The sequence below is a fragment of the Haliotis rubra genome, unplaced genomic scaffold, assembly GCF_003918875.1.
Source record: "Haliotis rubra isolate DU_JTF1 unplaced genomic scaffold, ASM391887v1 Scf1029, whole genome shotgun sequence".
Lineage (NCBI taxonomy): Eukaryota > Metazoa > Mollusca > Gastropoda > Lepetellida > Haliotidae > Haliotis > Haliotis rubra.
The window spans coordinates 252-144,430 of NW_025764925.1; the positions used below are offsets into that span (position 1 = coordinate 252).

General features: G+C 40.9%; 6 protein-coding genes and 1 long non-coding RNA gene across 11 annotated transcripts; 5 read left to right on the forward strand and 2 right to left on the reverse strand.

Moving 5' to 3' along the window:
• Positions 1-14,496: 14,496 nt before the first annotated feature.
• Positions 14,497-15,195, forward strand: LOC124271729 (cell surface glycoprotein 1-like). The gene has a single exon (XM_046706893.1). The coding sequence runs from the start codon at positions 14,497-14,499 to the stop codon at positions 15,193-15,195; it is 699 nt and encodes a 232-aa protein (XP_046562849.1).
• Positions 15,196-19,531: 4,336 nt separating this feature from the next.
• On the forward strand, positions 19,532-27,813 carry LOC124271738. Its single transcript, XM_046706904.1, has 4 exons — positions 19,532-19,598; positions 25,483-25,680; positions 26,761-27,003; positions 27,561-27,813. Exons 1-4 carry the CDS (start codon positions 19,532-19,534, stop codon positions 27,794-27,796), a joined length of 744 nt encoding a protein of 247 aa, XP_046562860.1. The 3' UTR covers positions 27,797-27,813.
• Positions 27,814-35,493: 7,680 nt separating this feature from the next.
• Positions 35,494-53,512, forward strand: LOC124271644. The gene is made up of 4 exons (XM_046706799.1): positions 35,494-35,634; positions 39,289-39,486; positions 51,492-51,734; positions 52,287-53,512. The coding sequence occupies exons 1-4, from the start codon at positions 35,568-35,570 to the stop codon at positions 52,520-52,522; spliced, it is 744 nt and encodes a 247-aa protein (XP_046562755.1). The 5' UTR covers positions 35,494-35,567; the 3' UTR covers positions 52,523-53,512.
• Positions 53,513-59,340: 5,828 nt separating this feature from the next.
• LOC124271655 lies at positions 59,341-74,911 on the forward strand. Its single transcript, XM_046706810.1, has 4 exons — positions 59,341-59,527; positions 65,447-65,644; positions 73,360-73,602; positions 74,105-74,911. Exons 1-4 carry the CDS (start codon positions 59,461-59,463, stop codon positions 74,338-74,340), a joined length of 744 nt encoding a protein of 247 aa, XP_046562766.1. The 5' UTR covers positions 59,341-59,460; the 3' UTR covers positions 74,341-74,911.
• A 36,974-nt stretch (positions 74,912-111,885) lies between these two features.
• On the reverse strand, positions 111,886-119,539 carry LOC124271660. 4 transcript variants are annotated; one of them, XM_046706830.1, is made up of 6 exons: positions 119,276-119,538; positions 119,171-119,234; positions 116,784-116,885; positions 116,028-116,450; positions 114,675-115,112; positions 111,886-112,499 (listed from the first exon to the last, which is right to left on the reverse strand). In XM_046706830.1, exons 2-6 carry the CDS (start codon positions 119,199-119,201, stop codon positions 112,066-112,068), a joined length of 1,428 nt encoding a protein of 475 aa, XP_046562786.1. In that variant the 5' UTR covers positions 119,202-119,234; positions 119,276-119,538; the 3' UTR covers positions 111,886-112,065. The 4 variants fall into 4 exon arrangements, with proteins under 4 accessions (XP_046562786.1, XP_046562793.1, XP_046562778.1 ...); XM_046706837.1 differs by having other exon boundaries at positions 116,028-116,447; positions 119,171-119,539; XM_046706822.1 differs by having other exon boundaries at positions 119,171-119,538.
• On the forward strand, positions 117,902-121,649 carry LOC124271703. The gene is made up of 3 exons (XR_006897108.1): positions 117,902-117,915; positions 118,207-118,210; positions 121,516-121,649. It is a non-coding gene; the product is annotated as an uncharacterized LOC124271703 (long non-coding RNA).
• Positions 121,650-130,072: 8,423 nt separating this feature from the next.
• On the reverse strand, positions 130,073-141,817 carry LOC124271691. Of its 2 annotated transcripts, none has more exons than XM_046706852.1 (3): positions 141,542-141,817; positions 131,697-132,142; positions 130,073-130,310 (listed from the first exon to the last, which is right to left on the reverse strand). In XM_046706852.1, exons 2-3 carry the CDS (start codon positions 132,067-132,069, stop codon positions 130,084-130,086), a joined length of 600 nt encoding a protein of 199 aa, XP_046562808.1. In that variant the 5' UTR covers positions 132,070-132,142; positions 141,542-141,817; the 3' UTR covers positions 130,073-130,083. The 2 variants fall into 2 exon arrangements, with proteins under 2 accessions (XP_046562808.1, XP_046562813.1); XM_046706857.1 differs by lacking the exon at positions 141,542-141,817 and adding an exon at positions 139,356-139,690.
• Positions 141,818-144,179: the final 2,362 nt, after the last annotated feature.

The following is a 144,179-nucleotide window of genomic DNA, read 5'->3' on the forward strand; positions in this document are numbered from 1 at the left end:
CGTTTTGCAGGCATATAAATGAACTATTTTCATACTGTCATATTGCTGTATTTCAGAGCCATATAGAAGTATTGGACTCATCTTCATATCGAATATTTTAAAGAATATGCTAAAGGACATTTCACCTAAAAATCTCATAATTTTACCAACAATGATAAAAAAAAATTAAGACTTGTACTGACGCTTGTTTTGTGTGTTTGGACCAGGAAAGGCTATTAGAGAAATATACGCCAAGGTACTTATAAACACTGGTAGTTTGGAGTAGTTGCCCTTTATAATACCATTTGTCTAATTTAGAATGTACTCCACCTTTCTTAAAGGCGATTATTTTGGTTTTGTCTCTGTTTATACACAATTAATATTGGTCAGAAAATTTGTCTAATTCATCTATTTGTTACTGTAAACCGCTAACAGTACTAGAGAATAATACAAAATCATCGGCAAAGAGTAGCAGATATAGTTGTATTGTATCTGTGTGTAGTTCGACCCAATTCGTACACGTGTCACATATTTGCACTGCCAATTCATTTTTGAAAAACATAAAAAGAAAGGGGTTTAAAATGCAGCCTTGTCGAACACCTACTTCACTAATAAAAGGTTCAGATAATTCATGCTTATTCCTTATACACACTTTAACATTTCCGTATATACTCTTCAAAATTTTATTCATTTACTACAAAGACTGTGCAATTGCAGAAGTCCCCATAGTTTATTCCGCTGCACAGATTCAAAAGCCTTTGTAACAGACACAAATAATGCGTAGAACTTTCCACCTTTGAAGCTGAGATACCTTTGTATTTGACTATGCAGTCTAAAGATATTATCTGTTGTTGTATAACCCTCCCTAAAGCCCGCTTGACCCTCGTATATCTGATCCATGACGTCAGCGCATTTAACTAATCTTTTGATAATATAAGTAAATATCTTGCCAAATATACTAAGTACAGTTATTCCACGGTAGTTATTGGTATCTTTAGGATCACCCTGTTTATAGATTGGAACAAGAATGCCAACTGACCGAGATTCAGAAAAGTTCCCAGTGTCGAGAATAATGTTGAATATAAGCTCAAGATAAAAGATCAGATGAATATTTGAAAAATTCCGGGAGGATGTTGTCTATTCCTGGTGATTTATTACACTATATGTTGTATACTGTTTATTATTTCATCTCTACTTATTGGGGCATCCAATATGTCGGAGGCGACACCTGAAATGTGAATAGAGTAGGTATCGTTCACACAGTCTTGACTATTTAGATCCGGGTTGTTATCAGAGGTAGAGAATAATGACTGAAATTAATTGAACCATTTGAACCAATGTTGTTGTTTTGACTATTCTTAGGAATTAGTGTTTTAAGTTCATACCAGAATTTGTTTATTTTATTATTTATATTATTTTCTAGTCGTTTTTTTTCTTTTCTGTTCCATAAATACACATGTACCCTCATCTTTTCCTTGCAAGTTGTATTATATCCATTTCTAGCTTTGTGATAACTCTCCAGGGATTGCAAGGTCTTATCTTTCCGGAAGAGGAAATGATCACATTCATTATCATATCAGATATTCGTATTATAGTTTTTTGGAAAGGAGCATATCCATTTTTTTTCATATCGAAGCAGCTAGACACAATGCCTCTACGACATAATCTACACATTGACTCATATCAGTGAATGCTACATCAACAGATTTAAGATATAATCTATAACACTTGTGTCATTTGTACCTATAAATGTTAAACCACCTAATTTGAAATCTTTACCACATCTGCCATTCATAATGTGTATATTTGAAATTCTACATAAATGTAAGAGATCTACCGAATTGTTCATAATCCAATATGAAATCCCACGTGGAATGATCTTTATTTTCCGTGTGATATATGATGTCATCATCAACAAAGTCGGGAAGTGTAGCTGTCCGAGCATTACGGTCACCCCCACAGAGCAAGTATATATCTGGTAGATCAGATATCATATCCAACTGATTCACCTGGAAAAGTGAAATACCATTTTTACAATGTCCACTAAATTTCTTGTACCAAGAAGATCCCTCTGGTTGTATATATACATAACTATATAAAAGATCTCTATTGATGTCAAACAGTGATTTCTAAAATAATACAAAATTGTAAATTCTGTGATCTCAGTACATTTGATATATTTAGTTAGTGATTTTCTTACTGTTATAAGAGTGTTTTTGTAAGTTTTTGGTTTAATTGTTTTTTGGTTTTTTTTGTAATTTGTAATATCACATTGATTAAGTCATAGTTATTATGGGTCACAATGTTTAAAGTATTGAGTGTGCTTCAGAATGGCCTCCCTTGGCTGGTTTGTGTATCTTTTGACTTCCGGCTTTCATCATGTCGTGTGTACCAGAAAACCCCGTAACGTTCTGAGAGAATAATGATGGAGCCTAGCTTTGCTAGAATGCTCGAGAACTGTGTAAGAGCTATGTAAAGGCTGGTTGTTGAGTTGTGAGACGGGAATAACACATGACTGGATTTATACGCATCTGTCTGCCATCATCAAGCTGCTCAACATTTCAAGACCGACCGTGCTTGTCTATTCAACTGCTGTCATTGTAAACAACCTTCAATCAATTTATCTGTTCTCACTGTAAGTATCAAGACTCTGGTGAGTTAATATTAATATATTTGTGACCCAATATTTTACATTTATGACTCAATTGCATTGTACTAGAAATCTGTATTGTCATTCATTGTAGCTTGTTCGTTGTTTAATAATATTATTTACTATTTTAGACTTGTCTGGGTTCTATTTTGCTGTGCAAAGGGGACCCTTCAACCTTCTGTCACGGCAAATTATTAGCCATAACATAACCATTATCAGTTATACCACCAGAGAATCTCCCAACTGAGGCTATCTTATCTCCATCTTTATTCAAACAGTCAAAATCTGTAAATACATCATTTTCACAATGATCATTACTCCAAGTCTCTGTTAAACCAATAATATCAAACGATTTGATAAAGTTAACAAAGTCAGTGGCATTAGGTTTCTAAGTAATACCTGAAATGTTCCAGAATATGAATTTAATGTTTTTACTACAGTCTTCCGGGTTGTTTACAGTGTCATTCTCGTCCTCTTATAGTATCATACAATCACGCACACCAAATCGCAAACTAGATTATATGTTAGATCGGCCCGTGCCACATCCCTAACACGACTGACCCCGTGAAGTAGATCTCAGTGATCGCGTCCTACCTGTGTCAGGGTTTTGTCCGCGGAGACCAATGTCAGTACACGACAAGGGTGGTGGGTAGCCTTGTGGTTTAAGCGTTCTCTCACGTTAAAGCGATTCGTCACGTCGAAAGCCCAGGTTCCATTTCTCACATGGGTACAATGTGTGAAGCCCACTTCTGGTATCTTCCGCCGCGATGTTGCTGGAATATTGCTAAAAGCGGTGTAAAACCAAACTCAGTCAATCAGTCAGTCAGTCTCTCTTGATCCTCTATTCTATCCTCGACCTTGTCACACGGTCTTCTAATATATTTGTCTTTTCATGGATAGAGTCGATATCAAGCCTTAGTACTTCCTGCTCTTCTTTCTTTTTCAAAAGGTCATTCCGTATGTCCGACATCTCTACTTTCAACGGTTTTATGTCCTCCTTCACCGAACTGACATCTTTTGGCAGTCTACCCTCATAGTCTCCTATCTGTTTAATAATGTCTCTTTTCATGTCCTCTAGTTCCCAACTGGAAGGCCCAGAGTTAAGATCTACGTCTCCGGCTCTTAACAACCTTGAGAAAATCACAAACTCACTAGGTACAGTACTTACATTCACATAGTGACGACTGTCCTGTTTTCGAAATGTAAACATTGTCACAGACGTCACAGATGTTGAGAGAGCATCACAAAAATCATATGTAGCACAGATTGAAGCCGGTGGAGTCGTGGTGAGGTTTGAATCCTTGATATAACCCTCTAGGATTATCCCCACACTCATGACAGCAAGTATGAAGGATTAACACAGGAAATGTGATGTCCATACCCGTTGTACATTTACATGTCTGCTGGTAGGGTAGCACATTTTCAATCTGATTTACACCTCTAGGATGCACGAACTTACGATTCTTGCACGCCAGACCTCTATACACCTCTCCCCATATAATGGAGTATATCTAGTTCCTATAAAATTACGGTGTTGGTTTCAAGGATAAATTTTTTTCATATATTGTTTTTTTCTGACGAGCAAAGTGAGAGCGACTTGACTACTCAAGGGAGATAACACTTTCATTTAACATCTTATAACAGGTTTCAAAGCTGGTATGGAGAGATTATGTTAAAATCAATATTTGCAGTCACAATATGGTGTTGGATACGATTCCCATGTGGAGTAACGAACGTGTTTGCTTTTTTAAAACTCATAAGCTCTTTAGCCTCCACAAAGAGGCCTTTAAATACGATATATTTGAAAGGCACCAAGACACATGACTTCCTTGATGGGCAGTTTAGAAGTTGGGGCGATGAAGAATGATGACATAGTCTGAATCCTTGGTGTTGTATTGTTTCTAGCTTTCAAAAGATTACACAGCATATATAATGGGGCCATAGTCTAACTTAGAATGTATTAGCAACTATAAGTTAAGTATAGGATAAAACACGACTCCGAGGTTTTGGTGGAGATTGTAAAACCTCAGGGGAAGGAAATCCCGAGGGCGCGTTAGCGCCCGAGAGATTTCCTGACACTGGGGTTTTACAATCTCCACCAAAACCGAGGAGGAGTGTTTTATCTTACTTATATACCGTCTAAGACAACACTTATTTTCAATTTGTGCATGTACTGAGTAGAACAACATTCATGGAACAGCCCGCAAATGATGGAACAGCCTGTCTCAACTGAGAAGTGACTGGCAGCCAACACCTTGCCCCGCACGCGCAATCCGTGTCCTGCACGCGCTACCCGTGTTCTGCACGTACGCTGCCCACAGTACCTGTCGTGTGAGAAACACATGGTTCATACTGACAAACAATCTCATTTCTCACAGCGATCATTCGTAGCGTAGTGGATAAAACCGCCAAGCTAGAGAGCGATGGGTTGCTGGTTCGAAACCAGTTATGGCCAAAGAATATTGGAAGTTTTCAATAATTAGATATTTTACGATCAGTCATCAGGGTATGAGGTTTTACAACGACCATTGTAAAACTTCGTACCTCGTATGGGGTATTACAACGGTCTTTGTAAAACCTCCTGCGAGGTATTACAATGATCATTGTAAAACCTCCTGCAATCGTAAAACCTCTACCGAGGTTATTCCATAATGCGAAGCAACTGCAAGAACAATAGACAAAATTGGCCATAGGTTTATAAGAAGGGTTATCTGATCCCCTTCAAATTTTAATATGGATCGACTTTCCACAAATCTGAGTCATTTGTTCATCATATATATCCTATGTTGGAAAAACGTCAAAGTTTGGAAACGTGGAAACGTCATCTGAATTGTTGTACCATCTACATATTGCCAGTGTTTTTGTGGCGTTAAATCTTTCGACAAAGTATACTACCGATAAAAAATAAGGGAACTGATGAAATGACAGTGAATGTGTAATTGCTCTAAATGTCTACAAAATCAGTTTCGGGTGTGAAGTTCAATATCTGGTGTGTCCACCATGTTGGGCGACACATTCACGACACCTTGGTGGCATGCTGTTGGTTGCTCGTGGTATTGCCCGTCATTCCGCCTGAAGAGCTACCCCAAGTTGGGCCAGGTTGAGGGGTGCGGGGTCCCTGGCGTACACCCTCCGGCTGAGAACGTCCCACAGATGCTCAATTGGGGACGTGTCTGGGGACTTAAAGGGCCAGTCCAATGTCTCTATATCCTCTTGTCAGAGATAAGCGGTGACGACTTGGGCACGATGTGGTCTGACATTATCATCTTAGAATTCAAAATTCCTGCTGATAGTTCTAGCCAATGGAGCCACAACAGGACGCAAATTGCGTCAACATATCCCTGACCACTCAAGTGTCTATTAACGATGACCAGATCCGATCGCCTGTCATGTGTAATACCGCCCCACACCATGACACTACCACCCCCATACCGATCTTGGTCAATAATTGCCGCTCTGGCATACCGCTCACCGTTACGGCGCCTACAACGTTTTCTGCCATCTGTGAATCGGAGAAAAAAACCTTGACTCATCCGAGAACATGGTGTAACGCCAATGGCACAAAGCCCGCCCCTGATGCTGCCTAGCCCACACCAATCTTTGGTGCCTATGGTGAGCTGTGAGGGTGACACCCTTCACAGGCCGCCTTGCTTTCAGACGGACTTGATAGAGTCGGTTCTTAACGGTTGAGACTGAAATTCGTCGTCCAGTTATTGTACGGAAGTCCCTATTGGTAGCAGGTGCTGATTTGAACCTACTGCGATGGGCCATTAAAGTAATGAGGCGATCCTGTCTAGGTGTCGTTTATTTTGATCTACCACGCCCAGGTCTCATTGCAACCCCACTCGTTTAACTGTACTTGTTCCACAGGCGTGAAATTACACTTTTTGATTAACCCAACATTCGGGCATCTTGACACAGTGGTGTTCCCCCTCTATCATACCCACAATTCTCCATTTTGTCTGTTCATTGAGATACTGCCTCGGAAGCATTTTTCAGCGTGTATTCACCTCAATTGTTTTAGTGATGGTCAGTTCTCCAAAAGGTGGACACAGTTTAGCTATTGTGTGCACGTGCATCACGCGTTGTTCATGCATCATGTGGGATTTCGTTGTGATCGAATGTTGCGTTCAGCTGCAACGTCACGGTACTGCACACGTCCACCTCAACGTTAGCTGCATTCAAATTCTTAGTTCCCTTATTTTTTGACGGTAGTATATATACAGTTTCTCTTAGTCTGAGAAGATGTAAAGCCATACTCAAATGAACATTGATGAATTTCAAGACAGGGCTGTACTTGTCTTTCAATGGTATGCATATTCTTACCAGAACAAGAAATATATATAATAATCCACAAACAAATCACCATCAATCAACTCATTTAGTACTTTTAATGGACTATTGATTTTCATATTAAACAAAGTCACAGACAAAATACTGCCTTGTGGATCCTGACAATTATGGTTAGACACGGTTGATCCAACATGACAATTGTCCACGATATAAAGATGGCAAACGGACTCTCAAACTAAAAGTATCTAAATCTTTTACAACACCATGCTTCCATGTAGTATCTATTTTGAAAAGTATTTCGTAGCGTGAGTTTGTAAATAAAACATTTAGAGCTATTATAATTTCGTTATATACCACAGTATAACACAGTTTATCTCCATTCTACCATAACCGCGCTAATAAGATTTTTTTTTAAATACAAACTGTGTTGGAAAATCGTATTTATATACCTCTGAATGGCTTTGATTAACCAATCACAATGCAGTATTTACTGAGGTCATGGTAGAATTATTCTTTTACTTTAGAAACCGACTTATGTGAACAAAACTAGGACGTTGACTCCAACCTGAAACTAACTGGAAATGGGTTATTGTTCTACATCGCAAAAATAAGTAGTGTCGATCTCTTATATATTTTATTTCCACCACAGTTGGTATAAAAGCAAATAACATATAACTGAATACTTTGCATATTCGGACAAACAGAAAACTATTTAAGATTGAAAGAAAGATACTGGCGTTGAAATGTAAATATGTTAGAAAATTTATGCATATACAATAATCCATAATAGGGAAATGTTGGGCTTATAGTCACAGCATTGCCAGTTATCTATGATTTCATGACGTTGTATTAGTTTATCTAATACTGTGATATCATGTTTATGGTTACGTTTACGTAATACATTTCACATGTCCTTTCACATATGATATCATATTATCTTTTGGTTATTAATACATGACATTTGTTGTCACGATATGGCTGAAATACTGACAATAAAGCCACGAGCAGAAATAGAACTATTTTTTTACATTATTTTTATATTTTGCCATTTGGTCGGAATATTCGAAAATGTTCACATTCCCATTTTTTATGACACCATCTGCCTCACAACAGTGGAAGGGTTCTTTAGTCTGGCTTGAAAAGGATACAGAGAAGGATGCAGAGGCCAACTGCAGTTATTCCCTTAAGTGTATTAATTGAATAAGAAACGCTTACAGTATGTAATATTACATTACACGGTCAACACCAGTGCTAGATGCTTTCACATGTAGATACCATCTTTTGTGTTTACAAACCCGACGACGCAGTTACTTTCCTTACTCTCACACTCGATTTCCGCCCACACTCGTTTTAACCCCTCTTTCAACAACATCAGAACTAGTGAAAACTGTTAGGGGTTTTCAATAGAAGAACACATATCAGACAGTTATCCACGTCCCGGTTTAGACTTCAGTTAGAACAGAAAGTTACAAAAGACATTTCGTATTGTATCGAGATATATGTTCTTGCAAATATTAGCATGCAAAACATTTGGTCTGTAATATTATATGATAGAAAATATATTGTACCAGGAGACTGAGGGACACGCCCTAACCTTCAACGAAGGGAGGTGTAACAACTCAGTTGAGGATGTGACAGCTGATAGCCTTGATACAGATGCACCTGTGCAATGAACTCACCAGACAGATGCAAAATGTCTTCGGATGTTCCAAATGTCAGCCAAAGAGCTTGAATAAACAGTTGGGTTTTATTTATGCCTAAGAGTAGTAGTAAGTAAGTAAGTATGGCTTTACACCGCTTTTAGCAATATTCCAGCAATATCAGGGCGGAAGATACCAGAAATAGGCTTCACACATTGTACCCATGTGAGAAATGGAACCTGGGCTTTCGACGTGACGAATCCCTTTAACGTGAGCGAACGCTTTAACCACTAGGCTACCACCACCCTTGTCTTGTACTGACATTGGTCTCCATCGTCATGCCTCTTGCACATTGTACACCTGAAGTAATGGTCAACTGACGGTTGAACAAGGAACAGAGAAGTGCTCAATTGCATTAGGAATTAGATAAAACTATTTACGAATCATTCATAATGTCATTATAAGCTAATCAATACTGGAAGTGATGATGTATACATGGTATTTGTTCATGAATTATTCATAGTGAAATTTAACATATCGTTCCTCGGGTATACCTTTTCGGATTTATGGTTAGGTTTACGAACTATTTTCTATTGATGAGTGTTATGTATGCAGAGTGTAAAGAAAACTTGGCATCGCTTCTCAGCTGGCATCATATTCTGATCCATTAGAGAACAAATAAACTTTTTTGGGGGTACTCTTTTAACCATTACATATGAAAGACGTGTGGTTAGTCTGAAGCGGAACACCAATTTCGTTCATAAAAATCTTGTGGTTAATTAATACCGAGCGATTAAAAGTTGCCAAAAAGTCGCCTGCTTCACTCTCGCCCGCCAACGAAACCACAGAGAGGTTACGTAACTCTGTCGCCAGAGCACTGCAGCGAACCGGAAGTGACGTTATGTGAGGAAGGATTTTCAGTTAGTTGTATATAAAGTGTGTAACAAGCTCGTCATTTTGCTGATTTCTTGACGTCAGCAAAGCAAGCGTTTAGGAAGCCTGGAACGATATCTTACTTGTGTTTCGATCGTTTCACGGAAGTTGAAGCATCAAAACTACTTACCAGTTGTATTAAAATATGTATATGATTGATGAACAAAAAGATTCCCATGACACAACTTGTAGCATAACGATTTCTTCCTCGGAAGCGAGGTTGTGGTCGAAGTGACAATATTATTGTAAGTAGTATTATATTGACATTCACCTCGCTTCCACGAAAGCACTTGTTATGTTATAAGCTATGTCATGCAAAATCCTATTGGCCATCAGTCAAATACACATTTTACTACCAGCAGAAGGTAGTTTTGATTTTGTGGGGTTGTGGGGTAGCCTAGTGGTTAAAGCGTTGGCTCGTCACGTGGAAGACCCGGGTTCGAATCCCCACATGGGCACAATGTGTTAAGCCCATTTCTGGTGTCCCCCGCCGTGATGTTGCTGGAATATTGCTAAAAGCGGCGTAAAACCAAACTCAGTCAGTCAGTCAGTTTTGATTTTGTAACTCGGTGAAAACAAACCTAAACAGCATCTATCCTCAGACTGGCGGATGTTCGCGACAGGGCGCCGCCATTTTTAAAAATCGTGACACCACGGCCAAAAGTCTGTTAAAGGATTAATGAGATAATGGTTTGTTTTCATCGAGTTAGTTAAATATGCATTAGAATCATGACCAAAGTGATTTTGCATGACACAACTTGCAACATAACGATTTCTTCCACGGAAGCAAGGTGGGGGTCAAAGTGACAATACTGCGCAATAATACATTCACGTGGTTAACGTCCACTCACCAGTATGTAGATACTAGTCAATGTACATCTTTTTATTTGGTCTTATGATCCTAATTAATTTATTATCATACTTGTATGTATTTTGAAACTTAATAAAAAGCAGGCGATCTGCTGATACTTATATTGAATTCATAGCAGGAATGTAATATCTAGACATTTTATATTGTGCCAATGTGAATCATAATTCGCACACACCTCTTCTTCTTCATCATGACAGGCAAATCGGTTCGAATGGAGATTTTCTTCTCACTCAGTGTTCTATATTTCTTGAAAGTAGCTTGGTGCACATCATTTCTGTCCTGCATGTGAACAAACTTCACGACGATTGGTTTCGGTGAGTCTTTGGTGTATGGTGTCCTATAATTGTCATCTCGTGGCGCGTAAAAAAAGAACGACGTCGAATAAAAATGGCGCTTTGTTAACTATTTTTTGGCTACAAAAATAACGGGCGACGTCGTGGGCGACGTCGCGGTCGACGTCTGACTATATCGAGGGGTTATCGGCCTCTGAACGTGGCTGACCAAGGTTACGTCTAAAAGAAGAATCGTTAAACGAAACAGGATTTAAAACGCAAAAATGCTCCAGTCACTCCCGATAAACTTTTCTGTCGACCCGAAAATGTTCTTACACCTATATCCAATCAAATACCACCCTAGAAGGCCACTATTCATTGTATGTAAGGCATACCCACCTGCAAATGAAACGATCTCTCTTCCCACACCCTCTCAACATAATCACCGCCACTATTCTTCGGTCCGTCGGGCAGTCAAAAGCAACTTAAAACTCACATATGTATCTTGAATTGTGTTTTAATTCACAGATTAGTATTATATCTACCTATATATAACTTTTCCAGCCCTTTTCTCTCTCCATTTTCAACATAACCTCAATCAAAAGTGTTAAGTCTCTGTTGACCCCACTTGGCCAGGGCTGTCAAAAGCAACTTAAACCTCACACATGTATCATGATTAAGTCCATGTCTACCTAAACGCCACATTGTGATGTTACAAAATGCCACATGTAAAGATAACGGGTTACAACTGAAACAACATAACACAGTATTAATATTAGTGCCTTGTTGTTGTTGCCATTTATTCGAAAGAAGAGCAGATACCAATTTTAATGCAAAGTAAACGGTAAATGAATGTTCTGCATTAAACCGGAGCCAAGACCTTATGGTACATTATTAATATATGTACAGCTTGTTCAGCTTGACCTGATCAAGTGCATACCAATGAATTGCGTGGCCGTGTCGCAACTGGTTGGGTCTATTATTGTGAAGGGGTGCACCTTATTTAGTTAATTGTCAACAGTCCGTACAGACGAGACAAGGTCGCCATTGGACATCTCAGTGTCGAGAAATAGTCAGCAATGTGCTAACTTTCTTTAAAAAACAAGCTATAGATGGTTTAATGTTTCCTATTCGGGCTTTAAGGCAGCGAGTAACAGCAACTAGCGAGAGTGAATCAGATTGTGAAAGTAACTGACGTCTGTATGTTGTGAAGTTAGCAAACCAAACTACATAGCATATGACTGAAGAAACAATTCAATTAAAACATGAAATGATTGTTTTTTCGGAAGTGTTGTTTTCCGGGACAAGTTCTGTAACGAATCCATGTATGCATGCTTCGCACGAACGCAACATTAATAACATTCTCTGCTCCCCTTTTTAATGAAGTTATCTCGACCTGTCCTTTGTGCCATTTGACCTCCCGGGTCATGCATATGTAGAGTAGCTCAGGTCAAGCTGAACAAGCTGCATTGAATGAATGCAAACGTATTTAACAATAACTCCTTTCTGAATAACATGCCACCAAGAGATAATATCTGAAGCCAGGTGTTTCTGTCCTGCTGCTCTCAGATGAAGCCCATCATATGCAATGAAATCCTGCCTTACTCTCCAAGAATACATGAAATGAGGATGGTCTACATAGGTCATAGGCCTTGTTGCCATCTATTTCAGTACCTTGGGGTGACACCAGAAAGAAGGACAACAGCCCCGTGCAAACATAGTATATAAAACATTATGTGCACCCATCAGTTCTTTTGCCCAACCACTGAAATCTGAAAATAGAATTAACTCAAAAATAATATATCGTCTGACAATGCTTTGGACTATACGTGACCTTACTTTGCAGCCGTTTGTTTACACGCAAATGTCAAACTGTGCTTCACAGTTTATAATAGGGTCCACAAAACTTGATAAAAAACTGACAATATTCAGAACTGACCCGATCAGGGCAATCAAATCATAAAATACGTTTTACAACATGCCACATCCATTATGACGGATATATTACGGCTACGTGCGTGAAACAATCCTCATTCAAGATGCTTCTTCCTTCAACAGTTATATAGTATGAAGTTGTTTCCTACCTTAAACCTCCCCATGTCCCAGAGGAGATCAGGAGAACTTGACTTCTGACAGGGATCTTGTCACTTTATTCATGAAAATATGCGTTATGAATGGATTGACCAACAAGCTCCGAGGAGCTTATTTGAAGTCCGCTCCCATATGCAAATGCATGTGCAAGTACAGAAACAGATGACACAGTGATGACACAATTCTTACTTATCAACAATCAAGATAAGGGTAATGCATGAATATCGACTTGTTTGTTTGCCAGTCAATAAAAAAGTATTTATGAAACATCAAATCGGTCAGATTTTATTATGTAATCAGGAATAGATTTCAATAATTTGTGTAGATCATTGCTAGTGAGCGATGCACATCCTCATAGTACTGTCTTCATGCTAATTCCTTTAAATAGAAAGAGTATTTGTGTCATAATTCCATGCATTTATTGCATGTGAAGAAATAAATATACAGCGTTTTCGACTGGATGACCACACAAACACGATGGGCTGTCGAAGATATGTCTGTCAAACCTATCGGCATCCAAATCAATACAACCGAGCTTGAAGCTGAGAATGGATAATTTGGCATATTCTTGATCCATAGTTTAGGTCAAAGATAATAGTTTTGTTATTAGGTCTGTATAGCGAGTTTTGGCATATGTCTACATTTAACTGTCCGCGCTGATAAATGTCCACTGAGGTTATAATGATTAGTATTAGGTATTGTAGGTAAGAGCTATTGAGCCGAAAGATTATTCTTCATTTTATTAAATGTTGTCAGCTTAGAAATATATCTATACGTTCTTTAAATCGTATTTGGTTAGTTTCTTCATATATCATGTTTTGGCTTGTTCCTCGAACTGCACCACATATTGATCGCAATGCGTCTAGGTTCAATTTTTCTAGTAAAATGGACTGTTCCTGGGTACAGTTGTCCCCTATGTGGCCGAAATAATCAAAAATAGGTAAGATGAAAGATTTATAGATAATTTCTAAACTTTTACACGATAGTCGATATTTCAAACTTCTTAAGCAGTTAATCAATAGACTGCCATGGTGCAATTAAGCAATATGGATACAGGTGTAATTGGCTATTCATTTTATTAGCCTGGGCAGGGTCACACTGAACACTGGGCATCACCTTGAGCAGGGAGACTATATAAGTAGTAGATTATCCGTGCTTTGAGCAAAGTGCTTCTTTCAGATACCATGCTTAAAGACTCTATAAAGTGGTATTTGGATAGATATAACTATATTCATTGGATGTAAACAGAATCTAGGATTTATCTGTGAAACTTCAAGATACATGTGTGAGGTTTAAGCTCTTTTTGACAGCCCGGCCAAGTCGCACCGATCAGTGACTAAACACTTTTGATTAAAGCTGTGCTGGGGATGGAGAGGAACAAGGGCTTCACAATGTGGCATTTAGGTAGAATATATAGGAGAGAGGGCTTCACTTCGAGCAAGTGCTTGCTTGAAATACTACGCTTTGCGACTCTATAAAGAAGTATTTAGGTAGATATAATACCATTTTACCTTTCATGTGTACTAGTCAATTTAAACATATGCATACGCGCTGGCTATCGGATTTGAGCTGGTGTTGTTTACGTTTTAGAATACAATGAAAACAAATTTTGTGTGTGAATATATGCTTTCTCTGATTCTTTATAACACATTGCAAAAGGTTGAGACTTAATATGTTTCTTTTAACATATATAATCATGTCATAATTGCCCATTGACACTCACAATTGAATGATGCGCCTATAGACATACCAGTACAGAGTAATGACATGCCGGCACTGAGTGATGCACCTATAGACATACCAGTACAGAGTAATGACATGCCGGGACTGAGTGATGCACCTATAGTCATACCAGTACAGAGTAATGACATGCCGGCACTGAGTGATGCACCTATAGACATACCAGTACAGAGTAATGACATGCCGGGACTGAGTGATGCACCTATAGACATACCAGTACAGAGTAATGACATGCCGGGACTGAGTGATGCACCTATAGACATACCAGTACAGAGTAATGACATGCCGGGACTGAGTGATGCACCTATAGACATACCAGTACAGAGTAATGACATGCCGGGACTGAGTGATGCACCTATAGACATACCAGTACAGAGTAATGACATGCCGGGACTGAGTGATGCGCCTATAGACATACCAGTACAGAGTAATGACATGCCGGGACTGAGTGATGCACCTATAGACATACCAGTACAGAGTAATGACATGCCGGCACTGAGTGATGCACCTATAGACATACCAGTACAGAGTAATGACATGCCGGGACTGAGTGATGCACCTATAGACATACCACTACAGACTTATGGGCCTACAGAAATACCAGAACAGACTGACGCACCTATAGACATACCAGTACAGACTTATGCGCCTACAGAAATACCAGAACAAATTGATGCACTTATAGACATATGCGTCAATAGGCCTAAGGATACCAGAACAGACTGATGATTGACAACAAGTTCACACGACCACCATCTGTATCAAGTTTGGTCTGCCATGGGCATATTTCTGAAAATTCATCCCATCGGTGAACTGTATTGGGGCGACAATATATGGGTCCTTCCTTTTGGCCATTCTTATATTAATGTCCCACTGGTTTGGCACATAAATACATAAATCGCACTCCATCTGTGTGTGGCTTGGCTCTAGAAATTTGTAGTCAATTGTATTGATGTGTTCAGTAGTGGCCACACATAGGGAGGCTGCGACATGCTGGTTTCTGTTCTGTCCTAAACACAGAAGTACATGCTTGACGGCTGGTGGTAAACTGCAGACATGATGCAACTTCACATGATCCTCTCTGGGTATTCACTTCCGACCATACAAAGCATGTACCAACTTCACATGATCCTCTCTGGGCATTCACTTCCGACCATACAAAGCATGTACCAACTTCACATTATCCTCTCTGGGCATCCACTTCCGGACATACAAAGCATGTACCTCCCTTCGTGGCTAAATCGTATACAGTAAAATTGTAACAGTTCAATTCTTCATGTAGAAACGTTCACTGACAAGTGAGCATGGTGTATATAATGCAGCCTGCAGATCAAATGTGGCCACAAAAATGGATTTGTCCTTGTCATTGTACAGTTCGTACATTTTTTTTTTACATTTAATGTCGATGCCAAAAGCTTTCTGTTCATATCTCGACGGGTGTAATGAACATCAACGATTGGGAATGATTCTATGTGGTCTTGAACTATTTTTAGTGTATCGGTGGCAGTCTTGTTATGTGGCTCGTGGTGTCCCCTCTTTTCAGTCCCAGCAAACATCACCTGCTTATTATTTCGTAGAGCATGATTGATATAGGATTCACCAACATGCCAAGATTTTTCTGAAAAATGTTTTACAGACATTGTGTGGTTCCCCATCAAGTTGAAAAGTGTACGTTCGGTGAACTTGGCGTTTTTCTGTACAACATTTTCTTCTTCATTCAGGTATGTGCAAGTCTTCTTTTCTGTTGTGTTTGAACAAACGAAGTCTTTCTGTCTTGTGTATGAGGATAAGTTCCGAAAGGTTTTTAAAATACTTTGGGGGGTTCTTCAGAGATGTTTGCAGAACATTTGTACCTACAGTTAGAACAGTCGACTGCTTGTACAGATCTAGCTCACATAATATTCTCTTCCTGATTCATATATTCTTGTCCAGAGAGTCATAAGTGCTTCCTTTTATTTTTAATCAAGGTTTCAGGAGTTGCCCGACGTTTCCTGAATAATGTCTTCTTTGGAGGCGTGTTGAATAAACGCTTAACATCTTTCCTGTAAGACATTTGTAAGCTCTGGCCTCAAATGCGGTTGATTGTTTACCTGAGTCAGACAGCCCTTTATGGAGAGATGTTCTTTTGGCCTGGGGGATATTTTATAGAAAACACAATCTAGACTTTGATATAAACCATGGTACAACCTCTGTGGTTAAATCATCATTTTAAACCCTCATATATGATAAAGAATTGGTTTGTTCGTGGTCTACACAGTATCAGAGATATTTGTGGTGAAAGTGGCTTTCTCAGCTTTGAAAAAATCCATCAGGCGTACAGAATAAAAGGAACTTTCCTAGATTTTCAACGTTTATTACACAATATCCCAGATACATGGAAGCATCTTATTAGAAACAAAACACAAAATTTATGTCAGCTAAATAGCAACAGTATTAATTTCGATATGATGTCAAATGATACAAGCTCATGGATGTTTTACGATAAGTTAATTAAGAATGATAATATTCCCAAAGTATTAGAACATTGGAACTTTGTTTTCGATAATGATATCAACTGGAAAGAAGCCTTTGTTTGTTATAGGAAATGTACAAATGATTGTAAGCTATTAGACTTTCAGTACAGATTTATTAACGGAGTAATAATATACACAAAAACAGAGTTACTGAAAATGAGGTTAGTTGAAGATAAACTATGCTCTTTTTGTAAAACAGAAATATTTTACATGTCTTCTATGAATGTCAGATTGTTTTCATTAAGAGAATTTCATTAATAACTATTTCGAAAGTAATCTGAAAGTCACAAAATACTGTGTAATGTTTGGGTCTTACTCATAGCCAAAAGATTTATCTACATCTTAAGTCTTCAACAGGTGTCCCCATCATTTGACAGATTTGTCTCATCAATAAAGGACATTTGTAAAATTGAATAACTCATAGCAAGAAATAATAACAGATATAGTGACTATAAAAAAATGGAAGGAACTGCCTGAACTATCCTTTGAAGCGCCATAAAATAATCAATTCCAGTGTTGTCAGCTATCACTTTAATTTTATGTAGTGTCATTGTGAATTATATATAGTATAAATAAAGTAATCTGTTAAAACTTGTTCGTATCCATTACGCTTATGCATGACCTGAATAACATGACCGAATTATTGATCACTGAAATGTTTATTGTCCATACATCATGTCTGCCTTATACATGCATGTATGAAAAGGAATAATAAAGGAAAAAAATAAAAATAAAAAAAATAACTCGCACACACGACCTAGTGTATGTTGTCTATCTCATTACACTTCACGGCAAAAACAATGATTCTGTTGAATAAAACCAAAATTCAAATATTAAAATTAAAACAGATTAAAGTTAAAGCAACAATGTCAGGCTATTATCTGTTCGAGGAATTTATCCATCAATATCCACAAAAGGAGTGATATGCCAGTCATTTGCAGCTGTTCCAAGTGATGTGTCTTTTAACAGTCTAATATGCGAAAAAGTGATATATCGTTTCAGGTTTTCACATTGGTGTATAGTCTCATTGGTCACCCAAGATAACACACCTGGCAACTAATTGCATAATGTCCGCCATTCTTTAAAAAAAAGTAATTTAGTTAGCCAATAATGAGCAATCAATCAATGTATTGGCGGTTAATCCTTTGAGAGAAGACACTTTACGACAGAGTGTATTCAGTATAGATTAGTAAATCTACATAAACACTACCTTTTGACAAATCCACTGTGCAAGATAAAAGTAATTTATCAATCAGCGTGTTATCGGTCAATCCTTTGACCGATGTTTGTTTTGTAACTCGGCTGATAATTCTTCTCGCTGCAATTCCATGCGCATATTACATAACATGAAATACATTTTCCACATCAGACCTTTATTTATAATGCTGAGTATTTACTCCAGACACAAGAAATGCCAAATGGGAACCTATGTCGGGTAATCTAAGTGGTGTTACCACTAATTATACCTGTTATAAATTCGTTAACTGACCATCAAGTGAATGATGACAAATAACATGTGTAAGTTTATACCACCTAACACGGGTTACAACAAGGGAGTCTTAATTGCTGTATTGCATGCAACTTTAATTGCATGTAAAAAACTTGTGGGCCGACACCGTTTTGAGAATACGAACAGAACTTCATTGAGGCAAAAACAAATACATATAATCATTTGCTGTGTGATAAAACTGTATGTACCTATTTACTTAAGTAAATTCTAGCAATGGCAAAGTTGGATTGTTTAGTTTACGGATTCAAATAAATCAAATGTCAATTTTTAATATCATACGTAATAGACGTCATATTTTTACATGACATGACAGAAATGGGATCAATTTGGATCAGTCATTATACCATCCAGGCATTAGAAAACCTGAAAAAGCCCACACTGCTTTGATACTTTATTACAATCTGACAAGAACTACTGGGGATATTTTCAAATAACGGCATCTGATGGGTATACACCCTTCCTAATTTCGCACTGTTTAGGTTGAAGAAATTAACCGTACCCGTGATGAGCGAGGCCGATCATCGTTTTCACTGTCACAGTGTCACTAGGGTATGGCTCGAACAAATAAGGCCTAGCGACCCCAAGCAATTTTGACAGAATCGTCTTTGAAAACAAGTTGTAACTCGGAAGCTAGGCAAAGCAGGTGACAAAATTAAATGACAGTAGATTATGAGAACATATAGCTTTCATTTTTCACAACAACTGTCACGATTTCAGGTTTATACAAACCTGTAAACAAGATAATTTACCCCCCTGAAATGTACATGAATTCTACATCGCCCCTCATATGTATACCTCACATTACGTCACGGAGACGCGCCCCTCTGGTTGGTGGAAATTTCGTTCGAGGGTGAGAATTGTGCACTGTTGTCAAAAAGGTCGATTTAAGTTAATTAAAGATCGAAATGAGTAGTTCTAATGACGGGGTTTCATTTATAATGATGCTAATCAGTGATTTATGTATTTGTACCCCCCTAGAGTATATGCGATCTTTAAGGATTGTCTTTCTCATTCACATTGTGGATGCAGAAGACGAACGATGTCGGCTCGTATACTGGCCACATTAACATTCTGTCTTAGTTTAACGAGACTGCAGAGCACACATGGTGAGTATTTTATCTTTGAGTGTTTAATGTTTGATGAAAAACCAAAAGTACCTAATGAGTTTGTTGAGGGACATGTAGAGGTTGGTATTCAAGTATAAGACAAAATATCATGAATGTCAACTCCTTTATCATTCACCTGACGAAGTGGCATGGAAAAGTCTGTAAACGTTGTACATAAAATAAAGAATTGACTTCCATAATATGTTGTCTTATACAAAATACCTAGCTGAACAAAGACAGTCACAGCTAAAGCGTCACTGAGTATTCATTGAGATATGTAATCAGGGGTGATTGTGTTTAGAGGACCATCCTTGATTATGCTAACAACATGTAAAGGATATCATTTATATAATTCTTCACCACGATTAGCCGCATGACGGATGTGCCACGTCAAGTGTTCACTCACTACAAAGTCTAGGATGTGAACAAAGTGAAACTAAAATCACCTTTCTGAGGTGACATGTACCCGATTCGTTGCTTTAAACTATAACCTGTGATTTGATAAAACACAGGATTCTGTGCTGCTATACCATCCAAGGAACATGGACAGCAGTCATTCTTGATTTTGCAATTCAGTGGAGGTTCAAATCTTTGAAGGGCCTTTAGAAGTGGAATGCATACGAAAAGCAAGATTTATGGGTGTCAACTTCTTTATTGTGAATAATACGACGTTTCGGAGTGTATTCTTCCTCACTTGACGAAGGAGCCAGCACAGTTTGAGAGCCCGTTAAACACTTTAGATTGACACCACAATGTAAACCACAATGTAAAACGTGGCTACAGGTCGCTAGACCCGTGAAGATCCGGGTTAGAATTGATCTTCAATAACCAGTGCTTGTAGTAAGAGGCGATTAACGAGATCGGGTGGTCAGGCTCTCTGACTTGTTTGATGCACGTCATCGTATCCCAGTTGCATAGATCGATGCTCATGTTGTCAATCACTGGATTGTCTGGTTCTGACTCGTTTATTTACATGCTGTCGCCATTTACCTGGAATATTGCTGCGCGCAGCGTTAAACAGATGCACAATGTCCTCAACTGACTCGTGAAGTTTTAATTAAATCTACTTGTCAAACGTATCGTATACTGATATTGGACTCCGTGAGTATTGTCATGCCTCTTGCAACCTTGTACACCTGGAGTAAAGGTCGGCTGAACAAGGAACAGAGAAGTGTCCAATTGCATTAGAGATCAGATAAAACTGTTTACGAGACACACACGATGCCAGTATATGCTAATCAATACTAGATGTTTACACAATCCATGTTTTGTTCATGAATTATTCATAGTGAAATTTACATGCCGTTTTTTGTGTATGTCTTTTCAGCTTTATGTTCATGCTGACGAACCGCATTCTATTGACGGGTGTTATGTATGCAGAGTGTAAAGAAAGCTTGATATCTCATGTCGGCTGCAATCAAATTCTGAGTTAAGAACTGTCTTTCTCATTCACATTGTTGATGCGGACGACGAACGATGTCGGCTCGTATACTGGCCACTCTGTCTTAGTGCAACGAGACTGCAGAACACACATGATGGGTATTCTATCTTTGAGTATTTAATCTTTGATGAAAAACAAAATGTACATAGCTGAAAAAAGACAGTCACATCTAAAACGTCTCTGAGTATTAATTGAGGTAATTAATCAGGAGTGATTGATTTAAAGACGCAATTATGTAAAGGATATAATTTGCATAATTTCTCTCACTACGAATAGCTGCAAAATTGTTGTGCAACGTCAAGCAATGTTCACTCACTACAAAGTCTAGGGCGTGAGCTGAACTCACCTTTCTGAGGCGACGTGTACCTCATTCCTACCTTTATATTACAAATGTTCTGTTACACCATCTAAAGAACGTGAATAGGAGTCATTCTTGATTTTTGCACTCATTCTTTACGTCTTTTTAGTTAATAAAGTATCTAACATAACAGTCAATTTGAATATCGCTAATTCCATGCTCAATGCATGCTCAAAGCGCACAGTTGTAAAAAAAGATTCAGAGAAGATAAGCTTGTCTTGAAAGAATAGGTTTTAAGGCTTGTGTTGAAGGTTGATAGTGATTCAGAGAGACGAATCATCTTAGGAAGAGAGTTCCAACATGAGACAGCGGCAAAGGCAAATGAACGTTGACAGTCCTTGACGCCGTGGGCGTGCTGGCTGAGGTGCCAGGCTAGTGATCCAGCGAGGTTGAGGTGTCGGGATCGAGCCCACCTGTGACCGGGTGTAAAAACCTTGGAGTCAACTTTGTGTGCAGACTCTTTCAGTGTTGTCACAAACCCTGGTGTACAGTACACAACCCTGTGCACTTAAAAGAACCCAAGAATCCGTTGGTATATGAACAGATGTTGGCCACATGAATACGTGTAAACGCCTAGTTGCGGGTACAGCAACGTGCAGTGAACTTGGACAAAATACTGTGACTATGTGTCCCAGTCCACCCAGCTGTGAATGGGTACCTTAGGATGAGAAAGCCACAATAAATCGGTGCGCCTAGTGGCTGCAAGAGTTGTATACTCCCCAGGGAGTTGAGATTGATAATATGATGTGCCGTTGAGATTAACATCCAGTGATCGAGGGGAAAACAACACCAGCGCCTTGAGCAAGCACTAGTTGCCTGGATATGTGCGCTATATAAATATCCTATAATAATAATGAGTTCTGACTTTAGGCATAGTAAGTAGTTGTTTAGATTCTGAGCGTAGGGAACGGGTGGAGACGTAGAGGGTGGGTAAGTCCGAAAGATAGGCAGGAGCTTGATTGTTTAAGCACTTGTAAGGTAGACAGAGGACTTTGTGAGACTGGAAGCCAGTGTAATTCCATTAGAATTGGCGTTACGTGGTCTCGTATGTCTCATCTTTGAGATGATTCTTGTAGCTGTGTTCTGCACTCACTGAAGCTTGTTTGTTAGGGTCTGAGAACTCTACTACAATAGTCCTGTCTCGAGATGACGAGGAAGAGAACTCGAATTTTGGTGGAATCGACTGTCAGATATTTTCTGATGCTCCAGATGTTCCTGAGTTGAAAATATGACGTTTTCACAGGATGATTGATATGCCTGTCAAAACGAAAGGTCTGGATCGATGATGACCTCAAGATCTTTGACAGATTCTGATAACGTAATAGTGCAATACCCAAACGTTAGCAAGTTCAAGTCTGCATGTTTTAGTTTTGCTTTAGATCCAATCAGCAAACATTCGGTTTTCGAATCGTTCAACTTCAACTTGTTGTTAGACGTCCAATCCTTGACGTCGTCAAATCACTGTGAAAGGCTCTCCGTAGCAGGGTTGACACTCAAGGCATCAGGTTTGAACATCTTCATCAGTGAACCATCAGCGTATTGATGGCGAAGAATATCATGATCTTTAACAACAGTGGCAAGGGGCTTTATGTACAGCGGAGTCTTGTAGCACTCCACATGTAAGGTCCTGAGGATCAGATAGACTTCCAGCAATGAATACAGATTGGTGTATCTGTGAAAGGTATGAGCTGAACCATGCAAGGGCCTATCTATAGATGTGATATTCAGCAATTGCTCCTTCCAGAAGTTTTGAAAAAATGACACATTTGAGACAAGCCTTGAGTTTTTTTTAAATTTTCAGAGTCTAAGGGTGATTTCTTCAAAAGAGGCTTTACTATGGCTGTTTTCAGAACTGACGGCATCTGTCCTGATTGGATGAAGGCGCTAATTAGGGAGACAACCACTGGTAATAGAATATCCAAGTTTTGCAGGAGGAATTGTATTGGAATCGGATCAAGATAGCAGGATGTTGGTTTGGATCTGTTTATGAGCTTGCTTTATGAGAAGGGTTCGAATTCACAAAGCAGGTTCTCTAGTGGCGCTGGAGTGTCATACTGGGTTGCTGGTTGTTGGTAGCATGGGAATGAGGATCGGATTGTGTTGATTTTGTCCATGAGATACTTGGAAAAGGTGTTTGCTACCACCAACGGGTCGCCAGTATCAGGAGGAACCTGATTGGTTATTTTTCCTATGAGAGAAAACATGTGTTTGTAGAGTGCCTTAGAATCTGTCATGGTCTCGAAAATATGTTTAGAAAGTCATTCTTCGCCTTTTTAATGGATATTAAACTTGATTCCTAGCTTTGCAGTAGATTTGTCTGTCCACCTCCAAACATGACTTCCGCCAACGTCTCTCTGCTGCTCTTCGATCAGCCTTAGCCTCGCTTATCTGTGAAAATCAAGTGGGAGTCAGGTCTGTGAGGTATGCGTTTGTCCTTTTTCGGGGCGTGTTTGTCCAGCAGCTCGAGAAGAACTTGGTTGTAAGCAGCAGCAAAACTTTCACAATAAGCAGGTGGATCAGACAGAAGATTTGAGTCCTAAAGGTCAGACCTGAACGCCGAGGAATCCATTTAACTGCAGCGAATTGCTATTACTAGGTACTGGGAAGAAATAGTGATCAGAGAGCTGTAGATCCACAGCTCTTGTACTTGTGATGAAATTAACTGACTCCCTAGTAATTACGTACACCCAGTCAAGAATGTGACCGTTCTTGTGTGTTGGGCCCTCAACAAGTGGACACAAATCCCTATTGGTTAACATATTTTCTAGGTTCACCGTGTCATGATTGGTCTTGTTATCATAATGATAACTGAAGTCTCCAAGAAGAACAGCCTTGATTTGTTGACGCAGATGTCATCCAAAAGCCCTGGAAATTCATCAAGGGACATGGCAGAAGTTAGCTTATATCTAGCAGAAAGAGGTGGATGGCATATCGCAAAGAAATCTGTTGAAATACTTCCATGACTGACAAGAAAGCTCATGAATTCCAATGAACTGACTTCTATGTAGACTTTGGCCTAAGTTTAACTTTTAATGTCTCTATACTGTCTCTGACACTGCGACTCTTCCGACACGTGACGGTCTTGTTTGATAGCTTGAGTCATAGCTCTAATTTTAGATTCATCATCCACAAATTGCAAACCTGTCTCTGTAAGAATCATGATATCAATGTTTCTGTCTAAATTAGTCTCCATAATGTCGTCGCATTTATTACGTGATGACTGAAAGTTCGAAAGGCATATTTTCAAAGTTGGTGGTAAATGCCGGGAGTGTACAAAACGAGGGCAGTACCGGCTGCATAAGACACCGGACGTTTGCCTAGTAATGTCTACATAATCTATTAAAGTCAACTTTGGTAGCGTCAGTTGTCTACTAATCCGTTAAATACATTAATCAAATACCATCAAGTGCCTTTGCTTGTCATGTTGGTGTTGTGGCCTAGTCATGTCATATAGATAGATTTCAAAAGATGGCATAAAAAATGAGTCCGAAGTTAAATGGATCTGTCGCGAACGTCCCATCATAGTGCAAAACAGAAGTTGTCAATGATAGAAATAATTTGTCCTTACTATTGATCATAAAAAATGTCACTCAAACAGTTTAAACCAAAGGGAATGAAATTAGAGATATAGCACCTCTTAGTCACTTTTGTATAATAATAATTCATTTGTTGACTAGTTGCTCACTGGACACTGAAATCAGAATCAGATTATTATTACCTCGATAACTCAAGCTGCCTGTGAAGCGCTAGAAGGTTAATAGTCACATGGCTTATCTCACCCATTTTCAGTTTGGTGAATACAGCAATTTTGAACACACGTGCTTCGTTGTGCTTTGTTGTGAGGCAGGACTGAAGTCCTTGAAACCCCTTAGGAGTCAAGCTGCCAAACACGGTCATCCATCCAAGGACTCTCCACGGTCATCGTTGCTTAACATCAACTGATTTTTTACCTGAGTTCTATACACAGGACCACATATAACTTTACAAAGATCATCATATGAGATAACTTTAACAAAGATCATCATATTTGCACAATTGAATCTGAGCATCCTTTTTATGTCAATAGTTCTTGTCTCTCCTTGTAGGTGAAAACATTGCTTTTGGTAAACTTGCCAAACAGAGTAGTACGAATCCAGGATATCCTGCAAGCCAGGCCCTCAATAATATATACTCCAACACGGGGTCGTTAACAAGCACTACGAATCCTTCCTGGTGGGAGGTGGACCTGAGAGGTTACTTTGATATCAGCAACATCACCCTCACAGCAGCCAACAATGGATGGGGTAAGGAACCGAAGTGTGACTATCTTTTACAGCAGTATGAAATATTTGTTAGAGACTAATTAACGTAGATATAAGTAAGGAGTTAAACAAGTTTTGAACAAAAGCAGGAACAAAAGATTCAGGACAACGAAAGAAAAATTGTTATGTTTATTTGTCGAAACCTCTGACTATAAACACACGCATAAACCCCCACCATCCCATCATCCATCACAAATCACTCATCACTCAGTCACTCTTACACACATCTCACAGAATATCGATAAAGGTACGTCAGAACGTGATCATTTTATTTTTCAACTAGTAATAATGTCAAATGGTCATTTCAAAACCAATATTGTGAATATTATCAAATTACCTTAAGCATACACATGTCTTCATTTCGTAACAAATATGCATTAGCTACTGTGAACTACTATATGTCCCGTTATATTGGAGGGGATGGGGATGGTTACAATGTCTGATTTTTTAAAACTGTGTCAATTATGCCCTTTCGGTTTACAACGGTCGTAATACCAATACTCAATACTTACTGACTTTCATCATTAATATACAAATGTCGAATGTGTACTATTTCTATGTTGCAGTTAAACACATGAGAAATGCCTACGTGGACATCACACATCGACCATCACACATCACGAATCGTCCGTCACACATCACACATCATCCATAACACATCACACATTGTCCATCACACATCGTCCATCATCCATCACACATCACCCATCATCCATCACACATCACACATCACACTCACACACACACACACACACACACACACACACACACACACACACATTACAGAATTTGATCATTATATTTTTGAAATAGTAAGCATGTCAAATCATCCTTTTAATACCAATATCATAGATATTAACAAATTATACATATGTCTTCATTTCGTAACAAACATGGCATTTTTTGACAGTGAGCTATTTTATGACCCGTTATATTGGAGGGATGGGTGTAGTTGCAATGTCTGATTCTTTAAAACATTGTGTCATTGTTACACCTTTGTTCCTTACACATTCTTGATTAATATACGAAATGTGTCTAAAATGTACTATTTCTACGTTGTAGGCGTATACATGAGAAATGCCTACGTGGAAGTGATGGACAAAGATGTCAGCCTCTGCTCTGACGCCCAGGTGGAGTGGTGTGGGAATGTGTCAAGCACTGTCGCCAAGAAAGAGAAATTCATCTTCACTTGCAATGTCCCTTTCCCCATTCGCTTCATCCGTGTCACAAGGCGTTCTACATCAACTAATCATTTGAATATCGGACATGTTGATGTACAAGGTGTCGGGGCTACGAAGCGATATCGTGAGTGTTCTGCTTTTAGATCGTGACTGATCTATAATTTCCATAACAGCTTCATATCTGATGTTACTTTCTTCATGTCAGCACACATAATAATATAACACTTCACTAGACGTCCCTTCGACCTTTTACCATGTTCAGTTTATTGTCATGATTAGAGTGCTAATGTGGTAGTGGTACAGTATCCTATGGCACCGTAGCTGATGCTTATAGTTGACCTAAAACCGGTGAAGATCCGACTTAGAATTGGTCTTCAGCAACCCATACTTCTCATAAGAGGCGACAAATGGGATCGAGTGGTTAGGCTTGCTGACTTGGTTGGAACATGTCAGTGTCTCCAAATCGCGTAGATCTACACCCATGCTTCTGATCACTGGACCTGGATCCATTACAATGTTAGCTGATACTGATAGTTTTTACTATTTACTGTAATGTTTCTGGACAACTAGCATTTTGGGCGCAATATTTTTTTAAAGATCTCACTGAAGGAAATATATGTATTGGACAGAATGATTAGAAATATGGATGAATTCACTATCTCAGTTTCATGTTCTCTCCAGGATCCTACTACACACCAACGATGGGGAGAAAGGTGACCAAACCATCCATGACTACATCAGCCGTAACAGCAGGAGAATGTGGCATCCTTTGTCACCGAAATCATTCATGCATCGACTTCAGCTACAGCGAAACTGCGTCGACCGAATCCAACTGTCTGCTGACCTACGAGGTCGTAACGCAGTATTCTGTGGCAAGGAATGACTGGACCATGTACACCGTGGACAACTGTCTGTAAAATCCTAACTCAAAGTGAAATTTTAACCTAAGGATGGAGCTTGAGAACAGAAGTGGACCATACTGATGAAAAAATACTTACTATGTTTACTGTTATCACACAAAACAAAACATTACTTAGGTGTACGACTTCTCTTTGCATTAGATCTCGAATGTAACATCTTATAATAGGTTTAATAGCCGGTATGGAGAGATAACGTCAAAATCAGTATTAGCAGTCACAATATGGCGTTTGATACAATTCCCATGTGAGGGAACGAAATTGTTTATGTTTTTTGTTTGAAAAAAACCCCAAAACAAACAAAAAAGAAACCTGTTCTTCATGGAGGTGCTTAAACAGAGTCAAAAGCAGGATTCGAGAGAATCCAACGTAATTATTGTAATGTGGTGAGGAGACAATTTAATGTAGCGTTGTTTTAGAATAGACTCATAAGCCTCGCCAGAGAAGCTATTAAACAGGATATGTTGGAAAGGCACCAAGAGATATAGTCCGAGTACTTGGTTTTTCTAGATTTAAAGATTTAAAAGATTACACTTGTCAGCATCAGCATATACAATGGGTCCATAGTCCAATCTAGAATGTATTGGCAACTTATATAAGTGGAGAAGGGTTACCTGATCCCTTCCCATTTTTAATTTGGGTCGACTTTCAACAAACCACAGTCATTTAGTCTTCATGTATGTTCTATCTTGGAAAAACGTCCAATAATGGAAACGTCAAAAGTTTTAACCCCATTTGTCCCTTTATCATGTGAATTGGAGTACCATCTACAACATACCAGTGTCTTTGTGGGGTTTAATGTTTCGACAGAATTATACACAGTTTCTCTTGGTCTGAGAAGATGTAAAGCCATAATCAAATGAAAATTATGAATTTTATTACGACAAACTTGCACACGTCTTTCAATGTTATGCATATTCTTACCACGACATGTAATATTATAATAATCCACAAACAAATCACCATCAATCCAGTCATACTGTGGATCATACCAATACTTGTGGATCCTGACAATTGTCATTTGATATAAAAGAAGACACACGGTCTTTCAAACTGAAAGCATCTAAATTTTTTACAATGTCATGCTTCCATGTAGTATCCATTTTGAAAAAGGTTTGATACAACATACTGGATATTTACAATGCCATTGAAGTTTTGAATGAATGATTCTAACCAGTAGTTTTTATACTTCTTAGGAAACCACGATGTATGTTTGCATAATGGTTTCCTGAAACCATATTTGTCTGTTATTTACAATGCCTTCCATGGTTTTGCGAGGAAAGCTAATGAAGTTAGACGGATCTATATCATTCCAACCAGACATAGGTATAGGAACAACAATCTCATGGCGTCACGAAGGAGGAAAATGCCCTGCTGTCTTAATATGATAATGGAAGCGACAAAACCCTTTCCACATTCATAATAAATCACTGCTAAAAGTCGATTGTACAGTTATGACTATATCATTTGCATGTATTTGTTTCAGCTGTATGTCTTACAGATGTACGATGTTGTTATAAACTAATCCAGTGATTGTCACCATGCAATACGATGGCGTGAGGTTTCAAATGATTAATTCAGAGACTATCAATTCTGCCTAACATTCATCTAATTTTCCAACATAATACGTTTATCTCCATTCTACCATAACCGATTTAAAATCGAACTCCTTCCTTCCGCGGAAGATACTGCAAAATCCGGCATGTTGCGAGAGGCGAATTGAACTCATCTGTGAAGGGAGTGGAAGGTGCCGTTCGTATTTTTTTAAACATTGCAACATATATAATATTCTGTCCAAAGAAAACTAACTACTGTTTTTTCAATGCAATAATGTAATACCTAAGAGCTTGGCTTATATAATTCCAACTCCACACGACCGAAACCAGCCAATTGTTTTGCGTGCCGTGTTACTCTAACCCCCTGGCCACACTATAATGGAATCGTCTGACCTACTTATTTTTCTTGGAAGTGCAGTTTGTAGTTGTTGACAGTTACGCAACAGTTTGAAATGACGGACAGCCAGTGTTTACATTTTGAGTGACAGTGGAAAATACTTCACTGACTGTCGAATCTGAACCCTGCAGAATCGAAGAATAGATCCTTTTCTGATCGACCTACGACCTGTAACTATTCAAAGATTTGTATGACCAGCGAGTGTGGATCATGATTTCACTTACATAGGCTGTAGGTGCCTCCACCCCGGCATGCGATGAAAAGAGTGACAGTGCTGCTTTGTGTACATGCGACTAACTTGGGATTCCTTGGAACATTGTTTTCATCAATTTGGGACTGGATTGTGGCCACACTTTTTTCAAAGTGTACGAACATAGATCACCAGCAGTGACAGCCTTGTGGGGAGGCTGGCAGAGAGTAGAATTCTGGTGGTTCAAGTTTTTACATGTATTTTTTTAACGATGCAACGGGACATGATGGAGTGTGAGAGGCATAAATTTTGTGTTTCGCGTGACGGTTATCTTGCGAATTTCCTATTCTTATGATTCTAAACGGAAACCAATATACCATTTACCTGGTAGGTAAATGTTTAGTAAGGATTTGCTACACATTTTGTATAGATAGGGATGAAATTTACAAGGCTTTCTGATTTACATGTTAGATATTGTTTTTTTATGTTTGAGGCAGTGTATTGTAATCGAGTTTGAATATTTTTATTATAGAAGGTTATATGATAGTGAGGTTCCCTAACAATTGTGGAGGAAAAATCATATAATAATTGTTTTATCAGCATTTCCATCACGTCTGTTGTGTTGATATTAGCCATGTTGGTGGTCAAGCTGATGCGGCAGTGTTGTATACGTGTGCAGTGAAGCGGTCATGAAATCAGACGAATTTTCAATCCAACATTGATAGCGTCTAATTTTATTGATTGACCAATCAAAATCGAACAATTTCACGTAGCCATGATAGAATGTTGTATCGTTTAAGTAAAGGCCATCAGTTTTGTGGAATCAAAAACAAACAATCTCTTAACGGTCACATGCAACGTAAAATACAACTTTGCAGTATGGACTTACCGAAACAAATCATCAAAAATGCAAATTCAACTTATAAAGTTGAAAAATAACGAGATGAAAAAAACCGCGCGAAGTCGTAGTTCAAACGATTCACTAACTTTCCCCCAACGCTTGGGTGAACTGAAGTGGTTTCAACAGCTAGGCTGCGCTCAGAGCACATGCGCAGTGAAATACGTTCGCGGAGCTTAGAAGCGGGTTGTCCGGTGAATATTCGGTGAAGGCTTTGGTGTGAGCTATTTTTCTACTGTTTTGTTGATATTTCACAGGTGCGAGCTTTTTATATGTTATTACAGTAGATTACCGATTTAACTGTTTATATAATTTCATTTGTCTATTTCACCGCACGTTCTTCTTACCGAGACACTTTCTCAGTTCGATACTTAAAAGCAATGTCATTATTTAGCATCGACAGAATTTCTAACTGTGATATAGATATGTCGTTGTCACAGACAAAACTCAAAGTCTGTTTTATTGGCACCTATGTGTCTGCCTGCCGTCTGCTAATGACAATATTCAATACACAATTTCAATCACTGACCACATGCCATTTGAACTTAACACCTATCAGGCTATACACCGTAAACAAAACGCATTAATTTATGGCCCGAGTTCGGTCTCTGTCACATTATGTAATTACACAGATAGGCAGGTGTGATACTTGTACACATGACATGTTATGATGTCTGTTGATTGCAAAATGTTATACACAAAAAATGTGCATGTATTTACAAAACCCAACATCTCTATATATACACAGGGCATCTACAAATGAACCAGAGTAAACACTTGAGTGCACACCCACCCGCTCTGACTGGGTTCGGTATCCCGGCTGCTTCGTTTCTTGGGAAGTAAACCCAAGTACAAAATATTGCACATTTGATTTGCGATTGTACGCTTATAATTTTGTTTTTATGTATTTTCATAACCAGCAATGTATATCATATGTCGTGAATAAGTGATAATTGTGTTTTAATTATGTTTGAAGTTTTGGTTGGATGTGGCCTTTAAGCAACTTCAAAACTTGGAAAAGGTTTAAAATTCTTTACCATTGAGTTACAAGATGAAAACACTAAACATATTAGATCCCTAAACCATGAACATCAAATATGTTCTTGAATGAGTTTATATTATGAGATCAAGCCACTCATACAAAGTTCATCTGTTGGAGTCATGAACTTCAACACAGATCTGAGGTTTGAAGCTTTCTCCTTGGCAGTTCATGTTTTTTGGAACAAGGTTTGACTGTCGGCCATTTTTTAGCACAAGCTCCTCTAGGTGGAGACGACATCCTCCTCATATCCTGTTCTCGAGTACGCACTGATGCACGATTGAATTCAGCATTCACCTCAAAAGATTTACGGTATTTCACCCCCAAAAGATCACTGGCGTCATAGATCATGTGTTTGACCTTAGAGAAAGGGATGGCCTTACAGTTTAGAGTTCTTTTGCCTCCAGATATCTTTTGAAATGATGCTTTTGCATCTGTATTATCACAACTGGATTCCGCATTGCACGTTTAAAGCTCTTGATTACTCCAAGAGGACTGAAAACGTCAGCATTACTGAATGCTTGAGTGGCCTGATTCGTAAAACTTTTGCTGGGCTGACGGAACACATTGTTTTTTTAATAAGATCTTTGAGAGCAAATATCATCCCAGAATTACGGTTTTGTGACACACATGAATTAGACCACAGTGTCAGGTGTTCAGGAGAATGATCTGCTCTGATCCTGTCAAGAATAGCACAAAGAGCACTTGTCATTTCATTGGCTCCTCTTCCAGATAGTGTCTCATGCCAAAGTGCACAGTATGCTGTAGGGCCTATCGTGTTATGTGCCGTAACGTTGTACACAGCAAGTTTTCTGCGGTAAAAGAAGCTTGATATATTGGCTCTGGGACAAGTAATAACGTTCTGGAGGTCAAAGCAGACTACGATGCTGTTGATCTGTCTCTGTATGTCTGTATCTCGTTCTGAGTGTTTTGTTGCGATTTTGGAATGAATATGTAGATCATGATCTGTTTTGAGAGTCTCATCCAGAAGATTGTACTTTCCTTCATTCTAACTTCCTCACACCTATCACGGATATCCATTTTGGGGGTATGGAAGTCCAAATTGAATTCTGTGTTGAATATGAGGCGCTACATGTGCTCTTTGACAGGATTCTGTTTTCCCTGTTCACACTTTTCTAGATAGAGACGGTACATTTTAGTTAATGAGAGATCTTTATCCAAGTACAGTTTCTTGCTGGATTGCCTGCAGCACTGAGATTCCATTGTGGGAAACGATTTTATATAGTTTCTGACAAAGTCTTTGGCATCAGAACTGATTCAGCTTTTGTCAGCTTTTCTCGTTGATCACCAGATAAAGGATTTGCTGTTTCAAAGTTGTGTTTCTTCTCAAAAAAGTAGGACACTCGCCACTGGGATACTTGCAGGATGGTGAGATAGAACTCCTTACAAACACGTATCTTGTTGTCATTGATGTAGAAATAGTATTCATATGAATACGATATTCTACTCTCCTCCTTTTCAGTTCTTGTTCTTTTTCCTTACACCTTTCCATAGTTTTATTATAGAAATGACCTTTTTGGTCATCGGGAAAAGACCAAATAGTATTAAAAATGGCTGCCTTCTCTTCTGGGCTAATTTTATGGGCACATTTGAATTTGCATTTTCCGTTACAGTCTTTTGTTGTTTTTTGTTTGCCTTTCAGAATTTGTAATCCACGAGTGGAGACATATTCTTCGCCTGATTGTCCGAGGATTGTCCTTTGTTGTTTTTTTTCCATGATGCTGGTTGTCTCTTACGTTTTCGGAATCTTGGGGGATCAATCAATTCTTCATGATCTGCAGAATTTGATTCATTTGTGTGTGAAGTTGAAACTTCAACAATTTGAGAAACATGAATTTCTGTTGTTTGGATTGATGGATTACATTTATTCGTAGTCTGATCAGAAGACACTGCATTGCCATCATTGCCCATCAAAATGACCGGTTGTACCTCATAAACATTATCATAATCCTCAGAATCACGAAAAGATGAAAAATATGTGATATTGACAAATGTTCTATGTCCAACAAACATAGTAGGAAAACATGATATACTCTTAGAACCAAAGTATTCTATCTCCATGTCAAACTTAGTATAGCAAACACCTGTTTCTAATGATAATAATGTTTGTATGAATATTTTTGGCTCCATAAATTGACGAAAGTGTTACGATCTAAGGCGAGCATCACGTGCAATATGTGTATCCGAATATGTGTAGTTTCAGTAAACTGGTCTTACACCTCGATAACTTGTAAACTCAATTGATATTGTTGATACACAAATATAGAGCCTACTCATCTGACAACTGCTTAAAGATGGCAAGTTATTGGTATGCAGAATGCTGACATGTCGTTGAGGGCTATTGCAAGAGATATTGGTTGTGGTCCATCGACTATCAGCCGAATGACAACTACTATGGAGGATAGAACTCCATGTTGCCGTTTGGCAAACAGATTAGTCCGAAATGGCACAACTGGGTCGGGCATAGAGCCTAACGACCTTCTAGATGTCCAATGTCATTCTCAGAGCATAAAGCAGCAAGAATATCTTAGTGTTAGTTTTCATGTCACTTGAATTTGATTTCACTGTTAAGGGTCCACTGATCAGAGGAAAGTCGATTTCTTATTGTCTGATAGCCGACATAAATTATTCTGCATTCCAAAGTCTTTTGTTGGTTTGCTGTTTCTGATGTCAGTAGAAATAATTATACTTTCACTTTTTTTAATCAAAACACAGTTGAGTATATTTAAATTCTAGGCTACAGATATGTTTAATATTACCAGATACATCAGATCTGTGTTTTGTATAACAGATTTATTTACTTTGTATATTCTGAGACAGACAGTAGTACTTCATGAACCACAGAAAAAAATGTTAGCTGAGTTGAATTTCCAGTAAACTGAAGATGATTCTTACGACATAAATGAATGGTCTCCTATATTTACTTACTTCCATGTTATCATAAAGTCTTTACTAGTTAAACTTAAGCAGCATTTTCGATATTTTTTGGACAATTGCGTTCGAGCATATTCATATCCGGTTTAGGATTGGTCTTCAGCAACCCATGCTTGCCGTAAATTACGACTAACGGAATTGGATGGTCAGGCCCGCTGACTTGGTTGACACATGTCATCGTGTCTCAATTGTGAATATCGATGCTCATGCTGTTGATCACTGGATTGGTTGGTCGAACCTAGATTATTTATTGACCGTTGCAATATACCTGGGATATTGCGGAGCCTAGCGTTAAACACGTACACTGTAACAACAACAACAACAACGACAACAACAACAACAATGTGTATACCTTAACTGACTCGTGTCTCTTTCATTACATCTGCTTGTCAAATGTACCCTATACTGATATTGGTCTCTGTGAGTATCGTCATGCCTCTTGCACCTTGTACTCCTGAAGTTGAACAAGGAACTGAGGAGTGTCCAATTGCATTAGGGCTCAGTAAAACTGTTTACGAGACACACGCAATGACAGCTAACATTAATCAATACTAGATTTTTACACACACGTTTTTTGTTCATGAATTATTCATAATTTAATTTATATACCGTTCCTTGGGTATGCCTCTCCAGGTTTATGTTCATGTTGACGAACCGCATTCTGTCGGCTGGTATAAAATTCTGATCCATTAAGGATTGTCTTCCTCATTCTCTTTGTGGATGCGAACGACGAACGATGTCGGCTCATGTAGTCGCCACATTAACATTGTGTCTTAGTGTAACGAGACTGCAGGACACACATGGTGAGTATTTTATCTTTGAGTATTTAATGTTTGGTGAAAAACCAAAAGTACCTACTTAGCTTATTGAGAGGCATTTAGAAGATGGTATTCAAGTATAAGACAAAATATTATGGATGTCAACTTCTTCTTTATTGGATGCACAACGTTTTGGGGGTTTTCCTTGCCCCTTCTTCAGGCGAATAATAAAGAAGTTGACATCCAAAATATTTTGTTTTATTCTTGAATACCAACTTCTATTTGCCTCCCAAAACGTATCCAGCTGAACAAAGACTGTCACAGCTAAAACGTCACTGAGTATTAATTGAGGTAATTATTCAGGACTAATTGTGTTTCGAGTCCCAATTTTGTTGTTGTTTGTTGCATGTTGCTAACAACATGTAAAGCATATATGTTTACATAATTTCTCGCCACGAATAGCTGCAAGATTGTTGTGCCACGTCCTTGACTCACTACACAGTCTAGGATGTGAGTAACATGGAAGTAAAATCACCATTTTGAGGTGACATGCAGCCGATTCTTTCCTTTACAAAATCGGCTACATGTCACCTACAACCTGTGATATGATTTGATAACACAGGATTATGTGCTGCTATATATTCCAAAGAACGTGGATAGCAGTCATTCTTAATTTTTCCAATTCGGTGATTAATCTTTTTAATCATTGAAAAATGTGTGATCAGCTTAAGGTAATCTGTCGTCTACAATTAGATGAACACCTGAAAACAACCGCTGTGCCTCAGACTAGTACCTTCTACGCCTGTCAACAAATTGACACATCATAGCAGGGCTCGTAATCTGTTAAGACCCTATAAATTTGGCGAATGACCGATGTTCTCATAGCATATTTTCATATGAGCCCAGTGTGGACATGTCTGGAGGCTTAATAACGACCGTCATGACATCATCGACGCAAAGCAATTCCCACGCTCAGACTGTTTTAACGTAGCATGTTTACTGATTCACATTGTTTGAACCGTAGATTTCTGGACTATGTTTCTAGGCACACAAAATATTAATGTTGAGTGAGTGGGTTAGTTTAGTTGAAGTGACGTCGGCAATGTATCGGAAATTAAGCAAATAGGTTAAGTAAACTGTTCTTACAGCTCGATAACGTGCGAAATCAGTTGCTTTCGTTTGTGATAAGAAAATGTGAATTTTTTGTGATACCATCAGCAAGCTGCTGACGTCAAGGACTGCCAGCGTTCAGGTCAACCAGGAGTGACAACTCCTATCCACGATATAGAGCTCTGTTTATGTCAAGTGGCGTGTTGAAAACAGAGTGGCTTCCACATCGCCTTGTCCAACAGAACAGGACGAAATCGTCTATAATGAGCCGAATACAAGCCCGATGTTATCTCCAGAGCACAAAGCACCACCACTCGTTTTGTGTCAAGTGCAAAGTCACCTTAATTTAAGGTCTTTGGGAAGCGTCCCCTGATCGCACGAAAGCCGATTTCATTTGCTCATGACTGATGGCCAAGATAGTGTTTGGCGCCGCGGCAACACTGCATATTCATATCCGTATGCCGATTAGCTGGGATTCGTGGCTCATTAATGATGTGAGCATGTCTCCCACGTGACTGTAAACGTGATCTTGTGACATTCAGACAAAATCTGAATGGACAACAGTACATCACTGACATCTTAGACATGGTTGGTTGAACCACATTTCGATGACCACCCTCTAAACGCATGGCCAGTCTCCATGGGCAACGAACCTAGGCCACATGTCCTTGGTGATTTCTTACTTCAGGAAACTGTAGCAACTTTACCTTGGCAAGCGAGGAGTCCAGATCTTAGTCCCACTGTTTCGGACATTATGTATCCCAAAGACACCAGAGATACCAACAAATACAAGATTGTGATGTATTGGAATCAAGAATGGAACGCAATACCTCAACGTCAAATTCAACGTCTGATACAGTCAATGAGGACGGGGGTCAGAAATGTTATCGCAGAGGTACCACCAGATATTGACATTGTATTCGGTTATTGATACTTACGTGTTTTTTGTTTGCCAGAATTCCTGACAATGATCGCGAACGCCATGCGACCATAGTTAGTATCAACACTATATAATGAGTCAGTATGTCTAACAATATGAATAAATAGTTTCTCGTTCTTTCGTGTTTATATTTGCCATTTGATCATTCCCTGAGGATTCAATTTAATCAGAGAGTATGTAAAGCTAAGGTTTAGTTTAGTTCCTCTGCCACGGTTAATACTATGAAAAACACCGAATATTGCGACAGGTTCTGCTATGTGTATAGAACAATAAAACTGTCGAAGAACGAAAAACACGCATTTAAAAACGGGCTATACATCTCCATGAAATTGAAGGAAGATGACCACACTAGAGACTTTAAGAAACATAATCCAAACAACCAAACAAATATTTTGTCACATCCACCATCGTCAGCTTGACCATTTCACCACAAGACTCAGGAATCATTAATAACCCAACGCTTGTCACTTCCATCATCCCCAGCCAGACCATTTCACCACGAGACTCAGGAATCATTACTAACCCAACGCTTGTCACTTCCATCATCCCCAGCCAGACCATTTCACCACTAGACTCAGGAATCATTACTAACCCAAAGGGATAACGTGTGCCTTTCCAATATCCAATAGACCACACAGGAACGCTACATCCAGGTTCTTCACCTTCTGGCAACCAAATCTCAGTGCCATCTGCTTTACCACGTTTGTGAACGATGTCCGCCCAGCCATTCAAGGATCATCTAGGTTACTCGTGCCAGGTCTTCTGTGTGAGGTCGCATTTTGACAAATTGCATTGGCATTTTCTCATCTCGAGAGGGAGTTTCGTCACATTTGGTAAAAAAATGGAGGTTCAATGAGGAGTCAGGTGACGTGTTTATTCTTGCAAATGTGAACGTTTTGCAAGACACGTCACAGCGACACCCGGTTGGACCCCCATCAGACACGACATTTATGGGCCACGGTTGCATAAACCATAGCGACATTGTCATCGACAACATCAGACTCAGCTTCACCTTGAAATGGCTCTACAGCCCAACGTTTGACCGAAACGTATAATTTGCACGCATGGGCACTCTTCCATTACTTATACTTTACCAAATTGATATATTTCATCCACTGAAAGTGGGCGACCATTCACTAAGGATTTGCACCCTCTTTGCTTCCATTGCCATAGATGTCTGTGAGTGCTTGACTCCAGGTGGGCACATCACTACCGACTGCATATGGACTTGACACCGGACGTTTGCCTAGTAATGTCTTTGGTAGCGTCAGTTGTCTACTGATCCATTAAATACATTATCACAATACAATCAAATGCCTTTGCTTGTGATTTTGATGCTGTGGTTTAATCCTATGATATAGGTAGATTTCAAAAGATGGCAGAAAAAGTGAGTAAATGTTTTATAATAGTCTGAAGTTGAATGGATCTGTCACGAACGGCCCATCATAGTGAAAAAAAGAAGTTTTCGATGATAGCAATAAGTTGTCCTTACTATTGCTCATCACAAATGCCACTCAACAGTTTACACCAAAGGGAATGAACTGATAGATATATTCCCTCTTAGTCGTTTTTGTAAAAAAGATCATTATACTTGCACAAGTGAATCTGAGCATCCTGTTTATGTCAGTCATTCCCGTCTCTCCTTGTAGGTGAAAACATTGCTTTCCGTAAACTTGCCAAACAGAGTAGTACTTATCAAGGAAATACTGCAAGCCGGGCCCTTAATGATACACACTCCACCACGGGGTCGTTAACAAGCGATACCAATCCTTCCTGGTGGGAGGTGGACCTGAGAGGTTACTTTGATATCAGCAACATCACCCTCACAGCAGCAAACAACGGATGGGGTAAGGAACGGAAGCGTCAACATCTTCTACAGCAGTATGAAGTATTTGCTAGATACCAACAAGGGTAGATATAGTTTAGGAGTCGGAAATGTTTTGAACAAAGGCACTTTAGATTCAGGACATCGAAAGAAAGTTTGTCATGTTTTTGGTTGAAACATTTGACTACAAACACACGTATACACCACGACCATACCACCCCTCACCCATCACACATCACACATCACCCTCCGCCCAACGCACACCACCCTTCATCCATCACACATCGCCCATCACATATCACACATCAACCATCACACATCACACACCGCCCATCGCACATCACACACCGCCCATCACACATCACCCCTCACCCATCACACATCATCAATCACACATCACACATCATCTATCACACATCACCTATCCAACACCGCCCATCACAAATCACCCACTGCCGATCATACATCACCCACCGCCCATCACCCATCACCCATCACACATCTCATCCACCTGCGTACATCCTTCCATCTTCCTTCGTCACCATTCCTGTCCATTATCCCTCACCGTCCATCCTTCCATCCGTTGTCCACCTGTCCTTTTCCTTGTCCTTTTGTGCCTCCACCGTCCGTCACCTCGTGTCCTTTTCCTTGTGTCCTCGTCCTTCCTTCCGTTGTCCATCCTGGGTCCTTGTCCATCCTTGTCCATCCACCCTTCCATCCATGTGTCCGCATGTCCTCCGATCCACATCCTTGTGTCCATCCGCGTTGTCGTCCATCCGTCCATCGTTATTCCTGGATCGTCACCGTCCGTGTGTCCATCCATCCTTGTGCGTCGTCCGGTCAGCGGCTGTCGGTCGTTGTCGTCCATGGTTCCGTGGCGATTTTGTGTTGTCGTCCATGTATTTTGGGTCCGGTTCGGTCGTGTCCGTTGGTGGTGTGTCTGGTTGTATTTTGTTGTATTTATCGGTGCTGGTTGTGTTGGGATCCGGTGTCGGTGTTCGGTCGTCTGGGTCAATGTCGGGCTCGGGGCGTTGTCTTCGTTGTGGCTCCTGGTCCCTCGGGTTTCAGAACAGATCGGGTGTTTTCCTGGGGTCCTCTTCCTGGGTCGTGGTCCATGTGTGCGGTTGTGGTCCTTCGGCTGATCCGCTGGGTCCCTGGGTCATTCGATGGGATTGATGGCGATCTGGGCTCCGTTGGTTGGGTCTGGCTGTATGGTGGGCGTGTCATTCTTTCCTCTGTTGGTCCGGTTATCCGGTGTGTCGTGCGTCATCAGTACCGTTGTGCCGTCGGTGCCTGTGGGTGTGGTCGGCCGTTGGTTTCCTCCGTCGGGCAGTTCGGTCGTTCGGTCGTCGTTCGTCATGGGCTTCTCCGGTTCTGGGGTATTGCGTCGATATTGCTGGGCCGTCTTTTTGTCCATTCCGCAGTTCTGTCGTTTGGGCGTGCTCCACCTCCGTGTTGGTCCTTCCGTTGTCCGGTCCGTCCGTGATCCTGGGCCGGTGTGGTGATTCGGTCACTCCTGTGGGCCGTCTTCTGGTCCGGGCTGATTCAAGTCGTGGGTGTTGTTCGTGCGTGTTCGGTCGTGCCATGGGCTGTGTTTTTCTCGGTCACGGATGGGTCATCATGTGTGGTTCCGTTGGGGTCGGGTCGGGCTGTGTGCTGTCAGGGTCTTCTTCCTCCATCCATCCATATCCACCTGTCCGCATCCGTCACCATCACATCCTCATCTGCCATCAGTTCCACGTCAGCCATCGTTCTGGATCGTCGCATTGTCCATCGCCCATCGCATCATCCAGCGCCATCACCCATCACGTAACACGTCACCATCGCATCGCATCGTATATCGCCATTCATGCGCATCCTTACCATCACGCACCACCCATCACATTTATGATCATTATCGTCCATTTATGATCATGATCGCATCGCCCATGGCGTCGCGTCGCCATCAGCCGTCCGCATCCCACAGTGATAATCATCATCGCGCATCATGGAGTCGATAGATCATATCATCGCATCATCCATCAGCCAGATCGCATCAATTCGCATCGCATTCGCCATAACATCATATATCGCATCGCATCATCACCCACCATATCGCATGCCTGATCATCACCAGATCATGGCGCCGTCTGCGATCGTCGCGTCATCGCCGGTCCTGCATCCGTCGCATCGCACGGCACCGTCCTGACATCCAGTTAGCGCATTCGCGTCGCATCGTATATCTGATCGCTATGCGCCGTGCGTCATGTTCGCCCGTCACGTCGCATCTTGATCGCCCATCATGGTACCGTCGATGCATCGCGATAATACATCCCGTGCCATCTCGATCATCTTGCATCTAGATCGCTCATCGCATCTGATCGCCACCACCCATCACCGATCCTTGGCAGCCATCACTGCAGCGCATCAGCCATCGCATCGCATCAACCATCACGCATCACCAATCACATATCACATCACCAAATCACCCAACGCCCATCACACAACACACATCACACCACCCACATCACCCATCACACATCACACATCCACCACCACACATCCACCATCAAACATCACACATCACACATCCACCATCACACATCACACATCATATATCACACATCACACATCCCGCATCACCCACCCCTTATAACCCAACACCCATCACATATCACCCACCGCATATCACACATCACAAATCACCCACCGCTCATCACACATCAACCATCACACATCCCACTTCAAACATCACACATCAACCATCACAAATCAACCATCGTGTGTTCTTTTACTGTCCTTCATTGACAGATGTTTATAATTTACCTTTAATCATTGTAAATCTATAATTTGCCTTAGAGACGATTTATCTGAAATATTGCCGATAAGACTGTACATTTTAACTCACTCACTGACATATCGAACATCACACATCAACCATCACACATCACGCTTAACACATCACGCATTACACTTAACTCGTCAAACATCACGCATCACATATCACACATCACTCATCGCCTATAACACATCACACATCACACATACCACATCAACCATCACACATCCCACTTCAACCATCACACATCACAAATCACCCACCGCTCATCACACATTATCCATCACCCATCACATCACATTACATCAACATCACATATCACACATCATACATCACCCATTATACATCACACATCTCACATCACGTATCACACACCACCAATCACGCATCACCCATCACCCATCACCCATAACCCAGCACCCATCACCCTTCACGCATCGCCTTATAACACATCACACATCACCCGTCAACCATCACACATCCCACATTAACCATCACACATCACACAGGACAAATCACCCGCCGCTCATCACACATCATCCCTTACGTCGTCATCATCATTTTTGTTACACATCATATATCACATCATATATCACCCATTCCACATCACACATGACACATCACGTATCACACCACCAATCACACATCACCAATCACGCATAGCCCATCACCAAAAACCCATTACCCATCACACATCACTCATCGTCCATAACACATCACACATCACACATACCACATCAACCATCACACATCACACTTCACAAATCACCCACCGCTCATCGCACATTATCCATCACCCATCATACATCACAGGTTACACATTAACCATCACACATCACACATCATATATCACCCATTCTACATCACACATCACCCAAAACGTATCACACACCACCAATCACAAATCACAAATCACGCATCGCCCACCACCCATAACCCATCACCCATCACGCATCGCCCATAACACATCACACATCACCATCAACCATCACACATCCCACATTAACCATCACACATCACACATGACAAATAACCCACCGCTCATCACACATCATCCCTCACCCGTAACACATCATCCTTCACACATCACGCATCCACCATCACCCACCACTTATCACATACCACCTATCACACATCAACCATCACACATCCCCTATCCACCATCACACATCAAAAATCTCACATCACACATCACCCACCGCCCGACGCAAATCGCACATCACAAATCACACAACCCACATCACCCATCATAATAAATCACTCATCACATCACAAATCACCCACCGCCCATCATCACGCATCCACCATCACACATCTCACATCAACCATCACACATCGCACATCATATATCACACATCACACATTCCGCATCACCCACCACTCATAAGACATCAACCATCACACATCCCACATCAAACATCACACATCACTCATCCCACCTAACCCATCACACGTCATCCATCACCTATCAACCATTACATCACCACAGAACATCAACCATCACACATTAGGCATCAATCATCACGCATCAACCATAACACATCACACATCAACAATCACACATCAACCGTCACACATCTCACATCAACTATCATACATCACGCATCAACCATCACACATCACACATGTGTGACGGGTTAGGTGGAATGCGTGATGTGTTATGCGTGATGTGTGATGGTTGATGTATGATGTTCGATGTGTTATTGAGTGAGTTAAAATGTACAGTCTTATCGGCAATATTTCAGATAAATCGTCTCTAAGGCAAATTATAGATTTACAATGATTAAAAGAAAATTATCAACATCTGTCAATGAAGGACAGTAAAAGAACACATGATGGTTGATGTGTGATGGTTGATGGTTGATGTGTGATGTGTGATGGTTGATGCGTGATGTACGATAGTTGATGTGTGATGTGTGACGGTTGATGTGTGATTGTTGATGTGTGATGTGTTATGGTTGATGCGTGATGATTGATGCCTAATGTGTGATTATTGATGTTCTGTGGTGATGTAATGGTTGATAGGTGATGGATGACGTGTGATGGGTTAGGTGGAATGCGTGATGTGTTAAGCGTGATGTGTGATGGTTGATGTGTGATGTGTGATGTTCGATATGTTAGTAAGTGAGTTAAAATTTACAGTCTTATCGGCAATATTTCAGATAAATCGTCTCTAAGGCAAATTATAGATTTACAATGATTAAAGGTAAATTATAAACATCTGTCATTGAAGGACAGTAAAAGAACACATGATGGTTGATGTGTGATGGTTGATGGTTGATGTGTGATGTGTGGTGCGTGATGTGTGACCGACGATTTGTGATGTGTGATGGACGATGTGTGATGTGTGATGGTTGATGATTGATGTGTCATGGTTGATGTGTGATGTGTAATATGTGATCGCTGTTGTTTGATGTGTGGTGGCTGATGTGTGATGGTTTATGTGTCATGTGTAATAGCTGATGGTTGATTGGCGATGTCTGATGTGTAATGGTTGATGGCTGATGGGTGACGTGTGATGGTTGATGTTTGATGTTTCATGTGTGATGTGTGATGGTTGATGCGTGATGTACGATAGTTGATGTGTGATGTGTGACGGTTGATGTGTGATTGTTGATGTGTGATGTGTTATGGTTGATTGTTGATGGTTGTTGTGTGAGGTGTGATGCGTGATGGGTGATGTGTAATGTGTGACGGTTGATGTGTGATTGTTGATGCACGATGTGTGATGGTTGATGTGTGATGGTTGATGTGTGATGGTTGATGTGGGATGTGTGATGGCTGATGTGTGATGAGCGGTGGGTGATTTGTGATGTGTGATGGGTGATGTTTGATATGTTATTTGTGATGTTTGATGTGGGATATGTGAGGGTTGATTTGTGATGAGCGCTGGGTAATTTGTGATGTGTGATGGGTGATATGTGATATGTGATGGGCGTTGGGTTATAAGTGGTGGGTAATGCGGGATGTGTGATGTGTGATATATGATGTGTGATGTGTGATGGTGGATGTGTGATGTATGATGTGTGATGGTGGATGTGTGAGTGTGTGATGGGTTATGTGTGATGGGCGGTGGGTGATTTGTGATGAGTGATTTGTGATGGGTGATGTGGGTTGTGTGATTTGTGATGTGCGATTGACGACGGGCGGTGGGTGATGTGTGATGTGTGATTTTTGATGTGTGATGGTGGATGGGGGATGTGTGATGGTTGATGTGTGTTGGGTGATGGGCGTTGGGTGATTTGTGAAGTCTGATGTTTGATGTGTAAAATGTTATGATGTGTGATGCCTAAAATGTTATCGTTGATGTGTCATGTGTGATGGTTGATGGTTGATGGTTGGTGTGTAAGGTGTGATGTGTGATGGTCGATGTGTAATGTGTGACGGTTGATGTGTGATGGTTGATGTGTGATGTTTGAAGAGTGATGTGTGATGTTTGATGTGGGATGGTTGATGTGTGATGAGCGGGGGGTGATTTGTGACGTGTGATGGCTGATGTGTGATGGGTTATGTGTGATGTTTGAATTGGGATGTGTGATGGCTGATGTGTGATGAGCAGTGGGTGATTTGTGATGTGTGATGTGTGATGGGTGATATGTGATGGGTTTTGGGTTATAACCGGTGGGTGATGCGGGATGTGTGATGTGTGATATATGATGTGCGATGTGTGATGTGTGATGGGTTATGTGGTATGGGGGATGAGTGATATGTGATATGTGATGCGTGATGCGTGATGTGTGACGGGTTAGGTGGAATGCGTGATGTGTTATGCGTGATGTGTGATGTTTGAAGCATGATGTGTGATTCGTGATGGTTGATGTGTGATTTGGTATTGTTGATGTGTGATGTTTGATGCGTGATGTGTGATGATTGATGCCTAATGTGTGATGGTTTATGTTTTGTGGTGATGTAATGGTTGATAGGTGATGGATGACGTGTGGTGTGTTAGGTGGAATGCGTGATGTGTTGTGCGTGATGTGTGATGGTTGATTTGTGATGTGTGATGTTCGATATGTTAGTGAGTGAGTTAAAATGTACAGCCTTATCGGCAATATTTCAGATAAATCGTCTCTAAGGCAAATTAAAGATTTACAATGATTAAAAGTAAATTATAAACATCTGTCAACGAAGGACAGTAAAAGAACACATGATGGTTGATTTGTGATGGTTGATGTGCGATGTGTGATGGACGATGTGTTATGTGTGATGGTTGGTGATTGATGTGTCATGGTTGATGTGTGATGTGTAATATGTGATCGCTGTTGTTTGATGTGTGGTGGTTGATGTGTGATGGTTTATGTGTCATGTGTAATAGCTGATGGTTGATTGGCGATGCCTGATGTGTAATGGTTGATGGCTGATAGTTGATGTGTGATGTGTGACGGTTTGATGTGTGATGGTTGATGTGTGATGTGTGAAGGTTGATGTGTGATGTGTGATGCGTGAAGTGTGATGGTTGATGTGTGATGTGTGATTGTTGATGGTTGGTTTGTGAGGTGTGATGCGTGATGAGTGATGTGTAATGTGTGACGGTTGATGTGTGATGGTTGATGTGTGATGAGTGATGTGTGATGTTTGATGTGGGATGTGGGATGGTTGATGTGTGATGAGCGGTGGGTGATTTGTGATGTGTGATGGGTTATGTGTGATGTTTGATGTGGGATTTGTGATGGTTTTTTTGTGATGAGCGGTGGGTGATTTGTGATTTGTGATGTGTGATGGGTGATGGGTGATATGTGATGGACGTTGGGTTATAAGTGATGGGTGATACGGGATGCGTGATGGGTGATGTATGATGTGTGATGGTGGATGTGTGATGTGTGAAGAATGATGTGTGACTGGTGAGGGATGATGTTTGATTAACGGTGGGTTATTTATCATGTGTGATGTGTGATGGTTAATGTGGGATGTGTGATGGTTGATGGGTGATGTGTGATGTGTTATGGGCGATGCGTGATGGGTGATGGGTATAATGGGTGATGTGCGATGCGTGATTTGTGATGTGTGATGGTGGATGTGTGATGTGTAATGGGTGGTGGGTGATTTGTGATTTGTGATGTGCGATTGGCGACGGGCGGTGGGTGATGTGTGATGTATGATTTTTTATGTGTGATGGTTCATGGGGGATGTGTGATGGTTGATGTGTGTTGTGTGATGAGCGTTGGGTGATTTGTGATGTGTGGTAGGTGGTATGTGATAAGTGGTGGATGATGTGTGATGCGTGATAGGTGATGTGTGAAGGATGATGTGTGATGAGCGGTTGGTTATTTGTCATGTGGGATGTGTGATGGTTAATGTGGGATGTGTGATGGTTGATGGGTGATCACACATCACACATTACACATCCACCATCACACATCACACATCATATATCACCCATTCCACATCACACATCAAGTATCACACACCACCAATCACACATCACCAATCACTCAACGCCCATCACCCATAAACCATCACGCATCGCACATAACACATCACACATCACCCATCAACCATCACACATTAACCATCACACATCACACATCACACATGACAAATCACCAGCCGCTCATTACACATCATCCCTCACCCGTCACACATCATCCTTTACACATCACACATCCACCATCACTCATCATATATCACCAATCACGCATCACACATCACCAACACCTTATCACATACCACCCATCACACCACCCATCACACATCACAAATCACCCAACGCCCATCACCCAAAACACATCAACCATCACACATCCCCCATCCACCATCACACATCACCAATCACACATCACACATCACCCACCGCCCGTCCCCAATTGCACATCACAAATCACACAACCCACATTACCCATCACAAATCACTGATCACACGTCACAAATCACCCACCGCCCATCACACATAACCCATCACACATCACACATCCACCATCACACATCACACATCACACATCGAACATCATATATCACACATCACACATCCCGCATCACCAACCACTTATAACCCAACACCCATCACATATCACCCACCGCTCATCATACATCAACCATCCCACATCCCACATCAAACATAACACATCACTCATCACACATCACATCAACCATCGCACATCACACATCAACCATCACACATCAACCGTCACAGATCACACATCAACTATCACACATCACGCATCAGCCATCACACATCACACATCAACCATCACAGTTCACACATAACGCATCACACATACACAGCCACCATCACACATAACGCATCACAAATCAAGCATCACACATGAACGATCACGCATCACGCATCAAACATCACACTTTACTCATCAAACATCAACAAGCACACATAACACTTCAATCATCAAATATCACAAATCACACATGAATCAGCACACGTCAATCATCACACATAACACAACACACATCACAGATCAACCATCACAAATCAAACATCAAGCATCACGCATCAATAATCACACATCACACATCAAACATCACACATCACATATCACATATCACACATCAACCAACACACACGACATATCACACATCGTCCATCACACATCGACCATCAACCATCAAAGATCACACATCAATCATCACACATTACGCATCAAACATCAACCAGCCCACATTACACATCAACCATCTCGCATCACACATAAACGAACACACATTACACATCATACATCATACATCGTCCATCACCCACAACACACAAACCGTCACTCATACATCACACATCAACATCACATATCACACATCACCTATCACCCATGAACCATCACGCATGACACATCACACATCACGCATGACACATCACACATCCACCATCACACATCCACCATCCCGCATAACGCATCACACATCAAGCATGCAAATGAACGATCACACATCACGCATCAATAATCACACATCACGCACTAAACATCACACATCAACCATCAAACATCACACATCAACCATCACACACCAAACATCACACATCGTCCATCACACATCGACCATCAACCATCAAATATCACACATCAATCATCACAAATCACACATCAACCATCAACCATCAACCATCACACACATAACGCATCAAACATCACACATCAAGCATCAAACATCAACAAGCACACATTACACTTCACTCATCAGATATCACAAATCAACTATCACTCATCAAGCATCAAACATCACAGATCACCCATCAAACATCAAGAAAGCACACATTACGCACCAAACATTGCAAAATCACTCATCACGCATCAAACATCAACAAGCAGACATTACAAATCACGCATCACACATCACGTATCATACACCAACCATCACACATCAACCTTCATACATCACACATCTCACATCACACATCACACATCAACCATTACACATCAACGATCACACATCAACGATCACACATCAGGCATCAAATATCAACCACCACACATTAAACATCAACCATCACACATCATACATCAACCATCAACCATAACACATCGACCATCAACCATCAAAAATCACACATCAATCATAACATATCACACATCACACATCAACCATCACACATCAACAATCCCTCATCACGCATCACTCATCACGCATCACACATCAACCATCACACTTCACATATCGCGCATCACACATCAACCTCCAACCCTCACACATCAACCGCCAACCCTCACACATCAAGCATCACACTTCACACATCAACCATCACACATCAACAATCACACATAACGCATTACACATCACACATCAACTATCAACCGTCACATATCAACTCTCACACATCACACATTACACATCAACCATCACACATAACGCAACACACATCACACTTCATACATCACGCATCACACATCAACCATCACACATGACACACCAACCATCACACATCAGCCATCACACATCACGCATCACACATCACACATCACACATGAACCATGACACATCAATCATCAACCATCACACATCAACCATCAACCATCACACATCAACCATAAACCATTATCAATCACATATAACCCATCAACCATCACACATCACTTATCACACATCGCACTTCATCCATCACCTCTCACACATCACACATCAACCATAAACCATTATCAATCACACATCACCCATCATACATCAACCATCACACATCACACACATAACATATCAACCATCACACATCACCCATCAACCATCACACGTCATCCATTACACATTACACATCAATCATCACACATCATCCGTTACACATCACACATGAACCATCACACATCACAGATCCATCATCCACCATCCCTCACACAGTCACGCTCACACGCACCTCACAGAATATCGAAAGGTACGTCAAAACGTGATCATTTTAGTTTTGAAATAGTAATAATATCAAATTAACATTTTAATACACATATCATAAATATTAACAAATTACCGTAAGCAGGCATATGCCGTTAGTTCGTAACAAGCATGAAATTAGCTACTGTGAAATATTATATGACGCGTTATATTGGAAGGGGAAGTTGCAATGTCTGATTTTTAAAGATATTGTATCAATGTCATTAAACGGTTTGCATTGGTAAATAATGTTTCTTACAAACCCAATACTGGTTGACTTTCTTGTTATATACGAAAGTCGATTGTGCCGATTGTGTACCATTCATATGGAAATGATGTTCGTTACAAACGCAATACTGATTTACTTTCTTGTTTAACATGCGAAAGTCGATTATTATTATAGCGCCAATACCCAGCTCAGCTGCTCAAAGGCGATTTTCCCTCGATCACTGTATGTCAAACTCACAGGGCACATTATTATGATCTCAACTCCCTGGGGATCATACATCTCTTGCAGCCACTAGGCGCACCGAGTTAATGTGGCTTCCCATCCTTACGAGGTACCCATTCACAGCTGGGTGGACTGGGACACATAGTCACAGTACGTTTTCTAAGTTTTACTGCACGTTGCTGTACCCGTATCTTGGTGTTTGGGTGTATTCATGCCGCCACCATCTGTTCGTTCACCAACCGATTCGTTGGTTCTTTTAAGTGCACAGGTTGTGTACTGTACACTAGGGGTTGTGAAAACACTGAAAGAGTCTGCACACAAAGTTGACTCCAAGGTTTTTACACCCGGTCACAGGTGGGCTCGATCCCGTCACAACGAACGCACTGAATCACAAGCCTGGCGCCTTAGACACCTCGCCCACCATGTCCCACGCCTATTGTGTATTATTTATACGTTGCAGTTCAACACATGAGAAATGCCTACGTGGAAGTGATGGACAAAAATGTCAGCCTCTGCTCTGACGCCCAGGTGGAGTGGTGTGGGAATGTGTCAAGCACTGTTACCAAGAAAGAGAAATTCATCTTCATCTGCAATGCCACTTTCCCCATTCGCTTCATCCGTGTCACAAGGCGTTCTACAGAAAACATCCGTTTGAGTATCGGACATGTTGATGTTCAAGGTGTCGGGGCTACGAAGCGATATCGTGAGTGTTCTGCTTGTAGATCGTGACTGACCTTTGTTGTCCAAAACAGCTTCATGTCTGATGTTACTTTCTCCATGCCAGTGCGCATAATAATATGCCACTTACCTAGACGTCCCTTACACCATTTGTTCAATGTATCGTCGTGCTGAGAGTGCTAATGTGGTAGTGGTACGGTATCCTATGGTACTGTAGCTGATGCTTATAGTTGACTTGACACTGGTGAAGATCCCACTTAGAATTGGTCTTTAGCAACCCATGCTTGTCATAAGAGGCGACGAACGGGATTGGGTGGATAGGCTTGCTGACTTGGTTGGCACATGCCATTGTCTCCAAACCGCGTAGATAGATATGCATGCTGCTGATCACTGCACCTGGATCCATTGCAATGTCAGCTGATATTGATATTCTTTGCTAATTGCTGTTATGTTCTTTTACAACTGGCATTTTTGGGAGCAATATTTTTGCACGATTTCACTGAAGGAAAGATATACATTGGACAGAATGATTAGAAATACAGATGCGTTCAATCTCTCCGTTTCATCTTCTCTCCAGGATCCTACTACACGCCAACGACGGGGAGGAAGGTGACCAACCCATCCATGACTACATCAGCCATAACAGCAGGAGAATGTGGCATCCATTGTCACCGAAATCATTCATGCATCGACTTCAGCTACAACAAAACTGCGTCGACCGAATCCAACTGTCTGCTAACCTACGAGGTCGTGCCGCAGAATTATGTGGCAAGTAATGCCTGGACCATGTACACCATGGATAACTGTCTGTAAATTCTTTACCATGTTTACAGTCATCAAGTGGACACAAATACAATGCATGCTAGAGCAGCTATGAAAAATTACTTAGGTGTCCCACTTCTTTTGCATTAGATCTCGAATGTAACAAATTATAATAGGTTTAAAAGCCGGCATATCAAAATCAATATTTGCAGTGACAATATGGTGTTTTAAAAGATTACACTTGTCAGCATCAGCAAAAACAAGGGGCCATAATCCAAGTTAGAATGTATTGGCAACTTATATAAGCGGAGAAGGGTTACCCGATTCAAATTGGGTCGACTTTCAACAAATCATAGTCAAAGTCAAATGAGTTTTTTAGTCATTTGGTCTTCATTTATTGCATGTTGGAAAAACGTTTATATCGCATTTCTACCTTCATCATCTGACTTGGAGTACCATCTACAACATGTCAGTGTCTTTGTAGGGTTTAATGTTTCAACAAAATTATACACATTTTCTCTTGGTCTGAGAAGATGTAAAGCCATACTCAAATGAACAATTACGAATTTTATTAAGACAGAGCTGTACTTGTCTTTCAATGGCATGTATAGTCTCACCACGACATGAAGTATTACAATAATCCACAAACAAATCACCAGCTATCCCGTCATTTGATACTTATGATAGACTATTGATTTTCATATTCAACAAAGTGACAGACAAAATACTGCCTTGTGGATCCTGATAATTATGGTCAGACACGGTTGATAAAAAATGGCAATCGTCTGTTAAACTCTACGATATAAAAGAAGGCAAACTGACAGCATCTTAATATTTTACAATACTAATCTTCCATGTAGTATTTATTTTAAAAACAAGATTGATACAGCATGCTGAATATTTAAAATGCCGTTGAAATTTTAATGAAAGATTCTAACCAAACCAAATGTTCAATGAAATCATTCCAGCCAGAGTGAGTGAGTGAGTGAGTTTAGTTTCACACCACACTCAGCAATATTCCAGCTATATGGCGGCGGTCTGTAAATAATCGAGTCTGGACCCGACAAGCCAGTGATCAACAGCATGAGCATCGATCTGCGTAATTGGGAACCGATGACATGTGTCAACCAAGTCAGCGAGCCTGACCACTCGATCCCGTTAGTCGCCTCTTACGACAAGAATAGTCGCCTGTTGTGACAAGCATGGGTTGCTGAAGACCAATTCTACCCCGGATCTTCACGGGTCCATCCCATCCAGACATGAATATAGGAACAACATTGGCATGACAGAGGAACGTGTCCTGTTGTCCAAATATGATAATAGGCGCGACAAAATTCTTTCCACATTCATTAGAAATCTCTGCTAAAAGCAGAATCGATTGTACAGTTTGTGACTCTACCATGAGCACATATTCTAGGCGTCATTAATAAAGGGTCAAATCATGTACGGAGATAGCACATGTAAAGAAAAGTTTCTCACAAATGATAGAACTAAGAGTGTCATCATAATGTTCCATGTGTTGACAAACGTGACACATCGTGACATACAGACAAAGAGTTTAAACATCAGTTATATAGACCAACGCCCCCAAATGAAAATGACAAACATGAAGTACTCGGTCATTCAATATCTTGTGCACCCTCCTCGCGCGTCCACGACACAGGTGCACCTTGTTCTCATGCTCCTTAGCAAGTTCATAAAGAAAGCTTGCGGAATCGCATTCCATACCTCTACTAGAGCTCTGCGGAGTGCTGCGGGATCCACTGGTAACGTATGAACACGCGTTGACCGAGTTCATCCCAGGCATGCTCAATTGGGTTTAGGTCTGGCGAACATGCTGGCCTCTCCATCCGCTCTACACCCTGCTGCCTAAGGGATCCGTGACAATCCTGGCCCTATGAGGCCAAGCGTTGTCGTCTTGCAGTAAAGAGGGTCGACCATAAAAGCCATGCATAGCTTGCAGGAATGGTACTGCTGTGGGAGCCAGAATCTCGTCTCGATAACGCTGTCCGGCAAGATTACCGTCAACCACGTGCAGTGGAGTACGTCCAGTAGGAGGTATCCCTGCCCAAACCATGGCCGACCCCAAGCCAAATCGGTTTTGCGTGGCCACAGTTGCAGATGTGATTCTCTCTCCTTTGCAACGATAAATCCTCTGCCCACCATCATGGAAGGACAAGTTGAATTTGATTTCATCTGTGAAGAGCACACGAGACTATTGACGTTGATTCCAAGGGTCATGATGTCTACTTCATCACAAACGCGCCTACCTGTGACGAGGTGTTAGTGATGGACGAACTGCAGGTCGCTTACAGCGGAGTCCGGCTGCCCTTAAACGGTCGACGAACGGTGCTCCTGGATATCCTTACATTGTTAACATTGAAGGGTTCTGCCTGAAGATATGCTGCGCTTAGGAATCTGTTTCATAACGCAGTGTTAATGTGCCTATCATATCGGACTGTTCTGACTCTGGGTCGACCTCCATATTCAGCGGACCCTTTGGTTTTGCAATCTCTGCCACAGTCTACCAATAACACTCTGACTTACATTAACACGGACAGCAACCTGCCCCTGAGTTTGACCAGATAAAAAAAGACCTATAGCCTGACCCTTTTAGCAAGCGCAAAATAAAAGGTCACATTTTAAGCAGGTAACTGAACAGTGTAAAATAAAAGGTCACAATTTCAAACAGGTAACTGAACAGCACACTTGAACCACAGAAAAAACCCATCAATGCACGTGTATTGTCCTCCACTTTCCATGGATAGAGGGACTTGCACGCGCAAATCACTGACATTTAAAGGCTGTTGGATTTCCATATTATCAATCTGAATACAAAAAAATGTGCCATTTGTTACAGAATGTATCAGACGTTAAAGAACGTAATAATGACATTTCAACGGCCTGATGTGTTTTCCACACTGTTAAGAAAGTATCCATTTGTTTATATTTCAAACAAATCGAAGATTTTACAACCTTAAGAAATATATATTTTAATATTATGAATTGTTGAATTGCAGCGAAAGCATTCCCCTGTCTTCTTCCTACACTCCCTGGCCTGTTTACAATCGTCAGTAAACCGTGGTTTACGAATATGTGGTTTAGCAGAGACCTTAGGAACAGTTTCATCAGCTATATTATTGAGTTTATCCGAGAAGAACTGAGCAAGTTCTGGAGCATTGAAACAAACGACAGATTTCAGTTTGCCAGTAAGAAGTGTCTGAAATAATGACAAGATGGCTTTATGAATACCTCTCCTTGTTGCAGGTGGTTCATCATTCGGGTGTTTAGATGGAAATAGTTTAGGAATAATGGTGACTTCCACACAGATCATCGTGGACTGACAATTCAAATATTCATAAATATGTGGATCAATAAGTGACAGACCAAATGCAAAATACGTTTCTGAACCAGAATGTAAATACGTGGCTGATTCATCATTAAACATGCACAAATTATTATTTGAAATGAAGTTCTCAAGTATTTTCCTTTCGTTGTTGGTGTTGATGTTGGTACTTACTTGATCTTGATTGTCAGCTCCAGACTCGATTATTTACAGACCACCACCATATGGATGCAACATTACCGAGTTTAATCAATATCTGGGAAGACCAACAACCTTAGGCGTCAAACGTGGTATTCTGTATAGTATTCTCTTCAAGAATCTTCAGTTCGTTGTCAAACATTTTTAGTCATTTTTGCTGGATAGTTTTGATCCCAGATAAAAGTATACTATATCATTTTCTTAAAGCAAAATAATTCATTGTTGAACAATTTTGTATGTTATGTGATTGTTTCTGTTTAGATTCAGTATATGTTCATGCCATTGTGCTTTAACAGTACTGGCAAACAAGGATAAGTTGGACCGGCGCACAGAACGCGTTTTTCCGAGAAGTAGGCGGGGCACGGCAATGAGCAAACCCATTAGGTTTGTGAAAGGTAAAGTAGATGACGGCTAGTGCACGTGCATTGCATGACGATGAAATGCGCAACCACACAAGCCTTGCTGACTCTCACGTCGGTGTAGCAAGTCGCACTGCACTTGATCGCGGACAACCTGGGGCCCCGTCGCTAACAATGGCAAGCGCCAGTGGGCGGCACTCATACATGCTAACACGGGTCAATAATTTACTGTCGGTGCTCAACTTATCCTTCTTTGCCAGTAGTTGTCTTGAATGTGCATGTAGACTTATAAATGTAAATAGTGGTGTGGAAATATTTGCATATATACTTTTGTTGTCGAGTGAAATCTTCCAGAACAGCAAAGACTAATTCAGAATAGTATAGAACATTCTGGGAGGTATTAAAACTACATAAGGCAATAATCTCGCAATACACATGTTTAGATTTTCACCCTGGATGTCGAACCCACGCCTATTTTGGAAGCGTGATCATTGTTATAGCAATGTGAGTATACTTTTCATTCACTTTTCTGCCATTATCAGAGTTATTATATTTCTTCTGCCGTTAGATTTTGTAAGGCCATTCTCTTGTGTTCTGCCTTTGCAACCACTTTTCAGTTTTTCGTACTTAATATATACTATAGTTGTATCGGTTGTTGCTTTTAGAGATATGTTTCTAGTTTCACTTATTCTTTCACTTTAGAAACCGACGTATGAGAACAAAAATAGGACGAGCACAGCAACCGGAAACTTATTGGAAATGGGTTGGGTACTCATTTGCGATATCCCCCCGTCGCGATATTGCTGGAATATTGCTAAAAGTGCTAAAACCATACTCACTCACCATATGTTGTCCGAGTAAATTTGTTTTCACACATCTTAAAATCTCGAAAAGACATCGGCATCAAACATGTCAGAAAGTGTTGAATTCCCTTGTATCTATTTCCTACACAATGGCATTAAAATGTGTCAGCGTCTCATAGCATGCATATGCGTGAGGTGTGGTGAAATTGGGTTTAACGTCGTGCTTGAGAACTTTTCGCTCATATGACGACATGCATGCGTGTGTATGTGTATGTGCGGCTGCTTGTACTAGCCCAGACTCCGAGCCGACCAGTCCTTGTTGTACCCATTAATGCCGAGCGCCAGGCAGGGACCAACAAGTAACATATTTTGACTTCTTTTGGTATGACGCGGTCGGGGATCCAACCCGCGACCTTCCGCTCTCGAGGCGGACGCTCTAACCACTACACCACGGAGGCGGTCCATAGCATGTGTGTCTCTGGAAGTATGCCAAATATGAGTCATAGGCCTTTCATGACGGACAAATGAACCAAAATAACATACTTCAAGAACTTTATGAATAACATTCTAATGAATCAGATGTCTTTGATCATAATCTAATGTACACAAAAAGTATCGCAAAAAAAACTATGATTCTAATCATAATAATGTTTGTATGATTATTTTGGCGCACCATACATTGACGTCAGTGTTACTATCAAAGCCGAGCATCACGTGCAATACGTGTATCCGAAACTAGTTTCAGTAAACTGTTCTTACAGCTCGATAACTTGTAAACTCAACTGATGTTGTTTGTAAGCAAATATATAGCCTTCTCAACTGACAACTGCTTAAAGATGGCAAGTTACTGGTATTCAGAAATACCGACATGTCGTTGAGGGCTATTTCAAAAGATATTGGTTGTCCATCGACTAGCAGTCGAATGACAGCTACTACGGAGGAAAGAACCACAAGACTTAATTCGTTTGTATGAAATGATGTGTTAAAAACAGAGCGACTTCCATATCGTCGTTTGGCCAACAGATTAGTCCGAAATGGCACAACCAGGTCGGGCATAGAGCCTAACGACCTTCTAGATGTCCGTTGTTATTCTCAGAGCACAAAGCAGCACAATCATCTTAGTTTAAGTTTCATGTCACTTGAATTTGATTTCACGGTTAAAGGTCCACTGGTCAGATGAAAGTCGGTTTCTTTTGTTCATGACTGAATGATTCTGCATTCCAAAGTCTTTTGTTGATTTGACGTTTCTGACGTCAGTAGAAATAATTATACTTTCACTTCCAATTTATTGTTGAGTATATTTAAATTCTAGTCTACAGATATCATGAATGTTACCAGAGACAACAGATCTGTGTTTTGTATAACACATTTACTTAATTTGCAAATTCTGAGATAGTAACTTATGAGTCACACAGTAAACTGTTAGCTGAGTTGAATTTCCAGTGAACTGCAGATGATTCTTACCACATAAATGAACGGTCTTCTCTATTTATTTATTTATTTATTTATTTATTTACTTTAGGTTAAAATAAAGTCGTTACTAAACAAACTTAAATAGTATCTTCAATATTTTTGGACAATTGTGTTCGAGCATATTCACAGGCTCGAATATCTACAGATCGCTGCCATATAGTCGGAATATTGCTGGGATTAAAGACGTACACTGTAACAACAACGTTTATGTCTTAACTTCATCGTGCCTCCTTCATTAAATCTACTTGTCAAATGTATCGTGTACTGAGTGAGTGAGTCTGGTTCTTTAGCAATATTCCAGCAACATCACGGTGGGAGACACCAGAAATGGACTTCACACATTGTGCCCATGTGGAAATCGTACCCGGGCCTTCGGCGCGAGGAGCGAACTGTTTAACCACTAGGCTACCCACCGCCCTTATCATGTACTGACATTGGTCTCCGTGAGTATCGTCATGCCTCTGTTACCTTGATCACCTGAAGTAATGGTCGACTGACGGTTGAACAAGAAACAGTGAAGTGTCCAATAGCATTAGCGTTCAGATAAAACTGCGTACTAGACATACATAATGTCAGTATACGCTAATCAATACTGAACGTGTTGAATGATACATGATGGTATTTGTTCATGAATTATTCATAGTGAAATTTAACATCCCTTGTCAGCTTTATGTTCATGTTGGTGAACCAGATCCTGTTGATGGGTGTTATGTATGCAGAGTGTGAACCTGGTATCGCCTGTCAACTGGTGTAAAATTTTGAGTAAAGGATTGTCTTCCTCATTCACATTGTGGATGCGGACGCCGAACGATGTCGGCTCGTGCACTGGTCACTCTAGCAGTCTGTCTTAGTCTAACGAAACTGCAGAACACACATGGTGAGTATATTTTCTTTGAGTGTTTAATATTTGGTGAAAAACAAATGTACCTAATGAGGTTCGTGAGAGGCATATGGAAGTATTCAAGTATAGAACAAAATATTATGGATGTCTACTTTATTGTATGTACAACGTTAATGAGCTTTTCCTTGCCCCTTCGTCTGGTGAATGATAAAGAAGTTGACACCCATACAACTACTTTTATAACTAGAATACGTTTACAACGAACGATACAACGAACTGACGGCTATAGTGAACTGTCTTAAAAGTCCCGAATAAACCTTATATTATCATATAAAATGTGAATAGCGAACTACGGATATAACGAACTAATTTCAGTGGTCCCTTGGACTTCGTTATAAAGGTATTTTACTGGTATTTTACTTTTGTGTTCAATGATGGTTTGGGGATGCCTTCAAAATGATTGTAAACTTGACCTTGTGGCGATCAAAAAAAATCTGAATGGACAACGGTACATCACTGACATCTTAGACGTGGTTAATTGTACCGCATTTCGATGACTTCATGGTCGACAAACTTAGGCTACACCGTACCCATGTCACTGGTGATTATACCCGTAAAGGTCCGGGTTAGAATGAACCTTCAGTAACCCATGCTTGTCGTAAGAGGCGACTAACGGGATCTGGTGGACAGGCTCGCTGACTTGGTTGACACATGTCATCGGTTCCCAATTGAGCAGATCGATGCTCAGGATGTTGATCACTGGATTGTCAGACTCCATTATTTACAGACTAACGTCATATAGCTGGAATATTGCTGAGTGTGGTGTAAAACTAAACTCACTCACTCACTCACTGGTGATTTCTTACTTCAAGAGGCAGTAGAAACTCTGCTTTGGCAAGCGAGGAGTCCAGATCTCAATCCCACAGGGCATGTTTCAGACATTATGTATCACAAAATACACCAGAGGGATCATCAAGTACAAAATATTGATATATTGGAACCAACCCTCTATCAAGAACGGAACGCAATACCTCAACGTCAAATTCAAAATCTGATACAGTCAGAGAAGAAGGATGTTCAGGAATGTTATCGTAGTGGTAACACCAGATATTGACATTGTGTTCGGTTATTGATACTTATGTGATATTTTTACGATTGTCTGCCGGAATTCCTAATAATGATCCCGTTTGTTGACGTCATGCATCATAGTTATCAGAACTACATAATGAGTCAATGTGTCTTCATAAAATAGTTTTCCGTTCTTTTCGTGTTTATATTTGCCATCTAATTATTGCATGAGTATTCAATTTAATCAGAGAGTATGTGAAGTTGAAGTTTGGTTTATACCCTCCACCACGGTAATTACTATGAAAAATACAGAATGTTGCCACAGATTTTGCTGTTTGTTCAGAACAATACAAGTGTCGAACAGCGATAACATTAATCTAAAAACGGGTTACACACCGCCAGGAATTGAAGCAACATTTTCATACTAGAGAACTTTAAGATACACAGGAAATATTACTACCCCACCATCCTCAGACGGACCATTTCAACACAAGACTCGGGAATCATTACTAACCAAGAGCTTGTCACTTCTACCATCCTCAACCTTACCATTTCAACAAAACACTCGGGAATCATTACTAACCCAACGCTAGTCACTTCCACCATCCTCAGCCAGACCATTTCATCATAAGACTCGGGAATCATTACTAACCCAACGCTTGTCACTTCCACAATCCTCAGCCTGAACATTTCAACACAAGACTCGGGAATCATTACTTACCCAAAGCTTGTCACTTCCACAATCCTCAGCCTGAACATTTCAACACAAGACTCGGGAATCATTACTTACCCAAAGCTTGTCACTTCCACAATCCTCAGCCTGAACATTTCAACACAAGACTCGGGATTATTACTAACCCAGGGCTTGTCACTTCCACCATCCTCAGAAAGACCATTTCATCACAAGACTCGGGAATCATTACTAACCCAACGCTTGTCACTTCCACCATCCTCAGCCGGACCATTTCATCACAAGACTCGGGAATCATTACTAACCCAACGCTTGTCACTTCCACAATCCTCAGACAGACCATTTCATCACAAGCCTCGGGAATCATTACTAACCCAACGCTTGCTTGTCACTTCCACAATCCTCAGCCTGGACATTTTAACACAAGACTCGGGAATCATTACTAACCCAACGCTTGCTTGTCACTTCCACCATCCTCAGCCAGACCATTGCAACACAAGACTCAGGAATCATTACTTACCCAGGACGTGTCACTTCCACCATGCTCAACCTGACCATTTCTTCACAAGACTCGGGAATCATTACTAACCCAGGGCTTGCCACTTCTACAATCTTCAGCCAGACCATTTCATCACAAGCCTCGGGAATCATTACTAACCCAACGCTTGTCACTTCCACCATCTCCAGCCAGACCATTTCAACACAAGAATCGGGAATCATTACTTACCCAGGACGTGTCACTTCCACCATGCTCAACCTGACCATTTCACCACAATATTCGGGAATCATTACTAACCCAACGCTTGTCACTTCCACCATCTCCAGCCAGACCATCTCAACACAAGACTCGGGAATCATTACTAACCCAGGGCTTGTCACTTCCACAATGCTCAACCTGACCATTTCACCACAAGACTCGGGAATCATTACTCAACCAACGCTTGTCACTTCCACCATCCTCAGCCAGACCATTTCATCACAAGACTCGGGAATCATTAATAACCCAACGCTTGTCACTTCCACCATCCTCAGAAAGACCATTTCATCATAAGACTCGGGAATCATTACTAACCCAACGCTTGTCACTTCCACAGTCCTCAGCCTGAACATTTCAACACAAGACTCGGGATCACTACTAACCCAGGGCTTGTCACTTCCACCATCCTCAGAAAGACCATTTCATCACAAGACTCGGGAATCATTACTAACCCAACGCTTGTCACTTCCACCATCCTCAGCCGGACCATTTCATCACAAGACTCGGGAATCATTACTAACCCAGGGCTTGTCACTTCCACAATCCTCAGCCTGAACATTTCAACACAACACTCGGGATCATTACTAACCCAGGGCTTGTCACTTCCACAATCCTCAGAAGGACCATTTCATCACAAGACTCGGGAATCATTACTAACCCAACGCTTGTCACTTCCACCATCCTCAGCCGGACCATTTCATCACAAGACTCGGGAATCATTACTAACCCAGGGCTTGTCACTTCCACAATCCTCAGCCTGAACATTTCAACACAAGACTCGGGAATCATTACTAACCCAACGCTTGCTTGTCACTTCCACCATCCTCAGCCAGACCATTTCAACACAAGACTCGGGAATCATTACTAACCCAGGACTTGTCACTTCCACCATGCTCAACCTGACCATTTTTTCACAAGACTCGGGAATCATTACTAACAAAGGGCTTGTCACTTCCACAATCCTCAGCCGGACCATTTCATCACAAGACTCGGGAATCATTACTAACCCAGGGCTTGTCACTTCCACAATCTTCAGCCAGACCATTTCATCACAAGCCTCGGGAATCATTACTAACCCAGGACTTGTCACTTCCACAATCTTCAGCCGGACCATTTCACCACAAGACTCGAGAATCATTACTAACCCAACGCTTGTCTTTTCCACAATCCTCAGCCTGAACAGTTCATCCCAGGACTCGAGAATCATTACTAACCCAACGCTTGTCACTTCCACCATCTTCAGCCAGACCATTTCATCACAAGACTCGGGAATCATTACTAACCCAGGGCTTGTCACTTCCACCATCCTCAGCCTGACCATTTCATCATCACACGACTAAGGAATCATTACTACCCCTGTGCGTGTCACTTCCACCATCATCAGCCAGACCATTTCACCACAATACTCGAGAATCATTAATAATCCAACGCCTGTCACTTCCACAATCCTCAGCCTGAACATTTCATCACAAGACTCGAGAATCATTACTAACCCAACGCTTGTCACTTCCACCATCCTCAGCCTGAACTTTTAATCATAAGACTCAGGAATCATTACTAACCCACGGCTTGTCACTTCCACCATCCTCAGCCGGACCATTTCCTCACAAGACTCGGGAATCATTACTAACCCAGGGCTTGTCACTTCCACCATCCTCAGCCTGAACATGTCATCATAAGACTCGGGAATCATTACTAACATAGGGCTTGTCACTTCCACCATCCTCAGCCTGACCATTTCATCATCACACGACTAAGGAATCATTACTACCCCTGTGCGTGTCACTTCCACCATCATCAGCCAGACCATTTCACCACAATACTCGAGAATCATTAATAATCCAACGCCTGTCACTTCCACAATCCTCAGCCTGAACATTTCATCACAAGACTCGAGAATCATTACTAACCCAACGCTTGTCACTTCCACCATCCTCAGCCTGAACTTTTCATCATAAGACTCAGGAATCATTACTAACCCAGGGCTTGTCACTTCCACCATCCTCAGCCGGACCATTTCCTCACAAGACTCGGGAATCATTACTAACCCAGGGCTTGTCCTTTCCACCATCCTCAGCCTGAACATTTCATCATAAGACTCGGGAATCATTACTAACCCAACGCTTGCTTGTCACTTCCACCATTTCAACACAGCCGGGAATCATTTCAACCCAACGCTTGTCACTTCTACCATCCTCATCATCAACATTTCAGCACAAGACTCAAGAATCATTTATAACCCAACGCTTGTCACTTCCACAATCCACAGCCTGAACATGTCATCATAAGACTCGAGAATCATTACTAACCCAACGCTTGTCACTTCCACCATCCTCAGCCTGAACATTTCATCATAAGACTCGGGAATCATTACTAACCCAACGCTTGCTTGTCACTTCCACCATCCTCAGCCAGACCATTTCATCACACGACTCGGGAATCATTATTAACCCAACGCTTGTCACTTCCACCATCCTCGGCCTGAACATTTCATCATAAGACTCGGGAATCATTACTAACATAGGGCTTGTCACTTCCACCATCCTCAGCCAGACCATTTCATCACAAGACTCGGGAATCATTGCTAACCCAGGGCTTGTCACTTCCACCATCCCAAGCCAGACCATTTCACTTGTCGTCTTGTTGTGCTTTTTCGTGCAAATGTGAACGTTTTGCACAACACGCCATACTGACACCCGGTTGAACCCCCATCAGGCACGACATTTATGGGGTACGGTTGCATAAAGCATAGCAACATTGTCATCGACAACATCAGACTCATCTTCACCTGGAAATGGCACTACAGCTAAACGTTAGGAAAAAAACCCGTATACTTGCCCGCATGGGCACTTTTCCATTACCCATAATTTCCAAATTAACATATTTCATACAGTGAAAGTGGCCCACTTTTCCCCAAGGGTTCGTACCCTCTTTGTTTCTATTGACATTGATGTCTGTGAGTGCTTGACTGCAGGGTCGGCACATCACTACCGACTGCATATGGGCCTTGACATTGGGCGCTTGACTAGTAATGTCAACATAACCGAATAGAGCCAACTTTGGTCGCGTCACTTGTCTTCCGATCCACTGAATATATTAAACAAATGCCATCAAAAAAGTGTACTTGCTTATCATTTTGATGCTGTGGTGTAATCATGCCATATAGGTAGATTTCAAAAGATGGCATACAAGAGTGAGTAAATGTTTGAAAACAGTCTGAATGGATCTGCCCCGAACGTCGCATCATAATGCAAAAGAGAAGTTCTCACTGATCAAAATAATTTGACTTCACTATGCGTATCAACTTTTAAAATGCACCAAAGAAAATGAAAAATACACGTATTCCCTTTAGTCAACTTTGTATAAGATAACTTCAGAAAGATCATCATATTTGCGAATTTGAATCTGATCATCCTTTTGTTCCTGTGTCTCCTTGTAGGTGAAAGCATTGCTTTTGGTAAACTTGCCAAACAGCGTAATTCTTATCCAGGATACCCTGCAAGCCGGGCCCTCAATGCTATATACTCCACCACGGGGTCGTTTACATACCTTGCCAATCCTTGCTGGTGGGAGGTGGACCTGAGAGGTTACTTTGATATCAGCAACATCACCCTCACTGCCGCAACCAATGGATGGGGTAAGGAACCGAAGTGTGACTATCTTTACAGCAGTATGAACTATTTGTTAGAGACTAATCAAGGGTAGATAACGTTTAGGAGTCGAACACGTTTTGAACAAAGGCACTTTATATTCAGGACATCGAAAGAAAATTTGTCATGTTTTTGGTTGTAACATTTGACTACAAACACACTCATACACCACAACCATCCCACCCCCCACCCATCACACTTAACACATCCCATATCACACATCAACCATCACACATCACCCAGCGCCCATCGCACATCACCCACCGCCCATCACACATCACCCCTCACCCATCATACATCATCAATCACACATCACCCATCGACAATCACACATCACACATCATCTATCACACATCTCAACATCACACGTCACCTATCCAACACCGCCCATCACACATCACCCCTCACCCATCACACATCGCCCATCACATATCACACATCAACCATCACACATCACCCAGCGCCCATCGCACATCACCCACCGCCTATCACACATCACCCCTCACCCATCATACATCATCAATCACACATCACCCATCGACAATCACACATCACACATCATCTATCACACATCTCACCAGGAACGGAAGTGTCACTATCTTCTACAGCAGTATAAAATATTTGTTAGAGACTAATTAAGGTATATATAAGTAAGAAGTTGAACAAGTTTTGAACAAAAGCACTTTAGATTCAGGACTATTAAAGAAAAATTGTTATGTTTTTTTGTTGAAATATTTGACTACACCACCATTATCCCACGCATCACACATCGCCATTTGTCCATCGCCCATCACCATCACACATCAAACATCAAACATCGCCAATCACCCATCGCCCATCACACATCACACATCGTCCATCACACATCACATATCGACCATCGGCCATCACATATCACCGATCACCCATAGCCAATCACCCATCACACATCACCCATCGTCCATCACCCATAACCCCTCGCCCATCACACATCGCACACCACCCATCACACATCGCACTTCACAGATAAATCATCACGCATCACACATCACAAATTGCAAATCGCATATCACACATCATACATCATCCATCGACCATCACCAATAACACATCATACATCACACATGACACAACGCACATCACACACCACAGATCTAGCATCACGCATCACACATCGCATCGCAAATCACATATCACACAACATATATCATCCATCACCTATCACCCATCGCCCATCACCCATAACATAACATACATTGCACATCACATATCACACAACGCACATCACATACCACAGATCAAACATCACACATCGTATATCAGACATCACACATCGCCCATTCAGCATCGCTCATCGCACATCAAACATCGCTCATCCCACATGACACATCGCTCATCGCACATCACAAATCACACATAACACATCGCACATCGCAAATCACACATTACACATCGCCATCACACATCACACATCACGCATAACACATCGCTCACCGCACATAACACAATACACATCGCACATCACGCATCATACATAACACATAATACATCGCACATTGCTCATCGCACATCACTCATCTCACATTGCACATCTCCCACTGTCCATTCCGCATCTCACATCGCACATCGAACGTTGCAAATCACACATTACACATCGCCATCACACATCACACATCACGCATCACACATCGCTCATCGCACATAACATAATACACATCGCACATCACACATCTTACATAACACATAATACATCGCAAATCGCTCATCGCACATCACTCATCTCACATTGCACATCTCCCACCGTCCATTCCGCATCACACATCGCACATCACACATCACACGTCGCCCATTCCGCATCGCACATCACACATCGCACACACATCACACATCAACCATCACACATCACACATCGCATATCACATATCACACATCGCACACACATCACACATCGCGTATCACACATCACACATCGCACATCACACATCGCCCATTCGGCATCGCACATCACACATCGCACACACATCACACATCACACATTACACATCAACCAAAACCATTACACATCCCACATCGCACATCACGTATAGCATATCACACATCACAAATCGCGCAATCCGCATCGCACATCACATCACACATCGTATACATCGCGTATCACATCATCACACATCATATATCACACATCACATACACACATCACACATCACACATCGTATCGTCACATCATACATCGTACATCGTACATCACACATCACACATCACATATAATATATCACACATCGCACATCACATATCATATATCACACATATCACACATTACCTCTTCACATCGTCAATATCACGCTTCATGCATCACAACATAACATTAATATCGTAATATCGCACATATCGCACATCATTATTATCGTATTATCGCGCATCGTGTATCACCTATCGCTCATCGCACATCGCACATCACACATCGCCCATTACACATCACACATCCTATATCACACATCACACATCTCCCATCGTACATTACACATCACTCATCACACATCGCACATTACACATCACCCATCGACCATCACACATCGTACATCACACATCGCTCATTCCACATCACACATCGCCCATTCCGCATCGCACATCGCACATCACACATGGCTTATCGCACATCACACATCACACATCGCATGTCATATATCACACATTGCACATCGCACATCACATATAACATATCACAAATCACACATCGCACAGCGCACATCGCACATCACACATCGCACATCGCACATCGTGCATCACCCATCGGTCATCACACATCGCCCATTACACATCACACATCCTATATCACACATCACACATAGCACATTATACATCACACATCTCCCATCGCACATTACACATCACTCATCACACGTCGCACATTACACATCCCCCATCGACCATCACACATCGTGCATCACACATCGCTCATTCCACATCACACATCGCCTATTTCGCATCGTACATCACACATCACACATCATATATCATATATCGCACATCGCCCATCACACATGACGCGTCGCCCATCACACATCACACATCCTATATCACACATCACACATAGCACATTATACATCACACATCTCCCATCGCACATTACACATCACTCTCACGCATCGCACATTACACATCCCTCTATCGACCATCACACATCACACATCGCGTCATTCCACATCACACATTCGGCATCGCACATCACACATCGTAATAACATCACACATCAACCAAAACACATTACATCACACATCGCACATCACGTATAGTATATCATATCACAAATCGCACAATCCGCATCGCACATCACACATCGCATATCGCACATCACACATCACATATCACACATCGCACATCACACATCATACATCGCACATCACACATCGCACATCACATATAACATATCACACATCACACATCGCCCTTCACACGTCACACATCACGCTTCATGCATCACAAATCACACATCGCACATCGCACATCGCACATCACACATCGCACATCGCGCATCGTGTATCACCTATCGCACATCGCACATCGCACATCACACATCGCCCATTACACATCACACATCCTATATCACACATCACACTTCGCACATTATACATCACACATCACACATCTCCCATCGCACATTACACATCACTCATCACACATCGCACATTACACATCACCCATCGACCATCACACATCGTGCATCACATATCGCTCATTCCACATCACACATCGCCCATTCCGCATCGCACATCGCACATCACACATGGCTTATCGCACATCACACATCACACATCGCATGTCATATATCACACATTGCACATCGCACATCACATATAACATATCACAAATCACACATCGCACAGCGCACATCGCACATCACACATCGCACATTATGCATCACCCATCGGTCATCACACATCGCCCATTACACATCACACATCCTATATCACACATCACACATAGCACATTATACATCACACATCTCCCATCGCACATTACACATCACTCATCACACGTCGCACATTACACATCCCCCATCGACCATCACACATCGTGCATCACACATCGCTCATTCCACATCACACATCGCCCATTTCGCATCGTACATCACACATCACACATCATATATCATATATCGCACATCGCCCATCACACATGACGCGTCGCCCATCACACATCACATATGACACATCACACATCACGCTTCACGCATCGCACATCACGCATCACACATCACACATCGCACATTGCACATCGCATATCACATATAACATATCACAAATCGCACATCACACATCGCACATCACACATTGCACATCGCATATCACATATAACATATCACAAATCGCACATCACACATCGCACATCACACATTGCACATCGCATATCACATATAACATATCACAAATCGCACATCACACATTGCACATCGCATATCACATATAACATATCACAAATCGCACATCACACATCACGCATCACACATCACACATCGCACATTACACATCGCACATCGGATATCACACATCGCTCATCACACATGGCTTATCCCACATCGCACATCACATATCACACATTGCACATCGCACATCACATATAACATATCACAAATCGCACATCCCACATCACATGTCACACATTCCTCATCACACACCACACATCCTATATGACATATCGCACATCAAACATCGCACTTCACGCATCATGCAGCACACATCCCACATCGCACATCGCATATCATATATCGCACATCACACATGGCTTATCGCACATCGCACATCAAATATCACACATTGCACATCGCACATCACATATAACATAGAACACATCGCCCATCACACATCGCCCATCACACATCACAGTTCGCCCATTCCGCGTAGCACATCACACATCGCACATCGCACATCACACATCATATATCACACATCAGACATCGCTCATCACACATCACCCATTCCGCATCACACTTCACAAATCGCACATCACACATCGTTCATCACACATCGCTCATCACACATCGCCCATCGCACAACGCCCAACACACATCACACATAGCTCATCGCACATCGCACATCACGCTTAACACATAGCACATCGCACATTGCACATCACAAATCACACATCGCACATCACACATAGCCCATCACACATCACGCTTCACACATCGCACATCACACATCGCACATCACCCATTACACATCATGCTTCACATATCGCACATCACACATCACGCTTCACGCATCGCACATCACACATCACCCATTCCGCATTACACAGCAACCATCACACATTGCACATCGCACATCACACATCACACATCACGCATAACGCATAACTCATCACACATCACACACACACACCTCACAGAATGTAAACAAGGAACGTCAAAACGTGATCATTTTATTTTTCAAATAGTAATAATGTTGAAGTATCCTTTTTGATATCAAATACCATAAATATGATCAAATCACCTTAAACATGCATATATATGCCTTCATTTCGTACCAAAAGATGACATTACCAACAGTGAACTATTATATGACCCGTCATCCTGGAGGAGCTACAATGTCTGATTTTTTAATACATTGTGTCATTGTTACACCTTTCGGTGAGGTGAGATGAGGTGAAATTGGGTTTTACGTCATGCTTGAGAATATTTCGCTCATATGACGACGTGCATGCGTGTGTATGTGTATGTGTGGCTGCTGGACTAGCCCAGACTGAAGATGGTATTATTGTGCTAGCCCACTGAGATACCATGCCGCAGTGAAGCATGAATACCCCATTCAGACACATTATACTGACTCCGAGCCGACAAGTTCTTGTTGTACCCATTAATGTCGAGCGCCAGGCAGGGACCAACGAGTACCATATTTTAACGCCTTTTGGTATGACGCGGTCGGGCGGACGCTCCAACAACTACACCACGGAGGCGGCCGTACACCTTTCGGTTTAATATTGGTAAATAATGTTTGTTACAAACCCAATACTGATTGACTTTCTTGTTTAATGTGCGAAAGTCGATTGTTAATATTATTATAATACTAACATTTGTATAGCGCCAATATCAAGCTCAACTTGAATTTACCTCGATCATTAGATGTCAAACATTGGATGTCAATCCAAACAGAACATTGTATCATCAATCTCCATTCCTTGGGGATCATACAACTCTTGCAACCACTAGGCAAACTGAGTTACACAAGGGGTACTGTACACAAGGGGTTGTGACAACACTGAAAGAGTTTGCACACAAAGCGGACTCCAAGGATTTTACACCCGGTCACAGGTGGGCTCGATCCCGGGTCTCATGCTCACTGAATCACAAGCCTGGTGCCTTATACAGCTCGCCCACCACGCCCCACGCCGATTGTGTACTATTGTAGTAGTATATACAATGATAGTCCGAGATCACTCTTTCAAGAGAGGTTGTTGTAAAGCTCAGTGGAAGTTGAAAGGTAATCTGTCTAAAACCAAAATAGTTGTCTTTGGAAGTGGTCCCTCTTAAAACGCAAAGAATAAATTATTTTTAGTTATGGGGACAAGCCTATTGAAATTGTTGATAGCTATACCTATCTTAGTATCAAGCTCCATCGAAATGGAAGGTTTGTAACAGCAATTAAAAGTTTAGTGGAAAATGCAACCAAAGCAAACCTTTCGCTGTTGAAAAAAGCTCGTAACTTGAATCTACCTTTAGATTGTTTGATATCAGCTTTCGATACTATGATCGTCCCTATATTAATGTATGATTCAGAAATATGGGGTTTTGAATGTCTATCGATAATAGAGAAACTCATCTGAAATTTCTAAAATATGCTTGTGGTCTTCGAAACTCAACTCCCAATGTCATGCTATATGGGGAATTAGGACGATATCCGCTATATATTAGGATATATAAAAGACTAATTACATTCTGGCATAAAATAGCTACAAACTTAAAACGAAATTATCGACCCTTTTATTCAATTTCATTATATCTACTTCTCCAAACACTTTGCCTAAATTGAAATGGTTTATATTTATCAAAGAGATCTTAGATCATTGTGGACTCTCATGAATTTATGATTAACCTTTCCTATGTTCATCAGAATTTTTGGTTTCAAAAGTAGAAACAATACTCAAAGACCAATATTTACAACAATGGCGATGTGAACTAGCGTCTAGTTCGAAAGGAAAATTTTACCAAAATGTTAAAGACAATCCATGCTTTGAAAACTACCTCTTCCTTCCTAAATCTATACATAGTTCAATTCTTAGATTTAAGTTATCAAATCACAATTTACCGATAGAAACAGAACGCTGGTACAACACTCTTAGAGAAAATAGCCTCTGTAAACTTTGCAATTCTCCGTCTGTTAGGGACGAATTCCATTACCTTTTTATATGTGAAGCTCTTCTCCAACAACGGATGATGTACATCCCAAATTATTGCTATGAATGGCCTAATCTGTTTAAACTTAAACGGCTCTTTTCAATAAAGAAAACAAAACATTTGAAAAACCTCGCTAAATTTCTAAATGCCTTGTCAAATGCCCTGAAATTGTAAACGAATTGTGATAATAATAATTTATCAAACTATTCTAGTATCCGCGATCTTGACTGTATATTTATGTTAAACTGTATATCATCATATTCTCATGTACCACCGTGGGTGGGCTTTTAGAGAATAAAAATGTTCTGTTCAACTATTTATACGCTGCAGGGACCTACATGAGTAATGCCTACGTGGAAGTGATTGACAAAGATGTCAGCCTCTGCTCTGACGCCCAGGTGGAGTGGTGTGGGAATGTGTCCAGCACTGTTGCTGCTGGGGAAGAGTTCACCTTCACCTGCAATGCCACCTTCCCTGTTCGCTTTGTCCGCGTCACAAGGCGATCCACAAGCAACACCTTTTTGAATATCGGACATATTGATGTTCAAGGTGTCGGGGCTACGAAGCGATACCGTGAGTATTTTGTTTGTAGATGGATACTGTAGTATCTGATTTTCAATGACAGTTCCATATCTAATGTAACAATATGACGCTTCAATAGAAGCTCCATCGGCCATTTGCCTTGTCAAATGTATCATCACATGTTGAGTGTGATAATCTGGTAGCAGTACAGTATCCTACAGTACTGTAGGTGATACATATAGTTGACTTAAACACGGTGAAGATCCGACTTAGAATTGGTCTTCAGCAACCCATGTTCGTGATAAGAGGCGACGAACTTCATCGGGTGGTTAGGCATGTGGACTTTGTTGACACACTGATCACTGGATTGTAACCCGGACCTATTACAATGTCAGCTGAGCTTCTTTGCTAATAACTGTAATGTTTCTGGGCAACTAGCATTTTGGTCGCAATATTTTTCCAAGATATCAATGAAGGAAATAAATATATTGAACATAGTGATATGATTAGAACTACGGTTGAGTTTAATCCTTCGATTTCATCTTCTCTCCAGGATCCTACTACACGCCCACGACGGGGAGGAAGGTGACCAAACCATCCATGACTACATCAGCCATAACAGCAGGAGAATGTGGCATCCTTTGTCACCGAAATCATTCATGCATCGACTTCAGCTACAGCAAAACTGCGTCGACCGAATCCAACTGTCTGCTAACCTACGAGGTCGTGCCGCAGTATTCTGTGGCAAGGAATGACTGGACCATGTACACCATGGATAACTGTCTGTAAACTCCTAACTCAAAGTGGAATTTATAATCTATGCTTGGAGCTTGAGAATAGAAGTGGACCATACTGAAAAAATATTTACTATGTTTACTGTTATCATGTGGACACAAACAAAATGCTTGTGGGAGCTGTAACGCACTGTTTGGTTTTTTTTATGTAACCGTGACGTATGAGAGCGAGAAGATTTATTCACCTTTACCAATTATCAACTCTGTGTGATACACTGATTGCGAGGAGCAGGGATACTAACTCTGTTGTTACTGCATAGTTGTACTGTGCTGTATAGGGTATATATCATATATCACCCGACTTTCAGCTTAACTGTACCATTCTAAAAGAATAAGTTCTATTATATGCCATACAAATATGTGAGCAATTTATTTTCTTAGGTGATTCAATAATGACCCGATAGGTTCCTTTTGGTGGGAAAAGTGCATATGCCGAGATATATATTTCTGATACAAAATTGTTTATTTTAGTGAAGTTGCCTTATTTGGAGCTTTATATAATTGCAACAAATATAATTCTGTGGCGTTATATCTGAGATATGATATAAAATGGTGTTTAGTGTTCCACGCTTCACTGTCATCTGACAAATGTCTCGAGTTTTTTTGTTTGATGTCCAACTTTTCTGTCGCATAGTCCAGTGACTGACAACATGAACATCGATTTACGTATTTGGGATGCGATGACATATTTCATACAAGTCAACGAACCTGACAACCCTAGTCGCCTCTTACGACAAGCATTGGTTGCTGAAGACCAATTCTAACCCGCATCTTCACGGGTGGGAGATGTCACGAGACACGACGTTACATGTACTTTTCAGCTGGTGTCAGCTTTTCTTTTGACATGAGTGAGTGAGTTTAGTTTTGCGCCGCACTCAGCAATAATCCAGCTATATGGCGTCGGTCTGTGCATAATCGAGACTGGACCAGACAATCCAGTTATCAACAGCATGAGCATCGATCTGCGCAACTGGGAACCTATGACATGTGTCAACCAAGCCAGCGAGCCTGACCACCCGATCCCGTCTTTTGACACGAGGGCGGTGGGGTAGCCTAGTGGTTCAAGCGTCCGCTGATTAACCACATGGGTACAATGTTTGAAGCCCATTTCTGGGTCTCCGGCGGTGATATTGCTGGAATATTGCTAAAACGGCGTAAAACTATACTCGCTATACTCGTCAGCCTATGGTATTATTTCAGTGTTACGAGGGATCATAACTTCTACGGCGGGGGCGGTGGGGTAGCCTAGTGGTTAAAGCATTCGCTCGTCACGCCGAAGACCCGGGTTCGAATCCCCACATGGGTACATTATGTGAAGCTCATTTCTGGTGTCCCCCGCCGTGATATTGCTGGAATATTGCTAAGAGCGGCGTAAAACCAAACTCACTCACTCACTCTACTGCCCATGGTCCCGTTTCACAAAGCGATTGTAGCTCTTCGACTGTCGTATGTCTATGTTAAACTATAGGTGCGTTCTCACGGTGCGACTTGTAGAAATAACTAAGGTCGTAACGACTTTGTACTTTATGTACTTGTTATGTCGCGTACAACTTGTTTCTCGCGAGATTCGTACGTAACACTCAGCAAAATGGTTCGTCGAGTAATGAAGAAACGTCAGCGGTAACGTCGACCGTCTACATATCGTTTCTTCTTTAGTAAAGTGGATTGTTTTCAGTCGTGTCTCCGACATGATGTCAACACTAACCAAAGGGACGTCACACTGAGGTGGACAAATATCTAAACGATTTGATTGGTCGCGAGCTTGCGACAAATGCAGCCTCTAACGACACGGCTACTACTAGTTGTATGCGATTTCAAATCGTTACGATTTGGGTGTTCCCACGGTGCAACTGTGTTGCATGCTACAAGTTGTTACTACAAGCCGCACTGTGAGAACGCACCTTATCTTGCTCTATCTGAGTAAAAACAAACCCTTCGCAGTTGCGTGTGACTGATTAACTGATAAGAAGTGATGTATTCGAGATCACTTCCACATCAGCTCCAATAACATCTGTTGTAGACCCAGGGGAAAGCTTTTTTTTCTACTATGTACATCAATGCATTCGTTCGCGCGAAAATATCTTAATTATTTACGTGTGAACCAAACAGTTCAATTGTTTGATATGCATTTCCTATAAGTTGATGAAGAGCAAAGTAGATACAATTCGTGGATAACGATTTTTTAAGCTACTTTTTCGTGTACAGAGTTTGGTGTACGCATCTATACCAAAACGTTGCTTCATAAATTGTCGGTATCATTAATCCAACGTATAATTTTGATCACTATATGGCTGAAATATTGAGTTAAATTTTAACTGAGGTGAAATGGGGTTTAACGTCGCACTTAAGAACAATTCGCTCATATGACGACGTGCATGCGTGTGTATGTGTGGCTGCTTGTACTAACCCAGGCTGCTTTTATAGTGCTAGCCACTGAGATACCATGCCGCACTGAGTTAAGCATGAATACCCCACTCAGACACATTAGGCTGACTCCGAGCCGACCAGTCGTTGTTGTACCCATTAATGCCGAGCGCCAGGCAGGGAACAACATGTGCCATATTTTATCTATTAGTATGACGGGGTTCGAACCCGCGACATATAAAGGTGTTCAGTTAACGATAGCATATACATTTGTTCAACGGACTGGACAGGTCAGTGGAATACAAAAGTAAAAATATACATGTCTGGTCGCGAGAAGAAAACAATGTGTGGACTATCAAACAGTGAAAAACAAATTTGAAGTAAGTTATTTTCTTTCGTCTATATATTATCTGTTTTGTCATGTGACAGAAATGAGTGAGTGAGTTTGGTTTTACGCCGCTTTTAGCAATATCCCAGCAATATCACGGCCGGGGACACCAGAAATGGGCTTCACACATTGCACCCATGTGGGGAATCGAACCCAGGTCTTTGGCGTGACGAGCGAACGCTTTAACCACAAGGCTACCCTACCGCCCCCGTTCAGCTATGAACACACTTCGACATGTATACGGCCTGAAGTTAACTGCTCGTTTAGTCAAGCATGACATCAGTGTTCTGAGGTCATGTCAGTCGCCAGGTGTCATCATCATCAGTATACTAACTGCCGTTTCTATTACTTGGTATAAAGTCCCTTCGGGATTGTCAAGTATCCCATACAAGAGATCAAAGGCATCTATATCGCTGGAAGGATCGAAGTAACGATAACAACGTGTGCCGGCAGCTACGGTATTGCAAAATGGTGGCATGTCTGACGTTGTTCCTATTGTTCCCCACAATCATTAATGCTGTTTTACTAATTAAAAAGTGATTAATGAAAGAGCTTACACATAAAGCCACATCCGTGTGAGTTCTTCTTTTCCATTACTTTGTTCAGGTATTTAGTTTCGATTCAATATCTCAACACGACGATCAAATAAACAAGGTGTGCATATCCAATGTCACGGACTTAGGCATGACATATACGTTTTATCTTCCGCGGTCCGTCCGTGCGATTTAAATTGGGGACATTGTTTATTTAGTATCCCGATGAATTTCATACTGTACATTTGATAAGTACTTAAATGTGAAGAACGAAAATATGCTGCATTGAAATATGTACATAGAATATAAGTGAGTGAGTGAATTTAACGTCACATCGGCAATACTGCAGCCATATCGTGACGAGGATTACAGCCATATCGTGACGTGCATGCGTGTGTATGTGTGGCTGCTTGTACTAGCCCAGGCTGCTTTTATAGTGCTAGCAGTAGCCACTGAGATACCATGCCGCAGTTAAGCATGAATACCCCACTCCGACACATTATACTGACTCCGAGCCGACCAGTCCTTGATGTACCCATTAATGCCGAGCGCCAGGCAGGGACCAACAAGTACTATATTTTAACGTCTTTTGGTATGACGCGGTCGGGGACGAACCCGCGGCCTTCCGCTCTCCGGGCGGACGCTCTGCCTACTACATCACGGAGGCGGTCTGTACGGTTATGACGAACTGAGATGAATGGTCCCTTTGGGTTTGGTGTAACTGTAGTTTGCTGCCGCTATTACAAGCTCTCCGGGCGGACGCTCTAACCACTCAGAATTAGAATAAGAAGTATAGCAGTAATAAATAAAGTCAAATTATAAAACCCTGTCAACGAAGGACAGTAAAATAACTAGAGTATCACAAATATAGATATAAAACTAGTTTGAAAAACTAAAACCTTTTAACTATAGAAGACAATGCAATATAAAAACAGGCTATACATTGCCAACAACTAAAGTTAGATCACCATACTAGGGACATAAAATGTAAGACACAATGACGTTTGCTATTAACACGATAAGAAAAACATGTTGAAAGGTGTAACGAGGCCATCATTGACGCTTGAGTAAGTGCGAGAGTTTTGATCCGCTTTTAATAATATTCCAGCAATATCACGACGGGGGACACCAGAAATGGATTTCACACATTGTACCCATGTGGGGAATCGAACACGGGTCTTCGGCGTGACGAGCGAACGCTTGAACCACTCGGCTACCCCACAGTCCCTATTGACATTTCAACAAAGACCAAAAATGTGTTCATTTTCAGTAAGGATCAAAGAGAAATGTTTGCGAGACAATACAATGTCATTGTATAGTGATCAAAGCAAGAATTGTCAACTGAAATACGAACTTATCGTTTTATTATGTGTAATTTATACTGATATTTACCACAGAATTCTTGGATGGGCTTCCTTGGTCTGGGTCTAATTTGTCCAACACACATTCTCTTGTTACTTGACCCGATTGTAAATAATCTCTCCGCGTACTCTTTAGTTAATCAATTAACTGGGATTCAAATTAATGCAACGGTAATAAAGATGCATTATAAATACACTGGCAGAATAATAGATATGGAATAACAGTACTTATACAACTCAGAAACAACTGTACTTAAGGCCACCAGGTTGGATACACAGGGTGAAATATGGCCTGCGCACTAGGACTGGACTCGATGTAATGTGAGATTATAGAGTCTTGCGCTTTGCTCCCTTATACAGTCTAAAAACGGTTCAAGAAATGTTTATACCATGTTGGGTTAATTCAGCTGTTAAAGTAGACTCCTGACCAGTTGATATTAACTGGTTCTAGCCACGGATAGCTGGAAAATTGTTGATGAGGTGAAAAACAATATTCATTCATTCATACGTTGACACCAAATGTGTCTCACTTTAACAACTTGCACACCAATCCCTCCGCAAGATCTTTGTATTTGTAATACCTATAGCTATCTACTTAAGTGTACTGGACCGTGCCTCGCAGCTCATAATTTGTTTGTGGTGAAAACGTGCCGATGGATTTCACCTTGGACTGAGAGGTGAATCGGGTAGGGTGGGGTTGGGATTGCGGATCCTCATGGTTTTGACTTGCGAGGTGGGAATTAGGGTCTTGGAGTTTTGTTCGGCTTGGGATTAAGGGTTGTTTGTCAGGCGATCGTGGTTTCTGGTAGCTGTTGTGTGTTTGTGTTGTGGAGGTGTATGCACATGGAATGGGACACCAGGAACAGGACCGGCTGGCTTCTGCAGTGGTCTTATTTGGTGCTCATCGGGTACCGTACGTGCATTTGTTTTTCCTTTCCAGGTGAACGTTTACCCCCTTTGTGGTGCAGACCGGTGGTGGCGATTGGAGACTGGGGTCGTTTGTTGAACAATTTTTGTCCTAGGTTCAGGGTTCAGAGTGAGGTTCAGGGATTTAGGTGTTCGGTTGGCGGGGTGAAATTGTGAGGATTGGCCGTCTTGATTTCGCTGTTTGATTTTGCTTTCTTGTTTTGGGTGGAGTTCATCGGTGCGTATTCGTTGAGACAGACAATATACATGTTGTAGTAAAGTGAAGTACCTCATGCATACCTCTGTCATGTAATGCCTATATTTATATATTTGCGTGTAAGAGACCAATCTATGTTTACCAGGGGCCGTTGGCCCACATCTGTACTGAAATACAGTCAAGACTGCAGTGTTGAAAAAGTGATTTGCGTGTATAGAAATTGCACTTTCACAAACAGTATCAAAACTGTTGAGTTCACATGTTAGAGATGCAGTATTAAGATAAACCACAAGCGAAAAGCCCAGGTTAACACACGAACAACGTGAGAGGGCAATAGGATCGCAGTAAATGGCGGCACTACTGACCTATGTTGCAAGGACATTGAAACTACCCCCGTAATACTATAGGCAACTTTGTCCAGAGATTCAGAATAACAGGTTGGACAACAGACAGACCAAGAACAGACACACCAAGAACAGGCAGACCAAGAACAGGCAGACCAAGGCTGACCATCCTCCCCTGAAGGTCGTTACCAACGCCCTTTGCATCTGCGTAACAGATTCTTGCCTCTGACCATCGGCGTCGAATGCGTTTGGCCGTGTGGTCAGCAGACAGACAGTAGCTAGACGAATAAGGGCAGCCGGAATCAGAGCCGACAGACCCTGCAGAGGCCCTCTGTTGATCAATAAACACCGTCGTCGAAAACAGATGGGCGAGAACAATGAGACGTTGGCAACTTCATAATTGGCAGCGCGTCCCCCTTTCACCCACGAGAGAAGGTTGTGCACGTCGGTCTGATGGCAGACGTGTTTATCGACGAAGAGGACTTCCCGTTTTTGCGTACAAGAAATCGTACCCTTTGGGGTAAGAGTGCCATGGTGTGGGGAGGCATTTTAGGTGACAAGAGGACGCCATTGGTCATCCATGATGGTAACGTGAATGCCGTGATAACGTCCTACGCCCCGTCGTGACAGTGACAACAACCTCCAAACACCCAGGATGAACTCATTGCGGCCCTCAGTGAAGAAAGGCGATGCATCCCACGTGACGTCATCAGGCGACTGACTAATTCATTCGTCACCACTCGCCCCATTTCCGTAACCTCCAAGGTGACTCGTCCCCCCATCGATGCTTGTCATGTGCGAAATGCGTAATGATTGCGGTTTATGGCCAATATCTAAAACAACCAAGAGTTTCTTATTTTTTCCTGACCCTGTAGCTTATCCGTTACTTATATACATCACAAGTCATAACTGCACAATTGAGACTGCTTGACTGGCATTGTCAAGCAGTCAGAAAAAAACCTCTGTGTTGTATGTGAGTCTTCCACCGTTGCGGACGTTGCTTCTTTTTTATGACGGTTGGATTTGAATTGTTTTTTTTATTTGCACCAATCAGTGATGTAAGGAATCATTGAACGAATTGTGGGTGCAACGGAGGGAGAGAGGGTACATGAGTTTCCCAAGTTGTCCGAATGTTCAATAAAATAATATTGAACAGTTACAGTCAAAAGGGAACAAGACCTGAGCGTGGCAGGTAAGAACACCCACCAAGACATGTTCATCTCATTACATTCACCGCACTACGCACTGAGTTTAAGATCTGATCAAGTTAACCACAGGCAATTCCCTACACAGAAAGAAGGCGAATATCCACATAAACCCTCAAAATCTGCAGCAAGCCTGAAAGCTGATTATCCATTTTCAAATCCAGATTTTACGGCTCTCATGTTTCACATGGTGTGTTTTCTCAATTGATCTTGCCGGCTTGTTTGGAGATCTTACGAGCTATTCCGACATTATGCGAGTATCGCGCACAGTCAGACATTCTGCTTGGTTTTCCAGGTCTGTTTTATTTTATATCCATTTTGATGTGTATAAAGAAATTATACAGAAGTGTAAGTAATGTAATTATAAACAGCTATATATGTATTTTTATATAACCAATCTAACTTAATCTTTAACACGTTCACTTCACTTGGGATATTTCAGTCTGACGTTTTATCGCTAATTTTAACATCTGTTTCATTGTATTCATTTAACAATTCCAACATGGGTATAGAAGCAAAATGATACAACTGGTAGATACCGCATAAACAAAATCATGAAAGTACCCGAATGTTTCAGTTTGAGTAATTCTCTTTAAAGGCGTTGTTGTGTGTCTCATTTGGACTTATTGCAGCTGGAAACATATCATCAGAAATGAGTAGTGAAGACAAATAATTACATTTTCGATTCTGACATTTTTTCACTGTCATCAAATGCACATTTAATCTGCTTAGCCGCCGTCTTTTGCTTGTCATTAATGGTCAATATTATTTTGATAATAATAAGAGATGAAAGTGTTTAACTTTTAGTAAAAAGGATGAGAGAGAGAGCATTCCACACAGCTCATAACTCTCGTTAGGTTAGAAGTATGAAAAATATTTATATTCAGCTTACAACGCCATTAATTGAAGACATTCACACTCTCTCTGATTTAATGTATGAGGTACCCAGAGAAGGTACTTCTTCCAAACAAGACATGACTGAGCTGAACTGAAACTGTTAGTGACATATTGCACATAGTGCTTTTATAAATGCATCATTGTGATTGAGCCATAGTTCCGTTCAAGTATTCATCACACATCAACAATCACACATCATACATCAACCATCACATATCACGCATCACCCATCACCAATCACACATCACGCATCATGCAATACACATCAACCATCACCCATCACACATCACACATCACGCATCAAACATCAACAATTACACATTACACATCAGCCATCGTCAATCATACATCACACATCACGCATCCCACATCAACCATCACACATTACACATCAACCATCACACAACACGCATCACGTATCAAACATCACACATCACGCATCAAACAACAACCATCAACCAGAACACATCAACCATCACACATCACACATCAAATATCACACATAATGCATCACACATTACGCATCATTAATCAACCATCACACTTTACACATCATGCATGACACATCGCACATCAACCATAACACTTCGCACATGACATATTACGCATAACACATCACTCATCAACCATCACACTTCACATATCACGCATAACAAATCACACATCGACTATCACACAAACAGCATCACACATCACACTTCACACATCAACCACCAACCATCACATATCAAGCATCACACTTCACACATCATACAACACCCATCACAAATGAACCATCACACATCAACCTTCACACATAACGCATCAAGAATCACATATCACCAATCAACCATCACACATCAAGCATCAAACATAAACCAGCACACATTACACAACAACCACCACACATTACACATAAACCATCACACATCTCTCATCACACATCAACCATCACACAGCAACCATCACACATCACACATCAAACATCAAACATCACACATCAACAAGTACACATTACAAATCACACATCACACATAACGCATCACACATCACGCATCATATATCCACCATCACACATCACGCATCACGCATCAAGCATCACACATAAACCATCACAGATCACGCATCACACATCAAACATGAACCATCACACATCACGCATCAAACATCACACATTACCCATCACTCATCACGCATCAAACATCAAAAAGGACATATTACACATCACGCATCACACATCACACATAACGCATCACACATCATACATCAACCATCACGCATCATCCATCACACATCACACATCACACTTCACACATCAACCATCACACATCACACATCGTCCATCACACATTCATGAACCATCAATCATCACCCATAAACCATCACACATCAAACATCAACCATCAGGCCTCAAACATCACAAATTAACTATCACTCATCAGGTATCAAACATCACACATCGCGCATCAAACATCAACAAGCACACATTACACATCACGCATCACACATCATACATCAACCATCACACGTCAACCATAAATCATTATCAATCACACATCACACATCAACCATCACACATCACACATAAAATATCAACCATCACACATCACACATCAATCATCTTACGTCATCCATTACACATCACTCATCAATCATCACACATCATCCGTCACACATCACACATCAATCATTACACATCAACAATTACACGTCACACATCCATCATCCACCATCCATCACACAGTCACGCACACACGCACCTTACAGAATATCGAAAGGTACGTCAAAACGTGATCATTTAAGTTTGGAAATAGTAATACTATCAAATTAACCTTTTAATACACATATCATAAATATTAACAAATTACCGTAAGCAGGCATATGCCTTTATTTCGTAACAAGCATGACATTAGCTACTGTGAAATATTATATGACGCGTTATACTGGAAGGGGAGGTTACAATGTCTGATTTTTTAAGATATTGTATCAATGTCATTAAACGGTTTGCATTGGTAAATAATGTTTCTTACAAACCCAATACTGATTGGCTTTCTTATTATATACGAAAGTGGATTGTGCCGATTATGTACCATTCATGTGGAAATGATGTTCGTTACAAACCCAATACTGATCTACTTTCTTGTTTAACATGCGAAAGTCGATTGTTATTATTATTATAGCGCCAATACCCAGTTCAGCTGCTCAAAGGCGGTTTTCCCTCGATCATTGGATGTCTAACTCACAGGGCACATCGTATTATCTCAACTCCCTGGCGATCATACATCTCTTGCAGCCACTAGGCGCACCGAGTTAATGTGGCTTTCCCATCCTTACAAGGTACCCATTCACAGCTGGGTGGACTGGGACACATAGTCACAGTACTTTTTCTAAGTTTTACTGCACGTTGCTGTACCCGTATCTTGGTGTTTGGATGTATTCATGACGCCACCATCTGGTCGTTCATCAACCGATTCGTTGGTTCTTTTAAGTGCACATGGTTGTGTACTGTAAACTAGGGTTTGTGAAAACACTGAAAGAGTCTGCACACAATGTTGACTCCAAGGTTTTTACACCCGGTCACAGGTGGGCTCGATCCCGTCACAACGAACGCACTGAATCACAGGCCCGGCGCCTAAGACACCTCGCTCACCATGTCCCACGCCTATTGTGTATTATTTATACGTTGCAGTTACACACATGAGAAATGCCTACGTGGAAGTGATGGACAAAGATGTCAGCCTCTGCCCTGACGCCCAGGTGGAGTGGTGTGGGAATGTGTCAAGCACTGTCGCCAGGAAAGAGAAATTCATCTTCACTTGCAATGTCACTTTCCCCGTTCGCTTCATCCGTGTCACAAGGCGTTCTACAGGAAACATCCTTTTGAATATCGGACATGTTGATGTTCAAGGTGTCGGGGCTACGAAGCGATACCGTGAGTAGTCTGCTTGTAAATCGTGACTGATATCTATTGTCCATAACAGCTTCATATCTGATGTTACTTTCTTGATGTCAGTGCCCATCACTAAACGTCTCTTCTACCATTTGCCATTTTATTAATTTATCGTCATGTGGAGAGTGCTAATGTGGTAGTGGTACATTATCCTATGGTACTGTAGCTAATGTTTATAGATGATTTCAAACAATTGAATATCCAACTTAGAATGGGTCTTCAGCAACCCATGCTTGTCATTAAAGGCGACGAACGGGATAGTATGGTTTGGCTCGCTGACTTGGTTTGCACATGCCATTGTCTCAAAATCAAAGATTAGCACGCTGCTGATCACTGGACGAATCCATTGCAATGTCAGCTGATTTTGGTAGCAATATTTTCTCTTCATGATATCACTGAAAGAAAGATATATATTGGACAGAATGCTTAGAAATACGGATCAGTTCAATCCCTCGGTTTCATCTTCTCTTCAGGATCCAACGTTGGGGAGGAAGGTGACCAAACCATCCTTGACTACATCAGCTATAACAACAGGAGAATGTGGCATCCTTTGTCACCGAAATCATTCGTGCATCGACTTCAGCTACAGCAAAACTGCGTCGACAGAATCCAACTGTCTGCTAACCTACGAGGTCGTGCCACAGAATTCTGTGGCAAGGAATGACTGGACCATGTACACCATGGACAACTGTCTGTAAACTCAAAGTAGAATTTTGAATCTAAGCTTCGAGCTTGAGAATAGAAGTGGACCATACTTACTTACTTAATACGTTTCGTTCCTGATGGGACATGAGACTACAACAAACTCACTCCATTTGTTCCTGTGGACCGTATTGATGAAAAAAAATACTTATTTTGTTTATCAAGTGGACACAAATAAAATACATGTTGGAATAGTAATGCCTTAAAAATTACTTAGGTGTCCAACATATTTTGCATTAGGTCTTATAACATCTTACAACAGGTTTAAACGTCGGTACATCAAAATCAATATTTGCAGTTGCAACATGGTGTTTGATACGATTCCTATGTGGAGCAATGAAATTGTTTGGGTTTCTTTTTTAAAAAACAACAACTGTTCTTCATAAAGGTGCTTAAAACAATTTCAAAAGCGGGATATCTAACGTAATTTTGTAATGTATTGAAGAGACAATTTAGTGTGGGGTTGTTTTAAGAAAGGTTCATTATCCTCCACAATGAGGCTTTTAAACAGCATATGCTTGAAAGGCATCAAGACATAGTCCGAGTCCGTGGTGTTGAAATTTTTCTAGGTTTCAATAGATTACACTTGTCAGCATCAGCATATGCAAGGGGGTCACAGTCATTTAGAGTGTATTAGCAACTTATATAAGTGGAAAAGAGTTCCCCTTCCAATTTTTAATTTGGGTCGACTTTCAACAGATCCCAGTCACTTGGTATTCGTATATATAGTATGCTGAAAAAATGTCAAATCATAGAAGCGACAAAAGTATTAACGCCATTTTTTCCATACTGAAATTAACATTATGAATTCTATTAAGACAGAGCTGGACTTTTACTAGTATGCATATTCTTACCACAACATGAAATATTATAATAATCCACAAACAAATCACTTTCAGTTAAGTCATTTCATACTTTTGATAGACTATTCATTAATTCCTTAATAAACAAAGTGTCTGACAAAATAATGCCTTGTGGATCCTAATAATTTTCGTCAGACACGGTTGATCCAAAATGACAACTGTCTGTTAAACTCTACGATATAACGGCATTTCAAACTGAAAGCATCTAAATCTTCTGCAATACCATGCTTCGATGTAGTATCTGGTTTGAAAAAAGATTGATACAGCATACTGGTTATTTTCAATGCCATTGAAATTTGAAATGAATGATTCTAACCAAAACAAATGGTCAATAGTGTTTTCTAATTCCGATGAAACCATAATGAATGTTTGTATAATGATTTCTAGAAACCATACTAGTCTATAATTGACCATGCCTTCCATGGTTTTGCGAGAAAAGCTAACGAAATAGGTTCTGTAGTTAGATGGATCTATACGATTCCGGCTAGACAGAGGTATAGCAACAACAATGTCATGACGCCACGAAAGAGTCCTGTTGTCCAAATATGATAAGGGAGGCGAAACAACTCAGTTATGGATGTGATAACCAATTGCGAGGCAACACCAGTGGAATGAATTTACCAGACAGTCTTGGGATGTTCCAAATGTCAGCCAAAGAGCTCTAGAGAAACAATAGACTACGACAATATATACTACAAACGAAAAGTATGGGAACACCCTAATTTGATGGTCATATATAAACTTAAACGTGGTGAGGTCATTTATACTCTATAGTAAATGCAACTTTGTGTGTGCTTAATGGGCCCCTTTAAACGACACGCTGGAACATGCAGTGAAGCAACTGATTCAATATTCGTTGAGTTTCAGTGAAACGTAGCAATGTCAAAAACAGCGAAAAACAAGGGTGCTGAAACCACCAGCACCGTGTTTGATTCAAAAGCCCAACCTCAACAGCATAGTGCATGTGGAAGACAGACATCCTATGCAGCATAGTGGTAAATTCATTCAACTGGCGCTGCCTCGCAATTAGTTGTCACATCCATTACTGAGCTGTTTCGCCTCCCTTTTTCATTTACAGCGTGTCTTTCAGTCTCTTTCTACCCGCCTGTGTTATGTGTAACTGTAAAATTCTTTGGTGTTCCCATACTTTTTGTTTGTAGTATACAAATTTACTATTTATCACAACGTGACGTTATGTCAGTTTGCTAAAAGGGTAGAACATCATCGGCTGCTATTGACAATGAAGAGTTTTGTACTCAAATTTAATACCACATGAAGTTATCATGCTCCCAACACCGCGATCTCAGTGAGATGGAAATCTCTTCATATGTAGTGAAAAATGAATTATATATTTTCAGATTAAATTTGTTTTTACACATCTAAAAATGTGCATCGCCCTTCCGAAACGAAATCAGCATCAAACATCAGAAACAGTTTTAGAAACCTCCAGAGACGTCATTCTATTGTCTCGCCAGGTTCTCCTTTTACCGAATTAACTTCGACCGGCAGTTTCTAAGAAATCCCAGGGATTTTCTACAGAATTGCCTAGGGATTTTCTGACGAATGACCCTTGGCTTTGGGTTATTTTACTTGTACCAGTTTTGAAGATTCATGTAACTTTGTTCTACTGTTACAGAATACGATCGTAACATTTAAACATTATTGAAACATCCAGTGTACTGTGTCGGCGATTGCCTTCGAACCTGCAACCCTTTGCTTACTTGCTTGGCGATTTTGTCCCTTGGCTTCGAAGATTCGCTGTGATGAATGTGATTGTTTGTCAGTATGAACCATTTGTTCCTCACAAGACGGGTAATGCCTGCAGCGCAGGACACAATGAAACATAAAATGAAACTATACAATGCCGTTCGGTAATTCCGCGCACCTAAGCACATCGATCTCAACACGGCAACTTACGTTCCTTATCTTTTGTGGATTACGTGACTAAACATAGCAACTGATGCGCATAACATCCAGCTTGAGATCCGAAGTATTGAAGCGTATAAGGGCCAGATTATTTTCAAAAATCATGTCATCAATGTAAGGAAGAGTGTTTCACATTAAATCCAATTATGATTTTTTAAGAAAAAAGGTTTAAAAGTCAGAAGAAAACGAATTTTCATAAAATTGTCAATAATATCTGTCAATTACTGTTATTTACTTACCTTTAGTGATTAAAAGCCAGTCCCTTGTAGAAATGTCCCGATTTCAAGCGTAAATGTGGTAGCAGACGATGTTTACCTTCGATCCGGAAGGACGATATTGCAGATGCGCAGAATTACCGGACTCGCTTGTATCTAAAGTATATCTTCGGTCGGTTCATCTAAGCTGAAAACCGACTCCGATATCTTGTTTGGCATCGGTAATATGACCATTCCCTCTATTGCGGGGCTTACTTTTCAAACAAAACCTTGGAGTCGGTTTTGATCCTGCACGAATTCCCGTTGTTTCTTTTTTCTACACAACGGCAGTAACCCGTGACAGCGTCTCATAGCCCTGTGTCCAGGTATATGGAATTATACCAAATACGAGACCGAGGCCTTTCTTGACAGATGACGATGACATTCTTGTTTCTGACAAATGAACCAACAGAACATGCTTCAAGAGCTTTATGAATAACATTCTAATGAATCAGAGATCTTTGATCATAATCTAATGTAAGGAAAGGGTATCGCAAAAAACATATGTTTTAATCATAATTTTATTGGTATGATTATTTTGGCGCACCATACATTCACGAAAGTGTTACGATCAAAGGTGAGCATCAAGAACAATACGTGTATCTGAAACTAGTTTCAGTAAACTTTAACAGTTCTTACAGCTCGACAACTTGTAAACTCAATTGATGTTGTTGATTAGCAAACACGGACACTTCTCAACTAACAACGGCTTAAAGAAAGGCATGTTTTTGGTATGCAGAATGCTGACATGTCGTTGAGGGCTATTGCAAGAGATACTGGTTGTCGTCCATCGACTATCAGCCGAATGACAACTACTACGGAGGATAGAACCCTCCTCAGAACCAGAAGACTTAATTCGTTTGTGTGAAATGATGTGTTAAAAACAGAGCAACTTCCATATCGTTCGGCCAACAGATTGGTCCGAAATGGCACAAATGGGTCGGGCATAGAGCTTAACGACCTTTTAGACGTCAGATATTATTCACAGAGCACAAATCAACTCGAATATCTTAGTTCTAGTTTTCATGTCACTTGAATTTGATTTCACGGTTGAAGGTCCACTGATCAGAGGAAAGTAGATTTCTTTTGTTCGTGACTGAATAATTCTGCATTCCAAAGACTTTTGTTTGTTTGATGTTTCTCATCAGTGAACATAATTATACTTTCATTTCATTGTTGAGTATGTTTAATTTCTAGGCTACATATATCATTAATGTCACCAGATATAACAGGTCTGTGTTTTTTATAATAGATGTACTGAATTTGCATATTCTGAAACAGTAAATTGTTAGCTGAGTTGAATTTCCAGTAAACTGCAGATGATTCTTACGACATAAAAAAGTGTCTTCTATATTTATATATTTCATTATAATAAATGAAAGTCTTTACTCGATATTTTTTGACAATTGTGTTCGAGCATATGAATTCACATCCGGGTTAGGAATGATCTTCAGCAATGCATGCTTGTTGTAAATTACGACGAACGGGATTGAGTGGTTGGCTGACTTGGCTGACACATGTCATCGTATCCCAGATGTGTAGATCAATGCTCATGCTGTTGATCACTGGGTTGTCTGGTTCCAGGCTTGATTATTTACAGACCGTTGCCGTAAAGCTGGGACTTTGCAGTGCGCAGCGTTAAACGTGTACACTGTAACAACAACAATATTTATATCTTAACTGACTCTTTCATTAAATGTACTTGTCAAATTATCGTGTACTGATTGAGTGAGTGAGTGAGTATGGTTCTACGCCGCTTTAGCAATATTCCAGCAACATCACGGCCGGGAACACCAGAAATGCACTCCACACATCGTATCGATGTGGGGAATCGAATACGGGGCTTCGGCGTAACGAGCGAAAGCTTTCACCACTAGAATACCCATCGCCCTTATCGTGTACTAACATTGCTCTCCGTGAATATCGTCATGCCTTTTGTACCTTGTACACCTGAAGTAATGGTCGACTGAACAGGGAACAGTGTCCAATAGCATAAGGGCTCAGACAAAACTATTTACGAGATACACTCAGTGTAGGTATAGGTTAATCAATACTGGACATGTTGATTTACACACACAGAAATTTTACATACCGTCCTTCGGGTATACCCTTTCATCTTTATGTTTGTGTTGGTGAACCAAATTCTATTGATGGGTGTTATGTATGCAGAGTATCTCCTGTTGGCTGGTATCAAATTCTGAGTTAGGGATTGTCTTTCTCATTCACCTTGTGGATGCGGACGACGAACGATGTCGACTCGTATACTGGCCACTCTAGCAGTCTGCCTTAGTGCAACGACACTGCAGAGCACAAATGGTGAGTACTTAATATTTGGTGAAAAACAAAAAGTACCCAATGAGATTCTTGTGAGGCATATAGAAGTTGGTATTCAAGTATAAGACAAAATATTATGGATGTAAACGTCTTCTTTATTGTATGCACAACGTTATTGGGCTTTTCCTTGTTCTATCTTCAGGCGAATGATAAAGAAGTGGACATCCATATTATTTGGTCTTATACTTGAATACTAGCTGCAAGATTGTTGTGCCACAACAAGTATTCACTCAATACAAAATCTATTATGTGAACAAAATGGAACTAAAATCACCTTTCTGAGGTGACATGTACCCGATTAATTTTCTTTAAGCTGCAACCTGTGCCATGATTTGATAACACGGGATTATGTGCTGCCATACCATCCAAAGAACGTGGATAGCAGTCAATCTTGATTTTTGCACTTCAGTGAAGGTTGTTTAATCGCTCTGATCTCTCGGTTTGGCAGATCTACATGATAGACAGTAACACGTATAATTTCCCACTTCAAAGTTATAACCTTTTTAATTAATGAAGAAAGCGTGGTCAGATTAAGGGAATCTGTCGTCTACAATTAGATGAACTCCTGAAAACAACCGTTGTGCTGCAGACAAGTAGCTGATGTACCACCGTCAACAAACTGACACATATCTGTTAAGACCCTAGAAACTTGGCGAATCACCAATGGTTTCATAGCATATTTTCATAAGAGCTCAGATTCACTCTCGGCTTTCTGAAAAAAAAGTGTGGACTTGTCTGAAGGCGTCATAACAACCGTCATGACATCATCTACGTAAATTTCGATGCTTCAGACTGGTGGGCTTTAACATGTTTACTGTGTCAGTATTTGAACTGTAGATTTTTAGAATTTGTTTCTTGGCACACATATTAGTTTCGTTAATATTGTAGACTATGCTTTAAGAAACAGAGTAAGTGAGTTTAATTTAAGTGACGTCGGCAATGTATCCGAAATTAAGCAAATAGGTTTAGTAAACTGTTATTATCGATAACTTGCAAATCAGTAGATTTTGTTTTTCACAAGCAAATGTTACAAGAGTGTGTGGTTTTTTTTGTAAATTGTAAAAACCATGATTAAGTGATAGTTATTATGGGTGACAATGTTTAAAGTTTTGAGTGTGGGTTGCGGCTCACATCTTGCGTCATGTATGTTCTACGGTAATAGTATTTTTAGCGGTACGCCTTTTTGATAGCGCTCCAGAGTGGCCTCCCTTGGCTCTATTTTGTTTTGACCCCCGGTCGTATGTTCGAGAAAATAGTCTAATGCTCTGAGTGGATGGTGATGCTGCCCACCATTACTAGAATGCTCGAGAACTGTGTAAGAGCTACTAGTATATAAAGGCTGGCTGTTGCCTTGTGCGACGGGACCTATCACATCACTGGAGAATTATACACATCTGTCTGCCATCGTCGTCGTCGGACCTACATTTCAAGACTGACCGTGCTCATCTATCTATATTCAACACATATCTCATTGTAAACAACATTCAGTCAGTATATCTGCTCTCACTGTAAATGTCAAGACTCTGGTGAGTTAATATTATATATTTGTGACCCATTATTTTAGATTTGTGACTCAATTGCATTGTACTAGAAATCTGTATTGTGATTCATTGTAGCTTGCTCATTGTTTCTGCAATATATTCATAAATATTTTAGACTTGTCTGTGTTCTATTTTGCTGCAATTAATTAACCGTTACACAAATATGAAGTTTTTTCAGCAAGCTAGCTAATGGTGTCAAGCACTGCCAGCGTTTAGGTCAACCACGTGTGACTCCTATCCACGACACATAAGAGATCCGTTCAAGTCAAATGTCGTGTTAAAAACACAGTGGCTTTCACATCATCGTCCAGTAGAACAGGATGAAATCGCCTGTAATTGGCCGAGGACAAAGCCAGATGTTATCTCCAGAGCACAAAGCACCATAAAGCTTGGTGTCAAGCGCGAAGTCACCTGTATTTAAGGTCACTGGGAAACGTTCCCTGATCGCACGAATCTCGATTTCATTTGCTCATAACTGATGACCGAGATAGTGTTTTGGGTCGTGGAAACACTGCCTGTTCATAACTGTATGCAGTTTAGCGGGGATTCGTGGTTCATCGATGAACTGGGCATGCCCTCCACATGACTATACACTTGACCTTGCGACGATCAGACAAAGTCTGAATGGACAACAGTACATCACTGACATCTTAGACGTGTTTATTAATTGTACCGCATTTCGATGACTTCTTGGACGACAAACCTAGACTCCATCGTACGCATGTCACTGGTGAGTTCTTACTTCAAGAGGCAGTAAGAACTCTGCCTTGGCAAGGGAAGAGTCCAGATCTCAATCGCACAGAGCATGTTTCGGACATTATGTATCGCAAAATACATAGAGATCAACAAATACAAAATCTGGATGTATTGGAACCAGACCTCTATCAAGAATCAAAGTCTGATACAGTCAATGAGGAAGGTGTTCAGGAATGTTATCGCAGTGGTCACACCAGATATTGACATTGTGTTCGGTTATTGATACTTATGTGTTGTTTGTTTGCCAGAATTCCTGACAATGATCACGTTAGTTGACGCCATGCGATCATTGTTATCAACACTATATAATGAGTCAATATGTCTAATAGTATGAATAAAATAGTTTTTCGTTCTTTTCATGTTTATATTTTCCATTTCATTATTCCATGAGAATACAATTTAATCAGAGAGTATGTAAAGTTGAGGTTTGGTTTATATCCTCTGCCACAATGTTGGGACAGGTTTTGCTATGTGTATAGAACAATAAAAGTGTTGAACAACAATAACATTAATTTAAAAACCGGCTATACGCCTATACATCGCCAGGAATTGAAGGACGTTGAACCTAGCATTTATGGGCTGTGATCATTGCATAAACCACAGCGACATTTTCATCAACAACATAAGACTCAGCTTCACCTGGAAATGGCACTACAGCCCAACGTTTGAAAAAATGTATTGTTTGCCCGCATGGGTACTCTTCCATTATGTATACTTTACCAGATTAATATATTTCATCCAGTGAAAGTGGACCACCATTCCCCGAGAATTTCGTGCCCTCTTTGTTTCCACTGACATAGATGTTTGTGAGTGCTTGACTCCAGTGTTGGCACATCACTACCGACTGAATAGGGCCTTGACATTGGACGTTAGACTAGCAATGTCAACAAAATCTAATGGAGTCAACACTGATAGCGTCAATTGTCTACCGATCCATTGAATACATTAACAAAATACCTTCAAAAAGTGGTCCTCCTTGTCAATTTGGTGTTGTGGCTTAACCATGTCTTATAGCTAGATTTTAAAAGGATGCCATAAAAGAGTGAGTAAACGTCTGAATTTAATGGCTCTGTCCCGAACGTGGCATCATAATGCAAAACAGTTGTCAATGATAACCATGGTTTGTCCTTACTATTGCTCATCAAAAATGCCACTGAAACAGTATACACCAAAGGAAATGAAATGATAGATGTATTCCCTCATTTGTACTAAGATAACTTAACAAAGATCATCATCATGTATTTGCACAACTGAAACTGAGTATTCGTTTGATGTCAATAGTTCCTGTCTATGTTTGTAGGTGAAAGCATTGCCTTGGGTAAATTTGCCAAACAGAGTAGTACATATCCAGGATATCCTGCAAGCCGGGCCCTCAAAGATGGATACTCCAACGCGGGGTCGTTCACGTACTATGCCGATCCTTCCTGGTGGGAGGTGGACCTGAGAGGTTACTTTGATATCAGCAAAATCACACTCACAGCCGCAAACAACGGATGGGGTAAGGAACCGAAATGTCAACAGGACTAACAAGGGTAGATATGAATAAGGAGTCGAACAAGTTTTGGAACAAAAGCACTTTACATTCAGGACATCGAAAGAAAAAAATATGGTGTTTTTGTTGCTGTTTTTTGTTTTGTTTTGTTTTGTTTGTTGAAACATCAGACCAACAAACACACGCATAAACAATCACCATCCCATGCATCGCTCATCACTCATCACTCATCACACATCACTCATCACACATCACACTTGTTGCAAACCCAATGCTTACTGACTTTTTTACTTAATGTACGAAAGTCGATTGTGCCGATTATATACTATTGATATGTAAACAATATTCGTTACAACCCCAATACTTATTGAGGTTCTTGTTTAATGTACGAAATTCCTCAGAACATTGTGTTAATGTTGCACCTTTCGGTTTACAATGTTAGTTACAAACTTAATACTGACTTTCTTAATCAATATACGGATGTCGATTGTGTACTGTTTCTATTTTGTAGGCGTACACATGAGAAATGCCTACGTGGAAGTGATGGACAAAGATGTCAGCCTCTGCTCTGACGCCCAGCTGGAGTGGTGTGGGAATGTGTCAAGCACTGTCGCCAAGAAAGAGAAATTCATCTTCACTTGCAGTGTCACTTTCCCCGTTCGCTTCATCCGTGTCACAAGGCATTCTGCGGCAAACACCCGTTTGAGTGTCGGAAATATTGATGTTCAAGGTGTCGGGGCTACAAAGCGATACCGTGAGTAGTCTGCTTGAAGATAGATACTGTGATTCTCTAATTTGCATTGACAGTTCCATATTCTTATGTTAACAATATGACACTTAAACAGAGGCCACATCGACCATATCGAAACATATCACCATGTTGAGAGTGATAATTTGGTAATGGTAATCAGCTACAGATCCGGTGAAGATCCGATTTAGGATTAGTCTTCTTGATTGACACATGTCAACGTCCCTAAATCGATACGCATGCTGCTGATCACTGGATTTTAACCTGGATCTATTGCGACAGCAGGATTTTGGCTAATTACTGTGGTGTTCCTCAACAACTAGCATTTTGGGATAAATTTGTTTGCAACATATCATTGAAGGAAAGAAATATATTGAGCATAAGGATATAATTAAAAGTACAGATGAGTTTAATCCCCCAGTTTCATCTTCTCTCCAGGATCCTACTACACGCCAACGTTTGGGAGGAAGGTGTCCAAACCATCCTTGACTACATCAGCCATAACAGCAGGAGAATGTGGCATCATTTGCCACCGAAATCATTCATGCATCGACTTCAGCTACAGAAAAACTCCGACTACCGAATCCAACTGTCTGCTAACCTACGAGGTCGTGCCACAGAATTCTGTGGCAAGGAATGCCTGGACCATGTACACCATGGACAACTGTCTGTAAACTCCTAACCCAGATCGGAATTTTGAAACTTAACTTGGAGCTTGTGAATAGGGTGGGGCCGTACGGATGAAAACATAATTAGTATTTTCACTGTTATTAAGTGGACGGAAATATAATGTATGTTGGGACAGTAATGCACTGTTAAAGGGCAAGTTTACACGAAAATTAACCTTTTTGTCTTGCACTATTTCATCATAAATAGTGTTTGTCAAGTTGTTTTATAGCCAAAACATTACAGATATCAGAAGTAACTAATTTATTTTTTTGCGTTATATTGATTCAAATTTTCCACATTAACCGAGAGTTCTATGTCCACAGTAAACACACCATGGCTTATGTCCCTTGGACATTACGTCATTGGTGCCAGACCGATAAACGAATGACGTTGTTAGACCCATTTCACGAGGTGCAGGTATAGGTGTGGTTCTAGTGTCTCGATGCGCAGGCTACTGTTTTAATCCAGCTGTCGCATGGCCGTCAGCTGGCTATGTGGTCAGTTCCACACTGTGATGACGTTGCAGTTTGAAAAAACGTGTACATTGTACAAACAGCGTTACCACGTAACCACATTGTACAACATTCAACCTGAGTCGGTCGTCTTTCAACAGTATTGTTTTTCACAAAAACTAAAATGTTTATGCACTACATCTAGCTTGCCATCGGTGAATGTTGTCGGCATTGTACGTTTGTTACTTAATTTCTACATAAATTGTAACCTTTCCCACTCTTTCCGACTATCGATACCATATCCAAATACATCACGAAGAAAAAAGCAATTGACAATTTTTATTTCTGTTTGAAATTCTGTTTTCTTTGACATCATCCGCTCATTGTAAGGCAAATATACCGAAAATTACATTCACTGTAAATGTGACCAGTTTTGACACATTACGAAGAATTTTTGGCCATATTGCAGAGTGTATATAAAATCACGTCACACGTATTCTTACACGAATCCCTGAATTCCTCACAGTTAAAAATAAAATGACAAATGGTCTTTGTCACCAATACCAAGTGTATCAGTGAAATCTAACGAAATATATCAGATGCTGCGCTGGGAAAGGACCACTTGTTTGAAATGTAAACAAAGTCGAATTCTGACTCTGTTCGCCTACTTTTGTTGCATACATTTGCTCACTAGTTTTAGACCATGCACGGGAAAGGTATTGTAGCAAGCGATAGTAAAAAAAACAATAGGTGTATTCCAATGATTTCCAAGATTCATCACAATATAGTTTATGAAAGCGTTTCGCCATGACTGATGAAAATTTCACGCACACCGACGATTGAAGCTCTCCTCATTTCTGACTATTTCCCTTGGTCAGACAGGGACGGCATGATGGCATAACATTTCAGCACTTATTTTGAGGGTTATACTTTCATTGTAAGACAAATGAGTGTAAAATTCAAACATTGATATTAAATAATAAAAATATTTCATTTTGTTTCATATAAGAATAAATGTGATTATATCCCGTACACTTCCCCTTTAAGTTTCTTATGATGTAACAGTGAATTATCAACCTATAGGTTGCTGAAGACCAATTGTAACCCGGATCTTCACGGGTGGTAAATATCACGAGACACTACACTACGTGTACTTAACAGCTGGTGTCATTTGCTTTGACATAAGGGGCAGTGGGGTAGCCTATTGGTTCAAGCGTCCGCTCGTCACGCTGAAGACCTGGGTTCGATTCCCCACATGGATACAATGTGTGAAGTCCATGTCTGCTGTCTCCCGCCATGATATTGCTGGAATATTGCTGAATGTGCATTCTCACTGTGCGACTTGTAGTAACAACTTGTACCACACGACTTGTAGTAACAACAAAGATCGGAACGACTTTGTTAATTGTGTACTTCTTAAGTCACATACAACTTGTATCTCGTTAGATACTCACGTATCGCTCGGCAACAATGGATTCGTCGAGTGAAAAGAAACACTGGCGTCAATGTCGGTCGACATGTCGTTTCCTCTCTGGTAAGATCGATTGTTTTCAGTACTGTCTCCGACATGATGTCAACATAAACAAAAGGGACGTCACTCTGGGATGGACAATATCTAAACGATTTGAGTGGACGAGAGCTTTCGACCAGGACAAGTTCTATCTCTTACAACTAGGCTGCTACTAGTTGTATGCGATTTCAATCGCTACGATGTGAGTGTTCTCACGTTGCAACTGTGTTGTTGCATGCTTCAAATTCGCACTGTGAGAATTCGCACTGTATGACTGAAAACAAAACCTTCATAGTTGCGAGCAACTGTTTATCTGATAAGAAGTGATGTATTTGACCACATCAGCCCCAATAACATCAGTTGGAGACCCAGGGGTAAGCTTTTCTTCTTCTATGTACCATACATGCATTCGCTTCGCGCGAAAAGATCTAAATTGTTTACGTATGAACCAAACAGTTGAATTGTTATATTTGCATTTCTTAGAAGTTGATGAAGAGCAAAGAGGACTTTTTTATTCCACTGTTTTGTGTACAGAGTTTTGTGTATGCATCTTTACCAAAACGTTCGTAAATTCGTTTCATAAATTGTCGGTATCATTATTCCAACGTCTAATTTCGTCACTATATGGCTGAAAAATTGTGTGACGTTAAATTTTAACTCACTCACTCATCTAATCCAACGTATAAAAGCGAGGTGAAATGGGGTTTAACGTCGCACTTGCATCCGTGTGTATGGGTGGCTGCTTTTACCAGCCCAGACTTAAGCTGGTTTTATAGTGCTAGCTCACTGACTGAGTTTGGTTTTACGCCGCTTTTAGCAATATTCCAGCAACATCACGGCGGGGGACACCAGAAATGGGCTTAACACATTGTACCCATGTGGAGATTCGAACCCGGGTCTTCGGCGTGACGAGCCAACGCTTTAACCACTAGGCTACCCCACCTCCCCGCTAGCTCACTGAGATACCATGCCACAGTTCAGCATGAATACCCCACTCAGACACATTATACTAACTCCAAGCCGACCAGTCCTTGTTGTACCCATTAATGCCAAGGCAGGGAACAACAAGTACCATATTTTAATGTCTTTTGGTATGACGCGGCCGGGGTTCAAACCCGCGACACATAAAGGTGTTTAGTAAACGACAGCGTTCATTTGCTCAAAGAACTAGACAGGTCAGTGGAATACAAAAATAAAAATATACATGTCTGGTTGTGAGAACAAAACATTGTGTGGACTATCACACTGTGAAAAACAAATTTGAAATATGTTATTCCCTTTCGTCTATATAGTATGACAAAGGATTAATAGTGATCTCACATTGTCAACAACAAAGAATAACACCTCTAAAAACTTGTACTCATTGTCCATAAAGAAAAATGTAATGCACAAGCTGACGTCAACTGACGTTTTCCTAGGCCACCCCATCGCCCCCGTTCACACTCTTCGACCTCTCATATACGGACTGAAGTAAGCAGCTCTATTTGTCGAGCATGACACCAGTATACCGAGGTCCTGTCGGTCACCAGGTGTCATCTTTATCAGTATACTCACTCACGTTTCTATTAATTGGTATAAAGTCCCTTCGGGATTGTGAAGTATCCCATAAAAGAGATCAAAGGCATCTCTATCGCTGGAAGGATCAAATTATTGATAGCAAGGTGTGTCGGCAGCTACGGTATTGTAAACTGGTGGTAAGTCTGATGTTGTTCCTATTGTTCCCCACAATCATTAATGCTGATTAAGTAATTAATAAAATAGCTTACACATAAAGCCACATCCGTGTGAGTTCTTCTTATACCATTACTTTGTTAAACTATTCAGTTTCGATTAAATATCTCAACACGACGATCAAATAAACAAGGTGTACATATCCCATGTCACGGACTTGGGTATGACATATCCGTTTTATCTTCCACGGTCCGTCCGTGCGATTTAAATTCGGGACATTGTTTATTTTTAGCTACATTCTTTCTTATTCGTTTTTTGTTCTTACTTGTTTGCATACGCCATGGAGTATTTAGTATCCGGAGGAATTTCATACTGTACATTTGATAAGTACTAAATTGTGAAGAATGAAAATATGCTGCATTGAAATATGTACATAGAATATAAGTGAGTGAGTGAATTTAACGCCACATCGGCAATACTGCAGCCATATCGTGGAGAGGATTACAATAAGAAATAAAGCCGTAATAAATAAAGTCAAATTAAAAAACCCTGTCAACGAAGGATAGTAAAATAACTACAGTATCACAAACATAGATATAAAACTAGTTTGAAAAACTAAAACCATTTAACTATAGAAGACAATACAATATAAAAACAGGCTATACATTGCCAACAACTGAAGTTAGATCACCATACTAGGGACAAAAAATGTAAGACACAAAGACGTTTGCTATTAACACGATAAGAAAAACATGTTGAAAGGTGTAACGAGGCCATCATTGACGGTTGAGTAAGTGAGTGAGTTAGGTTTTGATCCGCTTTTAATAATATTCCAGCAACATCACGGCGGGGGACACCAGAAAGGGATCCCACACATTGTACCCATGTGGGGAATCGAACACGGGTCTTCGGCGTGACGAGCGAACGCTTGAACCACTCGGCTACCCCACAGTCCCTATTGACATTTCAACAAAGACCAAAACAGTGTTTTCAGAAAAGGGTCAAAGAGAAATGTTTGCAAGACAATACAATGTCATTGTATTCTGATCAAAGCAAGAATTGTCAACTGAAACACGAACTTAATGGGTTTTTTTATGTATAATTTATACTGATCTTTACCACAGAATTCTTGGATGGGCTTCCTTGGTCTGGGTCTAATTTGCCCAACACACATTCTCTTGTTACTTGACCCGATTGTAAATAATCTCTCCGCGTACTCTTTAGTTAATCAATTAACTGGGATTCAAATTAATGCAACGGTAATAAAGATGCATTATAAATACACTGGCAGAATAATAGAAATGGAATAACAGCATTAATACAACTTACAAACAACAGTACTTAAGGCCACCAGGTTGGATACACAGGGTGAAATATGGCCTGCGCACTAGGACTGGACTCGATGTAATGTGAGATTATAGAGTCTTGCGCTTTGCTCCCTTATACAGTCTTAAAACGGTTCAAGAAATGTTTATACCATGTTGGGTTAATTCAGCTGTTAAAGTAGACTCCTGACCAGTTGATATTAACTGGTTCTAGCCACGGATAGCTGGAAAATTGTTGATGAGGTGAAAAACAATATTCATTCATTCATACGTTGACACCAAATGTTTATCACTATAACAACTTGCACACCAATCCCCTCCGCAAGATCTTTGTATTTGTAATACCTATAACTATATACTAAAGCGTACTGGACCGTGCCTGGCAGCTCATAATTTGTTTGTGGTGAAAACGTGCCGATGGATTTCACCTTGGACTGAGAGGTGAATCGGGTAGGGTGGGGTTGGGATTGCGGATCCTCATGGTTTTGACTTGCGAGGTGGGAATTTGGGTCTTGGAGTTTTGTTCGGCTTAGGATTAAGGGTTGTTTGTCAGGCGATCGTGGTTTCTGGTCGCTGTTGTGTGTTTGTGTTGTGGAGGTGTATGCACATGGAATGGGACACCAGGAACAGGACCGGCTGGTTTCTGCGGTGGTCTTAATTGGTGCTCATCGGGTACCGTACGTACATTTGTTTTGCCTTTCCAGGTGAACGTTTACCCCCTTTGTGGTGCAGACGGGTGGTGGTGATTGGAGACTGGTCGTTTGTTGAACAAATTTTGTCCTAGGTTCAGGGTTCAGAGTGAGGTTCAGGGATTTAGGTGTTCGGTTGGCGGGGTGAAATTGTGAGGATTGACGGTCTTGATTTCGCTGTTTGATTTTGCTTTCTTGTTTTTGGTGGAGTTCATCGGTGCATATTCGTTGAGACAGACAATATACATGTTGTAGTAAAGTGAAGTACCTCATGCATACCTCTGTCATGTAATGCCTATATTTATATATTTGCGTGTAAGAGACCAATCTTTGTTTACCAGGGGCCGTTGGCCCACATCTGTACTGAAATACAGTCAAGACTGCAGTGTTGAAAAAGTGATTTGCGTGTATAGAAATTGCACTTTCACAAACAGTAGCAAAACTGTTGAGTTCACATGTTAGAGATGCATTAAGAGAACTCACAAACGAAAAGCCCAGGTTAACACAAGAACAACGTGAGAGGGCAATAGGAACGCAGTAAATGGCGGCACTACTGACCTATGTTGCATGGACATTGAAACTACCCCCGTAATACTATAGGCAACTTTGTCCAGCGATTCAGAATATCAGGTTGGACAACAGACAGACCAAGAACAGGCAGACCAAGAACAGGCAGACCAAGGGTGACCATTCTCCCTGAAGGTCGTTACCAACGCCCTTTGCATCTGCGTAACAGATTCTTGCATGTGATCATCGGCGTCGAATGCGTTTGGCCGTGTGGTCAGCAGACAGACAGTAGCTAGACGAATAAGGGCAGCCGGAATCAGAGCAGACAGACCCTGCAGAGGCCCTCTGTTGATCAATAAACACCGTCGTCGAAAACAGATGGGCGAGAACAATGAGACGTGGGCAACTTCATAATTGGCAGCGCGTCCTCCTTCACCCACGAGAGAAGGTTGTGCACGTCGGTCTGATGGCAGACGTGTTTATCGACGAAGAGGACTTCCCGTTTTTGCGTACAAGAAATCGTACCCTTTGGGGTAAGAGTGCCATGGTGTGGGGAGGCATTTTAGGTGACGAGAGGACGCCATGATGGTAACGTGAATGCCGTGATAACGTCCTACGCCCCGTCGTGCAACTTCGACAGTGACAACAACCTCCAAACACCTAGGATGAACTCATTGCGGCCCTCAGTGAAGAAAGGCGATGCATGCCACGTGACGTCATCAGGCGACTGACGAATTCATTCGTCACCACTCGCCCCATTTCCGTAACCTCCAAGGTGACTCGTCCCCCTATCGATGCTTGTCATGTGCGAAATGCGAAATGATTGCGGTTTATGGCCAATATCTAAAACAACCAAGAGCTTCTTATTTTTTCCTGACCCTGTAGCTTATCCGTTACTTATATACATCACAAGTCATAACTGCACAATTGAGACTGCTTGACTGGCATTGTCAAGCAGTCAGAAAACAAACTCTGTGTTGTATGTGATTCTTCCACCGTTCCATTACGGTTGGATTTGAATTGTTTTTTTATTTGCACCAATCAGTGATGTAAGGAATCATTGAACGAATTGTGGGTGCAACGGAGGGAGAGAGGTTACATGAGTTTCCCAAGTTGTCCGAATGTTCAATAAAATAATAATATTGAACAGTTACAGTCAAAAGGGAACTAGACCTGAGCGTGGCAGGTAAGAACACCCACCAAGACATGTTCATCTCATTACATTCATCTGATCAAGTTAACCACAGGCAATTCCCTACACAGAAAGAAGGCGAATATCCACATAAACCCTCAAAATCTGCAGCAAGCCTGAAAGCTGAGCATCCATTTTCAAATCCAGATTTTACGGCTCCCATGTTTCACATGGTGTGTTTTCTCAATTGATCTTGCCGGCTTGTTTGGAGATTTTACGAGCTATTCCGACATTATGCGAGTATCGCGCACAGTCAGACATTCTGCTTGGTTTTCCAGGTCTATTTTATTTTGTATCCATTTTGATGTGTATAAAGAAATGATAAATACGTTTAAATATCGTAATTATAAACAGCTATATATGTATTTTTATATAACCAATCAAATTTACTCTCAAACACGTTCACTTCACTTGGGGGCGGCGGGGTAGCCTAGTGGTTAAAGCGTTGGCTCGTCGCGCCGAAGACCCAGGTTCGAATCCCCACCTGGGTACAATGTGTGAAGCCCATTTCTGGTGTTCCCCCGCCGTGATGTAGCTCGAATATTGCTTAAAGCGGCGTAAAACCAAACTCAGTCAGTCAGTCAATTCACTTTGGATATTTCAGTCTGACGTTTCATGGCTCATTTACATCTGTTTCATTGTATTTATTTTACAATTCCAACATGGGTATAGAAGTAAAATGATACAACTGGTAGATACCGCATACACAAAATCATGAAATTACACGAATTTTTCAGTTTGAGTAATTCTCTTTAAAGGTGTTGTTGTGTATCTCATTTTGGACTTGTAGTGAAGAAATATACTGAGTCAAAAAAGAAACTTCACCAAATGTAATTTGAAAAATAATGAATAGTTTTTCTCTGATGATACATCTATGTATCCGAAATGGGATCCCTATCTTTCGACTCTAGAAAAACGTTAGCAAAACCCACTAAAAACCCATCCATTCGTCGTGCAAATGACATTAGTGCCAAATCAGGTTTTGCACGTGCAGTCGATCACGTGATCTTCGCATCGAAGTTTTCTTCATATGCACGTGTTTGCATTGGCCTCAAGAATTGAAAAAACACTTTTAAACCACAGTTCTAACGGTACTTGAAATGCCACGATTGTCAAATATGCAACTTGAACGTTCCGTCAGCATGTTGCAAGCGGGAAGATCAGTTATTGACGTCGCAAGAGCAATGGGATGCAGCCGTCGTACTGTGTATGACTTGCGAGGTCGTCTACAACAAACTGGCACCACTTCTGATCGCCCAAGGTCGGCTCGTCCACGTGTGACGTCACAGGCAGAAGACCGTCAAATCGTCCTACGTCACCTACGTGACAGATTTCTGCCGGCTACACGAACCAGGACTGAGATGTTTAGAGGTCGACTGTCCTCACAGACCATTCGAAATCGGTTGCGGGCTGCCAATCTCAATTCTCGACGTCCATATCGTGGGCCAATATTGAAGCCGTTTCATCAACGTCAACGTCTGCTGTTGGCCCAACGTCACCTCCGATGGACCCAGAGAGACTGGAATTGAGTCGTCTTCAGCGATGAATCCAGGTTTACCCTCAGATTCGCGGACGGCAGGCATAGAGTCTGGAGACGACGTCGTGAACGGTATGCCCAATGTTGTGTACAGGAAGTCGACAGATTCGGGGGCGAAAGTTTCATGGTGTGGGGTGCTTTCTGTGGGAACAACCGTTCCCGACTTCTGGTCATCCGTGGAAACCTCACAGCTGCTGCTTACCGCGACCAGGTGCTCACCCCTGAACTCGTTCCTTTCATGGCGGCTCATGGCCCAGGTCTACAGTTCCAGCATGATAATGCTCGGCCGCATAACGCGATGTTGACACGAACTTTCCTTCAAAACGCTGGAATCAACCTCATGGACTGGCCGTCGAGGTCCCCCGACCTTAATCAAATAGAGCACGTTTGGGGTGCACTTGGGAGAAGGCTTTGTGGTCTAGGAACCAACCTCAGAATTTGCAGGAACTTGGCGCTGCCTTGCAAGAGCAATGGCGCAGAATCCCCAACCACGTGTTCACAAGCATCAGGCAGACGATGAGGAGACGGTGTTTGGCAGTGGTGAATGCGCGGGGCGGCCATACACGATATTGAACTGAGAAATTTCGCATTTTTATTCTTGTGACTTGACATTCGGTATACCCATGTTTTGGAACGGCGGTGTAGCCTAATGGAACTGATTATGGCACTGTCAGTGTATCGAGTACATCACACAGATCTCAGCAATGAAATAATAACAATTTAACCATCTTACCATCTCGTGTTCTTTTATAGTGCCCTGAAGAAAGAATGTAAAGTTTCTTTTTTGACTCAGTATATATTACATTTTCGATTCTGAAATTTTTATATTGTCATTAAATGCACATTTAATCTGCTAAGCCGCTCCAATTTTTGTCTTTTGCTCGTCATTAATGGTCAATATTATTTTGATAATAATAAGGAAAAAGAGTGTTTAACTTTAGTAAAAAGGATGAGAGAGAGAGAGAGCATTCCAAGCAGCTCATAACTCTCGTTAGGTTAGAAGTATGAACAATATTTATATTCAGCTTACAACGCCATTAATCGAAGACATTCACATTATCTCTGATTTAATGGAAGAGTTACCCAGAGAAGGTACTTCTTCACAGACTAGAAAAAACTGAGCTGAACTGAAACTGTTAGTGATATATTTCACATAGTGCTTTTATAAATGCGTCATTGCGATTGAGCCATAGTTCTGTTCAAGTATTCGGGAAACACCGTGTTGCATTGGTTGAAGATTCTGGTCAATAATCATGACAAAATTCAATTCAGCCATCCTACTATTCAATTGATGTATACTCATGTGCCATACATGCTGCTATGCAACAAATGTGTTCATCATTCATGCTGACTGAAAAGAGTGACGTGAGCAAGTCAAGATTGTGACTTAAATGATCATAATACGATCCCTCTTTCGATCTGTAATCCCTGTACTGTTGTCGAATCACATGAGTTAGCTGTCACTTCTCTGGTCGTGCTCTCTCCGTTCGCCCTCGGCATCCCGGCCGTCACACTCACTAACAATTATCTGAACACAGCAGCTCAAGCATTCCTAGTTACGGTGTGCCTGTTGACCAAGACAATGCACTGGATATATCTGTCGTTTTTAACATCAAAGAAATTAAGATATCCATTTATAAGTTTAAGGTTATGTTTGATCAACTTAATGGTAAACGAAGGAAGACGTTTTTATATTGAACGATGCAAGAGAATGTGCCCACTCTGTAGTATAGATGTGGAAAATGAAATCAATTTTTTACTGGCATGTCCTTTGTATAAAGATTTGCTGAATATTATCTATGTAAGCCCTCTACATTAGCATTTAATCTACTTCTTTCATCAACTGACCAGCATGTAATAATAAAGCTGTCGTACTGTTTCAATTATGCTCTTATTAAACGTAACAATCTGATAAAAAGTGTTATACATAATTTACTGCCTATATCATGATTTGCTGTTTAGATCACTAATTACTACTTCTTGCACCATATGTATAATGTATATGTATAACTCCAATGTATATGGGCCGGAGGCCTTTTGTACAGTAAACATCTTTGACTTGATAAGCTAAGTTTGCAATGTGTCACTTCGAAACTATAACTTAGCTGTAAAAATAATAACACTTGAATACCCTTGTTCAATTGCAGAGGAAGTTTAGTTTTTTTACTGAATGGTTCGTTGTTAAATTTCAGTGTCCTTAGTTTTCAACACGCTTTTCACTCACGTTCTGTCTGTACTGGGAAGGGCACAAGACTACCAACTTAAAGGTAAGGAGTTACAGATATCATGGTGTACAATACATGCCACAATAATATATGAATAACTCGTAAATAAACGTTGATAAATCATTAAAAGTATATAAGCTTACAACATATACTGGTATATGTCTTTGGCGAGCGTGCTATACATGTACATTGGATTTCATAAAGTTTCCATAGAGTATTAATTGATTTTGTATCCAGCAAGTATGAAATCCTAGAAGGGACATTGTTGTATTGTCTCGTTTGCATAGATTAAGTGCCAACATGATCATGAAGCAAAGCGTGACAATGGAATAACGAGACATTTTGAACAACTGCAGTGGTGTGTCGCTCTTCAAAATATTTCCTACCTCAGTGCCACAGTACAAAAAAGTGACATTTATACAGGTGAAAATACGTGTAAATATAACGCGGGAATGCAGCGATGTTACATGTTGATAGAGTCATCTGACGCCCATTGCAGTTCTAGGTGCACATGTGTATTGAATCAATGACTTAACGCTTGCCCAGAAACGATACTCTGGCCGAGAGCTTACAGTAGAATAGTCAAGACATTGCTCAATATGGCGGCTGAGAACACCACTTTCTGATTGATTTGCCCCATTTTAGATCTAAAACAAAATACTAAAATTGTGTCTGAAAGGTTGATATCGATTTTTTGGTATATTTGTTGTTAATACATGTACATGTCATGATTCTATTACCACAAATGTAGGTAGAAACCACCCGAAGAACCGTTCACTTTATGTTTCAACATGATGTCTATAGTCAGGCACTTTCTACCACCTGTACGCAGTACTCTCTCTACAGCTATTGGTATTTGAAGTAAGTATAAATATGAGAATAAAGAACTAGTTTTAATCTAGATAGAGGGGTTGAACAGCACATCTGCATGTAAGGACATATCAAATAATATCACACAAGGCCAGAATATCACCTGAGGAAGAAATCTACCAAAACTATGGATCAGTACTATTAACTTCTGGGCTGCCCGTTACCTTTGTACTGGGTTTCAATGACCCATTAAAACACATAATCCTAAATGCAATTAAAGAACAATTTTTTAAATAGCGGGAAGGATCTAAGACACTATAAACGTCAATGTATTTGTTTGGATACAAGCTGCTTTCTGTGAAAGTGTTTGTCTTTACAACTTTGTACGCCACTATCCCACATGGCATAAGGTAAAACTGCATTTGTCTATCTTAAAAGCTTCAATTAGCACACATGATAACAAATGTAATCTGAAGCTTACTAAGAGATTCGTATGAAAAACTGAACTTCCTAACTGATAACATCCGTGTAATATATATTGTCAGACGTGTAGCCAAGAAGTAGGACTCCCCCGGGGAACCAGTTGTACTCCCTTTCCTTCGAATCTGTTCTCAGATTTTGGAAAAATTACTTTTAAACATTTGCTTCGTTTTCAATTTGTGCATAATTGACGAGGTGACGGTAAGGTCAGTTCATTAATATTTCTGTGTCCGATGTTATTATTCAACAGGCTACTTAACTGTCCATCCGGTTTAAGGCAAGGGTGTATGTCAAGCCCAATGCTTTTTTCATTGTTCATTAACAAACTTTCTGTAGGATTCATACAAAATGGTAAACAAAATGTTGCGGTGAACAACAAACAAATAAAGAAACCATCTTGCCATTAATGTTTCAGCCCCAATCGCAGCAATGGTTTCAAACATCCCTTGCAGAAGGACAAACTTCCGGAACACCTGACTGTCAAACCTTGCTGGTTTCTTCTACAAGTCTACGTGGCGCTCACTCTCCTGTTTTAATGACATAACTGCCAAAGACTTTGACCACTGCCTAGCCAACAGAATTCTCAGAATGTTTGGTGATTCCACTGTCAGACAGTTGTTTATTTTCTTGTTCAAATATCAGAATCTTACTTGGGCAGTTGGACCAAAGGAAACTCACAACAACATTATACCAACTAGCAAATGGTATTTCTATTCCGAGGCATACAGCAAGAGGTTTAGCTATACTATCTTTTGGGCCCCCATGGCCTGTCGATGTCGTTTGAAAATGCCAACAGGACAGCGATTCGACCATGTTTTGCCCATCTAGACGAAATACCTTCCGGTTCTAGAGATATTGTTCTCATTCATCTTTATGCCCATTTTCATTTTTTTCCTCTCCACTTGTTTAAGGCTCGAATGAAGCATATAAAACTAGGAACAGAGAGACTACTGATACGATCAACCGATATAAACATTGCCATTAAAGGACCACACTATTTTGTTAAACGTAGTACGCGGAACACGTTAGGTGGATTGTGGGGACCTGCATATGATAACATTATCAGACAGAGAATGTGTTTCTCTTTATGCCCGTGTCATATACCTCGATGTTTGGGACATGCACATTTCTGTTGAGAATTCTGACCTCATTTCTTCTGAACAATTGTTAAAGACGATGCTTCGCACTTTGTTCGGATATGCGTGATCAAAATGAGAATAATCACTGGCCATATAAGTTATCATAAATTACCATATTAATATTATATTGGACGTATACCCAATTGTTGCGTTGTACAAGGAGAGGACTTCTTACCCTTTTAATATTTCTAGTAATTATTTCACAGCTTGCAATGGTTTAGCATTGGTTTGAACTTGTCTATGAAGTGTGATACATCCGGTTCATGTCCACAAACAAGAAATAAAGTGTCCTGAAACCCGATGTATCCCACTGAGTGAACATCTAGATGTATGTGCGAAAGGAAACGATATTAAATTACAAAATTCGGACAAAGTAAAACGAATTTTAAAAGAACACTACTTCATAGGCAAGTTCAAACCAATGCTTAACCATTGCAAGTTGTGACCTTGTCGCTTTAGAATGTTGTCCCTATTTTGACATCACAATATATATGTAATGACGTCATACTGTAACTGCTACAATCTCCCTGAAGAGTAAAGAACGAAACATGTTGGAGAAAAAGGCATTCTGTTTTTATTTAACTATGTGATATATATTCACATACCTTAATTGGTTAATCGACACGACTCAAATTAATTGACTAACTAAACTCATTACTGCTTTAAATAGTCATGTAATCTCAGATAGGACAACACATGTATCAATACACTCCCTGCCACCTACAACAAGTCACCTGCGGCCCTTAGACTCTTGGATTCTCCAGTCTTTCAAAGCTCATTAGAGGAGATATCAGCTCAATCACCAGCTTGATTGCATAGGGCCTCGAACTGTCCTACGTGGTTATAATACCATCCTGGATATAATGCCATATTTTCTCCTGGAAAAACGGTGGTATTATAACCAGGGTATACTGTATATGTATTGTTTTGTATCTCGTACCTATTTATAAATGCATCACTTCAAAATAAAATCAACGGTGAGGATGGTGATTATTTGTTGAAAACAAATTCTGCCCTAATAGTTCTCAGCTGTTCATGTTTTGTTTCGAAATTTTTATATTAACTTAATCAAAAAGTGCACCAAAAAATGCAAAATGTGTCAGTTCAATATATATTCGGTTCTTGAAATGTCCCTGACATTAAACATCATTTTCCTTGAAAGGCAATTCTGGATGTTCAAAATAGTCAAGGTTTATTCAACATATAAAATCAACGATACGATTGTAGCTTTCATAAAATAATGTACATGTTGCTTTATAGAAGGTATCTGTCTATCTGTCTGAACCTTCATGGAACCTGGCTATCATATCACTAGTGGAATATCAAAATTGAAAAAATCCTGAATAACCGAGAGACGTCAGATAAATATATACATAAAAAAGGTTAACGTTGATCAGTTATATGTGAAAATATGTTGTTTTGAAACTTTTTTATCACCTCTTAGTACTTATCAGGGACGTAGGGGTAGCCAAGTGGTTAAAGCGTTCCCTCGTCACACCGAAGGCCCAGGTTCGATTTTCCCCATTGGTAGAATGTATAAAGCTAATTACTAGTGTCCCCAGTAGATATACTGGAATGTTGCTAAAAGTGGTGTCAACTCAACTCACTCACTAGTACATATCAAAACGGATATTAAGCTGAAATTAAACGTGGGAAGCCAAATATATCGTGGCAAGTGTTGCCCCTGGCGAAAATCCAAAGACTTATCGTCAGTAACAGTCAATCTACAGTAGTTCAGATTTATTTCTTGCTGCCTAGGCTTCACTACCCGCAGAAGTCGACCCTTCCAACAAGCCGAGCTTAGTTAAAATGTGTTTCTGGGGGTGTTCCGGGTATTCCATGGCTTTTATAAATGTCCCTTCAGTTGTTGGGTCCATCATGAGGATGTGAAGAACCATATCACATTTCTCCAGCCTATGTCTCAATTCCTGAAACTTTTCTGCTTCTGTGGGTGACATTTTATGATCCCCTACAAGATGATCGGCCAAAGGATGTGGATCAAGGAATTCTTTCAGATAAACGCGATTGCTCTGGATCAAATCCGAGAACGATTTCTTTGTCATTCGACGCCCCGTGGTACAAGCGTCTACTGCAGGTCTTTGAGATTCACTTGGGATTCCACTGAGAATAGATCCATGATCAAGACCATCCTTGACGCATTTTGAAGAGTTAGTCGAGACAGTTCGAGCTGCAAAAAAAACATAGATGAAAAATATAATAGGACATTACGAAATTCTACTTTCTTCGTCAAGACAAACTCTCAACAGTTGGTCACATCCGGTGAATTGTCCAGTGACCAGGCCTGAGTGTAATCTTATTCTTATTCCTAATATATTTAGTATTTATATTCAAATTCTCGATATGGCTGAAATATTGCCGATGTGACATTAAATTTTAACTCACTTACTCTTATAGTTCTCAGAATATGCAGCATATCAGATATCACTGTCACGAAAACGAACGTACAAGGGCAGTTCGGAACGGAGAATCAAATAGCGCCTCTACATCAAACTACCGAAACCTTATGCTTCAGTTGTGTTTATTTTCAACGGTTTAAAGGCTGTTTTTAGCCAGTGATTTTAATTTTCCTACTTGATATATATGTAATACTAGCCTTGCACCGATGTCCTTTACTGCCAGTTTGACAATGAAGATGATTCTTTATAGAAAGATTCAAAAGACAAAGTATTTTTTGTGTGATCCGAACTTGACGTCGGGCATGTTACCAGCAATAGGTAGTGTGAAATAGAGTTGAACGTCGTGCCGTTACGGTCAAATTATTTTATTATGGCAACGTGCGTGCACAGGTGCATGTTCGTGCGTGCGAGATTGCGTGCGTGTGTATGGCTGCTTCTGCTAGAATCTTGCTGGTTTTAAAGTGTTAGACAACAAAGAGAACGGTTGTAAGTTGGACACGCCGATACTTACAAGTCCTTGTAAAATCCCCTCAATACGGATCCCCTCAAATACCTTCTGTTACTGAGAGGTGGGGGGAGCCTAGTGGTTAGTCCGTGCGCTCGTCACATCAAAACCCCGGATTCGGTTACCCATGTGGGTACACTGTATGAGGCTCATTCCCGATGAATCTCCGCTGTGATATTGCTAGAATATTGCTAAAAGCGGCGTAAAACCATATTCTCTCACTTAGTATGTCGTAGTAGATGCTCTATCCTCTGCACCATAGAGGTGATGAAACTGTATTTTGTTACTGAAGCATTAGGCTAAAGTTTAGTCTCTGAATATATAGTCTTCAAAAAAAAGAAACTTGACATAGGACAAATTTGAAGTTTAAGAAAATATTTGACACAAACCAATCCATGCTGAATCCTAGCATGTGAGGGAATGGTTGCCGACGACAAAACGTTTGAAAAAAGAAACGTTTAACAAACACGTAACGTTGCACTCACGTCTGTAGTGAATCGCTAAAACGCACGCTACATGAAATGCACAAGCATCATGAAATGGTGTATCACCCTGAGCTGAAGCCTGTGACTGTAGGCTTGAAAAAGCCACCAATGTCCGCCAATGAACTTCTATGGGATACTCTTGATCGTATTCCGCCACCTCAGACACAACAAGAACTACACACGTTTGGATCAGTTATATGCACGCAGTATGTAAACTCCAAAACAGCATGTCGAGTTTCTTTTTTTTTTTGAAGAGTATATATAATTTTTATTTTAACAAATAAATCCTTTTAAATTGAAAAGGAGCCCCAATGGAGACCAGAGATTCTCAACCTTAGGAAATCTAGACTTGCTTCATTTAAGGCTTTAGCATTGCAGGGAGGGTTAGGTTGTGGGATACGATGTGGTCCAGGGCCTGTGAGACACCCATGTCTGTACAAAATGTATGCATAGTATATGTTTTTGGAACTAACGGACATTATAAGTTGTTCACTGGCCACGAGGGGGGCATGGGCTTATGTACCCTCGATGTTTGTATATGTTCAAACATATACAAACATCGCGGTTACATCAACCCATGGGCCCGAGGGTCCAGTGAACAACGTATATTATCTTACCGAACACCTTAATGTTAATTTTGAATTGTTTGAAGCACGGGTACAAATCTTTTTGTAGCCATCGCTAGATTTTGCAGACAAGAAAAACAGATTTAGAGTTATCTCCCTTCCATCGATTTGCATTCGCAAAACATCGGTAATTTCCGTACATCATACGTGATTCAATGTTATTCGAGATAAAGAATTACTACCACGAAGTACCAAATGAGTTACCATTGACAGCGGGGTACATTGAAATGTTACTCGCTCGTAAGCGGGTACATTGAACATAATAGAAGAGCGCTCAGCCAATCAAAAAGCGATATTTATGTGTGAGGTAAGATAATACAAGATACGCACGTTTTGGCTCGCTTCGAAGGTCCACTCGAACTCGGAAGAGTTGAATGTAGAGGTACACGGGAGCGGTAATGTCAAGGTCGCGGACGTCGGCCAACTTCTTCTGTCCATTCAATGTATAACAAGGAACGTTGTCATCTTGTAAGCACAGTTGGACTGACCCTCGCATTTTGAATTTCACGCGAGATCTCATCCCCCTCTCCATATTATGTGCATCCACCATTGTGGGACTCTTATTGGATAGATACGTGGTCATGTGGCACCAGCTTGCTTCGTCCACAGGATTAAAGATGAGATGGATTGTCTCCCTTTTATCTAAAGGTCGACCAGCTGCACAGACAGCCTCGCTATAGGCATTTTTAAGACACACAGTTGTAAAGTCTCTTGAAAGATCTATGTTTGGGCCGCAAGTCTCGTCAAATTTATATTTCTTCCCATCATCTGAAAATATAATTTAGTAACATCACAATGTGCCATTAGGACTGTGGAAGAATAATTGGAATGTCTTAAAATTACCCAAAAAAGTCCATTCACGTTCTTTGATGAAAGGAATATTTATTCTCAGTCTAACTGAAGAAATGTCTACACATTTTTCTCCACACACAATATCCATTGCTTAGATGAACCACTGACCTCTCTCTTTGGGAAGACGCTATGTATATTAGGGCAGGGATTTGACTTACGTATCCATAATGTAACTTAACTTAATTATATATATATTCAGTCCGAAATAAGAAGTCGACAAAATGTACACTTACAAGTTATTGTCTGCTTACACAAATAGTTACTCCTTTCATGCTGAGCACCAACTAATATAAGATACAAGTATGTTCTTTTTAGAAATGAGTATCTCACATAAATTCATTTGAGAATAAGTAATAGTTTTATGACACCAAAATGTTGTATATCTCTGCCGGACATGTTTCGACTCTATTCACCGTTACTACCAGAGAGACATGGCTGCTGTTCCTTTCAAAATGTGTGCCACACTATAAAAAAGTAGATTTTGTCATATATTCATGTGTGCACTTAAAGGCAGAAATACTTATCATAAAGACATACTTATAGGAGACAATGTTGAATTAAAACGATGACTTGGGTCATCTGGGTCGCGGATTTAATCAAATCTTTTCACTCTTGGACAACTGATAAAAGCGGGGTCTATTGGCGAGGCTCTCTAATCTGGTTCCTGCATGTCATCGTGTCCAAAGTACAAGGATCGATGCTCATGAATTCAGTCACTGGACTGATGGACCATAGTCAGTTATTTACATATCTCTGTCATATACCCAGAACATGCGCAGAACGTTATACAACAAACACTTATGACCAGCACCGACATAAAACAACATTCACCTGCTAGAAGGTCAACTACCAAGTCTCCAAACAGCAGCTCAAGGACCACATAGATATTTCCGCTGTTGATCGTTAGTACTCTGTCATTATCGCCTTTGACTTTTATTTCTCGAGACCTCTCGCGAGAAAGTGACACTGTGAAGCTCCTCTGTTTATGCATGTCATACGGCTGCAAATAGACACAGTTTGATGACAGTTTATTCTCAACATCATGGATTTCGTCGGATTTTGGCCGTCTGTCCGCAAGTCCTAGAAGGATTGAACCACTCCCGGATAGCTTGAGTGTGAAATGTCCGCCTTTGGAGAGACGCTCTGAGATGAAGCACTTGCCGTCAAAACAACTCTGGGCCCACAACACTGTCTTCTTTCCATTTGCCAGGCGCACATTCTGTCCGTGCTTGTCACAGAATTGGAATAAATCTGCTGCAAAGATATTTAAATGTTTCCTTTCAAAAGTGCTGTAGCGCAGTAGAGTCATGCCAGTTTTAATCATCTTACAATTTGTGTCTTTATGGAAAATTCAAGGTAATATAAGGAAACTACTGAAAGAACTACTGAAAGGACTCCATGCTGCAGTCTTGATATTTAAATTGGCTATTTCTAAATTTCAAGTGATCATGTTTAAAAACAAGATACTATAAACAGAACAAATTATTAATATGCGGTCTTGATACGAAAGCTCATAGGGGCCACAATATTGAAAACCCGTATCTGGCACATTCCAATGGCATATGCACATTCCTTTTGAACTCTTACCTCGAAACAGTTTTGTTCCCGAACGATTCCGAATGCTGTTTTCCGTACGATCGCTTCCCAGTGATGCACATGGGGCACGCCACAACCGTGAGTAAACAGTCGCTGAAAATAGCGTTTTGTCAGTATTCAAGGATGTCAGCTTGCGGAAATATTAGCTAATGATAACCATGTCAACAGAAACCCCAAAGCGTTAATTCTGCAGGTCATATATCTGTGTTTTATACGGATTTTCATTTGTTGTCAGATCAGTGTTTGCGACCGGGGAAGAGTAAATCCATTTTGTAAGTCCCGCCGAAATCTAAATAGTAGCCGTTGTCTGATTCGTTAAATCCGTTCTGTCGTCTCGCGTTTGATTGGACGGTCAAAGGTCGCTCAAAGGTTACCTGACGCGACCTTCCACACGGTTTTGTTAGACTCAGTGTAGCAGTGTAACGAATAATACTGAGGCTAAGTTTGTGAATGCTAAGATTTTGATAATCTATTTGGCTAATTGATTACATTATTTTGGTTTTCGGTAGTTAGTAAGTTTAGTTTCACGTCGTTATAAAACAATTTTCTAGCATTAACAAGGCGGAGGGCACGAGAAATGGGCTTTAAACATGGAACCCATCGAACCCCGGTTTTCATCGTTACGTGCAAACGCATTAACCATAGACTAACCTACCGCCCCGGCTCTTCGGCGTGGCGGGCGAACGCTTTAACCACTAGGCTACTACCGCCCCGTATCCAGCGTTCGAAATAGTCGCCGGCCTGGAGGCCAAGCGCCGGTTGTTATTGTATCGGGCCGGCAGTTTCAAATATTTGCAGACCCTTGTGGCCTTCAGTAAATTGTCTGTCATATTTTTCAACTAGAATCTTTCCAATAATGTTTTTCTTTATTAACGTTCGGGAATCATCCATGATCCATCATGTTATGATACTTACATAACTTACAGTTTCTCTTCCTGGTATTTCAGCGCTTTGCGCATAGGAATGTCAACACCAGTCTCACACAAATGAAAACTTCTCTCTGCGCCATAAGCTTCGTTAACTGATTTTGTAGAAACAGTGTGAAGCTGTGTACAGTGTAGTCTGTTATGTGTTTATTGGTTTGACTTCAACAAAATGGGCCTGCAGATTTCATTCAGGGCCTGTAGATTTTAAAGCCTGCAGGCGGCAGCAGGCCCTGATGGCCAACTGGCAAATTGAAGCATTGCAAACACTGCCCGTATCTAAGGTAGGCGTAGCAAAGGTAAAGTATTACAAAGTTCTATACATAACATGTACGTTAAAATATCCAGACAGCCACCGAGCTGACGCATTATAATCACACGTTGGAGCTTGAAAAAGTGAAATATCTGCATCTTGCGTGAGTGCCTTTTGTATCGACAGCGGAGGTGCTCGTATCATGTTCTCCACTCCACCTGTGTGATCCTGGTACAAGGTGAGTCGAGGTGACCTACCTATTGTTTCATATATCCGTCATACAGGGAAATCCAGTTTGTTGTGTGTGTCATGGCGACCTATCAGTATAACATGGATCTAAATATAGATGGTGAAGTCCCACATCCTAGTTGTATAGGCGCCCTGCATCAATCGCTGTTTCAGATCCAGCTCTCTTAGAATATCAACGAATTATTCTTCAAAATCTATTTCACTAATTTAATGTGTTTTTCTCGATGTTTTTCCAGCGTGGATTAATTCCTGCGATATCACGACGGGGTACACCAGACTTGAGTTTTACACGTCGTCCCTATTGAATCGACCGCCTCCGTGGTGTAGTGGTTAGAGCGTCCTCCCGGAGGGGGGAAAGGTCGCGGATTCGATCCCCGACCGCGTCATACCAAATGACGTTAAAATATGGACCTTGTTGGTCCCTGCCTGGCGCTCGGCATTAATGGGTACAACAAGGACTGGTCGGCTCGGAGTCAGTATAATGTGTCTGAGTGGGGTATTCATGTTTCACTGCGGCATGGTATCTCAGTGGGCTAGCACTATAGCTTAAGTCTGGGCTAGTACAAGCAGCCGCACATACACATACACACGCATGCACGTCGTCATATGAGCGAAATATTCTCAAGCACGACGTTAAACCCAATTTCACCTCCGTTTAGCTCACCCTATTGAATCTGTGTTTTCGGCATTTGAAATAAACTAATTTATCACGGACAACCCCCCGCACAAGTGTCTCATGTTTGTAAAACAGTACATCCACGTTTAAAAGTACAGTGTGCACCAATGTTTGGAATTACGGTTTCCATAAATGTTTACAAGTGCTGTGTACATCCATGTTTGAAAGTACAGTGTGCATGCATATTTGAAAGAGAGCATAGACCCATGTTTGAGGACTGATAAAATACGAAGCATCCCCGATCGACAAACACATGTGACAGTGCAGATATACTCACTGTTTCCCGGAAACCCAAGTGGCTCTGACATCACGAAATCCCGTCTTTAAACCATTGACTTCCACGCGAGTTTTCTACTGCGACACAGAAAGTGAAGACTCTCCAAAGACTCTCACCGTGTCATAGACACCGAGTACACACTAGTTATGTGGTAGAATCTGACACTACTGAACAGCCAAGAGACATCTCCAGTACCAGAACTGCCACAGACACTGGTTATCCTGTAAAACCGCTTCTAGGCTGACTGTTCCGAGTATGGACAGTTCTGGGTTGTCGCCTCAGTAATACAGCACCCAACGCCCGAGACCGCTAACCCCGTCCTCACCTTCTACCTTGACATTCACGCACCGGGTATTATGCAACCCGGAAGCAACACGCGACAGATGACCTTCAAACCTGGTGCGTGGTAATCACTATATATACAGTTCGGGTGTTTAGATTCCATGACACCTAAGGCCTTTAGGGTAACTTGGGTCGTCAAGTCGAAGACTGGGGTTGGATTCTCCAGATGGGTACAATATGTGTGAAGTCGATTTCTTGAGGCGCCTGTCGTCATGTTTCTGTAATTTGATAAAAGCGGATTAAAACCTCACTCACTCACTCACTCACTCACAAACCCACCCACCCACTCTCACTCACTCACTCACTCACTCACTCACTCACTCACTCACTCTCGCCCACCCACATCACGTTAACGATGTAACTGGAATACTAGCGAAGAGGATTCATTCCCATATGAATCACTGCTAGAATCACAAATCCATTCCTTCAGTGTAACCACCAGGGAAGACGATTTCCCAGTTACATATGTCCACTAATACCAAACTGACTGAGTTGGAGTCCGGTAGAAATATATAGCACAAATCTTCACCATTTCAGGTTGTATCTGCGCATGCGTAGTGTCCTTGATTACGAATTTAAATCAACAGTGAGACAATTAGAAAGTATGGCTCGATAAAAGTAAAAAATATCTATTACGACTCTCCCTGCCTCACGAGAATCAGAATTGGTCTTCAGTAACCCATGCTTGACGTAAGAGACTGCTAACGGAATCGGGTGGTCAGGCTCGCTGACTCTGTTGACAAACGTCATCGTATCCCAGGTGTGCAGATCGATGCTCATGCTGTTGATCACTGGATTGTCTGGGGTCCATTATTTACAGACCGCTGTCATATAGATGGAATGTTGCTGAGTGCGGCGTTAAATACCAATCAACAAACATGAGTTGTCAGTAGCACAGAAACTCTGGTAAATTGACTGCCAATCAAAAAGAAATATACATATATCAAATCGTTACTACACTAATAACGGGTTCCCAAACTTCAAAGGTAAGATAAGTCACCTAAATAATTGACCATCCAATAACTATGTGTAGTTTGTTTAGACACCCTCAAACATCATTCAATGACAGTGTACTGTGCATATGTGACAGAATGACCTACGGAACGGCACAGCAAAATCATGACACCTGCTACGTAAGTCCCAAAACCTTCAAAGTTAAATTTAGATTTATCAGATTTTTAAAACGTAGTATTCTAACTGTCGGCTTAATTTTCCTACAATCGCCAGCGACCGCGTCATACCAAAAAAAAAGACGTTAAAATAAAGTACTTGTTGGTCCCTGCCTGGCGCTGGGCATTAATGGGTACAACAAGAACTGGTCGGCTCGGAGTCAGTATAATGTGTCTGAGTGGGTATTCATGTTTCACTACGGCATGGTATCTCAGTGGGCTAGCACTATAAAACCAGCTTAAGTCTGGGCTAGTACAAGCAGCTGCACATACACATACACGCGTGCACGTCGTCATGTGAGCGAAATATTCCCAAGCACAAGGTTAAACCCAATTTCACCTCACCTCACAATCGCCAGCGGCTGAAGGGATGGTGTAAATCCAACTAGTAGTTGGGTCCATGCAGGTAGCAAAACCACTGTAACTCCCCATGGTCCTAGTATGGTGATCTACCTTCAGTTGTGGGCGACCTATAGCCCTTTTTTATATTGTATTGTCTTCGTAAATAAATTAGTTGCACATGTTCATGCTAGTTTTAGACTCCATCTGTGATACTCTAGTTATTTTACAGTCCTTCGATGACTGATTATTTAGCAACTTAAATTTATTGTTTATGTAAAACATTTCTCGTCACTATATGGCTGAAATATTGCCAAGGTGACGTTAAAAAAAATAAATAAATAAAAGAAAGAATCATGACACCTATTTGTGAGATGTGACAGATGGGTATATACGTAGTTAAAATAATTAACCCAGGGCAGCTATTGGGTTTTTTGACGGATTGGCCTGCATGGCAGGGCAATTATTCGGAGAATGGCCTACAGATTATTGTAGCAGAATGGCCTACACCTACTTAAACAGTGAAACCATGGCAACTATTCAGGGTCTGTAACGGAATGGCCTACACCTACATAACACGGTACAACCACATCAACTATTCTTTGTCTGTAACGGAATGGCTTTCACCTACATAACACGGTACAACCACATCAACTATTCTTTGTCTGTAACGGAATGGCCTACACCTACATAACACGGTACAACCACATCAACTAGTCTTTGTCTGTAACGGAATGGCCTACATCTACATAACACGGTACAACCACACCAACTATTCAGGGTCTGTAACGGAATGGCCTACATCTACATAACACGGAACAACCACATGAACTATTCTTTGTCTGTAACGGAATGGCCTACACCTACATAACACGGTACAACCACACCAACTATTCTTTGTCTGTAGCGGAATAGGCTACACCTACATAACACGGTACAACCACACCAACTATTCTTTGTCTGTAACGGAATGGCCTACACCTACATAACACGGTACAACCACATCAACTATTCTTTGTCTGTAACGGAATGGCCTACACCTACATAACACGGTACAACCACAACAACTATTCTTTGTCTGTAACGGAATGGCCTACACCTACATAACACGGTACAACCACATCAACTATTCTTTGTCTGTAACGGAATGGCCTACACCTACATAACACGGTACAACCACAACAACTATTCTTTGTCTGTAACGGAATGGCCTACACCTACATAACACGGTACAACCACATCAACTATTCTTTGTCTGTAACGGAATGGCCTACACCTACATAACACGGTACAACCACACCAACTATTCTTTGTCTGTAGCGGAATAGGCTACACCTACATAACACGGAACAACCACATGAACTATTCTTTGTCTGTAACGGAATGGCCTACACCTACATAACACGGTACAACCACATCCACTATTCTTTGTCTGTAACGGAATGGCCTACATCTACATAACACGGAACAACCACATGAACTATTCTTTGTCTGTAACGGAATGGCCTACACCTACATAACACGGTACAACCACAACAACTATTCTTTGTCTGTAGCGGAATAGGCTACACCTACATAACACGGTACAACCACACCAACTATTCTTTGTCTGTAACGGAATGGCCTACACCTACATAACACGGTACAACCACATCAACTATTCTTTGTCTGTAACGGAATGGCCTACACCTACATAACACGGTACAACCACACCAACTATTCTTTGTCTGTAACGGAATGTCCTACACCTACATAACACGGTACAACCACATCAACTATTCTTTGTCTGTAACGGAATGGCTTTCACCTACATAACACGGTACAACCACATCAACTATTCTTTGTCTGTAACGGAATGGCCTACATCTACATAACACGGTACAACCACATCAACTATTCTTTGTCTGTAACGGAATGGCCTACATCTACATAACACGGTACAACCACATCAACTATTCTTTGTCTGTAACGGAATGGCCTAACCTACATAACACGGAACAACCACATCAACTATTCAGGGTCTGTAACGGAATGGCCTACACCTACATAGCACGGTACAACCACACCAACTATTCTTTGTCTGTAACGGAATGGCCTACACCTACATAACACGGTACAACCACACCAACTATTCTTTGTCTGGAACGGAATGGCCTACACCTACATAACACGGTACAACCACATCAACTATTCTTTGTCTGTAACGGAATGGCCTACACCTACATAACACGGTACAACCACATCAACTATTCTTTGTCGGTAACGGAATGGCCTACATCTACATAACACGGTACAACCACACCAACTATTCTTTGTCTGTAGCGGAATAGGCTACACCTACATAACACGGAACAACCACATGAACTATTCTTTGTCTGTAACGGAATGGCCTACACCTACATAACACGGTACAACCACATCAACTATTCTTTGTCTGTAACGGAATGGCCTACACCTACATAACACGGTACAACCACAACAACTATTCTTTGTCTGTAATGGAATGGCCTACATCTACATAACACGGAACAACCACATGAACTATTCTTTGTCTGTAACGGAATGGCCTACACCTACATAACGCGGTACAACCACACCAACTATTCAGGGTCTGTAACGGAATGGCCTACATCTACATAACACGGAACAACCACATGAACTATTCTTTGTCTGTAACGGAATGGCCTACACCTACATAACACGGTACAACCACACCAACTATTCTTTGTCTGTAGCGGAATAGGCTACACCTACATAACACGGTACAACCACACCAACTATTCTTTGTCTGTAACGGAATGGCCTACACCTACATAACACGGTACAACCACATCAACTATTCTTTGTCTGTAACGGAATGGCCTTCACCTACATAACACGGTACAACCACAACAACTATTCTTTGTCTGTAACGGAATGGCCTACACCTACATAACACGGTACAACCACATCAACTATTCTTTGTCTGTAACGGAATGGCCTACACCTACATAACACGGTACAACCACAACAACTATTCTTTGTCTGTAACGGAATGGCCTACACATACATAACACGGTACAACCACATCAACTATTCTTTGTCTGTAACGGAATGGCCTACACCTACATAACACGGTACAACCACACCAACTATTCTTTTGTCTGTAGCGGAATAGGCTACACCTACATAACACGGAACAACCATGGAACTATTCTTTGTCTGTAACGGAATGGCCTACACCTACATAACACGGTACAACCACATCCACTATTCTTTGTCTGTAACGGAATGGCCTACATCTACATAACACGGTACAACCATGAACTATTCTTTGTCTGTAACGGAATGGCCTACACCTACATAAACACGGTACAACCACACCAACTATTCTTTGTCTGTAGCGGAATAGGCTACACCTACATAACACGGTACAACCACACCAACTATTCTTTGTCTGTAACGGAATGGCCTACACCTACATAACACGGTACAACACATCAACTATTCTTTGTCTGTAACGGAATGGCCTACACCTACATAACACGGTACAACCACACCAACTATTCTTTGTCTGTAACGGAATGTCCTACACCTACATAACACGGTACAACCACATCAACTATTCTTTGTCTGTAACGGAATGGCTTTCACCTACATAACACGGTACAACCACATCAACTATTCTTTGTCTGTAACGGAATGGCCTACATCTACATAACACGGTACAACCACATCAACTATTCTTTGTCTGTAACGGAATGGCCTACATCTACATAACACGGTACAACCCATCAACTATTCTTTGTCTGTAACGGAATGGCCTAACCTACATAACACGGAACAACCACATCAACTATTCAGGGTCTGTAACGGAATGGCCTACACCTACATAGCACGGTACAACCACACCAACTATTCTTTGTCTGTAACGGAATGGCCTACACCTACATAACACGGTACAACCACACCAACTATTCTTTGTCTGTAACGGAATGGCCTACACCTACATAACACGGTACAACCACAACAACTATTCTTTGTCTGTAACGGAATGGCCTACACCTACATAACACGGTACAACCACATGAACTATTCTTTGTCTGTAACGGAATGGCCTACACCTACATAACACGGTACAACCACACCAACTATTCTTTGTCTGTAGCGGAATAGGCTACACCTACATAACACGGAACAACCACATGAACTATTCTTTGTCTGTAACGGAATGGCCTACACCTACATAACACGGTACAACCACACCAACTATTCTTTGTCTGTAACGGAATGGCCTACACCTACATAACACGGTACAACCACAACAACTATTCTTTGTCTGTAACGGAATGGCCTACCTCTAGTTAAACAGAGCAACCATGACAACTATTCAGGGCCTGTGACAGAATGGCCTACACATACCTAAACAGTGAATCCATGGCAACTACATTTTGGATTCTGACGAAACGCACTGATCGTAAATACAATCATATATTTGTGTACGCCAAATTTTAGTGGAATGTGCGTTACAAAGGCATTTCATGTTCTTCATCTTCACAAATTCTTTTGTAGATAAGCATTGTTTATTATCAAGGATAAGAATATGGTTTATACCTTTCACCATACATTCAAATGTATCTCGGTAACTATGGAACAATGGCGACACCAACGTCACAGCCTGTTTTACCATCAACCTGTAGCCATCAACCATGGGTCATTCAACAAAACAAATTCCTAGCCTCAGAATTGGGGAATGGAAAAATGAAACACTGAGAAACCGATGTCAGGAAATAAGGTTTTATTATTAAATATAGTGATAAAATCACAACACTTTTGTATCTCGCAACTGTTGATATCTTGGTGAATAACTGTCTGAAAGTGAATGCGTAGATAGGCACGGAATAACCCTTACTGGTAGTTTAAGTAAGCAAATTTAGAAGCATGTACAATGTAAATACCCCCCCCCCCCCTCTAAAATTTATGTACAAAGTAAGCGACCTCCCTGCATGTCATGTACAAAATCAATGACCCCCATACCACCCCACCCCCTTCCCATAATTCTTAAGCATAAATTGTAAATGTTGCTATGTACGAAATTCATTACCCCTTCCTCCCAAAAACAAAATGTGTGACCACCCTCCCAATTAAAATCATAAGCACCCCCACCCAACCTTCACCGCCACCCCAACCCCACACCTTAGCCATAACAGTCCCCAACGTATTTGGTTTTTATTCCGACCCACAAAGTTTAAAACAGGCAATAAGCACAGAAAAAAACAAAATGACAAAACAACTGCATCGCATTTAAAACAATGAAGTCATATATGGTTCTGACTATTAATGTTGATTAATTGTGTAACTGAAATAAAAGGAGGATGGATGTTGAGAGGAATCTTGATGAATGATGACAAAGGATATCAACCTTCAACGCCAGATGATAATCAGACCTTATTTCCAAACAGATTCCACTGGGCGTGAAATGCAAACCAGTGGTAGAAATTATATGAATGGATCACTGAAATCAGTGATTACGCAAGTCTTAAAACAAATTGCTGACTAAAGAACACCGCAAGAGTTGTCCTGTAATACTTATATGTGACCTGATCTTAAAACGATATATACATATATTTATCTACACCTTCTTCGTATACGTGTCGTAACTGGGTTCCTTATACGTACAAAGAAACAAACTTAAGAAACAACTTTTTTTTGCAACAATACGGGGTGTTAATTTCCTTTGTAGTTGGCTCAACGTGACATATATTGTATTCCAATAAGAACAATGTGGACACAGTTCCGTTTTCTTCACACTTTGTGCCCATGTGTGGAATCGAACCCGGGTCTTCAGCGTGACGAGCAGACGCTTTATCCACTTGGCTACTCCACCGCACCAATTAAATTAAGGATAATAGTCTTTCATATGCTCTAGTGGCAATGCGATAGCTTAGTGGTTACAGCATTGGCTCGTCACGCCGAAGACCCGGGTTCGATTCCCCTACATGGGTACAATGCGTGAAGCCCATTACTGGTGTCCCCTTCCGGGATATTGCTAGAGTATTGCTAAAAGCGTTAAACCAAACTCTCTTGCTCATATGCACTACAAAGAAGTACAGATATGTAGCTTAACGTGGAATCTTTGGTCATATAGTCAAAATTACAAATTATCAAAGAAACACCATTTGTTTGGAACCACCTTTCAAGGTGTACAAGACACAGAAAACCGTGTTTTGATAGTTAAGATATTGGGCACAGCTAGGTTGCCACCGTCTAAGGCCATCAATTCGTTCTACAGAGTTGGGTCCCGAAGCCTCACCAGAAACCCTGGATCGTGGGTTCGAATTCAAGTTCGCTCTGAATACGTTTCTTGGATTATCAGCACCATCCCCATGCCCGTGGGTTGCGTCTGACAGTCGGGTGTCCCAAACACACCAAGCAGAAGCGACGTGGTTTCACAGGAATACTTCAAGTCGGCCTCAAACCCAACTAACTCACTCACTCACTCATGGCTGCTGATCACAATACATCCATATTACAATGGTAAGACAGTTAAGAATAATACATTTCATACCATCTACCTCCGAACATAAATACAGTTAGACAAATATAAAGCAATGTTATAGACTTTTAGGATAGTCATCAGACTTTAAAGATCTGATCATTTGGGCCTTTATATCAAATACAAGGTATTCATTCAAAACAACATCTCGGTAAAATGTACGTCTCAAAATACATGGGACGGTGGTGTAGCCTAGTGGTTAAGGCGTTTGCTCATCACGCCGAAGACCTAGGTTCGATTCCCCGCATGGGCACAATGAGTGAAGCCCATTTCTCGTGTCCCCACCAATACTGCAGGAATATTGCGAAAAGCTGCGTAAAACTAAACTCGCTCACTAGAATGGCTTTCTCGTTGTGGGCCCATATGGTGAATCAAACACGGCCCTTCAAGGATCACGACCTAACCCTTTAACTGCACAGGCTAACGTGCGCATTCTTGTTGAAACATCCCTCTTCACAAAAACACTGCAAATAATCGGGTAACCGTCAGTGAAGTCCAAGTAGGTCCACGATGTCTCCTTGGGCAGACTGTTTCAGGGCTTTGATAAATGTGTCCTTGGTGCGAGGTCGCGTCTTCAGAATCTGTAAAACAAAACGACTCTTGCCCTTCTTGTCCTTCTCATGGAAGGCATATTGTTCGGCGTCCGATATATTTCCGCTCTGAAACAAATGGTCAGCAATTGGATCGGGCTCAAGTCTGTCTAGTAGTTGTACATAATTCGTGCGTATCTTCTCGCCGAAGGAAGAAGCTGGGCTGGGGTCTCGGTTTGGTTCATTCTGGACACCAGTGGGTCTTTGTCCACCCATTAGGACAGTTTCAAGACGTGACGTTAGATGCTCAATCACTTGAAAGGACATGGCATCCTGAGGAATAGGTGTAGAAGGAGGTTCGAAGCTCTCAGGACCAGAGGAACCACCTGTTGGTTGTCCTTGTGGAGAATACTGACCTTGGGTAGGACCACTTGCTTCTGTGGCCCCACCTCCTAAATCTCCTTGATACTGCCTTGGGAATGAGATCGTCGGGGGTTCATCTAAGCTGCTTTCTGTTTTTTCCCCCTGTTGTTTCTTTGTTTCTATTTTTTCCGTTGAGCTAAGACTGTTTAAATCTGCATTAGGATGCTTTAGAAACGTCTGAGATGGGTCGGGAAAGATGTCCACAAGGGTTTCGTTTGGTATCGTAGAGTACTCCCGGTCAGTTAAATCAGTATGGGATAGGGATGACACTTCTGCAAATCCTGTTACACCTGTGGAACAGGATGAAGTGGTTCTTGGGTCTGACACTGGTTGCAGGTACGTGTCATCTTCTATCAGTGAGGCAGTGAGATAGGTTGCTTCTGAAATGATAGTCAATGATATGGATCTTAAACAACCATTGTCAACCAAATTGTCTTGCTTGTACAGTGATGCATAATAATGAGTCATCAGTTGATAGGTAATTATCAGTTTCCCTTCATCAATACCAAACATTGCCTCCCCATCATCAGTTATCTCCCCTGCCTCTCACGAACTGAATAATCTTCTGGGGCCCTAACTCTAAATAACCACACTACGAACACACATACGTACATAATGAGAAATACTACAACCACTCCTTCATTTACACATGTTCCGAACGTCCATGCATCCTTTCCAATGATTGATATATCACATTGACCTAATTCTAAATAATGTGTGTCATACTACGGACACTTAATTAAAATCTGTTAAGAGAACACTGTATATATCTCCAGATGATCACAAAATAACGATACCAAGTAGCGAAGGAAGCAGCTTATATATAACCAGTGTCAGTTTAAATTTGGCGTGGCGGTGGGGTAGCCTAGTGGTTAAAGCGTTGGCTCGTCACGCCGAAGACCCGGGTTCGATTCCCCACATGGGCACAATGTGTGAAGCCCATTTCTGGTGTCCCCCCGCCGTGATATTGCTGGAATATTGCTAAAAGCCGCGTAAAACTAAACTCAGTCAGTCAGTCATTTAAATTTGGCATTGCATTATTTCAGTCATGAGCGCAAAATGTGTCTGTGAGCAGTCGATACCGGGTTCTGTATGTCAGCAGTATATAATATGTGTTTCTTTAGAAAATATACACCCGATACTGTTTCTGAAAATGGGAGGTCAGACCTATTTGCCAGTTATAAGGATTCTCTGTATAGCTCTATGGTACAGCTTGCCAATATTTACCCGAGTAATAATTCCCTCGGGTAGCTCTATTTAAAATGAATTTGTTCTTTATAATTTTTTGGCATTAAAATCTGTACTTAATCTCTAATGGCGAGGTAAATCACCTTCTTCCGGAAGTGTCGATTCTATTTCCACCTTCACACGAAAGAGTTCCACGTGGAGATACAGGGGTCGATGAAGGTCAAGGCCAACACCTCTGATGGTTTGCCTCGCTTCCTTCGTCTGCACCGAATACACAATCTCCCCTGCCTCACTCAAACGAATCTGTACAGTGCCCCTTTTGTCCACTTTTATTCCTTCGGGAGGGTAGAGGAACGAATCTGGACTGACTTCTATATTTTTGGAGCTCTAGCTGGGAACTATTCTGGTTCGACACGAAAAGTTTGACATATGTCCAGCTCGCGCCATCTTTGGAGAAATGTGAAGGTCGATTACTTCCCCTGGTGCCAGCGCTCGATCCGTGCAGCAAAGTGCGCTGAGATTACATTGCTTCAGACTTGCGCGCTTCCCATGATGTTCGAGAATCATATTCGAACCGCATTCCTTATCAAAACAAATTGTTTTCTTGTTGTTATCTGCAAAATATAATTCAGAATTAATTATGTGATTCCACGCAAACAATACATTGCGTTATGATTTGACATTCGGCGTTTTATGTCAGAAGCATTGGGCCTTCAGTTCAAATGACAAAGACTGAGTGCTGTTTTTGGTGTAACAGTCAAGTTTACAAATGATGTAAACAATATTGATCATAACGGGCCATAATAATTTCAGACACTCATGATCACCAATTCATGTTTTGCATTTATAGAAATTGGAAATGAGCTGTGTAAACGTTACAGAGTAACTGCATAACTCTGGAAGGTTGGGTAACAGAGTGAGTGAGTATTGTTTTAGGCCGCTTTTAGCAATATTCCAGCAATATCACGGCTGGGGACTCTAGAAATGGACTTGACACATTGTTCCCTTGTAGATAATCGCACCCGGATCTTTGGCATGACGAGCGACCGCTTTAACCACTAGAACACGACCCCGTTGCAACAGAAACATACCAGTTGGATACACGAGTTTGTCGTTCGACATTAAATTTTGTGTGTGTGCATGCAGCCAATGTGGTAATGAGTGAGTATGTGTGTGTTTCTGTTTTGTTCAGAATTCAGCAATGTACAGCTACATGGCATCGGTCTGTAAATAATCGAGTCTGGACCAGACAATCCAGTGATCAACAGTATGAGCATCCATCTACGCAATTTGGCATGTGTCAACCAAGTCAGCGGGCCTGACCATCCCGGTAGGTGCCTCTTACGACAAGTATGGATGGCTGAAGACCAATTCTAACCCATATCTTCACGGGTGAGTCTGTGTGTAAGGACTTGTATCTGCTGAGGAACTACCGAGTCTGCGGTGAGCTGGGGCGGTGGATTCCGCAGCGGATGAGTTAGTGAGGTAATTTACGTAAACGATATAAGGAGCATAAACTATTGCTGCAATGTTATAGCCCGTAAATCAAGCATACCAACAGTATCCAGGGGTTGACAGCGTAAGCATCGACCCAAAGTATTATCTTACTCTAAATCCGCCAAAGCAAGTTCTGAGAGCTGATATGCCGAGGCTCACAACGATCCAGGTACTTCTCGGGGAGACAGGGTAGCCTAGCGTTCGCACGTCATGCCGAAGACCCAGGGTCGATTCCACACATGGGTATGATGTGTGAAGCCTATTTCTGGTGTCCCCCGCCGTGATATTGCTAGAATACTGCTAAAAGCGGCGCAAAACTAAACTCACTCATCCAAGTTAAGTACTTCTCATATCTAGTTGTCATTGGACAAACAACCCGACGTTGAAATACGTTCAACGAGTTCTTTTCAAAAATCTATTTGTTCCAGAAAATACTGTGAAAGTTAAGTAATTGTGTACATAAGTACATACCGTGAACTTCTATATTTCACAAAAGCCCTTACCTGATGTCATTTCAATAACAATGTCTCCGAACTGTATTTCGAAGAAAACGAACAGATCCTGGCCCTGAATGTGGAAGGTATTTTCTTCCGTCTTATCTTTCAGCTCGCGAGAAAACGTGACCTCTCGTGACTTTGTGCGAGAGAGGGTAACCCTGGTCGTTTCCTTCTTGAACCGGAAATGGGTCCAATTGGCGTTTTGTTCAACTTTCGTAATGTCCATATTCTGCGTAGAAGCAGTATCAGGTTTGTGAGACACGAGGCCAAGTAGGAGATGCCCGCTTCCTGAAATTTTGAAGTCCAGTTTTCGCCTTTCGGCAAGGATCGGTTGGTACAGCATGTGCCACAGTGACAGCTGAGACTCCATTGTGCACATTTCCCGTGATGCTCGAGTAGAACGTTCTGCCCGTGGTTGGTAGAAAAACGTAGGGCCGTGATCCGAGGTTGATCTGAAATGAAAATTGATTGCCGATTAACAATGGAACAGCTGTTTCGTGTCTCTGCTTCGCCGATTTACATACACCACGCTCCACATTCGCCGGTGAATGCATGCTGTGTGGGCGTATTTCGTAATTAACGAAGCATGATCCCGTATACTGTCAATGAAAATCCAAGATGGTTGTTCCTGACCTGATATACCACCAGCAGTAACAGCAATCTTTTTTACCCTCGGGGCTATTTTTCGATCATATCTTATAATTATTATTCATGGACCGTTTTTTTCTGTCTGTAAAATGTTTGTTTCAGAGACAAGATGTTGGTCTACCTGTAATATTACTCGCGCAATGTGTGTCAGTAGGCTTCAGTTTTAGGCACTGATCATGACAGAGATTGCTCAAAGAAGTGCTCACTGAACTTCCGTGAGCAATGTGCAACACAATTAATCGACTAAAACTACTCCCCAAGCGCACACATGTGATTACAATAAGACGGGTAGTGAGTGCATAATCTTTGCTGTGATGAGGTTGTGTGAGTCCCTGTGCTTCCCATTTCAGAATAGTTCCCAGATATCTCAGGACGCAACCATGGGAATGCTTTTCGAAATGTGGGCCTCCATCAACGTAGCTGCGATATTCGTAAGCCTATCAGTGTGCGAAATACTTTCCACATTTTGCTAGCTAGTCGGGCTAGCAATGCCTGAAAGTTACTAGCCCACAAAATGGTGAACTAGCCCGAAATTTGAATGTAGAAACTAAGCACACAAAAATTGCAAAAATAGATGGGATAAGATATTGTCGGCATGACACGGGTTTCATCATTAAGCTGCTAATACGATGAACATTTTTATCAGGCCATAATCTTGCATGATTTAAAAGTGTATTATTACTTAACAAGTGGGAGAGAGTGATATATTTACAAAATGACCCCATGAAAATTCACTAGCCAGTGACTGTGGAGATTTACTGGCCCGACTGCATTTTTAGTAGCCACGGGCTTCCGGGCAATGGACAATTTCGCACACTGCTAAGCCTATGAGGGGCGATAGGGTAGCCCAGATACGATCGCTGTGTAAAACGTGACCCTGGGACTACGTGCACAAAGCGATCTTAATTACATTGCTTTAACATGGACTTACGATAGTCGTTGCACAAACTGTCTTTTTTCTAGTAGACCCTGGGCCCCGCTTCACAAAGCGAGTGCCGTAACCCCTATAGTTTAACATAGACTTACAACTGTCGTAGGGTTACGCTTGCTTTGTGAAACCGGGCCCTGGGCCGTAGAAGTCATGCTCTTTCGTAACATTGAAGTATAACATAGCCTTACGAGTGAGCGAGCGAGTATAATTTTACGCCGATTTCAGCAAGATTAAGTAATATCACGGCGGGGGACACCAGAAATAGCCTTCACACAATGTGCCAATGTGGGGAATCAAACAAGAGTCTTCGGAATGGCGAGTGAACGTTTTAACCACCAGTCTACCCCACTGCCTCATTTTACAGTCACTTGCCTAAGAAAACATATGTGTAAACGGCCAACACTTCATCCTCATTTAAGTATTGCCTTTTTCATAGTGATGACTCATCCCCTTCTCCACGTTAGGATCACCTCTGTTGACATTCCTTTTGTGAAATATTTAACTACTCTATCACGTGTACGGCGTTGTTACAGCTCGATTACTCGCGGGTATTGTTAGGGTTTACATCCCACGGCTCTGACAACTTGAGGTCAGTCGGAATCCAGCCATTTAGTGTCGCGAAAATGAATCGCATTACCCCAATGTTAGCAAAGGAGGCACAATGTGTAAACGACAGGATAAGGTCTATTCTTGTCACATACAACATTCAACATAGAAGGCATGTGCAACACATGTCACTGGAACAACGTGTCTAGTCGTTTCTGACGGATAAAAGAAACGGTAACAAAATGTCCTCACATTCCACAGAAGTATATAGGGAGTAACTTGGTGGTTAAAGCGTTCGCTCGTCACGCCGATTCCCCACATGGGTACAATGTGTGAAGCCCATTTCTGGTGTCCCAAGCCCTGATATTGCTGAAATACGGCTGAAAGAGGCGTAAAAACTAAACTCACTCACTGCATAAAATATAACTAATGCTTCATAGTGGGTGAGTTTAGTTTTACGCCGCATTCAGTAATATTCCAGCTATATGGCGGCGGTCTGTAAATAATCGAGTCTGGACCAGACAATCCAGTGATCGCCAGCATGAGCATCCATCTGAACAATTGGGAACCGATGACATGTGTCAACCATGTCAGCGAGCCTGACCACCCGACCCCGTTAGTCGCCTCTTACGACAAGCATGGGTTGCTGAAGACCAATTCTAACCCGTAATGCTTCATATGTTTCAAGTTATCGCAACTGGCATGACCTTTACTGAAAAAGTAACTTGTTGAGACGGAAGTTGGAAAGTCCGTACCCACTACAACTTGTTTGGGCGAACGGATGGCCAGACGTTGGATAACACGTGTTCAACTGTACCTAATCAGCCGGATGAGTCGTATCCAAAAACGAGAATCCATACCCAATCAAGACAGTTGTGTTTCAAAACATTAATCGTTTTTATTGTTACCTTAAGTAATGGCCCACGTGTTTAAACCCTGAAAACATGTTCAGAAATCCCATTCGCTTCTAAACAATATGTACTCTGCCTCAACATATTGATTCAACGGACTAAACACTTTTGCAGCAAAGACTTTGATACATGAGTCGACCAAACACTGACTTTGTAAATTGCTAGGTACACTTGTCGACTTCTAAAGTGTACACTTTAAATTTATGAAACACATATTATATGTCAAAATGTCAACTCCATCAACTTTCTTATATGGAGAATTGGGTACATTCCCTTTGAAAGTTATTCGTCTTGTCAGGATTATCAAATATTGGCTTAAGATTTTGAGAAGTAAACCGGATAGATATATAGTTTTGATATATAATTCATTATTGAATAGTTCAAATGAGAACCCTGATGTTGAAAATTGGGCAAGTTTATTGAGAGATACGCTCTTCAGGTTTGGTTTTGGCTACATTTGGGTTGCCCAATATGTTCCTGAAAGTTTTGTGAGAGAATTTACACAAAGGGTTAAGGATATTTATTCTCAAATGTGGAAACATCAAATATCAACTCTGAGTGAAACTAGATTGTATCTTCATATTAAGGAAACTCTGTGCATCGAGAAATATTTAACTAATATTGATGTTAGGAAGTACCGAATTGCGTTTACACGTTTCCGACTCAGTTCACATATGCTTATGATTGAAAAAGGAAGATGGAGTGTGCCTAAAATCCCACTTGCTGATAGATTATGTCCCTTTTGTACTAACGAAATAGAAGATGAGTACCACGTACTCTTGATTTGTCCAAAATATCGAGAAATACGTAAACAGCATTTAAGTAATACTTTATTGGAAAATATAAGTATGTTTGAGTTTATCAAATTGTTAAAATGTGAAAACAGTTTTGAAGTACTGAAAGCTGCAAAGTGTATTTATTATATCTTAAATGAAAGAAACAAAGTTGAATTTTTGAAAATCGTTCACACATATCCTAACTCTTGGGCTATAATGTTAATAACCATATGATTGCTCTCTTTATATACGTACCTCGCCATGTGCACAGGCGAATATTCAATATATTTATATTGTATTGGTCTTTGACCTAATCAAAATCTTGTCTTGTCTTGTCTAAAAGTGTGTGAGTGAGTTTACTTTTACGCTGGTTTTAGCAATATTCCAGCAAAATCACGGAAGGGGACACCAGAAGTGGGTTTACACATTGTACCCATGTGGGGAATCGAACCCTATATCTCCAGCGTTGCGAGCGAACGCTTTAACCACTAGGCTACCCCCCATCGCCCCCGACTTATACGAACTTAGCAGTCTAGAAGACTAAAATAACATCAGAACTAATAGGATCAACTTGATGTATTTACGTCTTTGAGTGGCATTTAAAAGCTTGTATGATGAACAGGAACGATTGTCATGGATAGAAAAGTCCTTTATTGCAATGGATGCGACGTTTACGATCATCGTTGCGATAAGATCGCTTTGCGCAAGTGGACCCGGGTTCAGGCGAAGAAGCGGCAGATCAGAAACAACCAGGCCGACAAGGACCGCTCCTTTCAGGGTTTTCCGTTAGGAACAGATTGTTGACTCTGATGTCAGCAGCTGCTAAATAGTTTACGATTTATGAGGACCGCTATTCTCGGTCTTTTTCCCGTCGAGAACAGATTGTTGACAGTGATGTCAGCAGTTGCTAAGTAGCTTATAAGGAATGTTCCGTAATATGAAACCTTCATTTAAACCTACGTCCAATTAATGTATTTTGAATAATCGCAAACAAAAAAGGTTACAGTTACCTGATGTTGCATACACAGGTACACAATATAGTAGAATGATTTAGTTACGCTACATAACCTATATTCATGTGAAACGTAAGTCGAATCTGTTGGCTTAGACAAAACAATAAATAAAAAGACTGTGAAAACTGGTTCAAGTACCAATTCAGGGCATGTCTGATATATTTGCAAAGTATCACTAGTGAGTGACTTGGACGTAACTGGGTTTAAAGGTATTCGGTTTATACCATGGCGAGTAGGCTCCTTGTGGGAGGAGGTTCGACTTGATGCCGGTCTTTGACGTTTACCAGTTCGGTGAAACACACGACCAAGGATATTTTGTAGCTATTTCTCTTTTATTACGATAGGTAGTAAATGGCATTAATTGTAAGTACTTGTACCTGTTTTCTTTCATAATTCCTTGAATTTGTTTGTCTCATTTCACTTCATGATTGGCATTCTAGAATCCATAAAAATTGTCCTCATTCTTTGTCTCATTTCAGTCAGTAATATAGCGACTATATACTTGAGTTTCTTTTAAACACTAGAATTTCAAGATTAACGGTAACACATAGCAAACTTGCTTTCCTTGTTAGAAATATGAACATTAACAAAAGCTGAGGAATTGATGGATTTCAAACTGGTATATTTTGATTCTTAAAAGAACTCATATGTATGACCTATTACTCTATTAAATGCCCCGTACAAAATTTTATTTTATTTCAAACCATTAAAAACCTTATATTATCTATTACCTCCAAATCAAACAGAGATTATATCTTTGAGAACCATTTGTGAAAATACAAGATTACTATGTGACATTATGTAAACAAAATATTCCAGGATTAATAATTTTAATAGAATTTGAAAAAACACTTTTGATACAGTTTCTGAGGGATTTGTGAACCTAGTTTTAGCAAAATTTGGTTTTGGTCCAGAAACCATTCGCTTGATAAATCATCTGACATTTGAAACAACCTCTCGTGTTTTAATCTCTCTGCATTTTTTACAAACGAAACTGGATGAAGAAAAAAAGATCCCCCATCCTCCTATCCTTTTCTTCTTGAAGCAGAAGTACTTCACAATATGATAAGAAATAATTATAATATTAATGGAATAGCCACTGACAATATTGAGTACAAATTGGATCAATATCTGGATGACACTGAATTATTTCTTAATGGTAATGAAAAAAGTTTACATTCTCCTACTGATTAAATGTACACACATTCAGATATTTATTTGTCAACTTGCTTTACTGTAGCTGAAATATTAATAACGGAATGTAACCATGGGAACGAATAAAAACATCTATTGAGTGAGTGAATTAAGTTTTACGACGCTTTTAGCACTATTGTAGCAATATCACGGCGGGGGACACCAGAAATGGGCTTCACACATTGTTCCCATGAGGAGAATCGAACCCGGGTCTTTGGCTAACGGTGAACGCCTTAACCACTAGGTACCCCCACCGCCACCCCCACTTTATGTTTAAAACACACTTGAAGATCCGGGTTAGAATTGGTCTTCATGCAACCCATGTTTGTCGTAAAAGGAGACTAACGGGATCGGGTGGTCAGGCTCGCTGACTTGGTTGACACTTATCATCGAATCCCAATTGCGAGGATCGATCGTCATGCTGTTGATCACTGGATTGTCTGGTCCAGACTTGATTGTTTACAGACCGCCGCCATATTGCTGGAATGTTGCTGAGTGCGGTCGTGGTCATGCATCCTGTGTCATTGCATCACGTAACATATTTCAGGACATGACAGATATCGCATTGTTTAGACGAAAGGGCGAAAGATATATTGCCCATTCAACAGTGTAAACGTGGCCGATGAACGTAAAGCCTACACTGGTTGGCCGTCTAAAAATATTACAGTAACAAGAAACTTTTTTATCCGCCCATTAATCAAAATGGTAAATAGAAATAGAAACCTTTTTTATTTCAACTGGGAATGACAATTCATGACGTGTGAGGGATGGAAAAAACAAGCTAATAATATATTGATGCATTTTTACCCAATAACACAAGACACTGGACCATGAAGGATGTGTCCTGTTATGTGCAGTATCCGGGTTATTTGTTATGAACATCGCAGATAATCCACCACACCCTCGAACATTTGGGGTATAACACTCAGATAATATCGCGGATGGATGTTTTGGTAAAACGTGGGGTCCAATTGAAGTGAGGTCATATACACGTGGTATAACGGGGTGGATGCAATATAGGTGTTCGTGAATTGGGAAAGAAGGGGTACGAAAGATAATGCGTGGATGGATTGAGTCTGGAGCAGGCGGGAGAGAGAGTCAGTATAAATACTCAAGTGTTGGCTGTTTTGCTCGAGTGAACACAGCCTCCTACAGATCTTTGACGAGGATGGATACAATACATACACACGCATACGCACACACGCACGCACACACACACATACATACATACATACACATACATACACGCATACATACATACATATACACGCACATACATACATACATACATACATACATACATACATACATACATACATACATACATACATACATACATACATACATACATACATACATACATACATACATACATACATACATACATACACATACACACATACATACATACACACATACATACATACATACATACATACATACATACATACATACATACATACATACATACATACATACATACATACACATACATACATACATACACACATACATACATACACACATACATACATACACACACACCGCATTACGGGTGAACGACACACGTTGTTTCGGGTGGATGTCGCCATCGATATGGAGAATCACGAAGTCAGCGATGTAAAGTCAAAAGATAATTAACTAACCTTTCCGATCAGGAAACAGTTGCCATGAATCCCTAATTAACGATTATTGTCGCCGGGAAATTTCGTGGCTACATGTGACCTACATAACTTATACTTCCTTGTTGAATCACGTGACAAGGACCTGTCATGGTTTTTCCAGTATTGTGTTACAAAGTGTCTCTTACAAATATAGCCTTCATTGACAGGAGTCAGTTTGGGTGGCGATATTTGTTCAATTGGCACCCTTTATCTGCTCAGGCTTCGTAGATCCAAATGATATGTTTTTTCCTGAACTCGCAAACCAATGTGAGTTGCAAAGGCGCGTCGTTCTCTCGCACAGCAAGCAAAGAGCAAGTTATACACATTCCACGGAGAGCAACATTGTGATCAGCGGTGCATGGGTGGAAAGTATTCACATTATAGAGCAAACAATGTTAACTTCCCTCACCCGCAACTCCTGGGAAATGGAGAATGATGGCACACACACACACACACTATCACCAGTCGGGATGGGCCGGAGGGGTAGATTTAATGTCTTCAGTATGTATGTGGGGTTTTTAAGCGAGGATCTAACACGAGTACGGGGGCGGTGTGTGTGTGTGTGTGTTATGTGTGTGTGTGTGTGCGCGCGTGCGTGCGTGCGTGCGTGCGTGCGTGCGTGCGTGCGTGTGTGTGTGTGTGTGTGTGTTTCTGTGCTAATCGGTCGAATTTCTGACCGTGTTCACACTGGGAGAGTCTAAGTTCATTAATTAAAGGGGTCGGCTTGTATTGGATTAGACTACATGTTTTCTTTAATAGTTAAAGGGTTCTCAAATGTAGAGCATTTCACACTTTCGAAGTCCTGGCAACAAGAACTAAAGCCTTAATAACAAAGAAATTACCATTATAAATGTATACAGAAAACCATCCATTAAACTCACTATCCATGATTTAGATATACTATCAAAATTCATGGGTCTCAACACCATTATACTCGGAGAGTTGTCCCCAACTTTATTTAATTTTATGATTAATGACATTTACCCAGAATTTTTTATTTTATTTCTACAGCTAAATTTGCATTCTGGGCCTCCTCCTCCTGTAAAACAAATCACCATTTGAAACCTATGCAAAATGTGGGTTTGGTCCAGAAACCATTCGCTTGATAAATCATCTGACATTTGAAACAACCTCTCGTGTTGTAATCTCTCTGCATTTTTTACAAACGAAACAAACTGGATCAATATCTGGATGACACTGAATTATTTCTTAATGGTAATGAAAAAAGTTTATATTCTGCTACTGATTAAATGTACACACATTCAGATATTTATTTGTCATCAGCTTGCGTTACTGTAGCTGAAATATTAATAACGGAATGTAACCATGGGAACGAATAAAACATCTATTGACTGAGTGAATTAAGTTTTAAGACGCTTTTAGCACTATTGTAGCAATATCACGGCGGGGAACACCAGAAATGAGCTTCACACATTGTTCCCTTGAGGGAATCAGACCCGGTCTTTGGCTAACGGTGAATGCCTTAACCACTAGGTACCCCACCGCCACCCCCACTTTATGTTTAAAACACACTTGAGATCCGGGTTAGGATTGGTCTTCATGCAACCCATGTTTGTCGTAAAGGAGACTAACGGGATCGGGTGGTCAGGCTCGCTGACTTGGTTGACACTTCTTATCATCGAATCCCAATTGCGAGGATCGATCGTCATGCTGTTGATCACTGGATTGTCTGGTCCAGACTTGATTGTTTACAGACCGCCGCCATATAACTGGAATGTTGCTGAGTGCGGTCATGGTCATCGCCCATCCTGTGTCATTGAATCACGTAACACATTTCAGGACATGACAGATATCGCATTGTTTAGACGAAAGGGCGAAATATATATTGCCCATTCAACAGAAGTGTAAACGTAGCCGATGAACGTAAAGCCTACACTGGTTGGCCGTCTAAAAACTTACAGTAACAAAGAAACTTTTTATCCGCCCATTAATCAAAAATGGTAAATAGAAATAGAAACCTTTTTATTGAAGATCACACCTGTATCGTGTCAACAAGTCAGATCAACAGACATATACTCCATGAGACTTGCCTACCCGACTAACACGTACTACGGGTGAACGACACACGTTGTTTCGGGTGGGCTGTAGGCATGATATGGAGAATTTCACAGTCAGTGTTGTATAGTGAAAAAGGATAATTAACTTACCTTTCCGGTCAGAGACAGATTTGCCATGGATTTCTAATTAACGTTAATTGTCCCCGGGAAGATTCGTGGCTACATGTGACTGGCTACATAACTTAACTCAACCAACTTCCTTGTTGAATCACGTGACAAGGACCTGTTTCCAGGTTTTTGTTTTGTAAGGAGTGTCTTTACAAATATGGCCTTCATTGACAGGAGTAGGTTTGGGTAGCGATATTTGTTCAACAGACTCCTCTATGTGCTCAGGTTTGAGAACTGGTTTCAATTATTCGTAGATCACAAATGGTATGTTATATCGGAAATCGCTGACCCGTGTAGGTTGTGGGACACATCGTTCTTCGCATAGTAAGCAAAGAGCCAGTTTTACATATTGCGCGGAGAGCAAATATGGTGTTCAGCGGTGCATGGGTGGAAAGTACTCGCGTGTCAGAGCAAACGATGTTAACTTTGTTCACCCGCAAGTCCTGAAATTGGAGTATGGCGTCTAGGTAGTTTGGGTGATGAATTTTAAAGGCACAATACTATCACTATACTATTACAAATACAAAATACTGTCTTTAGTATACATATAAATTGACATATATTTACTAAAGACATAACTGACACAAACACACCCCACCCCCACCCCCCCCCCCACGCGATAGTATTTTGCATTTGACTGGTGATAATATTGTGTGCGGGCGCGCGTGCGTGCGTGCGTGCGTACGTACGTGTGTGTGTGTGTGTCCTGAAAGTTTGTTAACTGACCATTGAAACTCGTGAAAACGGGTGAAAATGAACTGTACACCACCCCACTCCTTTCTCAAAAAGCTGTATCCGCCCCTGGTGCTGGTCACATCACTGTTGGGTAGGAGGAGGTGCTTTCAGATTTATAAGTCATATATATTAAAGTATATATGATTCTAATGTACCATTAGCTCACACTCTGGGCTCGCCTACCTTGGAAAGTGAGGGGAATGAGTGAGTTTAGTTTTACCCCGCACTCAGCAAAATTCCCGATACATGGCGGCCGTCTGTAAATAATTGAGTCTGGACCAGACGATCTAATGATTAACAGTATGAGCATCGATACGATGGGATACGATGACATGTGTCAACCAAGTCAGCGGGCCAGGCCTTCCGATCCCGTTAGTAGCCTCTTACGACAAGAATGTGTTATTGAAGATCTATTCACGGGTCGGAATGTGAAGAGACCGGTACGAATCTAGGAATTGAGTGAGTGAGTAAGTTTAGTTTTTCGCCGCTTTTAGCAATATTCCAGCAATATCACGGCTTCACACATAGTACCCATAGTGGGGAATCGAACCCGGGTCTTCGGCGTGACGAACGAACTCTTTAGCCACTAGGCTACCCCACTGCTCCTTTTATGAGCTGCATGGCACGATTTTCAAAAATCTTACCGATACGAACACCCGTTTGAAAGCAGACAACAAGATTTACCAGTTACTTCCTACTACGGGTGACTATTGAGGGGGGAACAACTATTGCGATAGTGATAGTCTATTGCAAAGCACTATTGCGATAGTGATAGTCTATTGCGACCAACTATTGCAATATTATTGCAATAATGTTTTTTCTCCTTGAATTGTCTTATTTGAGGTCATTTCCCAAATGAATGTATAGTTTATATGAAATAAAACAAGTTGAAGAAGTGTCAGTCTGTTTTAATAACTGGCAAGAAACCAGATCATGTCAACAGTTAAAACATAAACTTATTGTTATTCACAATTTCAAACTCAGTCGCATGCCGTGTTTGCCGTAATGTTTAACAGGTAGCAGGGTAGATAACTCTAAATCAAAGTGAACGAATCTGGTACGTCCTGTATGTTGCACTGCGCATTTACCAACAGAAGTCAATTACTAAACTATCGATAGTCACACATACTATCGATGCATCGATAATATTTCGTTTCTACCATCGATTAATTGCTATCGAAGACTCAACAATCGCAATCCATCGATAGTTCGATGCATCGTTACAGAGAGGGAGAGAGAAATTATTTTATTATTGTGTCACGCAGATGTTTACGTAATATATAAAATCTTCTGTATCACATATGTAACATCTGCCCGGACTTTACAGGCCTACGAGACACATAAAATCCATAAAACAATGCACAGATAAAATATATCCCTATACACACATAGTAAAACTTAGAGATAAGATGGATGGTGTAATATCATATGTTATAATAATTTTCTTCTTTTAAACATAAGTAACACTGAAGCAGCTAAGGAATATACTAGGTTATCACATTCCATAATAAAAATAGTTACAGCCCTACTTCCTACTACCCATCCGGAACTGACGCCATAGGAAATTGCCTGATGTCGCCATGGTAACACACACTGTGTGGGAATGTCCCGAGGTATTAGATTACTGCAAGTATGGATTTCTGTGTCGAAAGTTTAATCCAGCTACGTATTAAACACCTTGTTTGTATTCGTTTATAAAATGGTAATGAAAATTTATTATGATACATTTCTAGTTCTTTCTTACGTCGGAAGATTGCTTAAGTTCGAATCAGGGGCAGGCATTAATTATCATCCTTGGTTTGATATGTAACCGTCTTCATCTATTTTACAGAAACATGTGCACAGGCTTCTGTTCAAACAGTTGTTTAAACTGCTTGTGGTGTAG

Coding starts and splice junctions, on each gene's coding strand:
- LOC124271729 (XM_046706893.1), top strand. CDS start 14,497: ATGCCGGCACTGAGTGATGCACCTATAGACATACCAGTACAGAGTAAT.
- LOC124271738 (XM_046706904.1), top strand. CDS start 19,532: ATGTCGGCTCGTATACTGGCCACATTAACATTCTGTCTTAGTTTAACG. Junction 19,599..25,482: donor GAGACTGCAGAGCACACATG/GTGAGTATTTTA, acceptor CTCTCCTTGTAG/GTGAAAACATTGCTTTTGGT. Junction 25,681..26,760: donor AGCAGCCAACAATGGATGGG/GTAAGGAACCGA, acceptor TCTACGTTGTAG/GCGTATACATGAGAAATGCC.
- LOC124271644 (XM_046706799.1), top strand. CDS start 35,568: ATGTCGGCTCATGTAGTCGCCACATTAACATTGTGTCTTAGTGTAACG. Junction 35,635..39,288: donor GAGACTGCAGGACACACATG/GTGAGTATTTTA, acceptor CTCTCCTTGTAG/GTGAAAACATTGCTTTCCGT. Junction 39,487..51,491: donor AGCAGCAAACAACGGATGGG/GTAAGGAACGGA, acceptor TATACGTTGCAG/TTCAACACATGAGAAATGCC.
- LOC124271655 (XM_046706810.1), top strand. CDS start 59,461: ATGTCGGCTCGTGCACTGGTCACTCTAGCAGTCTGTCTTAGTCTAACG. Junction 59,528..65,446: donor GAAACTGCAGAACACACATG/GTGAGTATATTT, acceptor GTCTCCTTGTAG/GTGAAAGCATTGCTTTTGGT. Junction 65,645..73,359: donor TGCCGCAACCAATGGATGGG/GTAAGGAACCGA, acceptor TATACGCTGCAG/GGACCTACATGAGTAATGCC.
- LOC124271660 (XM_046706830.1), bottom strand. CDS start 119,201: ATGTCAGAGCCACTTGGGTTTCCGGGAAACA. Junction 115,113..116,027: donor GGTAGTTGACCTTCTAGCAG/GTGAATGTTGTT, acceptor TTATATTTTCAG/ATGATGGGAAGAAATATAAA. Junction 112,500..114,674: donor CCTTCGAAGCGAGCCAAAAC/GTGCGTATCTTG, acceptor TTTTTTTTGCAG/CTCGAACTGTCTCGACTAAC.
- LOC124271691 (XM_046706852.1), bottom strand. CDS start 132,069: ATGTGCACAATGGAGTCTCAGCTGTCACTGTGGCACATGCTGTACCAA. Junction 130,311..131,696: donor TGTTATTGAAATGACATCAG/GTAAGGGCTTTT, acceptor TATATTTTGCAG/ATAACAACAAGAAAACAATT.